Source organism: Lepidochelys kempii, chromosome 2 (assembly GCF_965140285.1).
Source record: "Lepidochelys kempii isolate rLepKem1 chromosome 2, rLepKem1.hap1, whole genome shotgun sequence".
Classification (NCBI taxonomy): Eukaryota; Metazoa; Chordata; order Testudines; family Cheloniidae; genus Lepidochelys; species Lepidochelys kempii.
In genome coordinates this window covers 194,709,470-194,831,688 of record NC_136381.1, presented here as the reverse complement: position 1 = coordinate 194,831,688, position 122,219 = coordinate 194,709,470, and the positions used below count along the sequence as shown (strand labels likewise).

Genomic DNA, 122,219 nt, shown 5'->3' with positions numbered 1-122,219 from the left:
AAAAGCTTATGCTCAAATAAATTTGTTAGTCTCTAAGGTGCCACAAGTACTCCTTTTCTTTTTTTAAAGGGGACACTGTATTCCTTTTAAATAAACACACAAAGTACAGCCCTGAGGTTGATGGCCAGATGCTAATACAGCCCTTATCCTTATTTCTGGCAAGTTGGTGATCAAATAGAATTTCACAACATTCTAATAGATTTTTGAGCACTTTACATACACAATAACAATGGTGTTTGGGATTCAATGCAAAGCATAAACATATAGTTAAATTCAGTAGTAATAGGCAATATATGAAGTCCATGAATATTACCTAGAATTGACAGAATTTTATTTTTTTCATAATTTTGATGGATATTGATTATTTTTGAACTTTTTTTTATTTTTATCAATTTAAATGTTAAATTGTGGGACGTTAGGGCAAGGGTCACAAAATATTTAAAGAGTTAATATTCAAAAAGTTAAAAGCGTTGTAACTATTACAACATGTCAGCATTACATGTAAATCTATACAAAGTATTAGGTGTTTTTGCATCCTAATAAATGCCAGTCAATAAGTCATGTAAGCAAATTGGTTGTATAATTATGCAGGTTTCTGTGATGTCACCTGCTGATTCTCTCTCTCCTCCATTGGCTTTACCTTTAGTAGATCAAACATTTTCCACTGAAACTGGTTTTTGACAAAATTAGGTTTTTGATTAAATGAAAAATGTCTTTTCTCACTAGATAATTTTGAGTTTCTGTCAAAAAATGGAACCACCCCCAAATCCCCAGCCAAACAAAAAACTGATTATTGCAACAGTGCCTCCTGGGGGTTGTTGTTTGGCTGCTTCATGCCTCCATTCTCCTCTGTGGCCGAAGTTCCCCAGTTATGACCTCTCCCATGATACTTCACAGCCCGTGACTTCCATGATGTACTGCAAGTGCTCAGTAAGAAGGGAGAACATGGTACATCATGAGAATTATAGTTCAGCCAGAGACACCAGCCCACAGAGGAAAATGGAGTATAGAGCACCCAAACGACAACTCCTAGCATTTGGCAGCATTTCTGAATTGAAAGTTTTCAAATAAAATGTTTTGATTTTTCACTGAAAATTTGAAATTTTAAGCAGAAAAACAACATTTCAGGAAACTCAGGGTTTACAACATGTTGAGTTCAGGGAATTTAGTGCTAGGGAAGGCCTCCAGCATCTTTGGCCCATCCCCAAGCATACAAGAAATCTGATGCACCACTGATTGGTTTCATCCACTATATCTGGTCATCTAACTAGTCTGTTCTTTTGGTGCAGAACTAGCAGGAGTTCCTAACCCATGTAGAGAATTCTTAGTAAAGAAGGTCTTGGAGAGATGGTCCAAAGGTGACAGATGCAGGGAAGACAACAAACACCGCATAAAAATACAGATTTTGTTAGGGTTATTGGATGCTCTACCTAGGATGGAGGCAGTTCTATTTAAAGATGCATTTGTTTGGTACTTTTAGGGTTAGTGAGCAGGTGCCACAGGCAGCAGGGGACAAGTCCAAGCATGCATTAGAAATAACTGATGTAAGGTTTACACAAAGAGCATTTTGTGTCCATTTGAGGTATTTGAAAACAAACAGGAAAAGCAAATTGGTGCTGCTAAGAGAACACTTGGATGACTATCATAGAATCATAGAAGATTAGGGTTGGAATGGACCTCAGGTCATCTAGTCCAACCCCGACCAGATTACTATCTGTGCTGTATAAATGCAGTGAAAGCCTTTCTAGCCCTATGGAAAGTTGAGCCTGGCCCACTATTTGTACATTGGTATGACGGCTATCTGACCAGATATCCGTTTGCTGCTGTAATGGAGAAGGCATTATTGGCCTTAGTTCTTAATTTTGGTACAGTTTCCTTCACTATTAGTGCAGTGACAGCCATAGGGGCTGGAGCACCCACAGGGAAAAATTGATGGGTGCTCTGCACCCATCAGCAGCTCCCCACCCCGCCCCATCTCACCTCCACCTCCTCCCCTGAGCGCGCTGCTGCGTCCCGCTTCTCCCCCCTCCCTTCCAGCGCTTGCGCCATGAAACATCTGTTTCGTGCAGCAAGCCTGGGACGGAGGAGGAGGGGGAACTTGGAGCACTTGGGGGAGGAGGCGGGGCTGGGTTGGGGATTTGGGGAGGGAACCAATAGAGGCAGGCAGGGGCAGAGTTGGGGCACGAGCACCCACCGGCACCAACAAAAGTTGGCACCTGTGGTGACATGCACAGCATAAGAGGATTCTGATTCCCAGAGAGTTCAGGCAATAGGGTGCTAGAAACCAAACTGTTACAAGGCTTATGTTTGTCCCTGTCACGGTTCCTCCCCCACTCTGAACTCTAGGGTACAGATGTGGGGACCTGCATGAAAAACCTCCTAAGCTTATCTTTACCAGCTTAGGTCAAAACTTCCCCAAGGTACAAAATATTACACCTTGGACTGGCCGCTACCACCACCAAACTAATACTGGTTACTGGGGAAGAGCTGTTTGGACGCGTCCTTCCCCCCAAAATACTTCCCAAAACCTTGCACCCCACTTCCTGGACAAGGTTTGGTAAAAAGCCTCACCAATTTGCCTAGGTGACTACAGACCCAGACCCTTGGATCTTAAGAACAATGAACAATCCTCCCAACACTTGCACCCCCCCTTTCCTGGGAAATGTTGGATAAAAAGCCTCACCAATTTGCATAGGTGACCACAGACCCAAACCCTTGGATCTGAGAACAATGAAAAAGCATTCAGTGTTTTACAAGAAGACTTTTAATAAAAAATAGAAGTAAATAGAAATAAAGAAATCCTCCCTGTAAAATCAGGATGGTAGATATCTTACAGGGTAATTAGATTCAAAAACATAGAGAACCACTCTAGGCAAAACCTTAAGTTACAAAAAAGATACACAGACAGAAATAGTTATTCTATTCAGCACAATTCTTTTCTCAGCCATTTAAAGAAATCATAATCTAACACATACCTAGCTAGATTACTTACTAAAAGTTCTAAGACTCCATTCCTGTTCTGTCCCCGGCCAAGACGACTACAGACAGACACAGACCCTTTGTTTCTCTCCCTCCTCCCAGCTTTTGAAAGTATCTTGTCTCCTCATTGGTCATTTTGGTCAGGTGCCAGCGAGGTTACCTTTAGCTTCTTAACCCTTTACAGGTGAGAGGAGCTTTCCCCTGGCCAGGAGGGATTTCAAAGGGGTTTACCCTTCCCTTTATATTTATGACAGTCCCTATGAAAGTTTTGCTGGGGTCCTTTCTTTGTGATCGCAGGAGACATCCCCAAACAAGGCTGACTCTTTGTAACTGCAACACTGTGTAGCGCATTGGGCCCACAGGAGGGTGGCCAGGTTAGCAAGTTGATGACAGCTAAGCTCCAGGGCTGAGGCGGTCTGTATTCAGTAGTTTGGCAGGAGAGATGGGGGAAGGGGCAGTACACACGAGGGTGAGAGGATTCAGGAGTGAGCTGAATCCTTGGAGTAGGCTGAGAGAGAGAGGTTATATAATGGAGCTCTGTAACCCCACTTTGAACCCACTTCAATGCCTGGTACGTGAGAGCTGGGGAATAAGGGAAGATAATACTGCAGAGAGGCATTAAATTAATAAAACTGCAGCCTGCTACTTAAATCCATCCCTGTGTCTCTCTTTGTGAATCTGTATGTCCTGATCACTAATTTATGGTAAGCTTCCATACCACATGTCTCTTTATTCTAGCTGAGAAATTTCAAGTCTGGCCCCTACTATTTAATAAAAAAACTAACCTTTTTAAAGAGAAAAATGTGTAGTTAGAGATGTAACAGATATTCAGAGAAAGGGAAAGTGGGGGCATGTCCTGTGTCCCACCTACTAAACATTTATGACTATATACAGGCCAAAGTTCATAAATCTTCTTACTGAAGGAGACTGGTTGGGAGTTAAAAGGGATCATTCAGCTCTATTAAGAGAAGAGTATCTGGAATAAGGCACCTCTAAGCCAGTTATTGGTTCAAAAGTAATTGGGGTGAAAAAGGCATTCATCTGGAAAGTCTTACCAATAATGTGCCCAACGGATATTCCCTTAAATTTTAAACATAGGGGACTAGCTTCAGCAACGACCTATGAAGGGGAGGAATGGGAAGTTAAGCTTTTTTTTTGCTTCTGAAATTTTATGACCATTCAACATTATTTTACTCACACTATCTTCAGCCTTTACTCAGCATCTCCCAGGCCTTTCTGAATATTTGCCTAGAGATACAGGTAGGACAGGATCTATTTCATTTTTTATGTAGGAAATAAACTAAACCTTTAGTTAGAGCAGATTATCTAAAATTACTTATGCAGATGAACTAGATTACATTTTAGTTTTATAAATTTGTGAATATAATGTTGAAACAATTAAAAATTAACAGGAGGGTAAAATATATGCTGTAGGTCCATGAAAGCATAGAGGCCTCGCACACTGAAAACATCAGAACTGCAAATAATCCCTGCATGCCCATATCATTTAAAATATAGGTATGGGGGAAAACAAATAGGCTGTAAGGGAGAGAAGATGACTCACCACATAGTTGCATAAGATTCTCCAAAATCATAAAGGAGTTCTGAATAAAAGACTTTTGGTTTATATGCTTGGGGATTTGTGTTCCATGTAATTTAAGCAGAACTTTTCTCATAGGAATTTCTCCAATGGTGTGCATGTCTAGCTATGTTTTAATGGACTGGATCAAACAGAACTGTCTAATCTCTTAAATTCAGAAGCTTGATAGGCAGCTAAGAAAAATGGCAGTTTGCATCTTAGAAAAAATGACAAGGCAGATAAGAAAGGGAGGTGTCATTTCTATTGGATGTCTGGCATTTCTTAGGTAAGCGCCAAGATGCGAGTTCTGTTCTACACTATTTTGTTCATTATATTGTTACTTCAGTTTCCCAACTCACTTCCACTTCAGATGGAAGTCTGTGTCCTGTCTGACAAGTAGATTGTGAGCTCTCTGTGACAGAAACTGTTCTATTGTTTGTACAATGCTTATAGGGTTCCTAGTCACTAGCATAATTCAAATAAATAGTGATTGGTGGTTTAAAAATACTCAAAATAGAAAAAATATGGCTACTTCAAAAAGTAACCTAGATATTCTGAAGAACTAAAACAAATGAAAATCTATTATGATTCTCATTTCTCAGTTGGAAAAAGGAAATAGTTAACTGGCAGCTGTGGAGGATATTCAACCATATTCAGAGTATTTCTGATGTCAGTCACTGGAGGCTAAAGTGACTCTAGTGAGGTAATCTATGCAATGATACCTGCCTCAAGAAAAAAGTTATTCTGGTCCTATGTTATCTCTGAAAATCTATAAACATTCCAAAAACAGGTTAAGATTTGAAACCTTATCTAATCAAGTGTTGACTCTTACAGTTAATCAATAACAGTCTGAACACAGTGGGAACTATCTATTGATTTATTATTTTCAACAATGATTACTTCAACTATTCAAAAAAAGAAAAAAGAAAAAAAAAGAAGTCTTTACCAACTAATGACTACTGAAAAGCCAGACCTTTCCAGCCCATTTCATATTCTCTTTCAGCCATTTTAGAGCAGAATTATGTTCCAAACTGTAAACCTGTTCCATATTAATATTCATTGTCATGTGCTTAAGAAAAAGCTTTGGATTAGATATACGAGCAGCTTGAATCAGTCTCTCAACTGCTGCTCGATAGTCATCTTTACTCCGCACTTTTTGTTCTTCGGATCTGCAAAAGAGTTTTCACAAGTACAAAAATCATGGAACACAAACACTAAGATATGTCATTCATACATGGTTTTCAGTCATTGGCATCAAAATTACTAAAACAGTAAAAAAAATCCTTGCGTTCATATTTCCTAATGCAAATATTGTAAACTGCTAGACGCTGATAGCTGATTATTCTGAAGTTTATGAACTAAGTTAGCACCTATCAGAAAAAGTAAAACGTAACACATTTTAAAATACTGGTGCTTTCAGGAGTTTAACATCTCAGTGACAAATGAGTCGCAAGCTTCCACAATAGCACACTCCATCAGGAGTTACTAGACTCTGGAGTGGGAGAATTAGAAACGAGTGGTAGAACATCTTAGGCACTGACCTGGCAAGAACTTGGCCATACCTGTGGCTATATTCACAGTACATAAAGTTAAAGGATGTGCTTAAGACCTTTCAGGATAGGGGAAACCTACAAGAAAAGTTATGGTAGTACAGACTTAAATCTGGCTATCTAGTTTGGGTTGTAAAGTTTTACACCACCAACTATAGTTTTTTAAAAAATGACTTGCTATGTCCCATGTCAGTAGCAGATTTTGTTCTACTTCTCAATAAATGGAGTTTCTGCTTAGGGGGCACGAACAAGCTGGAAACTGGATTGCTCCTTTTCCTTCTGCCTTAGGTAGCGCCACCTATGAGCAGATAAAAGACTGGCACTTTTCTTTCCTCAGCTAACAACCTGACATCACTAACCAAGGACTGATCAAGAGTTGAACTATTTATACAAGACAAACTACAAATACATATTAATAATTTAAGAATTTTAATAGAAAATCATAGTCCTAGAAAAGTGTTTAAGACTTCAACTGAATCCCAGAGGCAATAAACTTCTTAAGACACCCTGGGTAAAGAAGGATGTATCCTGGAAATAATCTGGTTGATGATTAATCGATAAAGATTGCCGGGGGAGGGCAGGAGGAAAAGCTCAGAAAAAAGTTATTCCTTTTCTTGTAACTGTTATTCTTCGAGATGTGTTGCATATGTCCATTGCATTAGATGTGGGCATGTCTCATGCAATGGTGCTGGAGAGTTTTCTCTAGCAATACCTGTAGGTGTAGCCACACCTGCGCCCTGATATTCCTAATACTCTGAGCCACATTATAAAGGTCAGAGCCACCCTTGCCCATCCTTCAGTTCCTTCACACTGGACTTTTAGATGATAGACTCTGATATATTGGGGAAGGAAGATGGATCATGCAATGGATGGAACTCATCTCAAAGACCAACAATTACCCAAGCACCTGCCAATGGGCGGGGAGAGGGGCTAGGAGTCTTATGGGAAGAGAGATGCTGAACTGCTTTCCTTAGATTCACATCTTCCCTTGATGCGATAGTCATTGCATAACGTCTAGCAAAGGTGTCGACTGAAGACTATGTTGCTGTTCTGCAGATGTCCCTGTTGTGGACATTTCCCACAAATGCCCTAGAGGCTAAGCATGTTCTGGCTGAATGTTCAGAGAGCTTTTCCACAGGCATGATGCCCTTAATCTTGTAGCACGACAATAAAGCTGATGATCCACCTGGACAGCTATGGTGCTGTTACAGGATGCCCTCATTCATTCCACATAGGAGAAAAGCTGGGAACAGACCCCAAAAAGCTTTGTTCTTTCCCGATAAAAAGCTAGTGCTTGGCCAACATCCAAAGTGTGGAGCTTTTGTTCATCTTTCTGAGCATGTGGCTTTGTAATGAAGACAGGTAACTACAGAGGTTAGTTGAGGTGGAAATCAGATACTATTTTGGAGAGAAACTTAAGGTTTGGCCTAAGCTTTACACTGTCTTCCTAAAAAACAGCATACAGAGGATCCATCACCAGAGCATGAAGTTCCCCTACTCTTTCTGCTGAGATGATGGCTATTAAGAAGGCCACATTAGCTGAAAGGGGTAACTGTGAGCAGGTTTGAATGGTTTAAAAGGGGGACCCCATTAAGACTGATAACATTAAGTTCAACTCTCACTGTGGATAGGATCCCTGATAGGTGGAAACAATCTTTCTAGGCCTTTAAGGGACCTGATGGTCATAGGGTTAGAGAATACAGTCCTACTTGTAACATAAGGGTATGCAGCCAGGTGCATTTTGCTAGAGCTGATTGCCAAACCTGACTCTTGAGGGTAACAAATAGCCTAAATTTATTTTATCAGAGGGGTAGCCGTGTTGGTTCTGTAAAAGTGGCAAAGAATCCTGTGGCATCTTATAGACTAACAGACGTATTGGAGGATAAGCTTTCGGGGGTGAATACCCACTTCTTTAGATGCATGTAGTGGAGATTTCCAGAGGCAAGTATAAATATGCAAGCAAGAATCAGGTTAGGGATAACGAGGTTAGTTCAATCAGGGAGGATGAGGCCCTCTTCTAGCAGTTGAGATGTGAACACCAAGGGAGGAGAAACTGCTTTTGTAGTTGGCTAGCCATTCACAGTCTTTGTTTAATCCTGAGCTGATGGTGTCAAACTTGCAAATGAACTGAAACTCAGCAGTTTCTCTTTGAAGTCTGGTCCTGAAGTTTTTTTTGCTGCGGATTGCTACCTTTAAATCTGCTATTGTATGTCCAGGGAGATTGAAGTGTTCTCCTACAGGTTTTTGTACATTGCCATTCCTAATATCTGATTTGTGTTCATTTATCCTTTTACGTAGGGACTGTCCAGTTTGACCGATGTACATAGCAGAGGGGCATTGCTGGCAGATGATGGCGTATATTACATTGGCGGATGTGCAGGTGAATGAACCGGTGATGGTTTGGCTGATCTGGTTAGGTCTGCTATGTACATGTAGGTGTGATGCTCTGATGCTCCTATCACCAGCAGGAGAGTGAATTTGTGTGTGGGGGGGTGGAGGGTGAGAAAACCTGGATTTGTGCTGGAAATGGCCCAACCTGATGATCACTTTAGATAAGCTATTACCAGCAGGACAGTGGGGTGGGAGGAGGTATTGTTTCATATTCTCTGTGTGTATATAAAGTCTGCTGCAGTTTCCACGGTATGCATCCGATGAAGTGAGCTGTAGCTCACGAAAGCTCATGCTCAAATAAATTGGTTAGTCTCTAAGGTGCCACAAGTACTCCTTTTCTTTTTGCGAATACAGACTAACACGGCTGTTACTCTGAAACTTCTTTTTATGTGCTGATGAGAGTGACCCCACCCCTTCCAGTCCAGGTACTGATATACTCGTACATCTTGATGGCAGAAACAGGCTGCTACTACCACCATGCATTTGGTGAAAACATTCAGCGTGGCTAACAGGCCAAACGAGAATTGTAAAACGGAGGTGGTGTTCTTCTGTGAACTTCAGAAATTTCCTGGGGCCAGGGTGGATTGCTACATGGAAATAAGCTTTCCTCAAAGTTGAGGGCAGCATACCAATCTCCCAGATCTAGTGAAGGGATAATAGTTGTGAGGGAAACCATATGGAAGTAGCAGGAGTACAACCCCCTTCCCCAGTACTGAGTAGGCGTCTCAAAGAATGTAGAGTCTGCACTTTCTTGCTTTAGTAAATTCATGAGATGGATCCCTGAAGGGGGACAGGGAAGGTGTAAGAGAGACAAGAACTGCAGAGTATATCCTGATTCCACCATGCTTATCACCTACTTATCTGAAGTGATGAACTACGACGCACTTAGGAAATGTGACAACCTGTTCCTGAAGGATGGGTGATTCTCTGGTATGCTGTCCTTGATGAAGGATTCTAACACTGCTTTGAGGCATGTGGATGCCTCCATTGCTGCTTGTGATTCTGCCTGTACTGATCTGCCTGTCTAGGCATTGTAATACTGCTGCCTCGGTGGAAATGGAGAACAAAACTTTGTTCTTTTCAGGGCTGGTGTGTACAGACTCAGTGATTTCAGCACTGCCTTTGAATCTTTTAGCATACTTAGAGCTTCATCAGTCTTTGAGGAAAATAAGGCACAACCCTCAAAGGGGAGATCTTCAATAGCTTGTTGTACTTTTTCAGGAATCCCTGATCACTGCAGTCACAATGAGCAGCACATGGTTACTACTGCCATTGCCATGACTCTTGCAGCTGAATCTGCAGCATCCAAGGAAGCCTGCAGTGCAGACCTTCCAGCCAGATAAACTTCCACAAGGAGAGACTGGAACTCACTCTGGGAGTTCTCTAGCAGCTTGTTAAGGAATTTGGCCAATTTATCCCAATTGGAATAATTACAATGGGCCAAAAGGGCTTGACTATTCACTATGCATAGTTGTAACCCTGCAGCTGAATAAATCTGCCAATAAACGTCCAATATTTTTTGTGTTTTTGTCTTTGGGATTTACTTTTGCTCTACCTGAGTGGTGTCTTTCATTTAATACCACCACTGCCAGGGAGCCCAACATGGGGTACTGATAAATCAGTTTATACCTTTATGAAGGAACTTGGTTTTTGCACTCCGCGCACTTTTCTGTCAGTGTGAGGGATGACAGAGTTTGGCATAAGGCTTTCATAGGCTACATAATTACCTCATTTATAGGGAGAGCAACCTTCCCTGATGTAGCTGGGTGCAAAATGTCTGAGTTTCTGGGGATTTTCCTCCACAACTTTTATTGGTATAAAATGATGGAGTTGGTATGGTAACGGAGGCTAGCTGCATCTAAACCAGGCACTCCATTCTCTCGATCTGCTCGTCAGGATTACTCCTATGTTGTTACTATGACGGGGCGATGTTCCCTGAAGAAAGTCCTGGATTCCCTGAAGTGGGAGATGTAGAAACCCTCTTCAGACTCTGAGGAATACTCTGAAGGCCAGGGTGGAGCAGTACCGGGTATTTTCATGGGAGATTGGGACAGTGCTCTATGAGGGATCTGCAGTACCAGAAGCAACATGAGGGGCTTCCTAGCCATCAGAGCAGAGCAGTTACTGTTGGTCTCAGGGCCAGCATCGAGATTGCTTGAAGTCATTGATGCTGTAGCAGATCCCAGTAATGTGGATTCCCATGTGCAACAGGCTTGGCAAGGCACTGTCTTAATCAATCAATCAACTAATCAATGAGAGTAATTCCAAGAGGCTCAGCAGATCCTTCCCAGCTGCGTATGTCTCTGTGATAGTCAGTGACAAAATGGGATTTTGCCCAGTTGTGAGCAGAAGTGAGGGTTCCAGTGTCTTCAATGAGGAAGGAGCTGGCCTTGACGGACCCAGCACAGGAAGTGGAGTCAACGGCTCTGGTCTGGTCAAGCTGCTACTTGATTCTTGATGCTACTAGGATTCAGCACTGGGAAGCAGTAGGCCAAAGGGCGCACTCCATCTTTGGTATCAGAGTGGCTTGCCTCTATAGTTAAGAAGTCAAAACACTGAGGACTTAGAGGATATGGAAGTTGTCTGCTTCTCTAGCTTCAGAAGCTAAGGGTGCTCTAAGTGGTTGTGCCCTTTGAGGTCTGTCCAAACAAAGGGAATCTCCTTTTGTCTCTTTCCCCAGATAAGACATAGAGGGAGTTCCTCCCCAGATGGGGAGGAACTCCCTCTAGTTGACTGAGATGGTACAAATGGCAGACGAGGAGCAGCCTCCATGAGGATGTACCAGAGGTGCTGTTCCTTCTGCTTTAGTTCTTGTCTTGAAGCCCCAGCAAACTGTACTCCTGTCCCCGATGTGACCCTCACCCAAGCACTTCAGGCAGTGAGAGTGAGGGTTGCTCATGGGCATCAGTTGTAACACTTGGAGCAGGGTTAGAAGCCAGGGGACCTTGGCATAGGGTTCCCTTGGTACTGTGTGGAGTCTGGCATCCATGCACTATGGACAATCAGGGAAAGAAAAAAGGTCCGAGGACCCCAAAACAAGTTTCACTAACAATATAAACTAACTAAAAATGGCATGTTTGCTGAAGGAACGAACAGACAGCATGCTCCGACCACCAATCATGGACTGTAAGAGGGAACTGAAGGATGGGTGGGGTGGCTTCACCCTTTATATCCTTAGCTTGGCGCATGAGGAACACCAGGATATAGAGATGGACACCTCTGTGGGTACAACTAGGGAAAACTCTCTGGTACCAGCACACAAAATGCCCACATACCTACTATAATGGACATATGCAATTACTTGAAGAACAAACAAAGATTACTGGTCTTGGGAACAAAGTGAAGGTCTAAGTTAGCAAGAGTGGCAGTGGAGTCAGAGACAGAGGGAACAACTTTAGTTTTAACTAAAGAAGCAGAAGAATTGAGGAGAGGATATCATCTGTTTACAGGGGCTCTCCAAAGCTGTAACTAATGAAATATTCCAGACAGAGAAGGCCAAGGACAGAGGGTTGGGATATTCCGTAACAGAACAGACAAAGTGTTTCTTTGAAGAGTGTTACTATGTTTTCTGATTCAACCATACATTTCTATATGCTTAAGTATAGGACAATGTTTTATATAATAACATCACAGAATCCTATTCTTTTTGAGAATACGGTGCATTGTTACTGTGCTGGACAATTTGGGAGGGTATCTAGTCTCCCTATTTGAATCTGAAATAATTTTTCTTTAAAGTTCTTCATGTACATATTTACTGCCCTCTGTAACCAGAGGAAAAAAAATGTTAATTTTTTAAAAAAAGGAATTTTCTTTTCTAAGCACAACAGCGAATTAAAATTAAACGCATGAGCAAACTTTTTCTCTTCCAGATATTATATCATCATACACTGAGAATCAGACATAAGAAAAGTACTAAAAATTGACCAACTAACCTTTTCAGTACTATCTGAAGTGTCTGACTGGTGGCACCCGGACTCTGAATATTACTAGCATTTGAAACTAGGAATATTTCAATGGCCAACAACATCTCAATCTCAGACATGTAAGAAGGAATCAGTAAAAGTTTGCGGTATAAATTTCCCTCTAGCGGTGGGTAGCAACCCAATGATAAAGCACCTGACAGTGGAAGCATAAATGCAAAAGTTAGGTTAACATTGAACTATTAGCTATTTTGAATGTGTGTGTGTAGCTTGAGGTGCAGGGAAAAGCAAAAAAAAAAAAAACCTCACAACCCTAAGTATCTGAACAGACTTTTTGTTTACAATGATAGTAATTGAGATCTTTACTTTTCCAAAGCACTAAACTTTGAAGAAAGTAATTTCATACAGGAGTTTAATTCATTTTCTTCCCCAACACTAATTTTTAGTGCAAAATCCTGACCCCAACTGCACCTGCTATGCTTATCTATCAATAAATTGTGCCTGTGGAATTAATCTGCTTTCCCCCAAAATACCATGGATTCAGCATTTGTCACAGAATTCGCCACATACACAGCATTTTGTTTTGTTTCCCTGCTTTATGGGGATCAACTTGCAGTTGCCTCTTGCTTACTTGCTTCCCCACAAAGAGGATTTAATTGGATTACAGTGCACATTCCCTTCACTTTTTTGTGGAGCCAGACAAATGGAAGATCAGATATTCGTGGGGGAATTCTGTGCCACTGTGCAAGGCAGAATTTTGCGGAAATTCATGTGTTTTGTGCAGATGGGTTACAGTGCTGCCACTAGGGGCCACTGGACCCAGCACAGCCCCGTTCAAACATAGAAGACACTGCGGGGAGGGGGAGAGAGTAGAGAGTTCCTAGCAGCTTCAGTTCCCCATATGCCCGGAGGGAAGGAGAGAGCAGTGCGCAGGAAACGCCACACAAACTGGAGACTGAGCATCAGGCTGTTTTTCCCTCTGGATCCCTGGGCTCTGGGGTGCAGGTCTCTGGGCTGCTGGGGAATGGCTGGACTACTTTAGGGAGAGGTGCAGGTGTTTTTGGGTATGTCTGCATTGTTACAGACATATTTGCTGACAGGTATTTTGAAATAAATTACCAAAATAATTGAAACTGGAGTGATTATATAGTGTTAGTTTGACAAATAAAATTTGAATTTTGAAATATTCTCTGCAGAATTTTTAATTTTTTGGCACAGAATTCCCCCAGGAGTAATCAGAGAGCTAGAGACTAGATTGCAGCTAGCGAGTGGGGAGAGGCAGAAGTACGGCATGCTAAGCTGGGCTGCTTGAAGAACAGCACAGCAGCTAAGGATTGGAGTGACAAGCTGCTGAAACCAGTTACAAGTTTCCTGCTACCATGGGGGAAGGAGGTTCTGAGACTAAGAACATAAGAACGGCCGTACTGGGTCAGACCATAGGTCCATCTAGCCCAGTATCCTGTCTTCCGACAGTGGCCAATGTCTGGTGCCCCAGAGGGAATGAACAGAACAGGTAATCAAGTGTTCCATCCCCTGTCGCCCATTCCAAGCTTCTGGCAAACACAGGCTAGGGACACCATCCCTGCTAATAGCCATTGATGGACCTAGCCTCCATGAATTTATCTAGTTCTTTTTTGAACCCTGTTATAGTCTTGGCCTTCACAACAAACTCTGGCAAAGCATTCCACAGGTTAACTGTGCGTTGTGACGAGACAGTAATGTGGCAGCAAAGAAGAGTGGAGTGTGCTGCCTGAGGGCATAATAAAAACCCTCATCTGCTGAACAATCCCCATAGAAAATCAACAAATTTTACACCAATGAGTATTTTCAGCTGAGCCATAACTGTGTGTCAGAAGCTGGGAACGAAGGATATTTCACAAAGACACATAAATTAATAGTGCAGGGCAATTTAGGAGTTTGTTGCCAGTTACAATTTGGTCCCATTTTGCCATGGAGTACAAGGGGCTCTCGTCCACAACATTTACCAACTGATATTTAATTGTAATTTTAAAATAAAGGTGTATTATATGTTAGAGCACAAAATAAGAAAATGGGATGTTACAATCGCCTTGTCATATATTGTTTTGAGTGTCACATTAATGAAAATTATAGGGGATCAAAGTTAAAGTTGTATGCTGAAGCATAACTTTCATGGGTGATTGAAATGAAGAGGGAATATGTGGAATAAGTAAAATGGATGCGTTCTTTAAATGTTCATTTTCAGAGCTTCAGATTTGTGATATTTTGTACTGAAAAAGAATTATTTTATGAAAATATATTTTCAGGGTGTTAGGTAGATTCCACTGATTCACAGTGTCAATCTTAACCGTTTTCTATTGAAGTTTTTCTTTACAATAAAATAATGCTCAACAATGAAGCAGACAGGATTATTTTCTTCTCTCCACCAAAGATGAGGCTGATAGTTCCATGATATACTCTGTCAGACTGATGCCTTTTAACTCTGTATAGACTGAACTGTATGAATTTCTGATTTTACATATGAACATTCTGTACTACGGAAAAACGTAAACACCTTTACTCTATTTAATTTTCTGAAGTCTCAGGGTTAACTCCTGGCTCCTCCTCTACACCACTCCAACTTTATGAAGTAGGCAGGAAGCTATTCTATCTGACTGGTTAGTAATTCCCCAGGTAAAGGGGAATTCCCAGCTGAATGTGTGCTCCACGCCACATCCTCTGGCCTTGGCATAGGTTTGTGGCTAGAGTACTGCTGTGCTCTGGTGATCCACAAGTGTCAGCATGACCCCTAAGGGCTGTTGTAGCCTGTGACACTTAGAGCTGCCATGAGGCTTCTTTAAGTTTCACTCTGTGACTGTCCTGTACCTCAGCGCCACCTTTGGGGACCTATACCCAGCCCAACACCAGGCACAGAAAAGTTGTCTATGGGGTCTGGCACTCAGTTTAGTGCGCTAAATGTCCAATGTTATTTTTCTAATTGATTTACCATAAAAATGTATTTGATTTCTAGTAGTAGTCTTACCCATTATTTCCGAAAATATTAAATTCTTATGAGTACAACTTATTCAAGGATCATAAGCAGTGAATAAGATTTCAAGGGAAACTTACTTTTGTAATAGGTCCTGGCTTTAAGCCACAAACAGCTCCTTCCCAATGCTGCAATTAATCCTCTAATTAAAGTAAAATCAATGGGGATATTCTTTGACAGCATAAAGTCTGTTACAGAAGAAGATATACCAAGGCTCTTGCTCTCAATACAGGCATCTAGAAGTTTGTTAAAAAGAAGGCTGTACTGGGAGACATCTAGAGTGTCTGAAATGAAAAAATGTTAATTCCTGAAATTAGTCAAAAGCAATCCTAATTGCTGGATATGTTCCCAGTACTTCCTATAAACATACCAAAAGTTCAATCTCTTCAACCTTAAATCAGAGCAGGTGGTTTCAGAAACAAAATGGTGCAAATCAGAGTTAAATGCTTTATGATAATGATGCACTTTCCTCCCTGTTGGAAGGTCTCTTTGTGCAGATCCCAATGACACACATTTTGTTTACATTGGTTTAAAAAAGTGTTAATAGATCAAGTGATAATTAGTTTCAGTTTAAAATAATTTAATGCTGAAAGCAAAAAAATAAAATAAAATAAAAAAGCTTTTAAGATGACACTGAATTCTGATGATGTATTGAAAACTGATTCCTAAATACCATGTTATGTTAACATGCATTGAAGCAACACATTTTCACACTGAGCAATAATGCTATCATTACCAACACCAACTGTCTTTTCAGGGATATAAAATAATATTAAGGTCTGTAGAAAGGGTGTTTGAATCCTGTTACGCAGTACAGGATCCCTAGATCAATTTTATCCTTCAGCAGAGACTTGAAGTACTGGGGGCTCTCCATGGGGTTCAAGAAAGGGAGAAGCAACTGGCAGAAGGCTTTGAGCATCAACGGTAATAGAGGAAGAACTCCCCTCCAATTCCTATGCCTTCTTGGCTTCAAATGAAGAAACCCCTGCTGTGCTTCTTGGACAGCATTAGGACCTGGTGGAAAGACTAGGGTAGGAATTATTCATCCAAAGGACTCTTCTCCTCCCCATTTCAGCCCAATATGCCTTGTTGGGCTCTTCAGCTTCCCAACCAGGGTGGATAAATATTAATGTTTAGCCCCCCACCCCCATCGGATTTTTTTTGATAAAATGCTTTTTGAGGAAAAAACCTCTCTAAAGATAGTTCTAATTAAGATGCATTATAGCTCAAAGATATCTCATCATGGAATAGGGATTACAAATTCTAATTCTATGGTATGAAACAATATATTTGTGTAATGTTTAAGAAAAGTTTTGTAAATGAGTTCCAATAGTTCACGGATTAGGGACCCAATCTTATGGAGTTCCAGGGGCTTCTGTTCAGATTATCTTTCTATCTACCCAATGGGACTCAGTGCTCAGTCTAGAAGATACCATCAGACATGCTTAGTTTTGCAGTTCTCAAACTGTGGATTTGTGTCTCCAAAGATAACATGCTTGTTAACAGCAAACATGTTGAAAGAAAGACAGACAGAAAGAAAGTACCTCAACCTTATTGTCCCTTTACAAATGTGTGTACCCAGAGTCAATCCCTTACCTCTCTCTAAAAGTGCAAAATGTCAAAAAGTTCAATGAATAGAAGATTGTTGGGGGCAGAATAGATCTGGACAAGGAGAAGAAGTCTGGAGATAAATGTGAGAAGGGAGGGACAGGCAGTAGAAACAAAAGTGAAACTGTTTGAGCAGCATATTCCAGAAGTCTGGAGGTCTTTCTGAGTGTAGCCTTCATTGATTTGAGATCTACCATACCATTCTGTCACTAGAAGGGAAAACCTATAATGGCAGCAGGCTGTAAAAGAGACCCAGTTTGGGAATATTTTAATGAAGTTCCTCTACCTGTGGGTAAGATAGGCATGTGTGTAAAATGCAAACAGTGAAACAAAGAAACGCAAGGCCTGCTTGCCCAAATGAAACAATATAATGAGAAGTGTTCCTTCTCAGGTGGAAGCTGCGTTGAAGATGATGGAAGGAACATGTCTGAACATGCAGGATCTTCAGGTTGGTAAACTTTTTTATTTCATACTTCTTTCTTAAGGACTGCCTGTCTTCCTTCTGGACTATTCTTGAATTCTCATGTTTGAGCAAAAAATATAGTTGTTACTCTATGGTACTATCATTTTAGATGCAGTTGTGATAAAAAGATAAATAGCTGAAATAGGCAGATCTTCCTTTTACAATTTCACCTTTAAAGTAGTACTGTCAGTGAATGCAATGAGTAATACTAAACGAGCAGTACAGTAATAGTAATTAAATAACTGCATTGACTTATTTTGTTTAGGAGAATCCATCCTCAACATGCAGGATTCTGAAGACTATCCACCTTCAAGATCACCATCATCTTCTATAGTTTTAGAGTTTTCTGCTGATGATAGTGTTTCAGTCACATCATGTATGTCACATAGCCACAGTGTATCATCTGTAGCAAAAGGAAAAAAAAACTCCATCACCCAGAAACAACCATAGAGAAGTTTGTGATAAGAACCAGTAGATGACAAAAAGAGGTAATTGATGAAAAAATTGCTCCGTTTATGCAACAAACTCTCCTTTCCGTATGATTGAGAATCCACACTTCATTAACATGATTCAGTCATTAAGACCAGGATACAGGCCACCCAACAGAGCAGATGTCACAGGCAAATTGCTGGATAAAGTGTATGAAAGAGAAATTGAACAGTGTGCAAAAGGTCTAGAGGGTGAAATTGTTAACCTGAGTCTTGATATGTGGAACAATGTCCACAATGATCCTATTGTATGTGCTTATGTGACAACAGAAGAAGGGAATGTCTTCCTTACTGATACATCAGGAAATGCACACACAGCAGAATATTTACAAGTAGCAGCAGTAAAAGCCATAACAAACTGTGAAAAAAAAATTCAGATGTCTAGTACGCAGCTTGGTCACAGGCAATGCTGCAAACGTATCCAAGATGAGAAGAAATTTAGGAGAGAGTAAAGAGAGTCCCAAGCTTGTAACGTACGGTTGCAGTGCTCATTTGATGCACCTCCTAGCCAAAGACTTCAGTGTTCCAGAAATAAAGGCTAATGTTGAAATTGCAAAATACTTCCGTAACAACCACTTTGCAGCAGCTGCTCTGAAAAAACTGTGAGGAACCAAGCTAACTCTCCCATAAGATGTGCGATGGAACTCAGTAGTGGACTGTTTTGAGCACTATATCAAGAACTGGCCGAATCCGATGACAGTTTGTGAACAAAATCGTGAAAAAACAGATGCCATGGTCACAGCCAAAGTTCTCAACATTGGGCTTAAGAGAAATGGTGAACACATGCTGAGTACCCTGAAGCCTATTTCTGTAGCCTTGAACAAAATGCAGGGAAATAGCTCTTTTATTGCTGACACTGTTGAAATTTGGAAGGAACTGAGTGAGATCTTAAAAAGAGGAATATGCAATGACAGAGTTAAATTACAAGCATTAAAAAAACGAATGGGACAAGCACTATCTCCAGCTCATTTTCTTGCAAATATTCTCAGTACTCGGTACTAGGGTCAAACCTTAACTGCTGAAGAAGAGGAGCTGGCTATGTCATGGACATCCAGCAATCATCCCTCCATAATGCCAACTATAATAAACTTCAGCGCTAAGGGTGAACCATTCCAGTATTCTTGCTAGCACATTAAAAAAAGTATGGATTGCATGAATGGACTATAAGATGGATAGAAAGCTGGCTAGATTGTCGGGCTCAACAGGTAGTGATCAACAGCTCAATGTCTAGTTGGCAGCCAGTATCAAGCAGAGTGCCCCAGGGGTCGGTCTTGGGGCTGATTTTGTTCAACATCTTTATTAATGATCTGGCCAATGGGATAGACTGCACCCTCAGCAAGTTCGCGGATGACACTGAGCTGGGGGGAGAGGCAGATACGCTGGAGGGTAGCGATAGGGTCCAGAGTGACCTAGACAAATTGGAGGATTGGGTCAAAAGAAATCTGATGAGGTCAACAAGGACAAGTGCAGAGTCCTGCACTTATGACGGAAGAATCCCATGTACCGCTACAGGCTGGGGACCGAGTGGTTAAGCAGCAGTTCTGCAGAAAAGGACCTGGGGATTACAGTGGATGAGAAGCTGGATATGAGTCAGCAGTGTGCCCTTGTTGCCAAAAACGCTAATGGCATATTGGGCTGCAATGGAGGGACGTGATTATTTGGCACTAGTGAGGCCACATCTGGAGTACTGCATCCAGTTTTGGGCCCCCCACTACAAAAAGGATGTGGACGAATTGGAGAGAGTCCAGTGGAAGGCAACAAAAATGATCAGGGGGCTTGGGCACATGGCTTACGAGGAGACGCTGAGGGAACTGGGCTTGTTTAGTCTGCAGAAGAGAAGAGGGAGGGGGAATTTGATAGCAGCCTTCAACTACCTGAAGGGGGATTCCAAAGAGGATGGAGCTCGGCTGTTCTCAGTGGTGGCAGATGACAAAACAAGGAGCAATGGTCTCAAGTTGCAGTAGGGGAGGTCTAGGTTGGATATTAGGAAAAACTATTTCACTAGGAGGGTGGTGAAGCACTGGAATGAATTATCGAGGGAGGTGGTGGAATCTCCATCCTCAGAGGTTTTTAAGGCCCGGCTTGACAAGGCCTTGGCTCGGATGATTTAGTTGGGGTTGGTCCTGCTTTGAGCAGGGGGTTGGACTAGATGACCTCCTGAAGTCTCTTCCAACCCTAATCCTCTGATTCTCTATGAAAGGCCTTGCTCTGAAGCACTTTGTCTCTAAATCGACAATAAGCAGTAAAAGCATGGTATGGAGAAATACAAGTAACCTTTGGCATATTATTGGGCCCACGATTTGTTTGATTTTTTTCCCAATCAAAATAAATGTTGTCCAGTTCTTTAGGCTCCAGTTCAGCAAGGGAGCTGAAGCTCATGCTTAACTTTAAGCACATGAGTAGTTCTATTGATGGGGGATGGACTAGATGACCTCCTGAGGTCTCTTCCAACTCCAATCTTCTGTAATTCAAAAAATACGTTTGCTGATGATGTTTTAAAGAAAGTCACACCAGTGAACTGGTGGAAGTCACTTACGCACTTGGATTCAGAGACTGTTGAAGTGATAATCTCACTTTTAACAGCAGTAGCTTCTTTTGCTGGTGTGAAAAGAATATTTTCTTCCTTTGGAAGAATTCATTCCAAATTGAGAAATGGTTAGGGACCTAAAGAAGCAGGAAAGCTTGTTTTTCTTTTCCAGATTATGAACAAACAGGAAAATGAAGATGAAGACGACTGAGTTAGCTGCAGAAGACAATATTTTAAGTTTCTCACGTTGACCTGGCTGACATAGTTGATTTAATTTTTTTTAAAAATATTTCATTTAAACTATTTTAGTTAAAAACTATTTTAACAAAAACAAACCTGATTTTAAAAAACTTGAATGTTTAACTAAATTTAAAAATTCATATGCTTGTTTTGTTAAAATATTATATGTTTGCTGTTGAAGATAAAAATCCAGAATACATAACACTGTTGTTTTAGTTAAATAAAACTATTTAAATGTCTGTCTGGTGATGTTCTCCTCCTAATACAGCATGGCAAGAAAATCCTCCAAATATTAATGATTAACCGGTTGAATTGGAGATAGTTCACATCCCAATGACTTCATAAATATCTGCTTCAATTACCTTTGGTAAATGAAATAACCAAACAATCATTCATTTTCAGATACAGCTGTAAAACTAATCTGAAAAGTTTTCAAAATAAATCGCTTAAAAAATGTAGTGTCGACCTTCTACAAATGAAACGTCCATCTATCTCTGAGTTGTGAAGAATATGTATTAAGGTTATAACAACCAACAAGAATGCACTTTTATGTAGAAATCCATGATTAAATCGAGTCTTCCTGACTAGTGATTTAAATCAAATCCACCTTGCTCCCAATAATCACAGTTAGAATGGCCAGCCTTGGGGGGGAGGGTGTTGAAAGGTCAGGTAAAGGTAGGAGGCTTCATTCCCCAGGATCACTGAATGGGGCTCAAAAACAGTAGGATAATGATAAGGAAGATGATGTAAGATTTCTTAATTCCTGTCTATCGGGGTAGAGAATAGGAGAAGACAGATAGGGAGTGAAGAATCCCTTTCTTACAACCCACTACGCTGCCTCCTATTGCTCCCCAGTACATGTGGGTGTGCTGAGAAATGAAGATTCCCTTCCTCACTCCCCCAACAATCACTTATAGGCTATTGAGCTCCTTGGTGGATGCCACAGATATTTGAGGCTTGTAAATCTAAACAGGCATGTCAGCTGAATAAGCTTTGCTGTGATGAGGTGAAAGTGGAAGGGGGACTGGGAAATGATCACCTTTCCCTAGATGCTATTCAAGGAAAAAAGTAGTCAAACAGTAGATCTTCATCCCCCACTTGGAGAGCAGCTGGGAACAGGAAAGCCAAGGGAGCAGGATGACAGGGGAAGTGGGGAAGGGTGTTTTCAGGATGCAGTGGGTCCGGGGGAGCTGTAGGTAGTGATAATAGGATGGTTACTAATGTGATATCTATCCATCTTAGAATGTCCCTATTCTATCCCACTTAATAGACTGCCTAAAATCCTTAGGAGATATACAGGAATGGTGCTCCATTTTCATGGACCTCAGGAAATTGGGACTGGCTAAGAATATGGGGGAAGTAGGGGATGGATATGATAACCCAGCTTGCAGTTATTTTTGTTTGGATTATAGATTTAAGTATAGTTATCTATGTTATTTTTTGAATTATCATGTCTCCTCTAAGAAATAAGAGTTCTAAATCTGCACTGCTCTGCAACACATCTTAAAAAACTGAACCAGAAAATCAGATAGGATAGAAACCATGTTTAGTAGTACCAGATTGTCATCTTTTAATTTGTTGGCTCTTCACACTAACTTTTCTTACTTACCACAACAACTTTGGAAACCTGGTAGATTCTGCAAAACTTCAAATGCTTGTCTACATAGATTCTTGGTCAAATATTCACATGCAATTGCACACAGAAGGTTGTGTCGATTGAGGACATCCATTCTATCACAGGGCCACAATGGTGTATTTATTATCCATTCTGACTCTGAAGTGAAGACAATAGAATTGTTTTGAACTAAAACTGGGAATAATAAATAATAGACTGTGAAACCCATACTGAATACTGACATGGAAGAGGAGTTTCAAAACTTCACAGAAAAATGCACCATTTAAATTACCAGGTTTTTGTTAAAAACAAATAACAGTTTCTCACAAATTTGATTTTTAAGATTATTCCTTTAATCTAGGGTAAAGCCACATGAAATTGGCTCTTTTCAATAGCTTGCCTCTTTTAAAGAGTCATAACATTCTTCTATCAAGAATTATGTGAAATACCAAATTTTGGATCCCCACTTTCTCTATTGCCTCACCACATCCTTGTTCTCTTTGACTTCTGTGCATTGTCTTTTCTTTCAGGCCCAGGCCAGTACGCATGCCAAAAGTGCAATGATTACAGATTGTTTTATGGTAAAGTATGAAATAGAGTACAATATTCCAATTTTAGTTTCATTACACACAGTTAGCACTATGCTTCTGGACCAGAACATGTCACTAATGTGGCTCTTGAAAACTTTTGGTGCTAAACATCATTTTGGTGTCCATTGGGCGAAAGGAGACAGTTTAAAGGTCAGAGTGGACCGCAAACAGGCAGGTTATCTGTCTTTTTCCAATATAGTGGCATGGGTTTGTTTTTTTTATTAAAAAAAAAACCCACGTATGGTCATTTTTAACTGAGTTTAGTCTCCTATAAAAGATATTTCTGAAAATAATTCCCATTTTTATTAAGATTTAATAAGCATAATATTTCTTATATTATCAAGAATAGTATTATCATTTAAGGCAGTCACATTTCCTTTTAGTGCTCTCAATATTAGTGTATTTTCTATAATCTAACATGTGGAACAGACTATAATCTTGAACTCAAATATTTCACAAAGAGAACGATTTAAAAACAAGCAAGTTATGTTTTACCAGTATATTATATATGAGTTTAACTACAAAACTTGACTCTGAAAAAATAACATTACCTCTCAATACCCATGTTGCTCCATCCAGACTTCCACTTTTAAGAAAGATTTCTGCAGAAGCATTAACAATTTGGCATCTTGATGCTAACCTCTCTGGACCAATAAGTCCTTTCAAGCTTGTGAAATGAATCTGCAGTTCATGTAGTTTATCCAAAACCTTCCTGCCCTAAAGCAAGAGAGAAAAAAAGCAGAGGTACAAATGGACGTAGCGAATACATAATATTCCATAATTAAGCTAAGTGTAGCAACACTAGCCAACTGTTCAGATTCTAGGACCAGGTTTATATTAAAAAGATCAATTTTAATGTGTATTAAAATATGTATGTTTTAAATTTTAAAACAGAACTTTTTTCATCTTTTCAAATTGTTTAATAGATAATCTTACAGAGATAGTCTGAATTGTGATTCTACTCTGAAAAGTGACTATGCAAAAAGCATACCTCTTATTGACACTATCTGTTACACTTTGTGTAATTCAGTCATATTTGCTTACTTGATTAAACTAAAATAAGTTTTTACTTCTTTTTACTTCAGGTAGCACTACAAACTGGATTTTGTTCCTTTTTGTATATCAATAACAGAACTATTTACTAAGGTGTATCAATTGCTCCTGTGCAAACCTGCTAAAGAGTTGAATTGCACAGTAGTCATTCCAGCCATAATTTGGCCTAAAGAATCTTTATTTAAGGTGGTGATGTGCAAAGAGATAGCCCAGCTTGATTCTTGCATCCCTGCTGAGTTTGCAGATCTTGAGGTTAGGAAAAAACATGTTTTTATTTCCGCATACATAATATGGGACTCAGAGGCAACAAGTAGACAATTGTAGAGTCACTTTTCGAAGTAGAATGTCAACTAAGATGATCTTTTTGAAGGTGTATCTTTAAGTCAATTAAGTAGGATTGACAACAAATATTTTCTTTTTCATATTAACCTTTTCAGTTAGAGAAACCCTGGTGTTTAAAATTTAAAAAGAATTGGCACAGTCTCCCCATCAAATTATTATAACCCAGTAAAATACCTTTGACCATTGCTGTACTGTGTGATAAGAATACATTACACTGATCCCAGTCCTTCCCAGGAAATCTTTGTCTGCTTCATTATGTTGTGGATTTTTGATAACTGGGTGGAAAAAAAAGATTGATGACTGCTATTTTCAAATCCTGGCATAGGACTTTTTTTTTTTTTATGTACGCTAAGTCTAAAGAAAATATATGTTCTGAAAAGAACCTATTTCTCAAGTATATAAGATACATTTTTTGAACACATGGCACTGGGCACAAGTATTTCTTGTTATATCTTAATACAAAAGTTAAGGTAATTAATCCATTAACATTTTCATTCAAAGTACATCACTTTATTCCCTCACCCATGACAATAAGATGCCTGAATAAGTGATGACAATACAGAACAAGTTTTTGTTTTTAAAGTGAATTCTGGGACTCTGAAAGCTTACCAAAATGGCCTTACTGGGGAACAAAGTCCAGACACAGAACTGGTATAGAATGGGTGTTAGTATGGCAAACTTCTCCATACTATGCTACCAATCTGCCTCAACTTCATTATGGATGTAAGCCTCTAGGGCAGAAAAGGTAGTTCAGGCTCCCAACTGTAATAGTGATTTTGTGATATGAAAGTGTGAATTGGACTAAGACCACAATCATATAATTGATTCATATAATTTGAGTCCAATAGCCATCAGATGGTAATTTTTGGTTAGTAACAGTCCAGGCTAGATTTGAACCAATAACCTACAAAGACAAAAGGCTTACTGCTATCCTACTGTCAACACCCTGAGCTATCCAGTTTTCCAGAATGGAAGTTCTGATAGGAACAGTGCTATGAACAGGTAAGAGAACAGGTGAAAAGGACTAAGGGCTTGTCTACATTACCCGCAGAATCGACAGGCAGCAATTGATCCAGCGGGGGTTGACTTATCGCATCTAGTCTAGACATGATAAATCGACCACCGAGCGCTCTCCCATCAACTCTGGTACTCCACTAGAGCGAGAGGTGGAGGCGGAGTCAACAGGGGAGCGTCAGCTGTCGACCCACTGCGGTGAGTAGATCTGAGTACGTCTACTTCATCTACGTTATTCACGTAGCCCTTAAGGGCTATTCCTTTAGCCCTTAAAAGATTAAACAATTCTGAAAATCCAAAAATGAAGTTAAACTAATTGCTATGTAATCTTGTTAAACAAATGTGTGTACAGGCACAAACAAATATATCTAGTAGAATTTTCAGTTTTAAAAGGAAGGATCTTTTTCAAATAATCCAGAATATTTAAATTACCATTACTGAATCCCTTGTTGTCAGGAATCAAATTTTTGACTTAATTTATCATCTGCAAAGACAATATGGAAGAACAAGGAGTACTTGTGGTACCTTAGAGACTAACAAATGTATTTGAGCATAAATTTGTTAGTCTCTAAGGTGCCACAAGTACTCCTTGTTCTTTCTGCTGATACAGACTAACATGGCTACCATTCTGAAAGACAATATGGGGAACTGTTACCACGAAAAAATAATTTAGTTGAGGAAAAAACATTTTTTCAGCTTAGTGAATTTTGAGATGAACTAAAATTTTTTTTAAAAAAAATAAGACGTTTAAGTTTCCAAACCAATAAAAGAATGTTTGTGTAAACAACTTACAAATAAATATTTTAAAGATTTTTGCAAGGTTTTTACCTGCAAAGATCTGAGGTCAGAAACGTGTGCTTTAAGTTGCTGCTGTTGATAATAAGCAAAAACGAAGATTACACACCTGTAAAAGGAGTTCTTCAAGATGTACTCTGCATTTTCGTACTCCTGGGATACTCCAACCAATGCAGCCTGAACAGTAAAGCTCTAGCTAGCAGTAGCTATTGGAACACTCATGCACTTCCATCACCTCCTCCCTCAATGAATAAATGTTTCAGGGCAAAGCTATAAAGGGGTGTGGCACTCCAGCCGCCTCAGTTTCTTCCCCTAGGACAGGACTTTGAGGTAGGGGAGAAAATCCCATGAGTGTGAATACGCAGAGTCCATTTTGAAGAACACTGGTTACAGTAAGTAATCTTCATTTCTCCTTTGAATGTTTTTTGCATATTCCCACTCATGGGATAGATTAAAAAGCAGTACTCTGATCTAGGATTTTGGAACCACAGAATTCAACTTGAACAAGGACCACAGAACTGGCTTGCCAAATTTTGCATCAGACCTAGATTCCAAATCTAACAAGTGGTGTTTAGTAAAAATGTGTACTGAACTCCACGTTGCTGTTCTATATATCTCTATTAGAGGAATGTATCTAAAAAAAGCCACAGAAGCTGCTTTCAATCTAGTACAATGTGTTTTAATTCCCTGTGGAAGAGACAAACCCATCAATCTATAAGCTTCGTAAATACATAATTAACCATCCTGAGAGCCTTTGAAAAAGAAACAACTTTATCCTTGTTTATTGCATACAAAAAGAGGAATTTCAGAGATTGTCTTAATTGTCTATTTCTCTCTAAATAAAAGGCTGAAGTCCTTTTAACATCTAGGATATGTAATTTAGCTTCCCCATCCTGAGCATGAGGCTTGGGAAAGAATACTGGTAAAATTATAGACTGATTTATATGAAAATCAAAGACCATCTTTAGTAAAAATCTTGAGTGTGTACGTAAAATTATCTTTATGAAGAACAATAAATGGTGGATTAGCCAGTAAGGCATGTAATTCATTTATGTGTTTTCTGAAGTGATAGCTATCAAAAAACACTGTCTTAATAGACAGGTGGAACAATGTACAGTTTTCCCAAAGGTTCAAAGGGAGGTTTCATCAGTTGTGAAAGCACTGTGTTCAAATCCCAAGATCGCATAGGGTCTCTTATTGAAGGATATACATTAGTAAGACCTTCTAAGAATCTTATAGCTCTTTCATGAGTAAAAAATTATTTATTTTCCACAGCTACATGGTATGTTGATATGGCTGAAAGGTCAATCTTCATGGAAGAGAGTGAGAAACCCACTCTCTTAAAATATAATACATATTCTAATATATAATTAGTGAGTGCTGTATATAGCTCTATATCATACATGGAAATCCACAGTAAAAATCTTTTCCATTTATGACTATAAAACATTTTCATTTGGACTCTTTTCTTGAATTTATCAGTACATTTTACACCTTTAACAAATAAGACTTTTCTATCAATCCCAGAGTTTTATTCCCCGGGCCGTTAGAGACACACACTGACGATCTGGGAGATAACACAACAAGAAGGGATGGTCTAACAAATCTGGTACAATGGCAAAAGTTCAATTAACCCTTTGGACAGGCAAATTAAGTCCAGGTATCACTGTTGTGTGGCTCATGCTGGTGCTACTAAAATTACTCTGGCTTTGTCTTATTCTGTTTATTACTCTTTAAATGAAGAAAAATGGGGAAACACATACATTACTCCTTGACCCCAATTTATCAGGAATGCATCTGACACTGCTCTCAAACAAAATCTGATGCAAAAAAGATTACAGGATTCCTCCACAATGTGAAAAGGTGTGTTACTATTTTGTTCTTCCATTCTTGTATTTGAGAAGTCAACCTACTTAGATGACTTGTAGGGTATTTTGTTCCCCAGAAACATGAATGGCTATTGGGTGAATGTCTTATTATATACACCAATACCAAAGATACCTTGCCACTATGCACAATTGCAGGGAATGAGCCCTGCCTTGTTTGTTTAGATAATTTAATGCTGTCATACTCTGTCACCACCTGCACTCCCCTGGTGTTTGACCTCAAGCAGAAATGACTTTAGAGCCAACATGATTGCTCTCAGTTCTAAGATACTGACATGTTCCTTTGGTGACCAGTGAGCTCGGACTAAAGATCGTTGTTTAAATGGGCCTGCCATCCCAGAGTAGACGCACTGGAAGTAGAGGCAATCAAGGTAAAGCAGCTTATGTCGTCCTAACTATGTGAGCCTACATATTACAGCGTTCCCCCTGCTGCTGTAACGTGCCCACTCTGCCAACCTAGTAAATCCACCTCGACGAGAGGCTTAAGGCTTATGACTACGTAGTTTGGGCGACACAATGTTTGTACAGACCATAGGCTGCAGCACCCACGGGGAAAAACAAGCTCTTCCCACCCCCACCTCCTCCCTCGAGCACGCCACGTCCCTGCTCCTCCCCCTCCCAATGCTTCCCGTCTGCTGCCTAACAGCTGTTTGGCGGCGCTTAGGACTTTCCACGAGCGAGGGTGAGGAATGGAGCCGCGGTGTGCTTGGAGGAGGAGGCAGTAAAGAGGCAGGGCAGGGGTGGGGACTTGTGGGAAGCTAGTGGAATTGAGGCAGGGTGAGGGTGGAATTGGGGCGGGGCCAGGGGTTGAGCACCCATCGGGCAAAGGTGAAGTCGACGCCTATGGCACAGACACTGTGTTGCTTGCATCACCTGTTGGCTGGAGCTGTGAAATGGACTTCTTGACAAGAATGCCACTTTCACTGCTGGTAGGGTCCCTGTTTTGAAATTGAGGGAGGAAGGGGAGGGGAGGGAGGGTGTTCCAGCTGTAAGCTCCAGCAGAGCTGACAACTGGAGCCCAGCTGCCGTCAGGGCTCTCAGCTCCCTGCCCCACACAGAGCTCGCAGCCCCCCACCTTAGCTCTCAAGTTTGTGCAAATATTCCTGGTGAGGACGCACACCACAGACAGAAGGAGGGTATGTGGAAATGAAAAATCACAGTAATTACTGCAGTGGCTGTAAATCAGCCTAACATAGGTCAACTGAATTGTGTAGTGTAGACATGGCCTAAGTACCACTGATGGCAGAGAGGGAGAGACTGAAAGATATACCCTTCATTACAGTTAGAGCACATGTCCACAACATCAGTGTTGTCAACACCTGCTGTGGAATTACTAATCTGCCATGCTTGTTGTCTAAGCCTGTTTTGTAATTTCTCACTAGCCAGTGTTGCAGGTCAGTCATCCAAAGTATGGCATCACTGATGTGGTTGATGCTAAGAGACCTAGTGAACCAGAAAAAAGGAGTATTGACTGTTATGGGGACTTCAGAAGGAGATGTATAAACTATTTCATTTTCATAAAGCTTTCTTCTGGGAGAAGGCTTTTGCTGAAGGCAAGTCTGATTAAGGCCCTATGAAAAGGAGCCTTTGAGTAGAATTTAGGAATGATTTTTCCCAATCTATGCATAATCCCAGGTTTGGAAAAAGTAAACATATTTGTTCCACACATAGCAAGACTTCTTACTTCAACAACGCTTTTATTAAGCCGTCATCTAAGTAAGGATATACATAAATTCCATTCCTTTAGATATGCTGCCACTACAGAAATACATTTCGTAAACATCCTTGGAGCTGTGGATAAACCAAAGGGAAGAACCCTGTACTGAAAATGGTACCCTTCTACCACGAAGCACAGGTATTTTCAATTACATGGTTTTATTAAAATATAGGAATATGCATGTTTTAATCCAGAGCTGCAAACCAATCCTGAAGGGAAAGATAAGGGATCCTAGAAATTAGAGATAACATGCAGAAACAAAACTTTGTATATAGATGTTTAATTTTCTGAGATCCAAAATGGGATGAAGGTGCCCATCTTTTTTCAGAATTAGAAAATAGCGTAAATAAAAACTCCGCTCTTTGTGTCCGAAAGGCACGGTTTCTAACGCACCCAACTGTAATAGAGACTGAATACTTTTCTGAGCAAACTGAGTTGAACCTGATCCTCAATCAAGGAAGGAAGTGGTAGTTTTTTGGGAAGGAGAGTTATGAATTGTGTTGAATTCCAATTTGCAATAATTTCCAGAATTCACCCGTTGATGCTATTAATTTCCACTCATGGTGAAAACAGGACAAATGTTCCCCAAAGAGAGAGGTAAAAGAGTGTAACAGGATTAACTTGTGGCTGGGTCTCTTGCCAAATCTGAAACCTTGCAGGAGTTGCAGAAGATGAAGTCAAAAATTTCCCTTTATTATTACAAGGTTTAAACTCTCTCTTCTTCAATCGCTGATGTTGACAAGAATAATATTGAAGACTGGTGGTAATAATTCCTTCTTTGACAGGGGTAAGGAATTGATGAAGAATATAATGGGTATTGCCTTTGGTATCTGAATCGTGGAACCAAAGATGATCTTTATGTCATATTAAAGAAATCTAAAGATTTAGCTGACCTCACATTCTTCATTTTCTCTAGCACCTCGTCTGTCTGCATGCTAAACAGACCCTACTCTCCCATAAAAGGAAGATCCTTGATTCTCATCTTAATCTCTGGCGGAAGACCCACTGATTGCAGCCATGCATGCTTTCCGAATGCAATAACCAAAACTATTACCCTAACTGAAGCAACCAAAGAATCAAATGCAGCCCTTAGCTGATGTTTAGCAACATTCTGCCCTTTCATTAAAAGGGCATTTGCTAACCTTCTATGCTCTTCCAGTGAAGAACTGAGGAATGATGACTTTCCACCCACAGATGATGCTGGTATCCAGCCATGAGAGATCTTCATGATTTTAAATATGCACACCTAACATAGCTGAAGGAAACATTTTTTCCTCACAAATATATCCAGTCTTTCCCCTTCTTTCTCAGGAGTACAGTGAACTTGGACATCTCTCCATCTATGCAGGTCAGCCTCCATCACCAACAAAGTAGGAGATGGCAGAGCATAAAAGTATAAACATAGCAAGATCTTTATGAGGGAATTGGTATAATTTGGCAGTCTTTTTCAACATAGGCAACTGAGGGAGCATTCCAGCTTGTTTTTGCTGGTTAAAGCCACCATTCTAATAAGGAGAAAAATATAAAAAAAAACAGGTGAGAATTCCTCAATAGATACTGACATATATGATGTCTGTCATGCAATCCATAATTCATGAAATGACACCACATCCTCTGATGGTGGTGCTGCTGAAGTGTTGCCCACATTTTCCCCTAGAGAAGGCACCCCTCCAGAGTCTGGATCTGACTCTTGTATTGCTACTAATTCGTCCTCGTCTAATGATAACTCGCTTACCACTGTAGACTTATCAGAACTTAGATGCATTGGTGGATATGTATCCTTCAGATCTGATAATATCATCTCAGTACCAAACTGGCAATTGTCTATTGCCATATAGAGAAACATGCTGATAAGATGCAAGAGATAGCCAATGACACCTGAAAGCGGTACTTGCCAGTCAGGCCAAAACTCCATACTCAGATCAGTTGGACATTTCTTTGTCCATATGGATCCAGAACACATGAATGAGGTTGCTGATAATACTTTTTCTCCAGATCAGATCTCTGAGCTGCACTTCTTCTCCAGTCCGAGCCCATTCTCAGTTCAGATGGAACCAGAGACAGCAGTCTCCTTGGTTGAATAAAGGAGAACAGAGGAAAAACTCTTTTCTGGACACCCAGAAGGGGTCTGAGATGGCAGAAGCAGAAGAGAACCTGAATTCTTCAACTCTTCCTTCTGCCTTGGGGGAGCATTTAATTGAATCGGTTGCAACAAAATGTCCAATTCTGCTCAACTGAAATACATGGGTTAATTACCAATGGAGCCAGATCCAGATTCAACTGATGAAATTGTACCATAACTACTATTTGTTGCAGTGCTGTGTCAATATTGTCTACCACTTCCATATATTTTTTCCCTGCCTCAACAGATCCTTACCTCATGCTTTTGGACCTGGCTCACCTAAATCAGACAAAGAACGTCTGACTCTACCACAAGAATATGTATCCTGCATATGTTCCTTGAAGACCCTTTGGTCAGATGTCTGTCCCTCTCTCTCTCTCTCGCATGTACTCGCTCTTCAAAAGAGGCCGACTCTAACTAGGACTGAGCGCTCATGCTCTCCATAATAGCTGTGTCCTTTCACAGTGAACTGGCTCTGGAAACAGAAGCCCACTTTCAGATCCTTTAGTACTGGGTACCAAGGTGGAGGATTTGTCCTTCTTCCTTACAGACTTACTCGACGCTGACACTGGTCTCTGAGACTTGTTTGAAGCTTGCTTGGTTCCATACAGTTTTGCTGACAGTGCTTCTTGTAATAAAGTCACCTGAAGCCTGTTCTGTCTCACCTTTGTTGCTTGTGTTATGCAAATAAAGCATTTTTAAAAGTGAGTGTCTTTCACCCAAGAGCCAGGCATGTGTGTCAGATGCCAGAAATAGAACCAGACTTTATACACCTTTTTAAAACGGGGCTTTTTATTCTTCAGTTTTATCATCTCAAAACCAAAATATTTACAACCAAGTTAATCAACACTAACAGACAATTAATTAATTCTAACTAGAAATTATTAACTAGCTGACAAGGTATGGATCCGGAAGCAGTCCAGAGCATTCCCTGATTTGTTCACCTGTTTTCAGTTTGAAGGACCTGAGGCAGCTGAAGCACCATGCCCTGGAACAATTGACATTCACAGAGGGGAGAGGGAAAGGGTCACGTGAGCTGCTACTGCTAGCTAGAGTTCTACCATTCAGGCTGCACCGGTTGGAGCAACTCATGAATGCTAACATGCAGAGGATATTGAAGGTGGTGGTGCTGCATTTCTTACTATAGGCGTACATAACGTCACTAAGGACTTGTTCACACTTAGAACGCAGCAATGCTATAGCGCTTCAGTGAAATTCTCCCACTGGAGCAGGTACTCCACATCCCCAAGAGGTAGTAGTTACATCAATGAGGGAAGCCCTCACTTTGACACAGTGCTGTCTACACCGGAAGTTTGGGTGGTATAACTGCATTTTCCACACAAGTGATGTAGTTATACCGAAATAAGTTTGTAGTGTAGACCAGGGCTTAGTACTGAAGAGAAAACAAACTTCTTAGCCAGTGAGTAAATGAGGCACCAATGTTCAAGAATTGTTTGAAATGTATTTGAAATGAATGATTGTTGTCAATAATTTGGGATCTCGTAACTTTTTGAACTTTAAAAAAAAATTGAGGTTCACCTTCAAGTTTAATTGAAATTGTCCCGCTGCAATATATACATTTTCATTAGGTAATAATACACAAGCTTCAGCTTGAGTCTAACAAATAGGATAGTATGCAAGAACCCATGGAACATGGCAGTCCCCAGAAGACTCAGATTGTGTGTTTGATTACTCGACTGATATGCATCATCTCTCCAAATATGTTCTGTGGAAGATATCACACTTTGTGCTAAGAATGAGTTGATGGTTATTCTTATGAAAGTTCTCACTAAACTGAGATGATTTTTTCCCTTTTTTGTGCATTAACATTACTGAAACTCTAAGCATGCCTGTGGTGCAGACTACAAATGAACTCTTAACAGCCAGTCATCTAAATAAGTGCATACAGAAGTCTCTTGTAGGCTGTCACTACACCTGAGTACCTGTTGATAATTCTTGGAATTAGAAACATCCAAAGGGAGGATTTTGTATTGATTATGATTCTCACTTATACAAAATCATAGTTACTTCTATGTGTTAGTCTGATGGATATAAAGCATGCATCATGTCAAGAGCTCCAAACCAACTGCATATACTTAATAAGAGAATTATGCAGGGTACGGTCATGGGAATAGAAAATACTGGGAGCAGACTCCCCATTCTCCCAATACTGCTTTAGAAACTTAGAATGTCCCAAACAGAAGGGAAAACTTCATCTCAATTTTCCAGGGAAAAATGTTGGGGGCAGCATGAAGTAGAAATAGAGTAACCTCTGAATAATTTCCAGCACCTATTTGTTTTGAACTCCCAGAAACACCTTCAAGTCTGATGTTTGAAAGATGAAGTAACAAAAGATGTGCTAGGAGCACAGTGCCTGACTCTCTGCCTCCACACAAACAGTTTTCTTTTGGAAGAATCTGAGAGGACAATCCAATGGCTACTCATATGAGCTTTGCTATTTTTGGACCAAAAGAGAAAATTGTTTTTTATAAAAAAGATGATTCAGCCCCAATAAAGTGTGGATCTAAAGTATTATAGTTCCTAAAGAACGTAATTTACTTTCCAGCCTAAAAGCTCTAGTCCCTCAAATCAAATATTTTCCACCTTACTTGGAATATTCTGCTGAAGGCAAGAGCACCAAAAGCAAGACAGCCTTTCTATTGTAACTACGGCTGCCAAGTGATTAAAAAAATTAATCGTGATTAATCGCACGATTAAAAAAAGTAATCACGATTAATCATGCTGTTAAACAATAACAGAATACCATTTATTTAAATATTTTGGATGTTTCTAAATTTTCTACAATGTCAGACTTTGCAGGGGTTCTCAAACTAGGGTTCGGGACCCCTCAGGGGGTCGTGAGGTCATTACCTGGGGGTATCATCCTCCAAGACTTCTATAACAGGAGATATATGGCAGAATGAGGGTAAAACAGAGCAGGGAGACATACAATTCTCCCCCAAGGGAGTTCAGGCACAAATTTAGTTAACTCATTATCTTTTCTGATTTAGACACCTTTGAGAATGATTCTGATTAGGACAGATGTTCATACTACTGTCTCCAAGATGGGCTGAAAACACAAGCTGTGATAATCATAGAACTGGAATGGACCTTGAGAGGTCATCTAGTCCAGTCCTCCGCACTCAAGACAGGACTAAATATTATCTATACCATCCCTGACAGGTGTTTGTCCAACCTGCTCTTAAAAATCCCCAGTGATGGAGATTCCACAACCTTTCTGGGCAATTTATTCCAGTGCTTAACCACTCTGACAGTTAGGAAGTTTTTCCTAATATCCAACCTAAACTGCCCTTGCTGCAATTTAAGCCCATTGTTTCTTGTCCTATCCTCAGAGGTTAAGAAGAACAATTTTTCTCCCTCCTCCTTTTAACAACCTTTTATGTACTTGAAAACTGTTATGTCTCCTCTCAGTCTTCTCCTCTCCAGACTAAACAAACCCAATTTTTTCAATTTTCCCTCATAGGTCATGTTTTCTAGACCTTTTATCATTTTTGTTGCTCTTGTCTGGACTTTCTCCAATTGGTCCACATCTTTCCTGAAATGTGGTGCCCAGAACTGGGCACAATATTCCAGCTGATGAGGCCTAACCAGCGTGGAGTAGAGCAGAAGAATGACTTCTCATGTCTTGCTTACAATACTCCTGCTAATACATCCCAGAATGATGTTTGCTTTTTTTGCAACAGCGTTACACTGTTGACTCATATTTAGCTTGTGATTGACTATGATCCCCAGATCCCTTTCCGCAGTAATCCTTCGTAGGCAGTCATTTCCCATTTTGTATGTTTGCAACTGATTGTTCCTTTGTAAATAGAGTACTTTGCATTTGTCTTTATTGAATTTCATCCTATTTACTTCAGACCATTTCTCCAGTTTGTCCAGATCATTTTGAATTTTAATCCTATCCTCCAAAGCACTTGCAACCCCTCCCAGCTTGATATTGTCTGCAAACTTTGTAAGTGTACTCTCTATGCCATTATCTAAACTTTGATGAAGATATCGAACAGAATCAGACCCAGGACTGATCCCTGCAGGACCCCACTTGTTATGCCCTTCCAGGATGACTATGAATCTCTGGGAACGATTTTCCAACCAGTTATGCACCCACCTTATAGTAGCTCCATCTAGGTTGTATTTCCGTAGTTTATGAGAAGGTCATGCAAGACAGTATCAAAAGCCTTACTAAAGTCAAGATATACCACATCTACTGCTTCCCCCCATCCACAAGGCTTGTTATCCTGTCAAAGAAAGCTATCAGGTTGGTCTGACACGATTTGTTCTTGACAAATCCATGCTGACTTATTTATCACATTATCTCCTAGGTGGTTGCAAATAGATTTCTTAATTATTTGCTTCATTATTTTTCTGGATACAGAAGTTAAGCTGACTGGTCTGTAATTCCCCAGAATTATTATTTATTTCCCTTTCAATAGATGGGCACTATATTTGCCCTTTTCCATCTTCTGGAATGTCTCCCGTCTTCCATGACATTTCAAAGATAATTGCTAAAGGCTCAGATATCTCCTCAGTCAGCTCCTTGAGTATTCTAGGATGCATTTAATCAGGCCCGGGTGATTTGAAGACATCTAACTTGTCTAAGTAATTTTTGACTTGTTCTTTCCCTATTTTAGACTCTGATCCTACCTCATTTTAACTGGCATTCACTATGTTAGATGTCCAATCGCCACCAACCTTCTTGGTGAAAACTGAAACAAAGACGTCATTAAGCACCTCTGCCATTTCCACATTTTCTGTTCTTGTCTTTCCTTCCCTCATTGAGTAATGGGCCTACTCTGTCCTTGGTCTTACACTTGTTTCTAATGTATTTGTAGAATGTTTTCTTGTTTCTTTTTATGTCCTTAGCTAGTTTGATCTCGTTTTATGCCTTGGCTTTTCTAATTTTGTCCTTGCATACTTGCGTTATTTGTTTATATTCATCCTTTGTAATCTGACCGAGTTTCCACTTTTTGCAGAACTCTTTTTTGAGTTTTAGATAACTGAAGATCTCCTGGTTAAGCCAGGGTGGTCTCTTGCCATACTTCCTATCTTTCCTATGCAGTGGGATAGTTTGCTCGTGTCCTTAGTAATGTCTCTTTGAAAAACTGCCAACTGTCTTCAACTGTTTTTCCCCTTAGACTTGCTTCCCATGGGATTCTACCTACCAACTCACTGAGTTTGCTAAACTCTGCCTTTTTGAAATCCATTGTCTTTATCATGCTGTCCTCCCTTCTACCATTCCTTAGATTCATGAACCCTACCATTTCATGATCACTTTCACCCGAGTTGCCTCCACTTTCAAATTCTCAACCAGTTCCTCCCTATTTGTCAAAATCAAATCTAGAACAGCCTCCCCTGAGTAGCTTTCTCCACTTTCTGAAATAAAAAATTGTTTCCAATACATTCCAAGAACTTGTTGGATAATCTGTGCCCTGCCATGTTATTTTCCCAACAGATGTCTGAGTAGTTGAAGTCCCCCATCACCACGAAGTCCTGTGCTTTGGATGATTTTGTTAGTTGTTTAAAAAAAGTATCATCCACCTTTTCTTCCTGGTTTGGTGGTCTTTAGTAGACCCCTACCATGACATCACCATCATCATGACATAATGTTGCACAGTAGCATGGACCCAGCAGTATAAAACACAATTTTAGTACAATTTAACCTAAAAAAACCAAAACAAAACAAAAATCAAGAACTATATATAAATAGTTTAAAGAGTAAGGGCGGTTGAGATGAAAGGGGACAGACCTTGCTCTGTCAGCTTGAACAAATGAGGAGTCTCACTCAGGGACTGCATCTCTTTAAACCTCCTCACACTGCATGCTAGTACAAAATGTATTTTCCTCCTTAATTAACAGTGTTTATACATACAGCATATTATATCTCTGCTCCAGAAACATTAATTGTTTCAATTTGTTTGTGGGTTCAATTCAAGGTGTTTGCTTTGCCCACTGAAGTCCTTAATGGTTCGGTCATGTCGTGTGCACTTAAGAGCCTATGTCTGCCTCTCCTTGTGCCATTACCCAAGACGTAGGCAAGCTGTTGGTTCTTACATTTGTTTGTCTGGAGCAGGTCATTCTCAGTAGAGGGCCCTCAACTCTGGAACATGATTTTCTTCTTGGCCTGACAAGCAAAGTTTGCATTTTTTAGGGCACACTGAAAGGCCATAGATTTACTCTGATTTTTTTTTTTTTTAAAGGGGTAGTTGAATGTGATGGATTTTACTTTTTCTTTCTGATCTGGGGGATCAGGGAGTTTAGCTACTATTGAACATGTTTACTTAATGTTAATTTTACATGTAGCAAGAGGAATTTTGATTAGTGCACAATATCTATTTAAATAAGTAAGGTCAAGAAAATGGTAGCTTTATAATTCAGCACATAATTTCAGTTTTCTTCTTACACCTGTTCAGTGCAGAGAGTGAATGCTAAAATGTCAAAACGCAACGTATACATTATCTTAGTTTTACCTGCTTCTGCAAATTCACAAAAAGGAACTCCTGGTCTCTCTTCCTTGGAGTCTCTTGTTAGTATGTCAGCAACATATACACTCAATTTCTGAAGGTCACCAAAATTTTCACATCCTATTCTCATATTAACATACAAAGTTCCCAATTTGGCCCAGTCACTTTTTTCTTTACAGTGCTGTTAAAAGTCAAATAATAAATGTAAATAAGCTTGCTATAAAACATGATACAGTTATTAGTTATTATAACTCTGATGGTACAGCTGGCAGGAACTATTAGGTGTTCAAAATGCACCTTGTGCAAATTCTCCTCTTATATTCTCAAATATGTTATCTAACCGTCTGAACATTTCCCCCAATGATGTCTCAACCAGCTTTTATAGTAGACTGTTTTATTGCTCTTATTTTGTCTAGATCAGATAAGAAAGTTAGTTTTTCCTAACTTTAATTTAAAAACAGTAATTCTTGTAATACATCTGACTAGCCACAAGTAGGTCATCCCCTCTTTTGTATTATTTCCTTTCAAATTTTCATACTGTTTTAACTCCATTTCTCTATGATTCTATTAGTATCTCCTCAAGTATCATGTCTGCCAACCCTGTTTTCTTTGTCATTCTTCATGCTGTTTATTTCCAGCCTTTTTAAAGTGAAAACCCCCTAACTGAACGAAAATGAGGTCCCCATCACTACTGGCAAAGGAACATTAATAGTATTATATGCAATACCTCAGTATGCACATTCCAGGTATTTTGTTATAGCCTCACATTACAAGTTTTTATAATCTGCTTTCCATGTCTGTTATGCACGTTCAACCAACTCAAATGTTTTTCTGCAATGTTTCTATCACATTCTCCCATTTACTATTTTTGTTTAATATTGACCCTTTCCAAATGTATACAATTAGAGTTGTTTATCAAACCAGCCCTTCAAAATGTAAGTCTTTATTTTTCTTGTAGCATATATTGTGTTTGCTATACATGGAATTTCTGAATCATCTGAAAATTTGATCAAACTGATAGCCTCAAAAACCAGATAAATTTATAAACATATTTAATATCTTTTTCCAAAACATACACTCAAAGTTCAGTTCTACTCTGAAAAGTGACTTTAGAAGTGGTATTGTATGGTTTCATGTTTAGTGTGTCTCCATTTTCACACTGAATTTACTCAGTTTTACAAGTAAAGCATTATTAGAAGTAACATTTTCACTTGAAAATTGAGCAAATGTCATTTGGAAATAACTGATAAAAAACAAACCTCTTAATGTATATTTGTTTGAACAGACACACTTTTCAGAGAACGATCACACATATATATCAGTTCTGGCGTATTTACTGCCCTCTAGGCAGATTAGGGCCTGGTCTACACTAGGAAATTAGGTCAGCATAACTATGTTGCTCAGGGGTGTGAAAATAGACATGCTGAGGGACGCAGTAAAACTGACCTAAGGTCTGGTGTAGACAGCACTAGGTCAGCGGGAGAATGCTCTCATCAACCTAGCTACCACCTCTCGGGGAGGTAGAGTACCTTCGCCAATGGGAGAAGCCCTCCCATTGGCACAGGTAGTGTCTTCACTGAAGTGCTCCAGTGGTGCAGCTGTCTCACTGTAATGGTTTATGTGCAGACAAGCCCGAGGGGTAGGTTTGAGGTTCAAAACCAGCCAATAACTACACAAGCTGGAACTCAGCTGCCCCTTCAAAACAGTTAGTTATACCATTTCCTATTTGAAATACAGGAATAAAGAGAATGGCGTTTGTTCCCAGAAAAAATGGTTACCTACCTTTCATAACTGTTGTTCTTCAAGATGTGTTGCTCATGTCCATTCCAAGTAGATCTCTGTGCACACGTGCACAGTCGTTGGAAGGTTTTTCCCTAGCGGTACCCATTGGGTCAGCTGTAGAGCTGCCTGGAGCAGTGCCTTTATGGCACTGTATATAGGTCCCTGATGACCCGCCGCCTCTTCAGTTCTATCTTGCTGGATACTCTAAGAGAGGGAAGGCGCAGGGGGTGGGGGTGAGTGTCCTTGGAATGGACATGAACAGCACATCTCAAAGAACAAGTTACGAAAGGTAGGTAACTGTTTTTTCTTCAAGTGATTGCTCATGTCAATTCCAAGTAGGTGACTCCCAAGCAGTCCTCTGGAGAAGTCAGAGTTCACCAACTTGCAGACTGAAGCACTGCTCTACCAAATGCGGCATTGTCTCTAGCCTGCTGAGTGATGGTGTAGTGCAACATAAAGGTGTGAATCAACAACCACGTTACAGCCCTGCAGATGTCCTGAATGGGGGCCTGAGCCAGGAACATGGCAGAGGAAGTTTCCACTCTTGTAGAGTGCGCTGTCAATGGTGGAGCCGGAATGTTTGCCAAGTCATAGTACATCCTGATACAGGCTGTGACCCAAGAGGAGATTCTTTGGGATGAAACAGGAAGACCTTTCATCCTCTCAGCAATGGCCACGAAGAGCTGCGTCGACCTTCTAAACGGCTTTGTCCGCTCAATGTAAAAAGCTAGCATGCATCTAACATACAGGGAATGGAGCATGCGTTCCCTGTTATCAGCATGTGGTTTGAGGCAGAACACCGCCAGAAAGATGTCCTGATTCACATGAAATTGCGAGACTACCTTTGGGAGGAAAGCTGGGTGTTGTCATAACTGCACCTTGTCCTTATAAAACACGGAATAAAGGGGCTCGGACGTCAGAGGCTTGAGCTCAGACACTCTTCTGGCCAATATTATAGCCACTAGGAACGCTACTTTCCACAAAAGGTAAAGGAGAGAACAAATTACCAGAGGCTCGAAGGGAGGGCCCATCAGCCTAGAGAGCACCAAATTGAGAACCCATGGGGGGATTGGTTGCTTGAAGGTACAGTCTCTCTACACCCTTGAGAGAAGGGCCAATGATAGGGCTAGCAAACACTGAAGTGGTCCACTGCACCGGGGTGGAAAGCTGAAATCACAGCCAGGTGAATCTTTATTGACGATACTGCCAACCCCTGCTGCTTTTAACAGGAGTAAATAGTCCAGGATGAAGGGAATTGAGGTCTGCAATGGAGGAGTGCCCTTCTGAAGTGACCAAATGGAAAACCTCTTCCACTTAGCCAGATAAGTGGCATGAGTGGAAGGCTTTCTGCTGTTGAGGAGAACCTCCCTAACTGAGTCTGAGCATGCAAGCTCCAACAGGTTTAGCCATGGAGTTTCCATGCCGTGAGGTGGACAGACTCCATGTTTGGGTGCTAGAGGCGGCCGTGGTCCTGGGTGATCAAGTCCGGAACCAGGAGCGGAGTTATAAGTGTGTCCACAGACAGGTCCAGCAGTGCTGATGCGGCCACGGCAGAGCTATCAAGATTAATGACGCTTTGTCCTGTCAGACCTTGATGAGGATGAGACCTTTGTGGATGAGACAGAACGGTGGGAATGCATACAGCAGGCACCCTTTTCAGAAAAGGAGGAAGGCGTCCATGAGCAAGCCTTCACTGTGATTCGGGAAGGAGCAGAACTGCTGACACTTCCGTTGTGTCCTGTTCATGAGACAACAGGGAGAGCCCCATCTTTGGAAAATACTGATGGCAACATCCGGGCGAAGAGACCAAACATGGCCGTGAAAGGACCTGCTGAGGTGGTCAGCTAGTTCGTTCTGTGAACCCAGAAGGTACGAGGCCTCCAATTGTAGTGAGCAGGCAATGCAAAATTCCCACAGCTTGAGGGCTTCCTGACACAGGGGGGAGGAGCGAGCACCATCCTGTCTGTTTATATAAACATCGCTGTGGTGTTGTCCGTCAATACTGACGCACATCTGCCCTGAAAATGGGTTTGAAATGTATGGCAAGAAAGGCACACTGCACGCAGCTCCTTGATGTTGATAATGCAGCAAAAGTTCTGCCTGGGACCATAGACCTTGAGTCCTGAGGTCGCCTAAGTGCACCTCCCACCCCATCTGTCAAGGTTCCTTTCTCACTCTGAACTCTACAGATACAGCAGGGGGACCTGCTTGAAAACCCCCTAAGCTTATTTTTACCAGCTTAGGTTAAAACTTCCCCAAGGTACAAACTATTTTATCTTTTGCCCTTGGATTTATTTGCTGCCACCACCAAGCGTCTAACAGCTATATAACAGGGAAAGAGCTCACTTGGAAACGTCTTCCCCCCCCAAACCCTACACCCCCTTTCCTGGGGAAGGCTTAATAAAAATCCTCACCAATTTGCATAGGGGAACACAGACCCAAATCCTTGGATCTTAAGAACAATGAAAAAGCAATCAGGTTCTTAAAAGAAGAATTTTAATAGAAGTAAAAAAATCACCTCTGTAAAATCAGGATGGTAAATACCTGATTCGAAACAGAGAATCCCTCTAGCCAAAACCTTAAGTTACAAAAAGACAAAAACAGGAATATACATTCCATTCAGCACAGCTTATTTTCTCAGCCATTTAAACAAAACAGAATCTAATGCATATCTAACTAGATTACTTACTAAGTTCTAAGACTCCATTCCTTTTCTGTTCCCGGCAAAAGCATCACACAGACAGAGAGAACCTTTGTTTTGTTGGATCATATTAAAGAAGTTCTGTATTAAAATCACAAATGAGTTTGATTCCCCATTGTTTAAATTCCAGGGTATTACTAATTAAGAGGTCTCTTGGTTTTTGGTACTGTTTCTCTCCCTTTATGTGTGAAACTTGCAAGTTGCTAGTTGTTTTAGTACATTCTAAGACAGAGCCTGTTCTCAAAGCAATTCTTTGTAACAACAACTATTCATATAGAGAGAGACTCAAAGGAATACTCTGTAACAATAGAAACAGCACCCAGACACTCCCCGCCCTTTTGCTGTATTCATCTCGCTTTGTTAACAATTGTGATTAAAATAGAGATAGAGGATGTATGTGGATGGATGCTTGGTGTGGATAATAACTGAATGATCAGGGAGGTGCCAGCCTAAGAATGCAGTGTCCATTGGCTGAAGAAGGCGTCAAGTGGAAATAACCAGAGGACCCCTGGAGGACAGACTGGAATCTACTCAACAGCCTCAAGAATGGGAGAACCAAAGAACAAGATAACATCTGGCAGCATGGAGCCTTCAGGAATGTGACATCTGCTGACTGATTCAACAACAGCATGATGAAGCAATTCCCACAGACTGGCATAGGAAGTAATTCCTATAAAAATGGACTCTAGAAGCTGAGAACTTTGGAGTCTGATTCTGCAAACCAACTTCCAGGAGCATCAGATGTGCATCTGACAAGGCCCTGCTCCCTCCTCATGTCCAGGCCACCTGGCCAGTGGCTTGGCATGAGCAACTCTAAGGCTGGTAACTATGATAACAACCTTGCAGAACCTGTGTGTGTATGAATGAATGTGTGAATAAATATGGAATGGAATGTTATAGCTATAAACTAACTGCTTACTATGATTCTTTTTGTATTCACAATAAATGTGGTATTTTGCCTTTCCCCCTTTAATAAGATCCTTCTGGTTTTTATTTTATTGGTGTAACAGTTTCTCCCCCCCCGCAGCTTTGAAACTATCTTGTCTCCCCATTGGTCATTTTGGTCAGGTGCCAGCGAGGTTATCCTAGCTTCTTAACCCTTTATAGGTGAAAGGGTTTTTCCTCTGGCCAGGAGAGATTTTAAAGGTGTTTACCCTTCCCTTTATATTTATGACACCATTGCTGAAACATCCTTGACTAGTGACAGCGTCAGCTGAGGTTTGGAGAAGGGTATTACTGCACATAGTGTTTGTGGGTCAAGCCACCACCAGAGGGACTCGAGAACCTGAGGGGTAAGCATGTCCAGATGGTCTCGGTTCAGCCTGTAGACCTGGGCCAGCCAACCCTGAAGGGGACAAAGCTGCAGTCTGGCGTGCTGTACCACATATGTGCAAGCAGCCATATGTTCCAGTAATTTTAGGCAATCCCGCACCATTGTGGTGGGGAATCTCCTGACACTCATGGCAAGGAAATGAGTTTCCGGAAGAAAAGCCCTGGCCTGGGTGGAGTCTAGCAGGGCTCTGATAAACTCTATCCTCTAAGTGGGGGTTATAGTTGACTTTGCCATGTTCAGAATGAGGCCAAGCCCGAGGAATGTCATGAGCACCAGACTCTCATGGGCCTCCACTTGGGCCTGAGATTGACCCTTGATTAGCCAGTTGTCCAGGTAGGGAAATACCTGCACCTGCTGCTTCCGTAGGAATGCTGCCATGACTGCCATGCACTTGGTGAATACCCGAGGGGTGCTGAGAGGCCGAAGGGGAGGACCATGAACCAGTAGTGGGTGGTGTTTACCATGAATCTAAGAAATCTTCTGTGGGATGGAATTACGGAGATGTGAAAATATGTGTCCTTCAAGTCTAGGGCGGCGTACCAGTACCCCAGATCCAGAGAGGGGATGATGGACGCCAGGGAGACCATGCGGAACTTCAGCTTCTTCATGAATCTGCTGAGGTTTCGCAGGTCTAAAATAGGCCTGAACCCACCCTTGGCCTTGGGAATTAGGAAATAACGGGAGAGAAACCCTTGCCCCTGAATTCCAGAGGGATCTCCTCTACTGCCCCGAGATGTAGGAGCACTTGCACCTCCTGCACTAGAAGTTGCTTGTGAGAAAGGTCCCTGAAGAGGGATGGGGCGGGTGGGTTGAGAATATCCCAATTCTGCCATGCTCAGGACCCACCGGTTTGAGGTTATTTGGGCCAAACCACGGTAGAAAAGAGACAGACTGTTCACAAAAGGTGGGAAAGGATCCGGGACGTGGACTGGTGCATTGCCCCTGGGCACACCTTCAAAAGTTTTACTGAAGCCGGAGACTGCCTCGTCAAGCCTTTGCCCTGGTTCGAGGATGACTGAGGAGGCCTTTGCCTATTACTCATACCCCATTTCCTGCTATAGTCCTATCTCTGCTGAGAGGGGTAGAAGCGAGGCTGGGGCTGAGGCTTAAAATGCTTCCTCTGTGGGGCTGGCATGTGGAGGCCCACTGACTTTAAGGTTGCCCTAGAGTCTTTTAAGCTATGAAGCCTAGAATCCATCTTTTCTGCGAACAGACCTGAGCTGTCAAAGGGCAAGTCCTGAACGGTCTGCTGTACCTCTGGTGGGAGGCCTGACACCTGCAGCCACAAGCTTCAGCACATAACAATGGCAGTGGACATTGTGCGGGTGGCCAAGTTCACCGCAGCTTGCAAGGAAGTCCTTGCAATCGCCTTACCCTCGTTGATAACAACTCCAAAGCTGGAACGGGAACCTGTTGGCAGGAGCTCCTAAAACTTGGACAGAGAGTTCCAAGAATTAAAATGATAGCAGCTGAGCACCCGCTTGCTGATTAGCAATTTGAAGCTGGAGCCCCCCCGATGGAATAGACCTTACGGCCAAAGAGGTCCAGCTTCTTTGCCTCTTTGGATTTTGGCGGAGGGCCTTGCTGTCCTTGCCTTTTCTTGGTGTTGGCCACGTACACTATCAACATACCCGATTGAGGGTGGATGAAGAGGTATTCATACCCCTTGGAGGGTACAAAGTATTTTCTTTCTACCCCTTGCAGTGGGCAGAATAGAGGCGGGAGTTTGGCAGAGGATCTTTGTGATATTACGAATGGACTTGATCAAGGAAAAGGCCACCCTTGACAGCCCTTCTGGCGTCAGAATATCCACCATGGGATCTGTCTTCTGACACCTCCTCTGCATGAAGACCTAGGTTTTGAGCTACTCTTCTAAGCAGCTCTTGATAAGCCCTATTGTCCATGGCTGGCAAAGAGGCAGACAAGCCTGCTACTGCCTTGTCTGGGGAAGAAGATGAAGATGCCCCTATGGGCACAGGTTCCTCCTGACCCTCCAATTCATGGGGTTCCTCCCTACCATGATGCAGTCTATATGGTGGCAGGCATGGTGCCAGCTGTCAACTGTGGTGCCGGGTTGGGTGTCAGGTTCCGATCCTTTTGGAGGTTCCCTTACCATTGAGGAAGATGGGGGCCCCCGCCTGTCTGAGGCAACAGACAAGAACCTGGAGCTTCGGAGCCTGCCATTGAGAAGGCCAGAGTATCATAGGGACCTGGTGTGCCTCCTCCCGCTGGGAACGAGAATGGTGCTGGCTCTACCTGGAGATATATGACTCCAATTCCAAAGTGGAGTCCGACCTTGAGGACCACGGGGGTGCTGTGAGGGATGGTGCTGTAGAGCGGTGCCAAGGAGAATGGTGCCCCGGTGAGGGGGACCATTGCCAAAGCATGGCCGGGTTGCCCTTGGAGAGAATTGTCCCCTTGTGCAGTGCCGGCACTGGTTCCGGTGCCATAGACTGCTGGGCCGTCTCCTCTATAAGGTCCCTTGTGGCCTCAAATGTATCTGGGGTAGATGGCATATCCAACTCCCTCACCTGGCTCTCCCACGCCAGGGAGTCCAATAGGACTCAACGGTCCTGCCTGAGTGACCAGAGTCAATAGTGCCAGTTTCGCCTGAGCTGAATGTCCCAGCACAGGATGCACTCTGCGGGCCCCATTGTGCTCCACGGCTTTAACTGTTGGAGAAGCCCCCTCTTGGCTCTTCTTTGCTTCTTATGCGGCACCAGTGAATGTGACCAGTGCCGAGAGATAGCCAAAGTTGTCTTTCATGATGGAGAGTGTTCGTGCTGCAAGTCTCTGGGTTCCGGGTCCTTTGCTGGTGCCGCGGCCTCCCTTACTGGGCCAGTGCGTGCCAAACTGAAGTGCTGGGTTTCGGCACCAACACAGGCTCTGACGGCTAGGGGTGAAGAGCCAACTCCATAAGGAGAAGTTTAAGTCTGAAATCCCTCTCCTTTTATTTTCTTGGGTGGAAGCTCCTGTAGATCCTACACTTATCAGTCTGATGGGCTTCCCCCACACACTTTAAGCAGGAGTTGTGAGAATCTCCCCAGGCATAGGCTTCTGACAGGACCCCCACGCTTAGAAGCCTTGAGACTGAGGCATTCCCTGATCCCCAAAAGGGAAAGCATGGGGGGGCGGTGAAAGCCCCCAACAAAGACTTAACTACTAACTACACTAAAAGTCTAACAATACTATGCTAATAAAACTATTTACAAAACAAAAAAAAGAGGATGCTAGGGAATCACTTGCCCAAGGCAAGAGAGTAAAAGAAGCTCCAATGACTGTCACTACCAGTAAGAAGGAACTGAAGAAGCGGCGGGTTGGCAGGGCCCTGCATACACCACCATAAAGGCGCCACTCTGGGGGGGGGGAGGTTTCCACAGCCTACCCAACAGGTACCGCTAGGGGAAAAATCTTTGGACAACTGTGCAAGTGGCGCACACACACCTACTTGGAATTGACATGAGCAATCACTCGAAGAAGAACTGAAGGTGCTGTTCTTAGACTCTCTGCATTCAGCCTTGTTATGCACAGATAGAGTGATCTCTCTTTCAACAGCAGACTGTCATTTATTATTCCTGTCAATAGCCTGATTCAGAATATTGCTTAAAATACAAATATCTTCACTGGTTTTCAAAAGCAACAGGTTTATCTACTTTCTACATTCAATGATATATGCTTAAACTCAAGGAGGGCAATTATGCTCCCAACTGGAACCAATATGCAAATTCAATGCTCCTACCAATCTCATCAAATTAGCAATGATTCCCTTTTAATATAACCAAAATAATACATTGTGGGGATAAATTAATGCCTGACATCTGAAACTTCAAATTACCAGGAATACTGATTTGTTGATATGTTCAATAGCAATTACATCACCATCCTCCATTCCTAATACAAACCAAATGCATATATAGTGCTCACATGTTGCATAACCCATGAGAATTATAGAAACCTGGTTTCCTACTACAGAAGTATACAATACTGTGTACCACACAGTGCTCTTACCTTGTGATTTGGCTATTACAGCACTTCAACTAATCTAGGTAATTTTTTTTAATGAAAAAAATTCAAGAAGGGTAATGTAATGATTATCATTCATAATAGACAAGGAAAGGAAGTTTGATGGAAAACAAATCAAAATCCACTGCAAATTCTGTTAACTAGAAAAGTTTTTAACCCTTGTGCATGGCAGTCACTGTAGTATGTATGTATTTGTGGCATGTCTAAGGTGCTTAACTCTGGAATTCAAGCATTGCATAGTACTAGGACCAAGGTGCCAGATAAATATTTAAAGATTATGAAGGAATTTTCAGTTAAGAGCTCTGCTCTCTGATGTGTGGATCAGGTGCTCTTCATAAGTGTTTTACATCCTCATCTTTTCCTCCCACCTTATTTTTCCTTTCATGAGGAATGCAAGATTATGATGTCATTGTAAGACGACTTCTGAAGAGGTATATCTCACATCATGGCTTAAACATAGTTAGACTCTAAGATTCAGCAGGTAGTCCTATAGTTTAGGGCCTTCTATTCTGGATGCCCTGCCTTCTATTAGGTGGGTTTTCTACCCTTGTCACACTCAGATTCACTACCTCCAATGAATTTAGTGTCTTGGTGGGTTACAACAGAGAAATTGTCTGTAAAAGAACAAGCTGGAGTAGGGCAAAGGGTCTTAAAGATTAGGACCACAATCTTGGATTGGAACTGAAGTTAAATGGGGAGCAAATGGGACACTGACATTTGTTGTTGCTGGTCTTTCCTCCATAGGAGGCAGGCAGCTGTATGTTGCATGAATCAGAACTTCTAAGTGGCCTTCTTCTTTAGCCCTAGGTAAAGCAAGTCACAGTACTCAAACTGGGAGATGAAAGAGTGGAGCACAACTGTCTGGTCCGCATCTGAGAGGAACTGGCACACTCTCCTTCCCAGCAGAAGGGGGAAGACAATCTTTCTTTTTACTATTGCTGTGTGTGTCTAGGAGCACTGGTAAACCCAACTTGAGCCCACCACAGTGCACTAGTTTGATAACTGGTGTTCAAAAACTCTCAATAGTGGATGGGGATAGAGGTCTCCGATATAGAAAGACACTGAAAAAGAAGAGACAGATTGAGCTTTGAGAGAACTCTTGGAAATGTAAAGCAGTTACCATTCACAATTCTCTCAGAAATATCAGACAGGAATGAATCAAGCCAGCTTCGTGCTTCATCATCTATTCCAGCTGTCTCATATGTGAGGCCATTTCAAACAATGCTGTAAAATCAGCAGCTGCAGTGTGCGTTCTCTCACCAGAGGTTGGCTGAAATGCTTGTGTAGTACTCTCATGCTCCTGTTCAGTATGAAGCTGCTTCATGCTGATGAAGTGCTATGAAGTGTCAGTAACCTGAGCCCCTCAAAATAGGAGAGATTTTGATTCTTCATCATGACATTAACTGGGGTGCATTAAAGGTTCTCCCCTCCTATTTAACAAGAAACCTCCATCCACTATTTCCTTAAATTCTTGCTCAAATGCACACCAGCTTTGGGGACAGTTCTTTAAAAACCACAGTATTACTGTTAGTGCAAATAACAGATACTACAAAATAAAATACGTATTAATAAAAAAAATCACATTGCTGCTCTTATTTATAATTCGTTAACCATTATCACTCCAAATAGGCCCCTTTTGGAATCGTTTTTTGCATAAGACATGAATCGTATTAATTGTAAGTGAATATAAAAAGTATATTCTTGTTAAGGAATGATACACCATGACAAATCAAAAGCTGTCATACAATTGTTTCAGACAAAAACAACAAAATTTATTAGGCTCCTTGGAGGCTCTATTTCAATTAAACTCATTATCTTCCTGGTAGCACCATAATCTTAGCTCTCAGCACTAAGTAATGTAGATCTTGTAGAGCTTTAGGTATTTGTTATGTTACCTCCTATTCTAGGAGGTGCTTGAATCTGAATTGTGGTATTGTCAGATAAAAAGTTCTCAGTTTACATTAACGTTTTAAAAAGGTAAACTGAACCACTTGCTATTAAAGAAAAATAGTTTGAAATCCAAAGTCATTTAAGACAAAGACAATCTACAAATATCCATAACATTAAAGCCCCATTGACACATCACTTTATAACAAAGATGGTCTTCTTACTGGAGGTTAGCCATCCTTGTCTACAATTTTGCTTTGACTAAAAGAACATATTTTCATATTCTTAATAGCCTTCAAAGTAAAAGTAACTAATATTCCTTTATGACTGACAAAACATTGCTACACTCTAGGACTTTAAAGAAATAAAACCAGCTACTACACTAACAAAAACAAACGGATTAAGTACTATATATTTTGTATGGTTAGTTCTGAAATTTGTTTCCAAAAACTAAATGCTCATACTGTACCTGAATTTCAGCTATTGCCAAATTTAAGTCACAAAGCCAGTTCTTTTTAAATTTTCTTGCCTGGAACCTTCAACAAGAGAAAATTGTTAATTATAGTTACCTGTTTAAGATTATAGTACTTTGTATTATCACTTAAAAAAAAAAGCACTGTTTTCAGTCCTAGATCATTACCTTTTTAACCCTCCAGCACCATGGATTTACATACACCGCTCAAGAGGGAAAAGACAAATATATTTAATCATATTAACAATGTTATTTGTGCTTCAACAGTGTACTATTGTAATGAATACTACACAAATCATTTTCAACAAATATTTTACTAGACTACGTATCATATTTCTCATAAATATTATTCTAGTGAGAAAATTATTTCCACAGAAAAAGGCACTCACTTGCAATAGAAAAGATTTATCTTAATGTAACTATTAATGAAAAGGCAGTGATAAGACAAAATGTAAACTGAGTTTCGCATATCCCACTAAGTTCTATAACTATGTCAAATTACACGAAGTGTGAACTAGTGAACAGAGCAAGAGCCTGGTTGTAAGGTGTTTTTTTCTGGCTCTGCAACTGACATTCTGTGACACCGTGCACAGCATACTTAATTGTGCATCAGCTTCCTTATCTGTAAAAATGATACAACCTACCTCACATAGGTGTTGCAAATAATTTAAAACACTGAGTTCATTAGATGATTTTTCCAGGGTCACACCATAATTTGTGCATGCTATTCCCAGCTGTGCTACTCAGATTTAATAATCATGAATGCTGTGGAAAATCTAATAAATAAACAAAAATCCTGGCCTTCTGATTCCCATTACTTGGCGTTAGCACTCTCCATTAAACTGGCAGCCCTTTTAATATCATGAAAATGTAGTTATTGAATAATTAAACTTCTAATTTTTGTAGAAAGTGTATAAAACATGCACCTTTTTACCATGCTTTCTAATTAGCAACAAATCCAAAAAATGGAATGTACTTTGTCTGTTCTTTACATAATTTTGTATTAAATGAAAACCAGAAGAAACCATTAAATATATTTTGCACATTAACTGTAAAATAACTCCCTAAACTAAATACGCACCTTGATTTCATGTTCAAAACAACATTAATTTCTTGACTGGAAACTTGCAGTTGGTGAAGGAACTTAATAATACAGTTAAAATGTTCATGCTCAAAAACCATCCCAGCATCAAAAAGCTGTAGCATCAAAAGAAAAAATGCAGATATACATACAAATTAGCATCTCTGAAATATTTCCAGAACCAAGCACAATGGAGGCTATAAAATATAGCATAAGAAATAAAGGTGGGAGAGAAGAGTTTAAAAAAATAAGAGATAAAGAGAAACCTGTACAAAGAACCTAGCTACATTAGAGAAAAGATGCTTGTTTTAATTCAATCTTTAAAAGTAGGCAAAATCTTTTTGTGAAACTGCCATACAGGAGGAGACAATGGAAAAAAGTCATACCTTACAAAAGATATCTATTAATGAAGGCACAGCATCTCTTATATTCATGGAAGCCACATGCTCAAACACCTTCAGGACTACATCAACAGCTGGCTAAATAAAAAAAAATAGTATTTTAAAAAAATTCTAACAGTTTTATCATTTGTCTCCAATTTGTAAAGATTTTAGAGTTTTCAATAATAGTAGTTTATGAGTTGCCTTATGCAGAGTTTTGTTTTTCAGAACTGAGCCCACGTAAACAAAACAGAAAACTTAGTACAGTTAACTTCATGAGTTTTAGGAGAATTATGATCCCATGAATCCAATAGACTTTCAAAATGTTTCATGGTCACTTACCAGCATTTTAATCATTACAGCAACATTTAACAACTGAAATACTTCTTTCAACAAACAACACTTGATCAAAGAAATGAGAAGATCATTCAGCACTTGTGAATCAAAATGCACACCAGGAGTTACTTCTCTGTAGTAATTCATAAATATCTGGACTGAAAGAAAAAAAATGAAACAGTCAATTCTATTTTCAGGTATCTGAAATTCTTAAATATTTAAACAACTTATTTTCTGAAACTGAAGTTATTTAATACAGGCACTATATTAAAATACAAAAGTGAAAACAAAATATTTTGCAATAAATTCTGAGTTTAGTTGTGATAATGGGAGCCAGACTGACTCAGATTCCTGAATTATCCATAAAACAGATACTGTAAAAGGATCAGCAGTACTATACTATATTGTCATGCAGACGAGCCTCTACCATGCACTGGAGAACACTTAAGAGAAGGTAGAGTTCAACCTCCATATCCATTTAGTGACTGGCAACTCTACTGAGACAGATGAGAAAGATACAGTGCAAACTGAGATGGTGGTTATGTCATGTCAACACCTGTCCACTAACTGGACCTATTTCACACAGGCCACACAAGTGTCAGACAGCAATCACTTTTTGTCAATCCCCAAATCAGGTATTAATCAGAGAGAATACTAGAGATTAAAAGATCCATATTCTATTATCAATCCTCAGAGCCATTCAGCTTTGCTCATCATATTTTCATTGATCACAGAAACTATCAATGAAAAAGATATTACTAGAAGATCTATTACTATTCTACAGTAAATTTAGTCCAGCCTCACTGGAAATACAGGGAATCTGACTAGAGCACTTGTTCCAACTGATTTAAAGTGCCCCAAATAATATGGCTTCACCACTTTGGGAAGACAATTTAGCAACACCTCCCATTGTCAGCAAGCATTCCACCTGACATTAAGTTTATGTTTCCTCTCAAAGAAACACTGTCAACTTAAAGTCAGACTTCCATCTGAATACTTTTCATCTACTATTGTAACTAAGATTGCTAAAAATGAAATAGAGAAAAACTGTCAATGCACTTTGTGTCTCAGACAACATTTGGCATTTGTGTGAGCCTTCTACGTAAAAACAGGAAAGAGAAAAACATTTTAACACACAAGACAATGATTTATTTGACCAAAATTGGCAGAGACTTAGAAACATTATATTCCCTGAAACTGCTATTTTTTAAAAACTAAACAGATTTCAAGTTCAATTTGATCCCATTACTCCCAGTTATAATTCTCCTGTTCCTTGTGTACCAATCTTTATGGCCGTAGGCCTGCAACTGAATAATGTGAGCAGAGAATTCCACTGAAGTCAACAGAGCTCTGTATGCATACATAGGTATTTCTATATGGATCTGATTCCAGGATCAGGGCCTAAAATTGCTGTCCATCCTTAGCATTTGCACCCTTCAAATACCTGTACAGTGTTATATTCTTCACACTATCTCAGAAGCCACGCTATGCACATTTAGCTTTTTTAGTCTTCATCAGAAATCCATTCCTTCAACATTCTTATCCCTATTCTTTAAACTCCCTGTTGTGATGTCATGAGATGGAAAAATATAAAAAAACCTAAATGTATCTGGAATCAAATACTAAAATGCCTTAATCATAATTGTATGGTTACTGCTTGGTATCATTACAGGGCAGAGTTAAAGTTGTTTGGGTGCCTTAACTGCAAATTTTAACCTTAACATGTTTGAATTTCTTTTAAATGTAACCTTAACCCTGAATTTCCTAGGTTTGTAATGCTTGGTTTTGGAATGATTACATCCCTGTATTTTTTATCTTTAAGTGTTGATATGCACTCTCAACTTAACTTTATCTTAGCATAGTTTGTCTGGGAATACATTTAGGACCACGTACAGCCATCAATCTACAGCAAAGCTCCCAATGTCAATGAGAGGGTTGCACAAAAAAAGGACCAATCATGATTCTCATGCATTAACTAACTTGTAGTTATCATTACTCATTGTGATTTCACATGACTAGTCTTTCTCTCTGCTCATGGCTCCTGTCCCAGACTTACTTTATAAAACACTGTATTACACATTCATTTTCTGTTATATCATACCTGAACGTTGTAGCAAACTTGATTCATTGATATTTATATACGTCTTAAGTATTGCCATGCAAATCTAGAACATAAGCAGAATCCATTACAACAATGTAAGATGTATTCCAACATAAGAGTAGTCTGAATGTCAATTTTATACTGCAAGTAAGCATTAGGTTGCTTCTGGTTGTTTAAATTACATATGACAATGCATGCATGATAAACTAGTTGGCCTATAGTCAAAGCAGCGCTAAAGCAAGACAGATACTTTCAACTTTAAAAGGTTTTAAATGGCTGCTTTGGGACCTTTCTGAGGGAACTGTTGGGAATAACTGCATATGTGTATAAATAGACCTATATCAGAATTTCCCAACAGATATTTGCATCAAGCAGGAGAAAAGATTCCCACACAGATATTTGCATCAAGCAGGAAATAAAAAAGGCTACCATGGTATTACCAGAGTTCACTAAAAGGTGAAAACAGGCATTCAGGGAAGGGAACAGAAAAGGGTAGAAAACACAAGTGTGGAAGAAAAGATGTACAGAGACTCCAAGTCAAAAGGATGTCCAGAAATAAAACGGAGACACATGCACATATTACCTTTTTCCCCATAAAGCAATATAAGGTAAGGCATGTAAGGGAGCTCAGAAAATTGATTTGAAGTTATTTCACTAGAGACCAATGCCAGTGATAAAGAGCCTTTTAAAATAATTATTTTGCAAGATTAAAATTAGGTTTTAAAATATTGTCAAGAATTTCATTTGACGATCTTAAAATGCTTTATAACACTAATGAATTTAGCTTTGCAATATAAAAGTATTCCCCTGTAATTTTACAGATGAAGAAACCAAGGCCAGTCAGATTAAAAGGACACTGTCAACTTGAAATCTTGTATGCAGTGTTGTTGTAGCCCTGAGACAAGAAGGCGGGTGAGGCAATATCTTGTATCAGACAGTTTTCCATTGGTGAGGGAGACAAGCTTTCAAGCTCTGTGTAAACTTGAAAGCTTGTCTCTCTCACCAACAGAAGTTGGTCCAATAAGAGATATTACCTCACCCACCTTCGAAAAGAGGAGACTAAGGGGAGATATGATAGAGATATATAAAATCATGAGTGGTGTGGAGAAAGTGAATAAGGAAAAGTTATTTACTTGTTCCCATAATATAAGAACTAGGGGCCACCAAATGAAATTAGTGGGTAGCGGGTTTAAAACAAATAAAAGGAAGTTCTTCTTCACTCAGCGCACAGTCAGCCAGTAGAACTCCTTGCCTGAGGAGGTTGTGAAGGCTAAGACTATAACAGGGTTTAAAAGAGAACTGGAGGTTAAGTCCATTAATGGCGTCCCTAGCATCTGTTTGTCAGAGGGTGGAGATGGATGGTAGGAGAGAGATCACTAGATCATTACCTGTTAGGTTCACTCCCTCTGGGGCACCTGGCATTGGCCACTGTCGGTAGACAGGATACTGGGCTGGATGGACCTTTGGTCTGACCCAGTATGGCCATTCTTATGTTCTCCTTCTCTCTCTCTCTCTAACTTGAAATCTTGTCAGTTAAAAAAAAAGTTTCAGGTACAATTGCCTTTTCAATTTTTGTGGATTTACAACACATTCCCTTATATTTAAATGTCTTTTGCTCCCCTATTGTTCTGTGAAAGACCCAAAAAAGGGAACTGATTGACTATTCCAGCAAATAGTGAGACTAAAAATACATAAGTATGCTATCAAATATACAAAGTGCATTTTTTTTGCTGTATCCTTCATGTTAGACTTGTTTGTTACTTGTAGCAACTATAAGAAACAAAAAATAGACAGTTTAATTTTGAAGTTGACGTGTCCCTTCCAGTACCTTGTCGAAGGTGACACAGTGAGTTAATGTCAGAACCTGAGCAATGACTTAACCATAAGTCAATCTTTCTTCTCTAAAAAAAATGAACATCTGCAGATCAGCAAGGCTGATAGTCAAAGAACCAGACACTCTTAACACTTTAGAATTTTAGTACTCCAATTTATTATAAATAAAACTTATTCAGAACATCAAAAATAATAGTTTGTATTTAATTTTTTTAGTAGCTATTAGTACCACCTTTTGTTAAGGCATAAAAAGTTCCCTTTTGGAAAAAATTCACATGGGATCTTTTACTGTTAGAAAAAATGCAATGTCACTTGGCAGTGGATGAGCTAATTTAACCCAATCTAAAAATCCAGGTGGCTGAGGGCATTTAAAACGAATTTTAGCACAGGCGGAAAGTATGTAAATTAATTTGCTTTCTTTTGGAATCTATTTTCATCCTCCTTTGGACTGATGCCCAAAAATACCAAGACTGCATCTGGAGCAATCATTGTTCCAAATATTAGTGAAATTGCTTGGAAAATCCAGTTGCAGAAAGGTTTAATCATGGGACAAGTCCACATTACATGCATAAAAGAGCCTAATTGTGAGCCTCATTTCCAGCTTGCATGAGACTTTCCTTGATTTAATTGTCTCAATTTACAAGGGGTATAATTGAATCTATGGACCATGTAAAAATAGGAAAGTCTAAATTTAGAGTTAATTGTAATAAATTTAGATGGGAGAGGATATATAAACTTAAATTTCTATGGAGAATTTAGTCCAAACCTGCCTCTATGACATAGTTTTATTGAATGATGGACAGGGACAGTAGCTTTTGGCATCTGAAAATGCAATGGATTTTAAAATCCTTGATTCCTGTATGAAAGTGTTTCAATTAAGTCATTAATTTGTAGAAAACAGACAGTTTCAGAAAGAGCCACATCAACTTTAATTCGAAAAAAGTTGAGAAGATATACTTTTCCATGCATGAGTAATTTTGAGGAGATCAATATGCAGGAGTCCAGAAGAATTTTAATGACAACGCTGGATTCTAGACTAGGAGTTGATGTATCCATCAGAAAAGTAGGTCAATTGAAGCCTAGAAGTTAGTAACATTTAAAAATCAGAGTGTGACAATCTTCTGATTTGAAGTGGGATTGGAAATCATGCTGTTTATTAAAGGCTCCTGTTGATTCCACATATAGTTTCCCTTACACAGGGCTTAATTTTATGAAAAAGAAGCCAACATGATTGTGTTTCATATGGGAACAACTGATTAGCATGGAAGATCTCTAAGGATCACCACCCATACAATGATCCACTACATTAAAAAAAAACAAAAAAAAAACCAGCAGCACATATGAATTCATTTAAAGCACTACATTAGGATGAGGATTCAATGAAGAATGTGTTAGACTGAAGCTTCCCTAATTTGTATTCACTGTGTTTTCACTTGAAGGTTCATAGATCGATACAGATGACCATAACTGGAAGGACAGAATAATAAAGGCAGCAGTAATTTGCAGGAGACATTTCTCTTAACAGATGCAAAATAAAGACCCAATCAAGTTACAGGGCAAGACAAAGAAAGGGCACTACTTTGTGGCATAAAGTCAGGAAACAGTTCTTAAAGTAAAAGACAAAGCAAACCTACAATCATATTTCTAATGAAAAGCTTATGTTTCAAAAGCTACACTGTGCATATCTGTACATTTTCTATGTGACTATAATGGAAAACAGCCATCCATGCCAGAGTTTGAAGTGGCATGTAGACTAAGTTTATGTATTATAGAAATTTCTGTACAGACTATAGATGGGCACAAAGAGGAGTTTATATGTAATACCTGTTCTTGGAAAATATTAATATATTATTTATAATTTGATCAATGCACACAAACAGAATTGAACTGTTTAGAACAAATTGCTTAGCAGTTAAAATATCTCATCAGCAGGTGGTATGCATCTACTGTGCCCAATGACACTTCACAGCCAGTAACTGTCTGCTCCTTTTATAGCAATTGAAACAAAAATGAAAAGTTTCAGAATAGCAAAAGCCCTTCATGACTGTGAGGTATTAAGATAAGAAAGAAATTTTCTTGCTTAGTGACTTTTCTCTTCCAAATATCAAGCTTCACTGTTTCTATCAGTGGGCTTTTCCTTTTGCCCCACTGAACATTAGGTCCACACCAGATCCATCACCAGAGACAGACTGATGGATACTCTACTTGGAAGCCCTGCCCGAAACAATGTTTCTAGGATAGTAATATATTCTAATTGATAAGATTATGCATTCCACTGTATTTAAAAACCTTAATCCTGTATCTGTTACATTTTGTAGACAATGGAAGTGGTCAAATGAGGCCAAGATAATCCATCCAGAATGGATAATTACCCATTTGAAGAAAATATCTGGTAAGCATATTTCTCTCCCCTAAAGGCCAGATTAATTACTTGTAGCAGCAGGATTTTAACAACAATGAGACTCCAAACAAGTATCTAAACAAAACTGCAGCCAGGAAAGTGGGTGGGACTATATGCAGTAGCTTTCTGCCAGTTTCTGTGTCTACTGAAGTCCATATACTTAGAAAAATTTATTGACAGATGACTAGGCAGCCAATTCACAAGTCTCATAGGCAGGAGACTTTTCTGCACAAAATAAGGCTAATCTTGTCTGATAATCAGTTGCTGATTCAAGGGGTTTGATATCTTTAGAATTCTAAGTTTTGATACAGTTTTAACCCTTAAATGAAGAACTTTACAACTTTAATTCTTTTAACTGCTGAATGACAAGCTGAACAGAGAATCTAGCCCTCTCTAGATATGTTCTAACTGCCCTTCATATATCCAGTCAATGTCATTCTTTTTTCATAGCAAATGTTTTATAACACTAGGAAGGAAGCACCACCTTTTAATTAGGAATGAAGACTGGAGCCTATAAGAATGGAAAATTTAATACTAGGACTCCATAGACAAGATTAGTAGTTCAGAAGTTGGTCATAGTGAAGTAGCTGCTACTAAGAAAGTTAACTTAATACAAAGGTAAAATAGCATAGAGGTTCACAAAAAAATTTAGGGCATCCACAAGAGGGTTAAATTTTCCATTGCTTTACTTGCTGGATTTCCTAAGGATTAAGCAATGCCACTACTCTTAATCTTTTCATATAGGACAGTGAGGAAATCAAAATTGGTTTACTTACCCAGCATACTTGAGAAAGCAGAGGCATGTTTGACTATAACTATTTAGGTAGGAAATTTAATATCAAAGGAATTTTGGCAGGTCTGGTTTATAAATTTTTCCTCTTCAATTTACCTCATATCTGATGATATTCTGACTTAATCTATATCTGTCTGTCTATATACTAAAGGCAAAAGTGTGTTTATGACTGCTGAAAATATTCTCTCTCCTTTCAAATTCCAAGCTACCACATGGGGCTTCCCTGGGTTTGATGGCCTTAGAGGATAGTATGCCAGGAGATATTCCCTGATGGGAAGATAAAAAGAAATGTCTTAATGATTAGATCTTAGAACCAAGGTCTGAGAGGCTAGTGTAGTATCTGAGCACATCACCAGCTTTACTGTAATTTGTCTTCACAACACCCCTATGAAATAGGGAAAGAATGGTTACGTGTCCAACAGTACCTCTGGCTCTTCAAGATGTTGTAATCCGTGTGGACCCCACTGTAATCGGGCATGCACCTCATGGATGTGAGCTCAGAATCTTCTGAATAGCAGCATCCATTGGTGCCATGCATGTGCCTGTGTCTCCTTTTGAGGGCAAAAAGAGCAGAGTGGTCTCAACCCTCCCTCAGCAGATCTGTAATTCAAAGCCAATGGTAACAGAACTTCAAAAGCAGGGATGAAGGGTGGGTCCTAGGATTCACACTGACTAACAGTTAGGGAAGGACAAGTAACTTTTCTTCTTTGAGTATGTGTTGATGTGGATCCCACTATAGGTGACTGGCAAGTAGAAACCTCTACACGATGTTGGGGATGAAGAGTATAAGCGGCGTCAGTCGAATAGGGATTGGAGTAACACCCCCACACCTCCAAATCTGGGATCTAATCTCAGAGCTAAATTCAGCACATATTTGACAAACATGAGTAGGCTGCTCCACTTAGTTGCCTTGCAGATTTCAGATATCAGCATATTGTACAGACGGTGACACTTGGGCTCTGGTGGAATGCACTTTGATGGAAGACAGACATCTTATCATCTGTTTGGAAAATCTTTGTGATGAAATGGACTGACCTTTGGAACAGCTCGCTATAGCCACAAATAGACATTTGGACAATCTGAAAAATACTGTTCTGTTGATGTACAAAGAACTCTGGATATGTCCAGGGTGTGGAGCTTTTTCTCCCCCTGTATGGAATGAGGCTTTGGAAAGAATAGAGATAAGCTGACTAATTGGTTTCAGTGGAACTCAGAGACCACCATGGGGATTAAATTTTGTGTGACATTTGAGTACAAACTTGCCCGTATGAAATGAGATAAACAGGGTTCCACCATGTGTGCCTGAATCTTACTCGTTCTACTGGCCAAAGCAATGGTCACTAGAAATACTGTTCTGAGAATAAGATGATGGATGGAGCACCCTTGAAATGGCTTGACAAAGTTCAGGTCCCTACCTGAGTAAGTTCTCCAACTGGCAGGTAAGTGCATTAAGCCTTTAAGGAATTTGGATACGGACAGATGAGAGATGACTGAGAATGGCTGTGTGGAATGCTAGTATTGTTGCCAAATGGACCTACACTGAAAAAGTTCAGAATGTTTTAACTTCAGCAAATAGTCAAGAATCTTCAGTACTGGGACATGCACCACGTCTGGGCTATGTTGGGCCACCCACATAGAGAATCTTTTCCATTTGGAGGCGTGAGTCTTTATTGTGGATAATTTCTTGTTCTGTGCCAGGATTTAATCAATGCATGAGAGACAATCCCTTTCCATAGAGCTCAACAGTCCACAACCAGACTATGAAGTGCAGCAACTTCAAGTCTGGAAGCAACACTTGACCCCAATCCTTCAACAATAGGTCTGGGCAATCTGATGAGTGGTTATGTAGACATCTGTCACTGATCTGTCAGCCAGAACTGCTTCAACCAATAAGCAGCTGTGAGGATGAGCATGGCCTAGTCATCTCTGGCCTTGGCAATCACTCTGGGGATTAGCACAACCAGTGGGAAGGTGTAAAGGAGGCCCCAATTCTACTGTAGAAGGAAGGCATCCGGCAAAGATCCTGGGATCTTGCCTCCTTCAGAACAGAAATTGGAACACTTGGCATTGTTCGTGGTGGTAAAGAATCTATTACCAGTTTCCCCATTGGTGTAATGTAAACTTTGTACAGGGATTTCTGCAATGATCGCTTGTGGGTTGTTGAAAGACTATCTGCTTAAGAAGTCTGACAAGTAGTTCCTGGTACGTGTAGAGCTATTGGGTTTATGCCATGTAGGTAGCATCCAATTCCATAGCTTGATTGCCTCTCTCTAATGGGGGGAAAGGAGGGAGGGGAGCGCGAAGAAGAGAAGAGCAGGTGCCACTGTTGACCTGTGCTAACTGTCATATGATGTATGCTGTCTACACCAGGGGTTAGGTCACCTTATCTACATCACTCAGGGGTGTGGATTTTTCAGACCCCTAAGCAATGTAGACCTGGCCTAAGTGACCTGCCCATGGTCACACAATCTGCGGCACAGCAATGAATTCAAACCAGATCTTCCCAGTACCAGGCTAGAATCCTAACCTACTGGACAACTATCCTTCCTCTGCTAAGCGGAGAGGACCTCATTCCCCTTGTTTATTGCTAAAGGCCATCTAAAAAGGTAATGTGCTATTTCTTAATTACATTAGAGAGCTGAACATGTGGCCATCACTTCCAGTCAGTTTATACTACTGGAGGCTTCTACTGATTGCCACCAGCCATACATTGAGTGGGTGTGATGAACTGGAGCTATATCTGTGCAACTTATGAATTATGATTGATATTATGAAGTTATATTATGAAAAACAGCTATTATGAGCGTCTATCTGTATATGGCTCCACCACGGCTGACAGGGATTGCAGCATGTACACCCCAGACGAATACAAAGAAAAATATTTAAGGTTAACTGTAGTAATTAGACCTGAGAAAGGTTATTAAAAAAAGCAGCTGCATCCTTAGAAAAACCAATTTAGCTGACTCATCTGAAGGGAGGGGGAAGAAAAGAGCAGTGTAAAGTTAGCAGGCAAACAAAAGAGGCCAGGTGACCAGGATGGATTTAAAATGAAGAAACACAAAGGAACAGGGCCTAGACAAGAAGAGGAATCATGGTGGAAGACAGCAAGGTCACAGAAGCTGGGTGAGGAGCTCCAGAAGTGAGAGGTCACCCAGCATGTAGCAGCCTCATGTAGTAGGGAGCCCTGCCTGCTTTCCTGAGCCGAGACAGCTCCAAGGACCCTGGACAAATCAAAGGACAAATCAGCCCAAAGAATGCCCTGGATTGGTGAGGAAATTGAGGCAGGGACATGCATTTCTTGTTTATTGCTTTGTATGATCTGTATTCCCCTGTGCTTTACATGATTGAATATAAAAACACAAAGGTGTTAAACTGTGCGAAGTGTCTGTGTTGACTGCTTCAGAAAAGCTGCATGTCCCTGACAGTGTTAAAATGTAAACCGGAAGTATACCCCTCTTCCAAAGGTATGAAGCTTAAGTAACCGGAGTATTTTGGGGGTCAGCACTGGACCTCCAGGCCTAAGACAGGTGAGCTAAAAAGCCCCAATTCTCAGAAGGGATAGCAGATAGTCAGTGCCAGGAAATGTGTCAGGGAAGCCAAGAGAGGAACCAGTGCTGCAGCCTGCCAGGGCTTTCGAAGCTTAACACTCCAGGGGATGCAGAGTGCACAAGCTTGGCTTCCCCTCACAGTTGTCCTAGTGGGTGGCCAGGATCTGTGAGAATGGCCAAGTGAGATTCCCCACCATTAGAGACTTCATTCAAGGTGACTGATTTTCAGAGATTCAGGGATGGGATAACAAGCTCACAATCCGTTTTGCTGTTCACCACATTAAGAATGAGTTTATTTTGCTGGGAACTTTTAGGCTAGTGAAGGCTGATCTTGACTGCTTGGATGAAGAGAACAAATTCTTTGGAGGGCCTCATGAAACCAGCCTCAAACTAGAATATTATGAGACTGGTATTTCCAAAAGACAGGTTAGACTGTACAATGGGAACAAGACTAACACATTAGTTTGATGCTTAAGTCTTCTCTTTTGACAGAAACACCTTTTGTAATCTCATATCAACTAGTACTGTAGCTGTTTCTGTGATTATTAGCTGACTTGTGAAAATGTTTGTTATCCCTTTATTGCAGGAGAAAGACAGTTGCAGCTATTTCCTAATTTCTAATGGATTAATTTGGAAATCCTCCAAGAAGGGGCAGATATGAATTCCCTTTTTTCTGAGGTCTATCACTATAACCACAAACACTTCGACGAATACTTTGCCAAGTATAGCAAGCCTTATACTAACAGTGGTCTTAGTCGTATCAGAAGTGGAGCTATTTCCTGTGTGAGGTTCTTATTGGAATACATAGATATGCTTACCTCATGTAAATACAGTACAGGTGACTGTTCTGAGAAATGGATGCAAGGGTATACCTTAGAGTTTCTAGTTTGTATTTCAATTTCCTTATAGTATATTTTTGTTCAAGTCCTTTAGACCTAAGTCAGTCTGATCCCCCTAGATTGTACAGGCAGGAAAAAAAAGACAGTAAATTCCTTGACAGCGGGGCTGATTCTATTGCTTTGATCTGCAGCACATATATAATTACTTCCCTGGCTTGAGTGTATTTGGTATATATGGAGTGGGGGAAGGAACTGGTTGTTCCTCTGAAGTTCAAAGGTATAAACCTTGCTCGTATTGTGGAGGCCCCTCTTTATGGGAAATGCAGAAGTTACAGTTTTGAGAAAACAGCTCTGAATCTACCTTCTCTAATCTCAGCTTCACTCTTCTCTGAAACAGTTGTTGTGTCTCTCTGTCAAAGAAGGCAAGTAGGCATTCATTTGGAACCTATACCTTTTAGCCTAGTTTAAAATCCCTTTTCTGTTTCCTGAATGAAGGAAGCTTCCCAACTGAAGCCAACAGAAAAGAACAAGATTATGGCACGTAAAAGGCTGATAGAAATCAAGAGGAGTACAAGTGAACTGAAGGTCCAAATACCCAAAGACATAAAAGGAGAAATTCTGTGTGAGTCAGTGGGTATGTTGGTCTACCAGGGATTAAAGACAGCAATCAAGGGAGATAGGGGAAATGATACATAAAAATCCATTTAGCTTCTCTGCAATCTTACAAATGATACTGGGGAGATATCTATCCGCAGATCTATTCTTTATATGCAACACAAAGAAGGCACTGTCAGACTCAGATGTCAAAGGAGGAAATGTAAAGAAGCTGATAAATTAAAGAAAAACCAAGTACCAGGATCATCTGGTATTCATCCAAGAATTCTGAAGGAATTTAAGAATGAAGTGTCTGAGTTGATAACAAACATATGCTATTTTTGATTAAAATCAGCTAATAACTAGACGCATGGAGGACAGAAAATATTGCACCTATCTCTAAGTAAAGTATGAGGGGATAATTGGTGGGTATTACAGCCCTATTTCAGTATTAGGAAATCTGTTTGAAACCATTGTTTAAATAGAGTTCTAAAACAACTAGATGAGTGGATCTCATGTTTTCCATACCATGCTGTAACTGAAAAGTTTCAGGACGCTTTTCATCCAGCCATAATGGAAGGGAGGGTGGCTGCAACCCCCTAGGTACATAATTTCAGATTCAGAAGCTCTCACCCAGTTTAATATATGATAGGGACACATCAGCACAGTTTATGTGAAGAAAAATTGTGCCCCTTTAATCTGCTCAACTCTTTATGCAAGTCAACAAGATAGCAGACACTGGAAAACCAACTGATATAATTTATTTGGACCTTCCTTATCATTCTCTTGTGAGGAAGGTTTCAAAACTATGGGCTTGTCTTCACTGAAAGTTATCTCGAGTTAGTACACTTGAGCTACTGCATTTGAGCTACCCGAGTGAGAGCTACCAGATGGCAAAACTACACAGATTAGATTAGCAGCACAGAGTGATTGGATTAACAGTGACTGGATTAGTTGCTGATGGATTGCTTATAACAAACTGTTATATCCCCACCACATTATTAGTTTGAGCACCAGCACTACTGGAGTGTCAATCAACCCTCCTGAAGGACCAGCTGGTTTGAATTTAAAGCACCACCTTAGCTTGAACTAAGTTTTTTTTGTGCATGGAGAGGAGCTGAGTTTGGGTTAATGCTCAAGTTATAACTCAAGATAACTGCTGCGAAGACCCACCTTAAGTAACCAATGGTGAGAGGTGAAGTTCAGAAACTGGCAAAAAGAAAACAAAATCTAAATGTTGAATTTTCAACACAGAAAAAGGTTATGGTGGATGCTCCATGTAAGCATACTGTGTACAATGTATTTATTAAGTGATCTGGAAAAGTGAATCGGTAAACTGTGAGGTGGCCAAAATGTGCATCTGAAAAAAATTATTTAGGAAGGTTAGGACCACAGAAGACTGAGGAACTCCAAAGGTACCTAACAAACGGTTAACTAGAAAACATGATGGCAGACTAAATTCAATGTTGATAAATGCAAGGGAATGCATAAATAGTTCAAACTGGTCCCTCCAATGTTGGATTCTGAATTAACTGTAACCACTCAAATAAGAGACATGTTCACTATTATGAACATATCAATGAAAATCTCTAATCAATTTACACTGGTGATCAAATACAAATAGAACATTGGGAAGTATAAGAATGGGATAAAAAATATTGAAAATATGCCGTTTTATAAAAAATGGCACATTCTCACCTGGATACTGTATTCAACTCTGGCCAGCCCATCTCAAGTGGTCTAAGTTCCTGCAAGATTTATTTTCCTTGTTTTTGGGCTCAATCACTTCTTTTGCACTGATTCACTAGTTTTCCCATAAATATACTCTGATGCAACCATGAAGTGCTTGGCCTGGTTATTAGCCTTCAACCAATATCTCCACAAGTACTTCCCTGGCTACCATGTGGGACATGTGCAAAACAATAAGTGATACAATGTTGCCACTAAGGAGATCTTATAGAGAATAGATTTTAAATATTTCGTTATTTTTTAGGACGTCTTGAAATACAGAATCACTAGAAATCATGGTGACTCATGCAAACTAGGTGGAAGCTATGGATACTTGTGAACCTGCCAAGGATGCTTCATAGTTGGGACACAAGGACAGTTCTACTCAGTCTTCCAGTTCTTTGAGGAGGATTATATTATCTGTACATGCCATTGCTACCTATCTTTTGGAGGATGACATAACGTAGATGGCCTTGGAGCGTATACAATTTCTGAGTTTGCTTATCTGGTCTTTTGGGTTTACTGAGGCATTCCCATTAATACATCATTACCTTCTACAGAGCGTGGGCTAACACTATAATTCTATATAATTTTGCTGCAGTCCACTCTCTTGAAAATATGCCGACTCAAGTTCTACAGTCTCTCTAGGGTAACATTTTTTAAAAGAATTGTTAAAAGCACCTGGAAGGAAGAGTTCTCCTGCGTTCCCACTTCGGATTTCTCACCTTCAAAGGTAACTCACACTGAACTCAACTGAATACAAAACATTTTATACAAAATAGAAAGTGTTAAAATTGAGGATTCCCTCTCGCAAATTAAACCCCTTTTACCTTTTCATCTCCCTGTTCAGGAACATGCCAAAACCAACATTCCACTCTCTCACAGCCACGCAATGTACTGAAATAAAATCTGCAATATTTACGGGGCAACTCAATCATCCCAAGGTTCTGCTGGATCAGATGGGAAACCTAAACATCAGATAAATGGAGGGTTACTTGTCTATAACTGGAGGTTCTTCGAGAGGTCCCTGCCTGTATCGTGCACCTGAGTCCAGATATTTTTCGTAAGCACTGTCTGTTGGTCAGCACATTTGCAGTTGTTCTCCTCATGCTCTGACCTGAAGTACTAGGGCAGTGCAGACCGGCACAGTTCCTTCTCCTTCCACAAATCTAACTATGATCTGCAGCAGAAGGGACAGATGATGCGTAGTGGACTACAGATAGGAACCGCACATCTTAAAGAGCCACCTGTTACAGATAAGTAACCTCCATTTCTTCTTCAAGTGCTGGTTCCAATCTGTATTCCACATGTGGGAGATTAGCAAGCAGTAGTCAAACAAGAGGTAGGTGCAAGAATGCAGAAGAGAAACACAAATAAGATGCTTTGCACGTTCCTGTCTTTTTTTCTTACTGATTCTTTTGCTTTTTTGGTTGCTTTTTTTTTTTAGACTTGTTAGCGACTAAGTCTGCTGTGAAAAGTGATATTAGCAAACACATAAATATCACTTTTCACAGCTGTCTAATATTGCTGTCCCTATAGCTGTGTCTGTAGCAGAAGATTGGAACAAAGTGTGATGTTCTGTGATGGTAGCTGCCCTACATATTTCTAGTAGAGGTACATCTTGCAGAGATGCAGCAATGGTTGCTTGGGCTCTGATGGAATGGACCCTCAACCTCTCCAGTGGAGGGAGGTGAGCCAGTGGATAACACAGGGTAATGAGATCCATTTAGAAAGTCTCTGCGCAGATGCAGCTAGACCTCTTGATCTCTCTGTTATGGTAACAAAAAGTCTAGGTGTCTTTCTAATTGCTTTTGTTGTTTATAGATAAAAGGCCAGTGCTCTTGGGAAGTCTAGAGAATGAAGCATTCTTTCCGCATCAGAGGCATGCGGTTTCACAAAAAATATTGCTAAGTGGATGGTATGACTCATGTGATACTCTGAAATTACTTTAGAGATGAATTTTGGGTGTGGGCAAATACAGACCTTTTCTTGTGGAAGATAGTATATAGTGGGTCTGCTATGAGTGCTCCCAGCTAGCTGACCCTTCTGGCTGACGTGATGGCAACTAGGAAGCCAACTTTCATCAAGAGATGGGATATAGAACACGAAGTTAAAGGTTCAAAGGAAGATTTGATGAAAGACAAAAGAACGAGGAGGCTGAGGTTTCACTGAGGTGTTGACTTCACCAATGATGGGAAGGATCCAATAAGTCCCTTCAGGAATCTAGTCATCATGGGATGAGTGAAAATAGTGTGGTCGTCGATAGGGGGATGAAAAGCTTTGATTGCTGCTAAATCAGCAGTTCTCAAATGCGACCACGATGGCCGCATGCTGCCACCAGGGGCTTTTCTTGTGGCCACAGCCTTTTGGGTGGTTATTGGTGCGGGGGAGGGGTGGGGACAAAGCAGTGGCACCTCTCTGGAGGCACAAAAGCTGGAGGAGCAAGCAGCCACTGAGTTCCTCACCTTCCCAGGGGAGATGGGTCAGCTTTTAGCCCTGGGGTGGCAGGCTCCAGCCACTGGGCTTTGGGCTCCGTTCTCTGAGCTCACCACCTCTCCCATCACCTTTGGCCCCCGCTGCCTCCCCTAGTGCCCCATTGCCCCTGGCTCCCGCTACCTCCATACTCACTCTCCCCATCCATGGCTCAATGTGTCCCCTGGATTGCCAGGGCTGAGTAAATCTGCTGTGAAAAGTGATATTTGCGTGTTTGCTAATATCACTTTTCACAGCAGACTTAGTAGCTAGCAAGTCTAAAAAAAAAAAGCAACCAAAAAAAGCAAAAGAATCAGTAAGAAAAAAAGACAAGAACGTGCAAAGCATCTTATTTGTGTTTCTCTTCCGTTTAGATCCAGTAAAGAACAGAGACAACTGTACGTTATTTTTATTATTGAGTATGCTAAAAAAACCCTACATAAATAAATTACAATGATTTGGGACATGCATATGTGCATATTTATTTGTTTTTCCTAAAGTTGATTAAGTATTTTAGGAAAAATTGTCAGAGCTGGTGGCGGCACTCTGAGGCGACCAAAAAATTTGTTGCGACAACCCCTGTGCCAAATGAACCAAGAGGGAAGTAACTGAGAACCTATGTGTTAACAGTAAATAGATAGTCTAAAATAGCAGGGATCCCAGTAGAATCTGGAGATAACTGGTATTGCTGTGCCCAAAAGGAGAAAAGCTTCAATTTTGCTAAATAGAATCTTTCCTACTTTGGTAGAAGATGGATTGAAATGCCCTGGAACATAAACACTCTACATTTGATGCCCATCCAAATACCAGGCCTTGAATTGCAATGGTTCTGGGTTGGGGTGCCTGACGGTGCAATTATGTTGCATTAGCAGGTCTGGAAATGGTTGGATTTTGATGGGCAGATAGACAAAGTCTTACTGGGTCTGTGAACTAGAACTGTCTCAGCCAACTGGGCAGAATAAGGATGACTGGAACCCTTTAATGACAGATTTTTTGCAGGACATGTGGTATTAATGGGATGGGAGGGAAGGTATATCTGAGGTGGTCCTTCCATGGTAGTAGAAGGTTATCTCCCTTTGAGCCCCTACCTAGAGTTGCTCTGGAGCACTACGGAGAAAGGGTTTTTTTGCTGCTTGTGAGGTGAAAAGATCCCAAGATGGCATTGTCCACTTGGTGAAGATCTTATTCAGAACCGAATCATGAATTTGCCATTTATGGTCTTCAGAAAAACATCTGCTGAGACTGTCTGCTGCGGAGTTCTGCAAACCTGACAAATATGCTGTTGAGAGGGTTTTATGAAGTCTGATACACCAAATCCAGAGAATGACTGTCTCTACACACAGAGGAAGGGATCTTGTTTCCCCTTGTTTGTTTATATAAAAGACAGTCATATTGTCTAAAACTATCCGGCTTGATACTACACTACAGGCTTGATGGACAGCTCTTAGTTTCAGTAAATTGACAGGCATCCTGGACTCCCAAGAGGTATAGATGCCTTGTGCAGTATGATTGTCCACATGAGCTCTCCAGCCAAACAGTGATGCATCAGTAATGATGATAACCTCAGAAGTAAGTGTGAGGAAAGGAGTTCCCACTTGAACTTTCTCTGGCTTTGTCCACCAGATGTGAGAGCCCAGAACCCTGGATGAAACTGTTACTTTGGCATTGATATTGATTTTTTCTGGTGAGTACACTGATTAAAGCCAGGTTTGCAGGCAACAGAGACAGAGCCTAGCAAATGGCATCATGTGTGTGCATGAGGCAGAGAAGGAAAAGGCAAGTTCTAATTGAAGTCTGAGGGTGACCTGTTTTATGACATCGCTCCTGGCATGGAATCTCTTGATAGGCAGTTGCTGTACTAGAGTCCAAGGTTGCTTCTATGAAGGCGAAGGACCTTGTGGGGGGGTTCAAAGTGGACTTTTCATGGTTGACACAAAGTCCCGGGGAAGGTAGAAGATGGAGCAGGAATCAGGTTGCCAACTGGACTTCCTTGTATGATCTGCTGTAAGTAGTCAGTCATCAAGCTATGGGAAGACGATAAAACCCATTTCTTCTCACCCAAGTTGCCACCAGTGAAAAGACTTTTATAAAGACCCTGGATGTCATAGTTAGCCTGAATGGAAGGACTCAACTGGTATTGGTCGTGACCAAGGAGGAACCCAAGGGATCTTCTGTGTGACGGGTGAATGTTTATGGGAAAGCATGCCCCTTTTATGTCTAGAATGAACCACCTGCCTTCTCCCTAAGAGGGAATTATTGATGCCATTGTGACCATGTGGAATTTTAATTTTCAGATGAATACATTTAGCCAGCACAGGTCAAGAATCAATCTCCATCCTCCATTCTTTTTGGGGACTAAGAAGTATGGGGAGTAGAATCCTTTCCTTTGACGGTGAGGTGCAACTCTTTACATGACTCCCTGCTGGAGAAGGGAGTCCACATCTTGACACAGATTTTCCTCGTGAAAGTGGTCCCAAAAAAAAGGAACTGGGAAAGAGGTTTGTGGGTTTGGGTGGACAGAAACTCAGATAGCTGTAAATGGAATAATTTCCATTTGTCTATTGTCAAACCCCTTCAGTTTTAAGCAAATTGGGTAAACTGTTCTTTAAAAAACTGAGGGGCAGGATGATGTGGAATTAATAAAGGGTCTGGACAGTCCCAACAAAAAATTATTTGGATGTGGGTTAGCGTGAGGTATGGCAGTGGATGTCGCAGAAGCTGTGTATTTGAGCCTTTGTACCCTCTGTCATTTGTGTGATGGTTCCAGGGGGAATTGATGGTAAAATAGTTGTTGAGGTGGTCTTGCTCTGTGCCTGCACTGTAGACATTTCCTCTTAGGGGCAGGGACATAGATACCCAGAGAACAAAGCATTGTATTTGAATCCTTGAGAAGGTGGAGAGATTAATCCATCTTTTCATTTAACAAAGTAACTGCCTCAAAAGGCAGATTCTGAATGGTACTTTTCACCTCTCTAGGGAAACCTGATGATTATAATCAGGAATCTCTCCTCATGACAATGGTTGTATCCATCCCTCTGGACACAGTGTCTGCAGCACCTACTTTGGCGTGGAGAGAGGTTTTGGCCACTAATTTGCCTTCATTGATTAAGGACTGAAACCGAGCTCTATCTTCCTGAGGAAGCTTGTCCTTTAAATCCCACAACTTTGCATTATTAGTGAAATCATATTTAGCTAGGAGTCGTCTGATAATTAGAAATTCTAAATTGGAGAGAGGCAGAGGAGAAAACCTCTCTCACTGGGAGTCATTGGATATCTCCATCCAAGGGTATAGTTTTGGGTTGATGTAATGTGGATCTTTTAGTAACCGCTTGTACCACGAGACAATTCAGCAGTTGGTGAGAAACTAGAAACTATGCCCCCTTATGAGGAAAGTAGCAGCACTTCTCAGCCCTCTTTGGGGGTGGGAGTTCAAGAAGCAGGAGCTTGCCACATTGTTCTAGCTGGATCCATAGTGTCCTCAATCTGGAGGTCTACTCAACTGGGACCCAAAAGTTGCAAGATGTCAGTCAATCTATGTTGGGACTCCTGAACCTCTTCAAGCTGTATCTGGAACTCAGATGCCACCCTTTTCAGAAGCACCTGACTGTAGTCATCAGGTGGAGATGGTGAAGATGGGGTATTCTCCTCATCTATGGAAGATGATGAAATTGCTCCCAGAACTGTTGGATCCAGTTCAAATTAATCTTCTGCATACGCCGATGGGGCCAATTGCTGTTAGCCAGGAGATGGTAAGTAAGGCAAATGTATTGATCCTAGATGCCTAGAATAGAGCTCCTAAGGACCCCAGTAATATCAGTACAAGGAATCAACCAGCTGAGAACTACCATCTGGCACTGGGTACCAAATGTCTCTTGGAAAGTCATATATGGTCACAGAACAGAACCCAGATATCTTAGGGCTTCTGTCCAGCCCGCTTTCTGTATGATCTGCCTTCTTCTGAATTGCTGACTCATCGGATGAAAAAACTGGATCCCAAACTTCCGCTGGAACCAAGGGTACCAATGATTGAGTACTCAGGCTCACGGGTGGAAGAGGAAGTTTCTTCTGTGTCTCCAGGATAGCTTCTTCCTCCTGCATAACCGTCTCTGAATAAAGACGGACCTGAGAGGAGTGGGGAGTGAGAACAGGAGAGAGCAAAAATGTCCTCTGGGGAGATGTAGGTCTCAGAGTGTTCTGGGGCACAGGATGAGTCAGTTAGTGGAGCCATTGGATCCGGTGCTTCCCTGGTCACAGTAGAAGTCAGATTCCTCCGTGGCTATGATGACATTGGCACAGAAGCTGATCTGGATGTCGAAGGGAGTAGTGGTGGATGTTTGTCTTTCAATCTGCACATTGAAACTGGTATAGAAACCAATGAATCTATGCTCCTTTACCCGCTGAACAGGTTTACTCACGCCTCAGTCTTTAGGACCCATGCACGAGGACTCTCCCGACTTTGAAGGAATCAGGGAGGAATCTCTTTTCTCTGGGGCAGATTTGGAAAAAGGCAGCTTGTCTCTTCTTAATCTCATGAGAAGCCTTCTTCTTAGGCTTGGAAGTTTTAACCTCAAGTCCTGAGCTTGTGCTCAAAGGGGTGCTGCCTGTTGATTGAGGTTGATATATGGGGAACAGGGGGGTGTCTCCCTCAAATGCTTTTTTAAGTCTTAGCTCTTGACCCTCACAAGTTCTGGGAGGGAAGGAATGGCAAATGCTGCACCTATGTGAGGCTCACATTTCAGCTATGCAGTAAGGGCAACGTTCATCACTCACTGAAAAGGAAACAATTCTTGAACCTAGTTATAATACTTACCTCCCAGGAAGAATTTCCCCAGGATGGGGGAAAAACAACTACACTAGTACTTAAGACCAAAGAGTAAATGAACAAAATAAACTATTTACAATACATTTACAGACTGAAGCAGTCAAAGGAAGCTGTGGACAGAAGCAGATTCTGACTCAGGCCACGTGGCGGTAAGAAGGAAATGGAGAGATGCTGGTCTGCACTGCCTCTTATACTCTCAGTTCAGAGTACAAGGAGAACTGCACATGTGTGAACCAATGGACCCTGCTTAGTAAAAATCTCTAGACTCAGGTGCATGGCATGCATGCATACCCATATGTGCAAAACACATAGGGACCATCACTCAAAGTAATATAATTTCTCCTTTCCATCTTCATTAGAAAAGAAGTATAGTTAGTGTCTAACTTCTTCTAAAATGTAAATATATTTTAAAAAAGTGTAACAAACTGATGAAAACATTAAAAAACCCTAACTCTGTGTTAGGCACTGTACACATACTCACCGTAAGAGTCTCCACCCCAAAAAGCTTATAATCTAAATAAGTAAAACGGACTACAAGTGGGAGAAGTTATGGGCTCAGAGAGTTGAAATGACTTGTCCAAAGTCACACAGCAGGTTAGTGACTGAGCTGTGATGATATCCCAGGTCCCCTTATCCTCAGTCCAATGATCAATCTAACAGACATTGCAGCTTCTGCTAAACCTTAAAAAAAAATGTTACTATCCCTCCCAATTAGCAAAAACCATTGTTTTTCTAGTGGAGCAGAAGCCAACATGGCTGCATTTTGAACATGTTTGTTCATCACTGATTATGCACTTTATTCACTATTTATTCACTAAATTATGCCATTTTTAAGGTGGTTGAAGTTTTGGCTAAGTATTTTTATGAAGAACTGTTTAAATGTCCATAATGAACAAAATTAACCCATTATTACAAGCGTTCATTAAGTGTTTAGCAACTTACCATCACACTTTTGTCCATTTTCCATGGTTCATAACAGTCAGAATTTGGCAACGGCAAAAGAGAGCTTTTTCCTGAGTATCTGAAATCTAAGATTCAGGATAAGAATATTTAATGGACTGCGTAATAATATGGGTCATACACTAGTCATGAATCTTAGTTTTCTTTAAATTAATTAAATCCTGAAAACAGCTCATTATTATTTTCCTTTAATGACATTTCAGGTTATTTCCTACATATGTAAGACAGGCCTACTTTTTGCACTGTAGCAGGAAAACCGATCAGATATACTATAAATATTTGCACCATGAAAACACGAAATTTTAGAATGACTTGAATAAAATCATATTTATCTATACACATGTCATGTACACACCTCCCACCGTATAAGACAAAAGACTTTTTCCTTTGAATAATAGTTAATACAAGTGTTGTTTATATATCTCAAAAAACTAAACTAAGATTTTCAAACAGTGAATAGTGTTTTTGCGTGCCTCAACTTTTGGGTGCTCAATTTGACTCCTTGAAAGAACCTGATTTTCAAAGGGCAGGTGCTCAGAACTTTCTGAAAATCAGACCCATTTATGGTGTCTCAAGTTGTGCACCCAAGAACAGAGGCACCCAAAAATCACTAGTCACTTTAAAAAAATCTTTATACTTCTTATTCCAAATAACTAACTGGGAATATAATAAGCAAAATAATCTTATTGCTCCAGTCACAATTTTCTACCCCCTCCCCAGCCTCTTCCCTGGGGGTTCCTCCAGTTAGTTCAGAAAGCATCATTTAGAGCTTTTTAGATTTACTCTTTTTTATTTTTCAACTTTAAGTATGGGCAATCATTCAAGAGCAAATGTTTTCTGAGGAGGGAGTTCTGGTCACCCACATTAAATCCAACATATTTGATAAGTATCTGACTCAAATCAGAAATGACAGCAAATGCATATTAACAGTTTGAAAAACCCGATTCTAAAAAATAAAAAAAAAGTACACCAGACAGTGTGCAAAAATCATGCTAAGATGCTGAAATGGAGCCCCCTAACAAACTCTCTTATCTGGACAACTCAAAATATGTAGGTATTATGGAAGAATTCTCTCTAAATGCTAGCTAAAGGGACAATACAATCAAGTTTCTAAAGAAGCATGAGCCCTAACAGCTGAAGTTAAAGTGCTCTAATTAAAATGTAGATTAAATGGAGCATGAAGCTAAAGCACAAGCTACTGAATTACAGAATAAAATACCTTTGATCCAGGGTTTCAGTACTGTCTCTTCCTGGTAGGCATTTATTTGCAGGGATGGCGGTTGCAATCCTAACGGAAGTTCACTGCTCACAAACTCTATATATTTAGAATCATTGCTAAATAGTAAAAGAAAAACACATGTTTAACAAAATAAGACAAGTGCTTCTCTAACTCTTCATGTCATGTATTAACTATAAAACACTAGATAATTTCTTCAACGATTAAAGCAAATCTTAAATATTCACTGTAAATTTAAGTAGCTGAAGAGCAATCCCCCAATATTGCTTTAGTGAAAGATTATCTCAACTTGTCCATAGTTATATTAAAGCAGGGAGAAGGCGATAGCAACTATGTAATTAAGAGTTAAATGCAGTAACTTGGTGGAGGGAGCACCTGTGAGCCACTTGTTTAAAATTCTGCCATAAAACTGAAAAGAAAGTTGGGATAACTGAAGTGTATGCTTGAGTTAAATCCTTTTCTAAGTACTGCTGAATCTTCCCTGCCAGAGATGAAATCTGTGGGGCTTATAAAGTTGCTTCTGAAGAGCAAATCTTATAATTTTCTAATGGACAAATTACACTAAAAGGAAGAATTTTTAACAATATTTCAAAGGGAAAATATTCCTGAGCCCCAATTAAGTGTTCTACCTCACAACTGATTTCAAATATATATGCTCAACACTGTTAAACAGTATATTTTTTCTAAGTATGAATATTTTCAGCAAGTGCAGCAAGATGTTTGTTGTTTCCTTCACTGGTTATAGTTAAAGAAATAAGAAAATTTATCCCTACTTACCTGAAAATTTCCTTTCTTTGAGTAATAAGGTACAAGATGCATTACAATGGGCACGTCAGCCTATTTGCAGTTTTGGGGGCAGAACCAGACCTGTCAGTCACTGGCAGTATGGGAATGTCCCATCCCCGCAAAGTTCAATCCAGCGAGGTAACTTCTACAGCCAAGATGATTCAAACAGATTGTGCTTAATATACTTTGAGGAAGAAGCATGATTTCTCCTACTAAAGAGCATGGCAAATTACACCTAACAATGACAAATCCAAATTCTTGGATGTCAATTTCCAACTCTATTCTGAGGAATCCACTGGTCTCCCATATGGTCCGCATCTATGGACCTTATTACTCTAAGAAGGGAAATCTTCAGGTAAGGACGGATAAAAATTTTCCTCTTCTTCGTGCTAAGGTTCACAGACCCATTACAATGGTATTTTCATAATAGTGTACCTCCAGGGTGGGAAGCAGGATCATCTTTTAAATGCAGCCATCCAAAACAAGGTAGATTATATATAAACTACATCTTCCCTGAGGCACCACAGCATGGAGACTTCTTCCAAAAGAGAGGAAATGGGACTGGCTAAGATTGGATGACCAATATGAAGAACTCGGTGAACTTATGAATTGATGGCTATGTGGCTGTAGTGAGAAGCCATGGCCTCCCTCAGAGGTTGAGAGGGAGGGACCCAAAAACACACCCCCCCCTCCCCCAGTGGGCAGAACCAGGAAATCTACACCCAACACACCAGAAGCTATGAGGTGGGACAGGAAGGGGAAGTACAAAAGACGGGCCTTGGAGCTCAGGTGGGCTGGAGCTGCCAAGGGAGACAGACGCATCCCGCCTGCTGCTACCTATAAGGAGCTCCACCATGCTGAGGACTGGCCAGATCTCCCTGGGTTGCCAGCCTACAGAAACTCTAAGGAGCTGCTGGAGCTGCCACCTGAGGACTCATAAGAGTTCCCCGAGGAGACAGAGGATCCCCACGTTAGAGGTACTAAACCCTGGGGATGTAGGAAGTAGCCCAGGGGAACTAAATGATCGTCTGGTTAAGTGCTGGCCTGATCCTATGTCAGCATGTCACCACTCTGCCACTGTTAGGGCCTTGGGCTGGGACGTGGTGGAGTCGGTAGGCCCGTGTCCCCCTACCATCCCACCCCTGGGGTGAAAGCTTCCCCACCTTAGGCCAGGAGGCCTGTGTTGGTCTACTGCCCCTGCCTGAGCCCTAGACTGCTTTGGTGCTCGCCCCTGCCTGAGCCCCAGACTGCTTTGGTGCTCGCCCCTGCCCGGCCAGTAGAATAAGTTGCATTTGTTTTCTTTTTTGGGATCCATGAGAGAAATAAGTACTTTATCCAAGTATTCATTTCAAGCCTGTCTAGTCCCAGATGGAAGATTGGTTTTTCAATAACAGACTTCCTCTGCAAGAAAGAGACCTCTGAAGATACAATACTATCAGGCCACTAAGCCATAGCCCCTACAACAAGAAAGGCATAAAAAGTATATTTTCTGCTATCAAATTCCTAGATTTTGTACCGTCCTCCGGGGCAGTGGAAAAGCTGGGAAGACAAAGCAGGGTCCTTCCACAGCTTTAAGAGAGGTCATTCATCCCCTCACATCCTGGGTCTTGACAGAGGCTCCCAAAAATACTTTATTTTTTCCAAATGCAAAGAGGTTGATTACCAGCCCACTATATCGACTTACGATGAGTGAGAATACTTATGGACACCGGTTCCACTCTGCTACTCAGGCTTCTGCCATGTAAGTCTTAGTGTTCCTCTCTCCCTTGGTGAGCAGTGCACATAGGAGATAAGAAATTTTGTTTCACCCAGAACAGGAGAATTTCTGTCTGGGGTAGGGTTGTTTGTGTTGTTCTCAGTTGTAACAACCCTATCAGACACACTGAGTATCGTGACAAGAACAGGTCTGTTATCCATGGAAAGAACAGTGCTCTGAGATCTCAATGAATCATTGCATGCCAGCAGCTGGATGTGGTGTTCTCTTTCTGGTACCCAATTCCCTGAACTGAACTGGGAAGGTCCCTTAAAAAAAATCTGACTCCCAGTATTTCCCAGTTGGGGGAACAGAGAATATACATTAGAGCTAGATCTCTGCCAATGGATAAGATAGGCAGATACACAGAGGGATACCTGCAATTAATGGATAGGTATATGGACTCTGGATCATTGAAGTATACTTGTTTATGAGATCAGAATTCCAATAGGCTCTAATAAGAATTGGATTTGTTTCTGTAGCCCCACTTATTTTCTATTACAGCCATCTTCATCTTCTGAAAGGAGATCATGTACTGGATTGTATTCATCCTCAGCCCAGGCCTATGACTGACTTCCCTGGCACCACATATGAATGTTTGTTCTAAATCCAGGATGCTCCAGAAATTGTACCACTTTGTTCTGTACAGAGAAAGCTGGAGCAAACACACTGATCAGAAAAACTGCCCAGGAAGACACAACTGAATTTCCTTCTTCCCTAAAGCCAGTATTATTGCTACCATGATCCCAAAGAGAGAACCAGAGAGTACAGGTAAGATCAAATGGTGAAGCTGAAAACTGGGAAAACAAAAAGGCAGCAATCTATCTGCAAAACATAATTATCTGGGGATTGTAAAATGGAAATACTTTGAAAACAAGCCTCCTTTGGGTACTACACCCATGTTAAAAAGTGGACGGGCATGGCCCTCCCACTTTTAAAAGTGGGGGGGCATAGCTCCCCTGCCCACCTCTCCACCCAGGAATGCTAGAATCAGGGGTGGAGAGGTGGGCAGGGGAGCTATGCCCCCCCACTTTTAAAAGTGGGAGGGCCATGCCCGTCCACTTTTTAACATGGGTGTAGTACCCTCACGCAGGCATGGCAGGGGAACTAATAAGGTGATCTGTTCCCCCACAGCAAGTGCAGGTAGTCCCTCAGCCCCCCATCTGGGAAGAGGCTGGTGCTGCTAGCAGGGGCTGCACTTGCTGTGGGGGAATGTGTGTACCTGGGGATTCTCTACCAAAGAATCCACAGATCCTGCAAACATTGTGCTACTAAAGACAGACACCTGATGCACAATGATGCTGGATTAGAGACCTCTGTCAAACCCTTCTTTAAGAAAGTCTAAGAAAGCCATAATTCCTGGATTTCTAGGATTTACTTCAGATTCCTGGCACCAGTCATAAAATCTAGTCCAAAAATATGCTTTCAAAGTCAATACTCTTCTAAAAGACAATGCAATGACACAATTACTTCCCTTTCAACAGCCAGGCTGTTAGATGCGGCCAGTTTGGATTTAGATGAAGCAGATGCATGTTGTGAGGATGTCCTGTCTCTTTGGGAGCTGTAGAGGCGGTCACAATTTCAGCTCTATCAACTCCGAAGACCATGGTCTCCTTGGCCAATGTAGAGGTACCAATATTACTGTTGCCTGTTCTAGTTTTAGTTTCTGGACCACGTTCCCAAACAATGGGAAGGGTGGAAATGCACAGAGGATTCTGTGACCATTTATGGGACAGGGCATCTTCCCCATGGATCTGGGGTCTACTTCCCTGGTGAAATACTTTGGTCTCTTTGCATTGATGCGGTTCGTGAATTAGTCAGTTGAGGGCACGCTGAATGACTGGATGATTAACTCAAATACTTCCTGATTTAGGTACCACTTGGGGTTGTTCACCTTGGTCCTGTTGAGCCAGTACGCCTTCTGGTTCAGGACTCCCTTTATGTGAGCTGCCCTGGGGGAGAGGAGAGAATGCTCTCCTCACTCCATGATTTCCATTGCTTCCGTATGTAGCGCTGGGCTTCCTGTCCCCCTTGGTTAGTCATGCTGTCTGACTGAATTGGAATGTTTCTCTTTAGGCTGGACTGGAACCTTCATAGTGGCAGCCTGACTACTCTTAGTTTATGAGGTTTATGCTGTAAGGTCCTTTCCTCCAGGTTCCAGATGTCTTGAACTGTTTGGGATCGCAGGTGTGCTCCCTAGCTCCCCAGGAAGGCCTCGGTTGTGAGTATCAGGGGTTCAGGAAGTCACATGGGTATGCCCTTGTGGACATTGCCCTAGGTTGACCACCATTTAAAGAGTTGAACTCCTGCGTCAGAACCCTCACTTGATATTTTATATGTTCCAGGGAGTGATCCCATACCTTTAAAATGAAGCCTCAAAGGTGCGTGATGTGTGACTGCACCCATAGAGTGCTCCCCATACACAATACCAGGAGGCATAGCAATTGAAGGCTCAGTGCAATAGTTGGCCTCTTGCAGTGCCAAAACAATGCAAGGAGGTCTTGAATCTTCTAGAACATCTCTAGAGATGGATATACCTTGACTATAAAGATGCCTATATCCACTCCCAAAGGTGTTATTTGAGTGGACGGAATCAGTGAGCTTTTCCTGATTTTGATGATAAAGCCATGCACTTGCCGGAGATTCAAGGACAGGTATGTAGTTCTATGTGCTGTTGCTGTGGATGGAACATCCAGGAAGATGTTCAGGTGGATCCCCTGTGACCTGAGCCTGGCTAGGATTACCACTAAAATCTTTATAAAGACTTGGGGGAGGGGGGTAAGCAAGGACAAGCCAAATGGGAGCATCAAATAAACAACATTGCTTCCTGCTATTGGCAAACCTTAAGAACTTGCGATGGCACAGTGATGGGGATAAGGAGGTATACATCCATCAGATCCACTGAAGTCAGAATATCCTCCCTGGTCAGGGATGACAGTGTAGAGGTTAGGGTCTCCATCCGGAACTTCATTTTTCTCATCAACTTGTTGAGCCTTTTGAGACCTAGAATGGCTCTGATTCCCCCTGTATGTTTCTGAAAAATTAAGAAGATGGAGTAGAACCCTGTCTTTCCTCTGACGGAACTCCCTCTTACTTCCATATCCAGGAGATAAGAAATCACATTCTGGATTAGACCATGCTTTACGGGGTCATTAGAGAAGAGAGACTGGATGAAAAATAGATGGGGAGCCTGTAACTTGAGAGTATTCCTGGTTCACTAGCTCTGTGGTTCATGGTCAACGCAACCCATTCCTCCAGTTAATGGGAAATCCTGCCCCCAAGCTTCAGCTCTAGACAGAGACCCTTGCATTTCTTGTCAAAAGGTTTTGAGAGCAGCAGGATTCCCTTGGGGCTTTCCTCGGGAGAACTTGCTGTTTCTTCACTGGTATTTCTGCAAGGATGATGGCCAAAAGGAATGCCCTTGTCAGAAGGCTGGCCTCTTGTCTCTCTTAGTGGCATCGTGTGGGATTGAAAGGGACCATTTAGATGATGTGGCATTGTCCGCTACTACCTTGTCTTTGAAAAGCAAGGCTCCGGGGAATTTGGCAAAGCACAGCACCTGCTTCAAGTGTCCAGGGACGAACCCATCAGTGGCACCTGGTTACTGAGCTGGAGGACAGGGCTTTGGCTGAGAATCTCATCACGTCAGTAACAACACTGTTGCCAGGGAAACAGAGCCAAAGTCAAGTTGATCTCTATACATGAAGGCTATGAGATCTTTCCAGCCAGGAGAGAGATGGCTTTGCAAAGCAATTAGCTGTTAGGGACACCTTGAGGAAGCCTCAAAGTATTGAGAGTGACCTACAATTTTTTTTCCTCTGTGAGGTCCTTAGGATAGAACTCCCTTTGGAGGGGACAAACATAACTTTAGCCAGGGACAGTGTCAATCTTTGGTATCTCAGTAATTGACATTTTTGTCCTATAGAACCTAAGATCTCTTTTGTTAATGTGATTGCCCTCATCTGGCTTATCCCATTCATCCCCGATTACTTCCTCAAAAGCAGAATGTAGGGGAATCATGGCCACAGGGAACGATTTCAGGAGAAGAAATTTGCTCAAAGGCTTACTCTTGATAATTTTGTTCAGGTTGAATCGGAACAGTGGATACAACCTTGTTGCACACGGCCTCCAATTTCTCAGGGGAAAAAAAGCCTTTGCTAAGGCTTCCTCTGGTCCTGATTGGAGTTAGAGGCCATCCTCCAGACAATTCACCACTCTCTGTTATGGAGGAGGAGAAAGAGGAGTCAGGACTCATACCTCCTAGATCTTTTATGTTTTCCTTTGCATTTTTTGCTATCTTTGATTTTTTAGCTTGCTTACAGCGTACAAGCTGTTGTGGCTTTGGTGATGTCTTTTGCAGGTAGCCTTGCTGAGGGCCTGAAGTCCTCTCACGAGCTCTCTTCCTGAGTTCTCGCTGCTGGGATCCCATTCTCCCATGGTGGTGTTGGGGGGAACTCTTCCAGAACCCTCCTAGCCAAACTACAAAGGGGGGCTGTGTGCTTATGAGCCCGGCTTTTTTCCCCCAGGGTGCTCAGGGCCCATTTTAGGACTTGGGCGGGGGGGGATTTGTGACTCCACAAATCTGCCCTCTGTTCTCCAGGGGACATTTGAGAATTACCTCTGAGTTGGTTGACTGGGGTCCTCCTTGTCCTTGGAGTCTCTCTCTGCTCTACTCAGACTCCTGGTCCATTTTTCCTATGTCAGAGTTGCGGAAGAGAATCCCACATGCCTGTCCAACTCCATGCCCTGAGACCTAACAGAGTTAGAGCTGGAAGGCTGGGTGCAAGTTAGGCATAAATTGTTGCCTGCCATGCCTGGAAGGGGAGTCACATATATGAAGCACTGTCTGGATTTCATTCAGTGCTTTTTAAGTCACTCTGCCATACCTGGAAGCTGCAGAGGAGCCAGTAGGGAGGCACCACAGCTGAGGCTCTGGGGGGTTTCAAAACACAGCTCAAAAACTAGCCCAGGAGAGAGAAGGGGATGGGAGGGAGATCACGGTTCACCACTCCTCCGCATTTTGACAAAAAAAAGTCCTCCTAGACAAATGTGAAAGTGGGAGCTGCAAAAACCATCATCTGCACTGCCACGAAGGCAGAGAAACTGGAAGCAAGCAGGAGTTGAGGGGGCATGGCCAAACCATTTGGCTCCAAAACTCTGATCCTCCTTTGAACTGCAGAGAGAGAGAGAGGAGAGAGCAGCTCAGACGTCAAAAATTGTGGGAGACGCTGGCATGCAGAAACAGTGGGCAAGAGGCCCCTTACTGCTTGTGGGTTGTTCAGCATCTGGGCCGCTGTCCCTCATACTCCACAGCCATCTACTGGATTGAGGTGGTAGAGGTGAGACATGGCAACCTGTTACAGAAGCTGGGAACAATAACCTGGACGTTAGGGTATGATGACCTACAGCAATAGCTGGGAATGACAGCCCAATAGTTATGGCATCATGACCCACACTAGCAGTTCAGGATGACAACCTGATACCTTCCCAGTGTTTTAGACATGACAGGAAATTCCTATCCCACTATTACAACTTCCCAGGATGCATCAGAATGGATATATAACTATGGCTCCCCTAAGGCAGTTGCCGAGCTCCTACGCATAGTTTTAAAATAACCAGTAATACTTGTCTGAAAGAGTCTATCCTTTGGTTTTTGTTTTGGGTTTTTTTTGGTGGGGAGCAGGTGATTGTTTCAAATATATTTTACTATTTGATTCACTAACTCAGACTTGAAATGCCGGGCCTTCCTCCCTGAAGGAGAAAGAATTCCCTTTGTGGGGTAGTGTGTACCGATGCCTAAAGGAATCCACACACATTTATGTCCTGGCCTTTTCTGCACTGATCTGCCATGCTAAACTCTTTGAGGGTGAGCACGGAAACTAGGAGCTAAGGATTATCTGCCCTGCTGCACGCTGTGAAAATGAGAAACTCCCTTTGGGAGTTTGTCCACATAATAATGCTTCAGAGAGAGTGAAATTGAGCTCAGATTACTTTGAAAATATTACACGTGGCTAGTGATCTCCCAGTCCTCAAAAAGGCTGGGTTTATTTGCCTCCGGCATTTACCTTAAGTGTGAGCTCAACTGTGAAAAGTCTATTAAATGTCACAATAACCTAGAACAGTGTGTGTTGATGGGAAAAGGTGCAAAAGGGTCAGAAAAACTAAATTAGTCCAAACAAAGAGGCCTACTGATATAATTCTAGGACTGGGTTAAGAAGAAGCCTGGTAAATAAGAGAAGTGTGGGAAATCCATGAACCAAAATTGGTTTCTCAGAAATTGGGCCTAATTAGCGGACAAAATAATGAGAAGATGGGCTATTCAACCCACATTCCTTTTGGGGATCCTCAAAGAGACTTTGAGGGAACAAATATGAACACTGGTTGACTAAAAAACAAGAGAGAAGGGGAAGGAGCAAGCTTCACCATCATGGCTGCTATCTCCACCAGCTCCTTGGACCCTGGGATTCAACAGAACACCACAGTGCCTTTCTCATCCTAATCCTGAAATGTCCTGACCAGACCGGACCCAGATGACACCACCTCCTCCACCAGACTCAGCTAAATCTTGAACACCATCTGGAGACTTTGCATCACCCTACAACTCCCAATGTGTCCTCTTCCTTCCTCACCTTATTTCTTCTCTTTCCCTACCCCTCTCTTTTTCCTTCAGTCCAATAAGAGTCTGTCTTAGCCAGCCATGACTGCATACTTTGCAGTATTGCTGTAAGCCTGTGACCAGAGAGGCAACTAAAAGCAATACCCTAAATAGACCAATGCTGGTACAAGTGTGCCAGCTCTCAGAGTGGCTGATAAGACAGTGTGATGTGTCAGTGTTTCTCTAGCAGTAAGGTTGCAAGTGAGTCAGTACCAGAGAGATCAGCTGCATTTTCTATCTTTGCTGCTCTTTTCTTTCCCCTTTTGTGTGTGTGTCTTGTTTTGTCTTCTAGGAAACAGGACCAGATTTCAACAATAGCTCCAGCCCAGCTCGACTAACTTCCTCTCTCTCTTTCCCAAAAAGGACAGTTATTACCTTCTAAGAGACTGTTGAAATAAAGGGATTTTCCCTCTAAAAATTACTGTACAGCTAAAAGAAAAGGGAAGAGGGGATGTTGTTAAAATGAAAAAAATATTTTATACTTTACATTTCAAGTTGTTTTAACTGTTTTCCCTTGGTTTTTTGTATCTAACAAAAAAATTAAAAGATTTTAAATTACATGTGTGCAGTAGAACTAAGTAGGCCGAGGTCAGCTGACTAAACCCCAAACCTTGTTTAAAACTATTTAGCGTCGGGCAGTTACAGGTCATGTCAACACCTTTTACTCTTTGGGCACATTTATTTCATCTAAATTAACACAATATGCGTCCACATATGCCCACTGTGGGTCTGTCAAGGAAGGCACTGGTCTGAGGCTCATGTATGGGCTTCCTAGAAGCTATGCCCCTCTACATTGCATGGAATCTATATGGTCCAGACAGGTTTGATTTGCCTGGTGTTCTTGGCCTGGGATACGAGTCAGGATTCTCTTGGGTGGAGGGAAGATGCACCTGCTATAGAAGTGGCGGTAGAGGGAGAAGGCTAGGCCCAAAGACCCCCTTACCACATTTTTCAGTGTTGGCGGTATCTATGCTGTCTCTGGTGTCTTCCATCCACAACCTGTAGGGAAGTGGAGGGAGAAGTTGGAGCAGGAGGTGGCTGAACTCCACAGTCAGAGGTGTGATGGCTGGTATGGACTATAGGGACTTCAGGTGCAGTCTTTCATTTGTCATGTTGCCCTCCTGAATTCGGTCACCTCATGGAGATGGAGAGAGTGGGGGCTACTTGTCCCAGAGCCAGTTCTTTTCCAATCTTGACTGTCTCCTTTCCTGATGGGGGACAGGGAACCAAAACAACTCTGCCAAGGCTGGGCTGCTTCTTGCTCAAAAGAGCCAGCTTTTCTGATCCTGACAGGCAGTTCCCTCCTTGCCCAGGGAAGGGGAGCTGAAGTCATGCCACCCAGAGTGGGTTGTAAGGGAAACTACCTCTGCCCACAGAGCCAGACAATCTCCCAGTGAAGAGCACGAGAGACTTTTTTTGGCCTAGCTCTGACCCTGAAGCTTGCAGGAACACCAGCTACCAAAAATGCCTCAAAAGCAAAGTGGACCAATCACCCCAAAAATCAAGCGCAGCCCTCAGACATAGCTGGACATACAGCAGTTACTGAAACACACAGTTGGTTTAAAATTTGAGATAAAGTTTGGAATTTTCCTCAGGAAATGTCTACAGCAAGGGGATATGGCCGAGCTGCTAGCTGCTGTGGTGGCAGATAAAACTAGAGGGAACTTCAGGAGAAGGAACATTCCTATGCTGCTAGTGACTGGTTCTGGTTCTGTCCCCAAGCTGCAAAGACGTTGAAGTACACATTATAACAGATTCGTGAACCTTAGCACAGAGAAAGTGTATTTGTTAAATGGGAATAAAAAGTAAATTTATTCCCCAGACCCTATTGCAGTTTGCAAACACATGCACTGCTGGTATGTTGGGGTTTTGTGTGTGCACCTTGTTAAGAGCAGTACATCATTATTTTAGTTCATTCTTGTTGAAAAAGTTTGTTTTTCTTAATTATTCCTGTCCATTAGCTAATCTTTCCAGGCTACCACTCTTCTAAACTTGTTCACAATTTTTGATTTGTCAAGATGGTAAATTAAACTGGTTCATAGTCAACCTTTTTTACTCTGATGCTGTAGGTAGATTGTCACTAAATCGAATTTCTTTCAGATCAGCAGTGTAAAGTAATTTAGCTGACTACCACACAAGCTGAATTTTAAGATAGTGAGGTCTGTTTGTCAGGTCTTCTCTCTCTACAGTGCAAAATGTGCATTTCAAGTAAAGGAGTACATCTTTATTCCAATGCTGTATCAGAAGAAAAGCTAAAGCAATGGGATTTTACTACTGGCATAGAACAAAAAGCAGATGCAAATACATTTGTGCCCAGTGTAGTCTACTTACCTGTGTAGTGGTGACAACTATAAAGACCTAAGTGCCAGTGTCAACAGTACTATGTCAGCAGGAGAGCTTCTCCTGCTGAAATAGCTACCACAGTTCACAGGAGCTATTGTAATGAAGTCAACGGGAGAGCTATTTCCCATTGGCTTAGAGTGTCTGCACTAGCAATGCTACAGTGCAGATGTGACGCTGTAAACTCTGTAGTATAGCCATAATCTGTCTGTCTCTCTTTCCCACTTTCCAGAGCCTCCTGGTTGCTGAGTGAGTGACTCAAACTTCAGTTACCCAACCTTTCCTCCAGTTTCCTGGATGCTGCACTGGATACATGTATTTCTCAAAAGTTTTCTCCCACTCTCAGCTTTTGGGTCAATCCCAGTTCACACAAGCACATGCACATTTCAACAGGACATACTTGAATTTACGTATGTGCTTAAGTGTCCTGCTATCTCAGGGACACAGTACATAGTTTCTGCAGCCTGCCTCTGCTATAGATCAAAGAATTCCAATGCTAGAATGGACAGATATTGATCCAATTCTTTGACTGCTGCACAGTTCTAAACAGCAGCAGTGAACATTTACACTCTTTATTTTCACTCCGACAGTTTAGAAAATCTTTGAGCAGCAACAGAGACACTTGAGCTGTCTATGAACTGGCAGATATGACTTCATGGTTTAACCCTGGGTTCACATTTGCAAGATTACATTTGTAATCTTAAACTTAATTAAGCTTAAGAACTAAAAGCTTAATTAAAAAAATGAAAGCTTAGTTTCTGCAGAAGTTGATGACATTAACCTGGAAAAGTTTCCTACTGGTCAAATATAAGTGGATTTTTTAAGCATTGACAATAAATTTTGTCAGAGCCTGGGGAATCGTTTTCAATGGAAATAAATATTTGTAGTATGACAGATATACAATTTATCTGAACACTAGGGTTAGGAAACAAAACTATTTCTATTATTGAAAATATTGAGTGAGACTAATAAGAATACCACCTCTGTCACTCCCAATATCTATATTGTAAATACTGAAGAGCAAATGTCCAGTATTGCTAGAACTGGTGACACTACAGAATGAAAGACTCGTACCTCTATTTTTGCAACACTCACACTACCCACAGTTAGCAACTGATTATGATCTTTCATAGTTATGTGAATTACAGCAACTTAAGCATTTTCCCTGTTTTTGGAAGAACTAGGCTACAACTTGATTTGGAAAAAAAAAAAGTCTCCTCCCTCTTCAGTTTCAAAATTTCTTAATTTTTCCATTTAGATTTCCCCTCCATTTCCAATCTTTTATTATGAAGTGTCTAGACACCAAATAATGTCTTGCAGTTCCAAACAAGCTATTATGATATAAATCAACATAATAATAAATGTAAAATTATGTTTTCTATAGAGTTGCTAGAATTTCACATTGCCATATTCTAGTAAAAAACTAGCCAATATTTGCACTTGAGCAGTTTTAGACAAAATCTTGTCGTAGCCAATTATTTCCTGGATTATTTAATTTGGTCAAATTATTAGTTCTACAAAACAGCAAATCCAAATATAGTCAATACTACTGCTTTATAGTTCACCATCTCAAGACTGATCATCCATACTGGAATACATTTTCAACTGCATTCATTCTGAGATGCTTGAATAGATAAGACATGGATATACATCAGACAAAATAAATCAACTGCAGACAAACAAAATTCTGTCCAATATACCAGGATATAACAGTAACTACATTACACCTCTGATACTTCTGGCTCTGTAAACATATTAAGTTATGTCAGTTTAATTTTCTACATAAATAGTGATGATGTAAGTGAAAGAAAAGAGTAAATAAAATCAGGCTGATGAGATTTGGTAAAAAAAGAAGTTGCCTTTCACTTTATCATTAGCATACATTACTCAAGAAGAAATGGCATACATTACTCAAAGGTATGTCACGGCACATACCTTTTTTCAGCTTCATGAATATTAACTTTTTCTTCTTTTATAGCGGCCAACTTGCCTGCAAATCTGTACTGTGAAATGATTATAGTTTAAATAAACAAATTCAGATAACTCTATCCTGTATATCAAACAATCTTTCATAACTGTGCCCCATGTAAGAACATAAGAAGGGCCATACTGGGTCAGACCAAAGGTCCATCTAGCCCAGTATTCTGTCTTTCAATAGTGGACAATTCCAGATGCCGCAGAGGGAATGAACAGAACAGGTAATCATCAAGTGATCCATTCTGTCGCCCATTCCCAGCTCAGAGGCTAGGGAAACCATCTCTGCCCATCCTGGCTAATAGCCACTGATGGCCCCATCCTCCATGAACTCATAGGCGCCAACTCCGTGGGTGCTCCGTAGCTGGAGCGCCCATAGGGAAAAATTAGTGGGTGCTCTGCACCTACCGGCAGCCAAGCTCCCCTCACACCACCTCCTCCCCTCAGTGCACCATGTCCCCGCTCCTCCGCCTACCTCCCAGTGCTTCCTGCCCGGCTGCCACCAAACAGCTGTTTGGCAGCATTAGCACGCTCTGGGAGTGGGAGGAGGAGCGGGGACATGGCACGCTCAGGGGAGGAGCAGGGAAGAGGTGGGGCTGGGGCGGGGATTTGGGGAAGGAGTTGGAATGGGGGTGGGGAATGGGTGGGAAGAGGCGGGGCCTCATGGAAGGGGTGGAGTGGGGGAGGGGCCGGGTCGAGCACCCACAGGAAAGAGGGCAAGTCAGTGCCTATGCATGAACTTATCTTGTTCTTTTTTGTACATACAATATTTTACAAACACTAAGTTTCTGCATATCATCCTCACTTTAATGGGGGCTCAAACATGACTATTTTACTATATAAAATCTAATGCAGATAATGGCAACTACTGTTATCTAAAGGGAAACAAATTTAAAAACTACATTCTGACTTTTTCTTAAACTAATATTGCTACACGTAAGATTATTATAAATGAAATAATAGAGGAAAAACACCTTTTCAGATTATGGGAAAAACATGAAACAGGCTATGCACATAGTTATTTTCACCTGAGGGTTGTTGGATTTTTCCCCACAACCCCAGGAAAAAGAAGAAACAGGAAAATATTGCTGAACACACAAAAATTGGTAAGGGGACTCAAAACAAATATTCTCCATTTAACCATCTCCTTCTCCAAACATGAATGACTGATTTTCCATCCCTGGGGAAGAGTTGAGGATATGATGTGTTGTATGTGGTATATGATGGTTGTTCAAGTGGCAAGGTTTATACCTTGGGGTGAGGAGTAGAGGATATATACCAGGGGTTGCTGAACTTACTGAGTCTCTGAGCTGCGTACGACAATCATTAGTTCGAGAGCCGGGGTGCACCTGCTGGAGTTCGGGGCTTCAACCCTGTTTCTGCTGAAGACCTGAGCCCCAGCAGGCGTGCCCCGTGGCGTTGAAGCCCTGAGACGCCTCTTCCCACTAGGCAGAAGCCCCTACCCCACCACCCTGATGCAAGGCAGAGGTCCTATACTTCCAAGTCTGATAGGTGGAGAACGGTGAAGATGCAGGGGGTTCCGTGAGCTGCACTGTAACTATAAAAGAGCCGCATGCAGCTCATGAGCCACAGTTTGGCCACCCCTGGCATATATTGCTGTCTTGGACACTACAAGAAGACAAGACAAGACACCAGGAATGGGGCTTAACTAGGCTGCAACTTTATTAAGTAACACATATAGGAGCTATCTTGGAATTACTCATCTAGTACAGGTCATTCTTCCTTCTTCTGTAATCCATACCTTACAGCGAAGTACTATTATCACTCCTCTCACACTGTTAACCTGGTCCCAGCCTGTTGCTCATATCATCGCCCTCCCTCATATGAGGGTTAAGTGTGTGATGAAGAGAGGGTTTGTCTACCCACTGCCTCTCACATCAGAAGCCCTGACCCCAATTCCCCATTTTCTTTAGGAGATGGAGTCACAGTTTAAGGCCAAAAGGGACCACCAGATCTGACCACCTCTGTATCACAGACCATGAGTACCACACAGCACCCACACACTAAAGCGAATTTGCTTCCAATTTCAGTTTATTAGGGAATCAGATCCCCTGTTGTTCACTACCTGAGCTGAGCATCTGCCAAGACGCAACAGAATTAATTTTACAACTTAACCTACCCGGGCTGCTTAGAGGAAGGTGAAAAAATCCACAGCACCCTGGCCAATCTGGCAGTGAGGAGAAATTCCTTCCCAAACTCAAAAAGGTAATTAGCATGAGGCCACAAGATCCAAAAAACCCAGTCCTACTCTAATTTCAAGGGATGGAAGGAAGAATTTTTCTTCCTTGTGTAGAATGGTCCCCTTGGGAAGGGGTAAGGGCTTATAAACTCCCCTGTTAGGTTCTAGGGAGCCCATCAGCTTATATGGCATCCCTTCTGCCACAACCAATAAGCCACAGAGCAACTGTCTTCCCCTTCTTAAGTCCAGCAGAAGAGGGGTGTAGGGCAATTCTTTTTCCTTCCCCTGCAGGTCCAAAGCAGGCTGCAACGTGGAGAACATCTGATGCCATAACTTCACTTCCTTGCTTTTCTTGCTTTTTGTTAGGTATGTTATATACAGACCAATCTTAATGGACATATATGCAGTGTTTGTGCATATTTTTATTAGAATAACATGATTTATATTATTGGTAAGACATGAGTAATGTTACTATAATTGATATGGTAATGTCTTATTCAAGTTAAAATTTTAAAATTGAAGTGTCAGTAACAAAACAGAAAAATAGTTTGTCAAATAAGACTCTGACCTGGTCTACAGCACATATTAAAGTAACCAATAAAACCCTCTTTAGAAAAGCAGCTGTACTCTTTACTACATAAAATTAAAGTCTAACATGAGTATGAAATACCATTAATAAATTAGGATTTTCTATGTGGACTACTATCTTTCCTGCCTAGATTAGTTTGTGACATAATGCAATGTACTTTCTTTAGTACCTTCTCATCCATGTGAGAATCCTTTAAGAGTTCATCTGATTCAATCAGCTGCCCATCCTCGAAAGACTCCTCAATTACACCTCCCAAGGGACAGCTTCCACTTGAGGAATCATGTTTTTGAATCTCATTAGCTGAAAAGGTGGAACATATTACTGCGAAGTCTCCCATACTGAGCTGTTATAGCAATGAAATTTAAGAACTCATATTTCTTTCTATATGTGAAATTTGTATACAATTATTTCAATATGAAAGCTTAAAAGAGTTTCTTCAAAGTAAATATTACAGTAATAGAGAAGGAAGAAGGGAGATACTATTGATCTGACAAATTTTCTAATTTATTTTAGAAAATAATTAAGGTATGGGTTTTGCTACTGATTACCTACATATCTGTTCTCCCTAACTACGCATTTTAAAAATTTCCATTCTTACCTATCAGCAGTGCATCATATGAATCTGTGACAGATTTCAATGTTCCAGATTCTTGAATGGGACTCTCTCTGTTTTAAACAAAAAGTACATTTAAAATCTCTAGTAAAGAGGCAGACTAATCTAACCTAACTACACAAAATCAAAGCTTTCCAGTCCAACAATGAATGCTTTCAGCTATGGACAGAACATGTTTACAGCATAACAGTCCCACTATGAGTTGGTTTTTCTACACTCACATATTGCTTTCCTTGAAAATCCCCCCTTCTAAACACATTCACAATTGTTTTAGTATTATCGTAAGTATAGTACTAATATTTACATTATTAAAGTTCTTCAATTTTGGCTTTTCTCCTCATCACACCTTTGCCTAAAATATTGTTGGGGGAATCTTTCACATCATACGGCAGACAAATCCAGCAGTTACAGAAAATAAGGAAGATTTGTAAATACTGTGTTAGTTAACCAGTTCACCAATTTCAAAATATTTATAACACTTTCCTGCTAGATAAATCCCACAAGGTATTTACTGAAAATGTTACGCAGACTTCATCCACTTCTGGAGTGAAACACAGTATGGCAACACTACACAATTTAAGCTAGGAAAAGAAGAGTACTGCATTCAACAAACATTGTGGCTTATAAATTGGTACAGTCTGAAAAATTACTATTTCCCAGAAACCACGAACAAGTAAAAGTGTTATCTGAAAAGTGCAACCAGACTTACTCAGCAGGCAAGAAACTGCAAAAGGCAACAGGGGACACCTGGGGGCATATTGAGCAACATCATGGCTCAGCAGTAATGAGCTGCTAGTCTTAGCAAGATGATCAGAGGGGGCAGATAGGAATAGAAACATTCTACCTTGGGGAAGTTTAGCAAACAGAGTACAAGGTTTTGCATTATGCGGAAGTTGATGTATATAGACTCTTGGCTTAAATACAAATACCTCAGTGGACTGACAAAAATTCATAGAAAGTTAATTAATTATCCATGAGTTTCACGTCAAACAACATGTTTACTTTGCAGAAACTATATGGAGCTTTCTGTTAAAAGGCAGTCTTTTTATACCTGTTTCTCCCCACAACACATATGTGACATCTTTGCTAGTCATATGAAATTCAAAGGATCAGACAATGTGTTATTTTGTTCACAATTATTAACTGCTCTGTAAAATGAATGTCAAGAGATCCAGAAGTTTGCTACCTGGTTATCACTGCTTAACTGCCAAACATGATTTTATTTTTAGAGATTTGAAATACTTTGCAACTGGCAAGCCAAAAATAGCCCTAAATCTTGGCTCAAAGTATCTTAAAATAAGTACCCAGTGTGAAAGACTTTATAGAAACAACTGAGGTTGTCTCAGAAATTGAGATTAATTACTGTACTTGCTGATGATCCATTCATAGGCCTACATCTGAGTAACGAGCCTATGGACGTCACATTCATGCAGGACCAGAAAATATACTGTCTTTGCTGATGTAGCACATTAGAAATAGAGAACAGCTGATGGTATCCCATAGAAATAGTATTAGAAGGTCTAGGAATTAGAATAGCTACAGTCAAACATGCTTGGCTTGAATTTAGATGGTATAGTGAATGTGGGCTGTTCAAATGGCACGCTGCAGGACAAGTTTAGACAAGAAACTCTTCACATTATTGTGTATTGAATCAACCACAACTGTGAACTTTCTATTCTGGGTAGCAAAAGAGATTTCCCTATCATAAACACTGAATTTAGAACGATTTTCACACTTTACTGTTTAAGTACAGGAGCTCTTGTTGATGCGTTAGAGGCAAATGAGCTATTTTTGGGTGATCTTCACCATGGAGACTGCTTTGCTAGTCAGGTCTGAACACTGGAGACAATGATCAAAAAGAGATGGCTTTGTTTGTCATCCACACACTGAAAAAGCAGACTCAGGGTCATTCTTAAAGAGATCAAAACAGACAAGACACAGGGCATATTGTATTGTATCAACTTAATTCATCACTGTGACTGAAGCTAGAAAATGCTATGCTGGAACTCATAAAGCAGAACTGTTTCCACTGCTATGTCCAAAAACTTATCAGAGATGAAAAATGTGAAAGGGTAAACCCTTAAAGTTGCCATTGCACATAGAGAACAGATTCATCAGGATACAGCAACTACCATTCACATGTTTTCAACGCTTTGATTCCTCAAAAAAGCCTAGAGACAAGAAAGAACTGGCCCATTATAACCACTAACAGTCTATTAGCTCCTCGATTTTGAGTCAGGAGGAAAAAGCTAGTTATAGAGCATAAATTATAGAATGTATGATGCAAGAATATGGCAAGCAGATATAACTAACTTTCCATGGCAAATCAAGGGAAGGTTCTGACAAGATACAGAATCCTACATTTTCATTTAAGAGACAAGCTGGGTGAAGTATCATCTTTTTCTGGACCAACCAAACTGCCAACCCTGGCCATCAGCTGGGCAGGCCTGAATTAGAGAGTGTGCCCACATCTAATCCTTGGATAATCTTGTTCTTAATTTATGAGCCTCAATTTCACCATTTATACAATGGGAGTTATATTTACCTATTGTATAGAGATTCTGTGAAACCTAAGAAAATTTTATTGAAGTATTATATAAAAGTAAATATTACACAGCAACTAACAAGAAAAAGAGCTCAGAAGTTTTAGGCTCCCAGCCCTGAGTATTTTACTTTAGGCCTCATGGCCTGAGGGGTGGAACAAACTCCTCTAGCTTTTAAGCATTTGTATGTTTTGACCAGCCCTGCTATGTAAATCATTATACAGTTAGCCAGCTTTGTATCATATCAACATTTAAGGCCACCTTTTAAAAAGTATTTTCAGCTATATATGCACCATGATATGGTGTAAAACTAAACGGTTCTCAAATGTTTTTTCAAGCTTTCCCTGATGACTGTTTAAGGGGGTTTTTTTGTTTGTTTTTTTTGGTTCAACAATGAGGAAAATTTAACTGACTTTTTCTCCTTCAAACACCAAGAAGTCATATTGGGGTAGAGACCACGAACAAAAAGTTTCAGCCCAAAGATGAGTATTTTGGAATGAGCCTGGGTTCTGCAACAGGTGGGGTGGGGTGGGGGGGTCTACAAATTAACTGTACCAGCACTTCTCTTAAGCTACTACTTTCTTCTTCAGAATCACAGCTTCTATTTAAAAAACAAATTTTCTAGCTGTTATAGTTGTGAAGAAAACATCAAAAACGTGAACCAAACAACATCAAGGCAGAAAAATCCAGTCTCTAGAGTCTGGGAACAAAAAGTCTGATATTTGTTCTTTCATTAAGGTGTTAACTCATACCCCAGCGATAGTTAATAATGTTGACATTTCAATTATTTCATTCCTCATGTAAGGAGAGGAAAAATGACAGATCTATACAATATACTGTGAGTCAAGTCTCATTTTGATGCCAAAAGAGGGTGGCATTTGGGAGATACCAGCAATTATTTTTTTCTCGAATCAAAGAGCCCAGCAAAGCCCATGGCATACTGAAACCCCATCAAGGGGGAGCCAAGTTCAAAGAGCTCAGTGGAGCTTAGAGGGCATGCAAAAATATATTCTGAACATCTGCAAAATGCATGGTGGGCAGTATCTCATTTTGGTGCCTTACGAGGGAAGCTCTTGGAAGAGCACTCCCCACCTTTCCCCTCCTCAACCTGACCCCTGGTTATGAGCATGTGATAACTAGGATCTCAAACTACAGCAGTCACCACAAGCTATCACCCTTGGTTATAAGCATATGAAAGCCCATGTGGACTGGATGTCTCAGGAGTTTGGTAATGGGCATACAAAGCTTTACACAGGATTTCAATCTGACAAGATTTCAGTATTACTATCTGACATCCCGATTATCTACGTGAAACAATGTTATCTCCATTCAGCTCTTTGCAACGCATGTTCATATCATGAAACACACCATTAATTGGTATCCTTGATGCCCACAGTAAAAAGGACAAGGAGTAAATGGGTATGGGAACTGATCTTTAAACATATTTCCCCCAGCTCATGGTTAAGGATCAGCGGTAAGGCAACATGTGAGAAATACTGTTGCAACACCGACAATGATCTATCACTTCTTCTGGGAACAGAAAACTTCATTTTCTATTAATAATTATGTCACCTTCTTGGAGCACTAAACTATCAAACCCTGAGACCAACATTTATCTGCATGAGTTAAGAAACTGTCCTAAAGGTCTTTGGATTTGTTTTTGTTGGGATTTTTTTTGCTGCTGCTGCTGCTGCTGCTACTTTACTTTCTCAAAAGTTAGATTCCAAGATACACAGTTAAAATTACACTTTAAAATGGATATTTAAATCACACACTTCAGCACTACACTAAGCAAACTTCCTACTTTCATCCTTTGTTCACCATAGTTTCAGGAAAGGAAGAGGGAGATGCCTTGAAATCTTCCTTGACTGTTTTGAAATTGGCAATATTTTAAAAAAAATAGTTTAAAATTTAGAAATTTACAATTAGTTGTAGTATTAACCTAAAAAAGGTTAAGACGACAGGGAGCAAAGAGGAAGCAAATAAAAATTGAAGGGGAAGGCACTTGTCTTCAGGTCTGGAGAAAATTCTGTACTATAAACCTCGATGCAAGTTTTATACTTTTCTCATAAGACCAATTTTGTACAACAGCTAATATATCAAGCAGCTATAAAAAGATTTTGAGTTTAGAGAGACTTATTAAATATTCTCTAAAACTTCAGGGCTGATCAACTACTGAATCACACACACGGTGAGCTGCCATTTATAGAAGTTTGCTAGTACATTTAATTCTGCTCTCGCCCCCTTACTGAACCCTACTATGATCGCAATGTGTAGAACACACACCAAAATGCAAGACTGGTAAAAATACTGACTAGAACCTAGTAGACAAAGGATAGTTTTAAAAATTATTCAGCATGTGAGAAAAATGTATTGTTACTATTTGGATAGCCAAAATCACTTACTCATGGGAATGCAGAAACAGCAGAAGTTACAGCCACAGAAAAAGTTATAAATATTTTGAAATGTCATACTACAACCTAAAGCTATCATTAAGGGACACTGATGAGATAATTCACATATACATCATTACAGCATTACCAGTATTACTCCCACACCTTACTTAAAAAGAATTTTAAATAATTAATTTACTTTTCAGCATTTTTTTTTCATTTCACTCAGCCTGACCAATTCAGTTACTTTGGTTTATAATCACTTTTACTTTCTGGTTCTCATGCAGTAACCATACACTGTGTTAGGATTCAGAACTTTGCCAAGAAATGTTTCAATTCCCAAAGTCCATTTTTACTGATTTTTTTTTTCAATTTCATGAAAACGTTTCTGTTCACATTGAATGCATAACTGTGCTGCCCACTCTGCTAAACATACACATATACAGCGTTTTTGGAGAAACCTAAATACTTGGACTAAACTAAGTTGATGTCTCAACATACTCAGTATTACACAAGTATTTTTATGAAGGTAAAGTAATGATATGCATACCTAAAGTAATCCCTTGAATTCTTAGTTTCTGGAAGGACAAGGCATTTTGGCTTGACATCTTGTTTTTCCTCCGGGGTAGTACTGATATTACAGCGCTTTTCAGTCACATGGTTCATTGTGAATGCAAGCTCCCCTTCATCAGTGGTTCCAAAAAGGTCAGGGTCATCCTGAATTACATCAATCACAAGAATATCATCTTCATAAGCCTTAAGAACATCTGGAAAGTTTTCAATCTTATTCTGTGCAAAATCCATTCTTGATTTCTTTTTATCATCATCATGCATTTCTAATGAAACAGAATGGTCAACTGTTTTACTGGAATAATCTAGTGTGTGACTTTGATCTATATGTGCAGTACCAGAAGAGTCAGCAACATCTTCAAGAGCAGATGACTCCAATTCTCCCTCAAGAAAAGCACACTGATATGTAGAAACATGTTCAGAAAGTATATTCATTTCATTTGAAAGATTTTCAGAATCACCACTGCCAAAGTCCTTACTGCTCATTTGGTCAGCATTTTCCTTTAAGGGGATTACAGAGATATCAGCCTCTTCAGAGACAGGTTGCTGCTCAGAGACTACCATAGAGGAATTCTCCTTGGATCTGTTCTGCCTTGCTGGAGCAGCAGCAGAATTGTGAAGGCATTCCAGTGGACTGTATGTTTCTTTATCTAATGATCTAATATAGTCCACTTTCCTGGATTCAGTTTTATTTTTGCGTAAAGGAATTTTGAAATTTGACAGATTTCCCGTGTTTAACATTTTCATTAAGTTTGGAATTGTAACTGCTTTTTTCACCATTGATGTCTTATGATTAACAATCATTTTACTTATATTGTCATCTTCAGGTATGCCATTCTGGAGAGCCATCATCAGATTTTTCTTTGTTAAAGCTCCTTTGTTTTTATCATTTTGTTTTACTGCCAAATTTAAGGTCACCTGAGCTTCATGGACACCTTCAGACTTAGAAACTATGGGACTACTATCCACTGATGACTCTAGATTTTCGTTACAGGTGACCCTCAAAGTCCCACAAATATCCAATAACGATGACTCTGATGTTCTAACAGAAGTCAGACATTCAATGTTAGAATCCATTATTATTTTACATGCAGATTCTTTGACACTTTCTGCCTCTAACATACTTTGATCTAATTGCCTGGAGTTATCAGTTAAAACCATATCTCTTACAGCTTCGGTATTGTTTTCATTTGAGCATTCCTGAGAACCAGAAGTTGAAGTTTTTCCTTCCAGGAGAGACATGTGATTTTTATGAAACCATTCAGAAGTCCTAGCACATGATTCACGAGGCCAAACGTTTTTACCAGACATTGGTACTATTCTTTGACAGCTATATAGTTGTAATTTCTCAACATTACTTATCAATTTTTCATTTGACACTATCCTCTCTCTCTTTTGGCAACTGGCATCATTGTAGTAATCAGAAATGTAGTCACTGACCGAAGTAACCACTTCTGGACTATTTGAGATATTCAAGCGGTCTTGCTGTTGTATGCTTTCTGAATCAAACCCACCCTTTTCTCCTTTTGCAATTTCAGATAGCTCAAGTCTCTTCTCAAAACTATCTTCTGTTGTACAGGGTTTCAAGTGCATTTTTCTATTAACTGAGGCACTACAACCATTTTGTGCTCCTTGAGTATTTGGTTCTAGATGGGGATTTGATTTTTGATCGAACGAAGATGAGGAAGTAGTTTTATTGCTATTTAACTCTAAAACTGCTAAAGAGTCTGTTGTTACAGTTTTATCTTCCGTATGTAACTCATATTCACAGTATTTGTTGTCCATACCTGGGAGAACATTCTGGACTGATGATTTTTCAGAAAGTTTCACCCTTTTCCTGGGCTTTCTATCAATACTCCACTTTCTTTCCCTCAAGCACTTACTGTTTTCGTTTTGACTATTTTTTCTATTTTGGCATATTCCTTCTTTGTCAAATGATATACTTTTCTGTGTGGGAATTTGCATTACATTAAGCTTGCTATTCATGTCACTCTGTCCCATAACACTGTCAGGACAAAAACTCTCTCTCTTACCCTGTGCTACATGCAAGAATCCACCACCAATTTGGTAACTGCTGTTGGTTGCATCAACTGAAGACTTTACAAATGTATTAAGGTGTTGACAGTCATATAATTTTACAACTGGATTCTTTTCTACTGTGGATGGCAAGCTATTATGATAATTTGGGGCTTCTCTGCACTTTTCATCCTCAGACTCTACCAGTCTGCTCTTTGTCACTTTATTTTCAGTTACTTTTACATCCAAATTCTGTAAACATCTGATCTTGGTGATTCTATTTCTTCTCCTGTTACACTGTACTGCAAATCCCCTTGTTAAACCGGGGCATACTGGTATCTTGCTCTGAGTTCCATCTGACTTCGCTACCTGGAGATATTCAGAGCACGCTACTAGTGGTTTCTTTATGTTACAATCTTTTGATATATTTAGATTAGTCTCTAGCTGCTTTCCATCCTGTGCATCTGAGTCTTCCTTAACTGTTATTTTTTTCTTTGCTGATTTAAAAAAAAAAAGAATCACAGTCAGTCTTACACACGAATACAAGTGTTTTAAGAAAAAATTGAACTATTGCCTTTTTAGAAAAAATACTGCAAACATGGTTCTTCAAGACTATTCTCTACCAAATAAAACTATAGAGGTGAAATGTAGTTGTGTTACATTTTGACGAACATTTTTACATACAGAAAATAACTAGCATATTAACTGGCTTAAAATATCTGTTATATAAAGTCTTTACAGAACGCGAGGCTGTTATAAGAAAAAAAAATTGAAAGAACTGATAGTAACTTCAAACATATCCCAACTGGCACATCAAACTAACATATTTTTGCAAGAAAATGTTAGATACTATTCCCACTTTTAAATTTTAGGTAAAACCTTTTGTTCACATATCATGTGTTGAAATAAATATATTCAAAATTACAATGTGTTCAAGATCACTCGAGCAAAGAGCAAAAAAAAATTAATAATTTTTTAGAACTACAGTCCCTGTTCAAGAAGAATCAGAAAGACAAATTCTTTATTATACTAAAAAAATTACTGTTCTTTTAACAGAAAGTATTCATTAGATCTAAAAACTATTTGTGAACATTTCATTGCAAATCTCAAAACATACTGGTAAAACTTTGTGAGAAAGTTAAAAATACTTTACATAATGTAACAAAATAATTAAACTAAGGCAATGGTTTTCAACCTGAAGTCCGTGGATCCCAGAGGAGGTGGGGGGACGACACCACAGACAATGCAAGATTCCCGAAGGGATTCGCACCTCCATTCGAAATTTGTTAAGGGTCCGCAAACGAAAAAAGGTTGAAAACCACTAAACTAAGGTGCTTGTTTAGTAAGATCTTAAATTTTCAAAATAGGTCATAATTTCATTATTACAGTTTTTCCTATTGCAATAAATCATGCCTATATGAAAAAGGGCTCAAATACTTACTACTATTTTTAACAAGAATACAGAAAAAAGTTTGTATTTCCATCAATAAATTAGAGGCAACATCAATGCTCCTAGTTCCCAACCCGCATATTTATGGACATAGACCTGATCAAAGTTTCCAATTCACTGGAAAGAAATTCCTTCACAAATGGATTAATTTTACAGGTATATTTACAATCTCTCCCTCTTATGAAGATTTTACTTTGTATCTTTCAGCAAAATTTACAACTTTGTTCATTTTTAAATATCTCCCTAGTTCAATTCGTCCCACTTTGAGAAAATCACTATTAACATGCAAAAAACCCACCACTCACAAGTGCACTTTTTGTTTCTGTTGCTAGTGGGATATTATTTTGAATGGTATTTAAAAAGAGGCAACAAGGTTGAGAACTTAAAGCAATTGGGACAGCATCCTACAAAGTAGAGGAGCAACAAGAAAGACAGCAACATATACGCAGAGGAAGTGTGGGGGGGTATGGATATAAGATAGCAATGAACAAATATATAGGCAGATACAGAATAAGATCTTACTAGGCTTTCTGATCTTTAACTTTAGTTCAGCTGAAACCACAGCCTCTTCCTTTCCACCTTTTTGACTCTCACCATTGTCCTCTATTCTACTACTGAACAGATCATCAGCGGGTGTAGAACCCACTTCTTGCCCTACAACCTGTTGCTGCTCAATCTTCCCTCGTCTGCTCCCTCGAGTATTTCCAGCAGCAGAACCCCTGCCTGGTCTCCAGTGCTGGTCTTCATAATCCTTCCCACATATCAGCCTTGGCTGAGAAGCAGCCCGGGTCACCATCTTCACCCTTTCATCTGCTGAGGAGCCCCTGCTCCTCTTCCTGTGTTCTGAGGTTCCTGTCGCCTCCAAGTAAGTCCTACCCTTTTCCCCACATGTCCCTGCTTCCTTCTGGGGCCCTGGTAGCCATAGTTCCACAAAAGAGCTCCTGCCTCTCCTTTCTTGGCTACATGCTCCCTCATGGAGGCCTAGACTCTGTCGCTGCAGTACCACCATGGAATGCCTGCCCCTTATCCTTGGGCTACTTGTACTCTCCTGGGGACCTGAGCTCTGGAGATGCGATTCCTCAGTGGTGCACGACTGCTTACCCCTCTTCCCCAGGCTTCCTACTTCCTCCTGGGCGCCTGAGCTTTGTAGTTGCAAGGAACGCCTGAGCCTCTTTCCTGAGTTTACTGGTTCTTCTCGGAAGCTTAGTCTCTGTGGCTGCAGCACTGCCAATGAGTGTCTGCCTCTCTTCCCCAGGCTCCTTAGTTTCACTTCCACCAAAGACTGCCTACCCTTGTTTCTCAGGCTCCTTTTTTCATCTAGAGGCCCTGACACCCCCACCTCTGTTAAAACACATCTGTTCCTCTTCCCTGGGCTCCCTATTTTCTCCTGGCGTCCCGGGACAGATGAGGAGCGCCTTCCCCTCTTCCCCAGGCTCCCTGTTTTTCCCCAAGACTCTGTCCCTGCCAACGAACATCTGTCCCTTTTCACTGGGCTTTCTTCTCCCTCCTTGGGCCTCAGCACTCTTGGTTCTGAAAATGAGCACCGGCCCCTTTTTCCCTGCCTCCTCACTTCCTCCTGAAGCCCCAGTTCTACCAAGGTGTATCGGCTCCTCTCACTCAGGCTCACTACTTCCTTCTCAGAGTCTGAGATTTGCAGGTCCAGTGCCATCAGGCTCCCTGCATCCTTCCCAGGCCCCAGCACTTCTGATTCTAACAAGGTGCTTCTGACACTCCTCTCTGGGCTCATCAGTTCTTCCTTGGGGCATGGAATTTGTAAATTTAATTCCATTAAGGAATGTCTGCTCTTTTCCCCTGGACTTCCTAATCCCTCTTGGGTTCCTAACCGTCCCAAATTTGTTGAGGAGCTACTTCTTAGTTTTCCCTCAATCTCTGTTGCCAATTTCTCTTCCAACCTAGTTCCAGAGGAAAACTGCTGCAATCCCTGTCCTCTCTTTCTCTGGATAGCCTTTTCCCAACACCTCCCTACTGGCACCATCACCTGGTCCCAGACTTCAGTTGCAGCATGGTCTGAAACCTGTAAAGCTGCTTCTCTTCTGCCTCCAGCAGCAATGCCTCTTCCTCTGCGGCCTCGTCTCCCTTCCTTTCTTTTACCTAGAAGCCTCGTATTAGTCCCATGTTGCTCCTCCATAGATGCTACTGCTGGGAGCTGCTCACATGGGACCCTGGTGAACAGGATAGGTGATGAAGAGCAGGATAAGGAATGCATTGCTTTTCTCTTTGCCTCCCGCTGAGGGTTCCCCTTGGCCACAGAGAAGTCCCCAGAGTGCGCACCCATCCCTACAGCCACAGGTTGTGGGCAGGGCTCCATCGTAGCAGTCAGTGCCGCCCTACTTAGCTGCACTTTCCGAGGTCTTAGCTGTGGCATCCCGCAGGCAAGGAAAGGGCCCCCAGGCTCTGCAGAAAAACTGCCTTTAGAAGCAAGCAGCCACGGCAGAAACCAGTCCTGCAGCTAGACTACAAACCAACCTGGCAGTAGCCTCAGTATCTGGGGAGAGAGCAGGACCGATGGTGAGGAAACTCGGGGACAACCTGAGTAGCCTCCTAAAAACAGCTCCCAATGCGCCAGGAGGGCTCAGACTTTGAGCGATGGTGCCCGTGGCAGAGCAGCGGGATTCGGCCAGAAAGCTCCACCTGCCTCTAGAGTAGGTGCGTATCAACCAGCCCCCACGCGACAAACCGCCCCCTCGAGCTAGGGCCAGGGGAGGAACAGTTACAGCCCCCCTCAGCCAGCCGCCTGCTGTTCCTGGCCGGGGGCTGTTCGGAGCCTCTTGCCGATTTCAGGGGCTCCACGCCGCCCCGAGGTCTCTGAACTCCGCACCCTCTACGAACTAAAGACCTGTGAGCTCAAATACAGATCCCCGGGCAGGACCGCTGCCTACAGCCCCTCACAGCTGGCAGCCGCCTGTCTGCTCGCCCTACCCTGCTGCTTCCAGCCGTGTCCCCGCAGCGCCCCGCCACCCCACTCACTCAGCCAGCGCCTTTGCCAGTACTAGGCCGCGCCGCCACCCGCCCCGTGGCGCGCGCGCCCCCTCCCGCGCTCGCCCAGAAGCTGCCGGGGCGCGGCGCGGCCCCCTGCGCAGGCGCCCACGGCGGGGGGAGCGGCGCAGGCGCAGGCGCAGGGCTGAGGCCGAGTTGTGAAAGAGGCGCCTCACCAGCCGCAGTGTTTCTCGAGCTTCTCCAGGGAGCGGTTCTGGGCGCTGGGGCGGCACCTAGCGAGGCTGCTGGGCCCCGTCTCCTTGTCGCTAGCTCGAGGAGATCTGTTCAGCTGCTCACGGCTCTGTATGCCTGGGGCACCTGCTTCCGACCGCTGCCACGCTCGCTAGAAGGGAGGTTGGTCCCTGCTGGGTCCAAGCCAGGGCGGGGTAAATCGAGTAAACGGGAGACAAAAGTGCAACCACCGCCGCCCATGGTAGCGTGCGCGGCGTAGTCAGCATTAGGAAGCAAGAGCTCGGGCGAGAGAAAGAGGAATCTCTAGGCCCTTTGCCAGGAATGCGTGGAGGCTACAGACCACCTCAGGCGCACGGAAAAATGGCGGGGCCCTCCACTGTCTAAAATGGGAGGAACTGTCTAGGATCTCAGCCTCCCCCCTTCCTCACCAGTAGCCCTTGGCTGTGTCAGGTCATAGGTTACTTACCTTTTGTGGAGGAGTCTTTCCCCTTTTTGTTTCTTTAAAGCAAGACATTCAAATACAAAATCACCACAAATAGCACATTATCGATACTAAATATGAAGTGAGCTGTAGCTCAGGAAAGCTCATGCTCAAATAAATTGGTTAGTCTCTAAGGTGCCACAAGTACTCCTTTTCTTTTTGCGAATACAGACTAACACGGCTGTTACTCTGAAACCTACGGTCTGAAAGTTTGCTTTAAAACGAATATGGATTAGAATATAGGCTAGGCCCGGAATGGAACCTGACAACCCATTAAGTAATGTAGTTTAACCTAACAGGAGTTGAGGATTGGTAGTTGCTTAAGTTATCTCGATAAGTTCACAGACCTGCAAAACCCCCAAAATGCTTATTGTTAAAAATCAAACCAGTTTGCAGTGTACTCAAACATGAATTTGAAGAACATTAGGTATTCATCTCAAAATTAGTAAAAAACCGCTTTATCCAGTGAAAGAAATTAGCCTGCATTTCTCTTTTTGTCCACAATGAACTAGATTCAGTGTCAACAGGTATCAACAGAATTTGGCTCATTCTCTGTATCTACTTTTAATAAAGTTAGAATTCCAAAGAGATGACATGTATTTCTTAGTAAATACTGCAATGGTGGAAAGTTGTTAGCTTGTGAGAGACATAGCCAAAGAGACAGCTTGAGTTTCAAAGTTAGTGATAGTTCATTTGTTAGACACAAAATTCACAAAGTAAGAGAAGAATATTCTTCCATGTTTTAGAATTATGCAATCATTCTAAAAATTCATAAGTGTACAGAATAGTATTATTCTAAAGGAGTTTTACATTACCAACACATGCTATCAAAATTAAAATAATTATACTTAGCAATATTTAATCATTTTAAACTAAAAATAGTAGCAGTGGCACCAACATTGTACATACCTTAACAAATGTGTTTAACCCAATAGTCCCACACTATTCTTGGATGTTCTTTGAAAGAGAAGACACCTGATTAAAATCCACTGCACCTTGACTTGTTGCCTGATAGCATTCACGTTTCAGGAACTCTAGACCTGGGACCTAGGAATAGTAAATAAACACTTGTATTTTAATATATTCTAAATAATAGGACTAATGAGGTAACCTAGGAGTTAAGAGTACAGACTGGGAGTGAATAGATTTAGATACTAGTCCCACTGACTGGCTCATTATGTGACCTTAGTCAAATCAATTTTACAATGCCTCTATGTCTCCATCTGTAAAATGGAGATAATGTATCATTAATTCAAATGAGGCAGAGGAAATATAATAAGATTTTTCAACATAAGCCATCTGTGAATGAAGAAGCAGCATGTAGGCTGGGAAGCAAACAGTATGCAGTCTTCTATTGCTTATGATCTTTTTTTAGACTGAGTGCCTGTGTGTGTGTTAAAGATACTAACTGCAGAAAAGGACAGTGGGCAGATAATTAAAGCTAATCAAGGCAGAGAGTACAGATAACCAAGGTTTTATCTGAAGTGTATGGTGTTCCAGGTCCTCAGAACCAAAAAAGATCCAATAAGGGGATTTAGCTATACAGCATTCAGCAATAACAGCATTCTTCAGACCCGGTATTTGTAAAAAAGTATAATGTCTGACCTATTTGGAGAGCAAATTTCAACCTTTCCCAACTCAGATGTGTAACACAGGCTTTTAAGGTGCATAACAAAGATCAAGAAAGGGAGAGAGACAACAGAAAGGAATAGAGGAGGAGCTATGAAATGTGATAGTAATTACTTTATTGATTTGTAGCTTCAGATTGAGTATTTATGATGTCAACTATGTACAATAATGAAAAGTGGGATCAAGCCAGGTTTGTGTGAAATGGATGTAAATGTGTACTTTAAATGATTCTTTCAAAATGAGGAACAGTTAAGTGTAAGCACTGACTTGAATCATGCTGCTTGAAAATCTCTTTTACAAGGATCATAAGGGAAGGCAGACCTCCGGAAAGGACATATGTCAGCAGCTGTGTGGATTGTGTTGCAAAACCAGGTGGTGCTCCATTCAAAGAATTTTCTAAAAAAAGATGGCATGGAACGGGCCCATCCAAGTGCCTCAATTTGACTGTGCTTTAGAATTCTTGAAAGAAGAGTCAAGACTTTAAAGAGACACTGTGAGGTTAAAAATATTTTAATAAAATCTAATTTCTTTACCTCTATTATTAAAACCTTATGTTATTAAAATGGAAACAATTTTATAATCTGACTCAGTTTGCACAATTAGCACTGTTCACTCTTTTCATTCAGCTCAGATAAAGACAATAAAATAAACTAGTTATTTTCACTTTCAGGTATAGTCAATTTCATATTTTGGTTCCCATGCATTAGCTAGCACACTTCAGCAACATACAGATTGCAAACACTACAGAGGAATGTGTCTACATTTTTTAAAAATGCTGTTTTAATTGGAATTTAAAAGAATATGTAAATATTTGTTTTTGCTAGGTTTTTTGAAATCTCATTTCTCAAAGTACTTACATTTTAGGCTTAAATCAACTTTATAGGACCCCCTTAATTTCTTTATTGTACTTTAGAATATAAAAAGAAAGCAGGATCCAATCCTTCTACAATTAATGCAAAATAAAATATGAAAAATGTAGCACACAGTGGGACAGTGTAGTCCTTCCTCTGCCCCTCTAAAGGCTAAAGACTCAATAAGATAAGATTATTTCCTGCCTTAATTATCCAGTACCCCTTTCTCCAGCCTTCTTGCTCTTATTGGTATCTCTCTCTCCTCCAGGTAATCAAAATGCTGTCATGGAGATCATTTTCCTTTCCTGACACTCTGACAGTGTTTCCTCAGATCTCTCTAATAGCGTGGTTCCACTCTTCTGCAAAAATTTCAAGTTTCCATCCCACTTTCCATCCCACCTGTAATACACTCCATAAATCCACCCCACCATGATCTCTGTTCTCATTTACACCTCTTCCTTCTCTCTGCTTTGTCCGTGCTTCTTTCCTGACGATTATTTTTGTCTCTTACCCACTCACAACTTCATACTTCTTTTCATGTGGCATTGTATGCCTAACTCTGTCTCTTTCTCAATATACCCCAATCTTTTCTCCTTAAAAAAACAAACTACTAATGGCCACAACACAGTTTGTACTCATTCTATACTGTATGGCATCAGCCTGTGCACTTAGTAAATCAGGGTAGAGATTTTGTTACTAGTGTGGCCCAGTTCACATTCTGTGCAGCATGGTGTACTTTTATGATGCAATATTCATTATGATATGATTTAAATACTACTTAAAATCAAATGAGATCATGGCAAGAGTGTTGCTTCAAAAGTAGCTCTGTCAGACTCCTGTTTAACCTAGACAGACCAAAATTCCAACTAATACCTTTTCAGATTTGTACTGTGTCCAACAAATATCAAGAGCTAACATTTGGCATTTCACTGAATGCTAACTAAATGGATTAACTGCATCTCTAGAAGAATCAGAAAGACTGTGGTAATTTTAATGTAAGAGAGTTTATTCTATCCTGATGCTGCTACTCTTGGTCAGAGCAACAACAAATTGAATTTAAATAATCATCTATATAATTATAAAAGTGATTATTACATTATTTCAGGGCTAGAAGGAAGTAACTAGTTTGTAATACCTTATTATACAATAATCACTGATAAAGTTTTCAGGTGACACAAAAATTGGGAAAGTGTTAAAAAATGAAGAGGACAGACACTGATACAGAGCAATCTGGATCACTTGGTAAACAGGGTGCAAGCAAATAAGATTAATTTTAATACAATAAATGTAAATGTGTACATCTAGAAGAAAATGTAGGCCATGCTTACAGGATGTTGGCCTCTCTTCTGAGAAGCAATGATTCTGAAAAGATTTAGGGGTTGTGAACATGAGCTCCTAGTGAAATGCTGGGGCCAAAATGGGTAATGTGAACCTTGGATGCAAAAATTGGGGAATCTCGAGTAGGAGTAAAGGTTATTTTACCTCTGTATTTGGCACTGGTATGGCTGCTGCTGGAATATTGTGACCTGTTCTGGTGTCCACAATTCAAGAAGGATATTGATAGATTGGAGAGGGTTCAGAGAAGAACCACAAGAAAGATTAAAGGATTAGAAAATGTGCCTTATAGTGAGAGACTCAAGGTAACCCATCTGTTTACCTTAACAAACACAAAGGTAAGAGTGAATTGATTATAGTTTGTAAGTATCTATATGGGGAACAAATATTTGATAAATGATATCTTCAGCCTAACAGAGAAAGGTATAACTCGATCCAAGGGCTGGAGGTTGAAGCAAGACAAATTCAGACTGGAAATAAGGCATACATTTTTAAGAGTGACGTTAATTAACCATTAGAACAATATTCCAAGGGTTGGGGTAGATTCTCCATTACTGGCATTTTTAAATCTAGATTGGATGTTTTTTCGCAAAGATCTGCTCTTGGCATTATTTTGGTGAAATTCTGTGACCTGTGTTATACAGGGGGTCAAACTAGATGATCACAATGGTCCCTTCTGGTCCTGGAATCTATGAACCTATAAATGTACGTATCACATGACTGCAGACCCTGCAACAAAAATATTTCAGCACCTTCAGTGAAGTAATACTTGCCCTTCCCTGTACTCAGTGTGTCTCCTTCTCTACAGCAGCAGAAGATGCCAGCAATTATCTGGGGTCCCAGCACTTCTTTGGATCAGTGTTCTGGAGGCTCCCTTGTGGCTCCCTCTTAGATATTACACCCCTTTGCTCTTGGGCCACCGAAGCTTTGTAGGATTCCTTATATCTCAGTTCCTGATAGTGCCTCTATTAGCACAATAGCTTGACCTCTCAGAGGGCTTAGAAACTATTGCAGTGTCCCTGTTGGCCCAGCAGAGAGAGGGGATCCCCCTCTTCAGAAACAGCAGTTCCCTGCTCCCTTCCTTGCTGTCTGGTTAAGATTTATTTTGCTTAGCTAGGCACAGTGGTTCTCCGCCTCAGCTACTTCTCAAGCCCACTTGAGTCCCATTTCATCCAATGAAGCATCAACTGTCCTATCCGAACAGCCATGGAACTGTGAACTCCAGCATTCCATCTAGCCATGGTAAAATGGGGCTGCACTAAGAAAAGGGGATTTAATTCCCCTGTTAAAATTTCTTCTGCTCTTTCTACTAATTTGGCTCCAGGAAGAAATTACATAATGGATAAGCCAATTAGCAGAGTTTTGTAACAGGGATTTAATTTAAAATCCAGTGAAGTCAAAGGGCAAGGATTTTTGGCTCTTTTAAGGCAAGAGAGTAGTGTATATGAACCTCTCAAACAGATGGATCCAAAAATGGGTACTCAAAATTTCAGAAACATAGGAAGCATTCAGGAGATTTTCATCAGAAATTATGTATTCCAGTGTTTCTCAGCGACCTGTGCCTGTCCCTGAGATTTCCCTGACACAGTTTAGGAAGGCAGCAGACCGGTCCCTGGTATCAAAAAGGCTGAGAAACACTGATTATAGACTATAGGAGGAAGTCTGAATTATTGAAGACTGAATTGCTTCTTGTGCAAACTGTGAACCCCAGCTCTCAAAATGGAAGAAAAGAGTTCCTAGAGGATTGTCTAACAATAAAAAATTATTATAGCTATAGGTTTCAGAGTAGCAGCCATGTTAGTCTGTATTTGCAAAAAGAAAAGGAATACTTGTGGCACCTTAGAGACTAACAAATTTATTGGAGCATAAGCTTTTGTGAGCTATAGTTCACCCGATGAAGTGAGCTGTAGCTCACGAAAGCTTATGCTCAAATAAATTTGTTAGTCTCTAAGGTGCCACAAGTACTCCTTTTCTTATTATAGCTATAGATGGTCTCAGTTTACAAAAGAGCAGCTGAACCAGACATCTTTAGTATATAGTTTTATTAAATACAAATCAAATAAAAAACAAAGACACTTGCAAATACATGTACAAGCCTAATGCTATTCCATAGATTACAAGGACCAATTGGGAGCTATACAAGAAAATAATACCCAATAATATTATAGAGAACTTGACATTAGTGGACCCTTGCTAATTTACACTAACAAGTGGATTGGAAATTACTAGATTTTATAATTTAGCAAGTAAGCAAACAAATAGTAAAAAAGGCAAGAATAATGCATCATACAATGTACATTTTTCAACTGTTTGATAAAAAAGTTTGATTTTGTTTGTAATACTTCACAGTATACTAGTAAACAGATAAATAAGTTTAGAGCGGCTATGTGATGAAGTAGGTACACTGTGGGGATAGAAGGCCAGGAACTACTGAGTTCTAATCATGCCTCTTCTTCTGACTTGGCATGTGACCTGAGTAAGTCTCATGATTTCCTTTGTTTCAGTTTCCCCATCTGGAAAGTGGGGTTTATATTGTCTTACCACACAAGGATACTGTGAGGATTAAACAGATCAAGTTTATAGAGTCTTTTGAAAATGTGAATGAGAACGATTAACTGTTCCACAGGATAGTTTGTAAAAGCAATGGATCTTTTTAATGAGAGTCCTCATTTCAGCACTTTTGTTTTAAATTCTTGCTAAGAAGTGGAGAGAGTGTGCTGCTTTTTTGTGTGAGAGAGAAAATTACGTGGTGTCCTGAATAGCAAAATCTAGCAAAGCTCAACAATAATACTTAGAAAATATTGGATATATTCTTCTAGTTGTAGATATGGTCAAGTCTTTTTCACTAGCATTAATTGGAATTTCTTACATAAAGTATTACTGATTTGGTTTTTGCTTCTATAAAATTAAATTAAAAAATAGATACCTATTATGTATATTGATCTGAGGGTAGCACTTAATGTAAATGATACATCATCAATGCTGCCTTTCCTTTAGAACTGAGACAAAGTAGGGAAGCCTTCTAAACTGTCTCCTGTTTGTTCCCACACCAGAGACACTGAAAATAACAGAAAGGAGTGACCAATGTCAGAAAGCACAAAATTAGTTTTTGCTCGTGGTCTGTTTCTTTGTCAGTGATCCCTCATTCATTCTTGGTGGTAAGCATTCTGACACAATATAAATGTCAGGTTTAAAGTGTCAGTCAAAAACTGAAGGATTGTAAGTCAGTCTAAATAAAAAACCCCTCCTGTCCACTTAACTTCTGATAAAATGGATCCATAAACACCTAAATTACATAGGGACATATAGCATACACAGATCTCAGGTCATTAGCTAAAAATCTATATGTTATATATACCATTAAGCAAAATATTATAAAAATCAGTAAAATGAGTTTGATAAAAATGACCCCAATCTCAAAGAGTAGAGACTTACAAAAAAAGTCTGTAGAGATTTTATCTAGAGAAGGTAAAGGGGAAAACCTAAGATTTATTTCCAGAAGTAAAAAGATAATACTGTTGACCAATCAGAAAAAAAATATGTTTGCTAGCATAACTGAGATACACTGAGAAGTGTCTAAGAGTAGATAGAGGGGAGAAAGAGATATCTGGGCAAATGACTATTTGTGTAAGAACAGCAGGCCTATGCAGGCTACCTGGCCACTTACACAAGCCCCATAGAATGCCTAGTTCTATTCTATTTTATTTTATTCAATATAGGCTTTTTATACCATGCTCATCACCACAGTATCTGAGTACTTTCTAGTAGTGCAATAAGCAACATGATTAACATCTATCCTGTTTTTGTTCTCTCAACCTCCCCGCAGGAGAAGAAATGCGTGAACCCAGTAATGTCACTCAAGTTACTAGTGTGGAAAAAGTGTAATACTTACAGGTCTGCATGTCCAACAGTGATGAATTTTATTAACCACCTGTGGAAGAAAACAGAGTCTTCATGCTGAGTTTGTCAGCAACAAGTCAGAGACAATTTATTCATGCAATTGCCGGAAAGACAGAGTGTCTGTCCTTAGGCAAATCTTCAAAGAACATAACTTCTTCTTTTTTTCTGGAACAGTCATGGTTCAGCATCATAAAGGGGAGAGGTTACCAGCATGTCACCCTGTAATAACTGGGTTCCTCCAGAGATGGTGAATGTATGGTGATTCTGTTAGTGAACCAGGGAGAGGTTACCAGCACTTCTCCTTGTCCTTTTCTCTTGCTGTCCAGAAGGAGGAAAAGTAGTACCATAAGGAGGGACAGGCTGATCAGCAGTCGGAGGGTCATCCTGAGGTGGAGGGGCCTTCTTGCAGTGAGATGCATGAGTCCAGGCAGTTAGTCCTTGGCACTTCACAGTGATGTTGGTAGTTAGCAGAACTTGGTAATGGCCTTTCCAGTGCAGAGCCAGAGCAGTCTTTCGCTGATGGACCTTTATGTAGACCCAGTCTCCTGGTTCTAATGAATGACAGGGTTGCTCAGGATCCTTGAGTAGTGCTTCTTTCACCTGTGAATAAAGAGACCGAACACATTTCATCAGTACCTGGCAGTAATTGAGCATTGTGTCATACATCAGATGAATGTCCATCTGGGCTAGGGCCAGCAGAGGTGCTGCCGGAAGTCGCCTTGGGCACTTTGTCAGGATCTTCTGTGGGCTAAGTCCAGTTTTTCGGTTGGGGGTGACCCTTAATGTTAATGGAAGGGCATCTGGCCATTTCAGGTTTGTTTCTCTACAAATCTTAGCCAGTTTATTCTTCAGGATCCCGTTCTGACATTCCACTGTCCCGGCAGACGGCGGGTGGTGGGGACAGTGGAGGTTATGTTGGATCTGCAAGGCTGCACATAACTCCTTTACAATCTGTCCAGTAAAATGAGTACCATGATCACTGTTGATACTCACAGGTATGCCAAACCTTGGAATGAAATCCTTAAGCAAAATTTTCAAAACAGACTTGGCGTCTGCCCTTCTGCAGGGGAAGGCTTCAATCCAGCTTGAAAAAACATCAACTAATACTAACACAACATACTCATAGTTACAACATTTAGATATTTGAATAAAATCAATCTGAATATTTACAAAAGGTCCCTAAGGGGTATGCTGCTTTTATTTTTTAAGCTTTAACTGCGTTTCCAATATTATATAACTGGCAGTATTATTCCAATATTATATTGCTTACCCTCCTCCCTCAGTGAGTCTCCAGGGAAGGCAGATAAGCACTGTATGTGGCCAACACTGTTGGAAGCATCGCAAAGCATTTTAGGGGGGGTCAAAGGTGTGTGAGTGGAAAGTGGAAGTTTCCTTTGCAGATACGAGAGGCTGAGGGGGGGAAGAGAAGAAGAAGAAAAGAGCAGAGAATGAATTAATTCAACACTGCAGCTAGCAAGCTCTGTCCGAAGATAAGATGCTGGCTGCTGCCCAAGGACACTGCTCACAGCCGAGATTTGGCTGACAGCCGAGAAAGACGAGGGCTTGAATGTGACCGAAAGAAATCCAGCTGCACAGGCCTGCAAAGTAGCAAGGCCAGCAGGAAGGAGAACAGCAGATCTAAGACTACCAAAGATGGAAAACACAAACTACCAGGCAAATTAAAATTAGGTACATACCAGTCTCGTACCAGTCTCATTAACTGCAGCAGTCATCCCCTCTTTGCTCACGTGTGCCATCCAGTGGTGCACGCGAGCAAATAGGGCAAGAGCACCTGAGGCGCAACCAGGCGGCCGTCCAGAGAGTGCCAAAGGTGATCAGGGTGTAAAGTGCACCCAGCAGTACTCCAAGAACATTCTCAGCTTTTGGCACACCCTCTGTCACGTATATTAAAACCTTAGTATTTCCTGATAGTATCCAAAACACTTTGTATTCCAAGCTGGATAAAGCAAGTATCTGCATTTAGCTCTAACCCTTCCATTTGGTTTTGAACTAGGCTGTCCTGTAGAAAATTAAACAACAATTCTAGCCACAAGACAAAACACCACAAGGACACAGAACACAATTTCTATTGTGCCAGTAAAGCATGGTTTGTTGGATTGCTCTTTAGCTGGCATTAGCTTTCTCTAATTTTCTGAAAGACAAAAACATTTTTCTACCCCTTCTGGGGCAATTGGTCATTGTTTAAAATATTTCTTTCTTATACAAATACCCTTGTTGGTTGCGGGCAAAACAGAGGAATTACCCCATATTTTTCTGTGTTTCTTTCATAGGCAGGCTAGGTTTCAGTGGCTTCTACCTTTATCAGTTAGGTAATTTGCATTAACACAGATGCTTTCTGGTTTCCTTTGGATCCAGAGCCATTCATAGGTTAACAACTTTTACTTAAAAGGGACACAATTAACTTTTACCAGAGATTTGATTGCCTGTTACCTTTAACTCCTGTTTTCAAAACACACAGTAATCCGAAAAGGAAAACACCACCTATTGTAGCCCCTTGGAGTCTAATAAGATTTTAATTAAGTAGCATTGCATATTTGCATTTTCCTCACCCCTTTTACAATATACACTATACGTGTTCTTTTCCTTGACATTCCTTTCATATATTTTGGGTGGTTAAATTCCAACAGACACCCCATATGTTTTCTCTACTCCGACTAAAATGTTCATAGCCAACTGATTTCAGTCAAATCTCTTTGCCTGGATTTATTTAGACGTTTCTTTGGGAAAAGGGCCCATTTTTCCTTCAGAATGGCTGCAAAGAAACCAAGAATTCTTTTTCTTTCGCATTTTTACAAAATTCAACTGATAACTCTATAGTTGCTGGAGGGAATTAATTTCTCACTTTCTTTCCTTAAATCACTTGCTTATTTTCCCAACGACACCCCAGTCAACTCAAATTTTACCATTCCAACTATTGTTCCAGGGATTTCAATTTCCCATGTCTGTGATTACTTACTCCTTTCCTTCCACTATGCCCTCAAAGTTTCCAACCTGTTTTCCAATCTCTCTATCTGTTGCCTGCCTGCTTGCCTGGGCCTGATCCTCCTTTTCTCGTTGAACCGTTTCTTTCCATGGTCACAGGCTTTGTTCCACTACCAATTTAGCAAGGAGGGTGGGCTTTTCAACTAGTCCCCACCCCTCCTGGTCTTGTCCTTAAACATTCTCACTCACAAGGCTACTTGAGTCCTCCGCCATGAGGCTTGCCACCTGGACAGAATGCATGGCCAACTGGCATTTTAACTGTTCAGTTTTCTCTAGCGGTCAGATACACATCTCTTCCCTTTTCCCCAACTCCTCTTATTGCCCAGTCCTGCTACCACTGGGGGTAGACCGACCTGCAACCTTTTTTCAAACTCGCAACATGCTGCTATGGCTGGCCAGGCCCGGGCGTAGGAGAGAGAGAGAGAGAGGTGGATCTGGGAGGTTATCCTGTGCACAGGTTGTCCAGAGGTACACTGCAAAAAAAAGAAGTCTCCAACTTGCTTCCGCTCTTCAGAGGGTTTTTCGCCCTGGGGTCTCTTGGGGCATTCCTTTCAGAGACCTTTGCTCAGTATTCTAGTCCAGGCCGGCTGCCTGTGGCTCCTTCAGCGTCCCCAAACCACACCTGTTCCAGGGTTGCAAAGGCAGACTGTTGGGTCTCACTGGGTCGCCAGCCTTTGCAAATGTAATCTCAGTCCTGCAACTTGTGTTGCCTTTGTTTTGCCTCTGTCTATATTTTTCACAGCCAGCTGGGGCTGAAAGCAGTTTTTTGTTGTTGTTGTTTTTTGTACTTGGCATAGTCTGTGTTGATTCTTGACCTTGAACACAGAGCAGCTTTCTCTTTATCTCTAGGCCAAGCTGACTTTTCAAATTAACCCATTTCTTCACTTCTTCACTTTCAGCCTTAACTAATTGGGGATATAAAGGAGCCAAGGGGATTGATGCAGTAGTTCAGGTAGGGAGGCATCTGGATGCTTTATGTTGTTTTTTTAAATCCTGCACTTGAGTTTTTAATTTTGCCTGGGAGTCCTTCAGACTCCACACTCAAGACTCATAGAGTCTCTTTGTGGCTTCATCTGACATGTATGATTTTATCTAGATCAAAGGTACCTTCTAGTGGGAACTGTTTAGATGGATTATCACCCGTGTAAAAATTTAAATTCTCTAAATACCTGCAGGTCCTAGGACCATAATGCAGGTACATGTAGTATGCAGGGGTGCCCTTTGGTGGTGTAGGGGTATTCTTAACTGTCCCCCACCCATTTTCCAATCACACAGGAGTGTCCTGTCCACTGAGTCAGTGGCTCATAAGCTAAAGAAGGGTTTCACACACTCCGGGGAAAGGTGCCCTGTCCGCTGAGTCAGCGGCTCATAAGTAAGGGAAAGTTCCTATCCACTGGGTCACAAGGTTCGGCTGACCCTCCCTTGCTTTCAGAACTCCCACATGGGGTAGCCTTGGTGCGGCTGGAGTCAGCTTAAGCCTTAGACCTGGTCAGCGGCTTATACCCCCCCTTCATTCACTCATACTCACTCTTATTCATTTCCCATACCTAGATGCATCTCATTTACAATAACCTTTAATTCCCAAAGTCCAGACTTAATACAACCTTTCCCTTGTCTGGGGCAACGAAACCCCTCAGCACTGATTAGGTCTGACCTTTTCCATATATGAGGCAACAAAAGTTCCTCTACACAACCAACTAACCTACTTGAGCGGAAAAAAATCCTCAGCACCGCTTTACACTACTAACCTACTTGAGGACGGCAAAAATAAATCCTCAGCACCGTGTATAACTAACCTTATATGAGGGCAGCAAATGTTCCTCAGCACCACTTTGCATCTGACCTTGTTGCAGATTCAATAAGTTCGCATGGTGTGAGCCCAAAAGGGACAGACGGTTCCACGGGCAGTCCTCCTCCAATATCCCATTAGAGATTTCCAAATGTCTCTTACCTCTTGATTGGCGCTTTGGGGTTCGAAGGGGAATGATCCGTAGTAGTTGTCGCTTTCTCAGCCGGGCGTTGCTATCCGAGTCACGGCACCAAATTGTAGAAGAAAACAGTCTTCACGCTGAGTTTGTCAGCAACAAGTCAGACAAACAAGACAGGCCTGTTTCTTGCTCTGTCTCTCAACCAAACTAAAATAACTGTACACAAATCCTCTTTTTCCTTTTCACACTTCCACACACCCAGAACTTGTTGAGACTCATTATAGTCTCATCTGGCAAACATAAAAATGGAGAGAGAGATCCTGTATTAATGACAGCTATGTAAACAAGCAGCTAAAATCTTTCAAATAGTTCTGGGTCCATGTTTTGTAAGACTTTGCTGGTGTACACACACGCGACATCACAAGTTGTCTTCTTTTTTACCCAGGGAACAAAAGAGAATTAACTTCAAAATGAATGGTCTTATAAGGCAATGTGGGGGGAAAAACCCTCCCCTTGGACTTCTTCCTTTTTGCATTGCTTATATCTTTGCTATAGGCTAGGGGATAAATTTGTCAGTTCTAGCAATCCTTGGGAGAAGGACTTTGGCTGTGCTGTAATAATTGGGACTGAGCTCTGCAGCATGTATATAACCTATTAGTTTGTTTTAATGAGCCAGATTAATCCCTACTGTAACATCAATGAAGCCAAATAGGGAAGAATTTAAGACCAATAAGTCTAAAAATGCATCATTCTATAATTCATCTTATTTATTATTTACTATGTTTGAGACATACGTTTTGCAAAGACCTAGCACTCAAGCAAAGTAAACGTAGACATGTTTTTTTCATATATTTGTATGACAAAGAAAAAGATTATTTTGGGGATTGCTCTGTGTTCCCTAGGGTCTGAGTGTATACAGCCACCTTAAATTTTTTTGACAGGGGATCAAGATTGCCTAGGAATTAATTCTGACAGGTGCTCATCACACAATCACAATCTTTCCTGAAATCTCATCCAATATTTTAAAGGTAAGCAGTGATACTGGAATCAAAGTTAGGTGGCATACCATTCTTTGCTATAGAGGTTTGAGAATATTCTTCAGTTCTCTTCTTATCAATCTCTTATCAATTTGATGATATAGGTATATAAGTTATTAGGGTAGAATTTACTAGCACAAATATTTGTGGAAAGTTGAATGTCAAAACAAACTTCAGTATTCACACCAGAAGTGCCTGTGTTTTCTCATGCAATCAGGGAAAAGAAACAATACCATGTGATCTATCTGATCAATCACAACTAAGCAACACAGCTCAAATTCAGAATATTTGCGATCAATCCATATAGTAACAAATTTTGAAAATCTATTAATAGAATACTTTTGAATAACAGATACAGTATATTGAAGAAACCTGATACCTGCTTATGGATGTTTTGCAAGCAGAAAGAGGATCAATTTGTCAAATACGTTGTTTGCTGTGAAATTTTTACTTTGCTCTAGTTTCAAGCAAGCAGAATACTTTCTTTATTCTAGGGTAGGGGTTTTTGCATCTAAAGAAAGAAAGAAAAATGATATTATAGAAAATTCTGTGTCAAGATAAAAGGTTTTACTGAAAAATCAGATAATTACTCCGAACCCAAGATCTGAGAGAGCAATGACTCAGTTATTTTTATATATATTCTGTAGATCATATCATTGCTCAAAGATAGCAGAAGCTTAATAGTACTTTTACCTTTTGTATTTTTTCTTGATTTTACAGAACAAAGAAAAATATAACCAAAATAAAGACGACAGATGAAGAAATACAATTATCAAGACAATGAAGACGAGTCAGGGAATTATCTGTTTGTTAAATCACTTCTTATCACTAATTATTTGTCCTCTGCTGTTTTCATATTGACTTTACTATGTCATTTTAAACGGCTGTTTTCTGCCCTACACTTTGGACCTGTATTACAGCATTACCACACAAGTTTTCCTACTTCCATTTTCTTTTGATCACTACTTCATGTTAATGTTTTGTTTTTATAATATAATCAACACTATTTTATTAATTGGTGGTCCTTATAAAAGGTGCCATTTCTAAGGGAAAAAAAAGTCCTCTCTATCTAGGAAGCACAAAAGCTTGTGGTTTATGTGTAGTGGATTCACCTGAGGGAAAGACATTCCTGAGCTCATCCAGAAGACCTTATACCCTCTTTATATCCAAGGCCATCCTGAAGTACCCACCTCTATCATGATACCTATTTAAAACTGACACTGTCACACACTTGATGAATAACTTAGATATAATATCCTACTTATATATTTACTAGCCCAACTGTATATTTGTTGCTTCATTTTATCCTAACAGCTATTTGTTTACTTGTCTATCTTGAGACTCTGAGCTTCTTGATCATGTCTTTATTTGGAAAGCAACTAGCACATTATTGGCACTATAATACTTATATACAGACAGTGCAGCACCTGGTGATACGCATACAACCAATGTGGCATTGGGAGCAGAGGCATTCAGAAGACACATGCAGCGTGCTCTGCTGGGCAGGAGAGTTCCACTAAAATCTGAGCAGTTCACATCATGGAGGAATTTAATCTGAGGGCACATTGGCCGACTCCACAGTCAGCCATCAGGATAACTATGTTTTGACCCATATGTGTTGCCACTTTCTCTTTCTGGGCTCTTTTTAATGGATTCAAGAGGCCTATGTTTCACTAGTTTAGCAGATAAATGAAGTGTGGGGGGGGGGGGAGGAGGACAGCTGGTGAATTTCATAATGTACCTTATGGAGTCTTTTGGCAGCTCTTATGATTCCTAATTTATCACTGAATTGGAACACTATGAAAATTAGGGTGAGATGTGTTTTTTAAATAAGAAAGTCAACAAAATGGAGAGAGGGAATAGAGATGCAAAGAACTGTGGCAAGAAAAGAATATCATTTATAAACAGTAGCAAAGAATAAAATTACAGAAAAAAGATTGTAAGAAGGCAAACAAAGGAATTGAACAAGGGCATGTACAGTAGGGAGAAATGAGAAAAGAAAGATGTTTAAGGTGGTATCATTAAATGTGAGAATGAAGGGATAAAGAAAGAGGGTAAATCTGAACACTGAGGCAAAGCAAAAGAGGAGACATTTTTCATAGTTTGGACTGATTGACATGGCATTGATGGACGGTGGCAGACCAGCCTCAGTACTGCACATAAAATAAAGTAAACAGATATGAACATGGGATGATGTCCCTACCCCCTCACAAGCTACTATCAGAAGCTGAAGGAGTCTTCATTGAAAACCAGTGTTGAAACTTAGTGACATCCCTCCTTGGGTGGTTGGTCGGCTGCTTAAGTGAGATTTTCTGTACCACATTCATCCTCTTTCTAATGCCATACATATATGTCCACTTAGTGTCAGTGCAGCTGTCTGACTGTGTGATGCACAAGAATCAGGAAAGCGTACCTGCAAGCTCTTTCTTTTTGATGAGCCAGCCATGAACCCTAAAACACTTAGGAGGCTTGCATTGATGTGTGAAACTGGGATATGTGCTTGCAATTATTGAAGACTCTTGAAATGAGCTTGGTACAGGCCACAGCTACTAACTTGTGAAGTGACTGCTACTAACCATATTTACTTCATTCAGTGAGCAATATTATTTAAAGTTAGTTTTAAGGAAAAAAGGAAGTTTCACAGTTGGTAACATACAGCAACAAGCACTACACTGAATAGCTTACTGACTGAAGCATCAGGCTGTCCTCACCACCCAAATACCGTTCACAATCAGTGAAAAACTTCAAAGGTATTTCTGCTCCCTTATCCATTTAACATATTATTTTCCTTTTGTTAGCACATACAGTGTAGTCTGTGGAAAGAGTACATGCATAAATTGGTATTATTAGCTCATAGGCACCGCAAATTGATGTGTGGTGTGTGAGAGGGAATCAGGACATTGGCCTACTTTTATACTTAAGTTTGCTTCGTATGAAAACTAATTTATACCTTCCTGAAAAAAATTGGGAAATGTCCTTCACAGAAAACAGGTGGACACTATGGGCTGTCTCTCTCTTCAGTAAGGGCCTGAGCCAACACCCACTGAAGTTAACAGGAGTCCTGCCATTGGCTTCAGTGGGTGATTGGAGCAGGGCATAAATCCTTTGGCTAAGAACTTCAGCTTACACATCTTCATGTTTTTAGTAGCTGAGTGGGGGACTGGTGGTACATCAGCCACTGGAGTCTGTGACAAGACTGGCTCCTCCAAAATCCATTGGCTGGTTGCAAGGACATTCTACTATCTAGCAGATGTTTGGGGCAGGTTCCCCCATTTTTTTTTTTAAAGTCTGTTCAG

The 122,219-nt window shown here is 40.8% G+C and overlaps 1 protein-coding gene across 11 annotated transcripts; it reads right to left on the bottom strand.

Moving 5' to 3' along the window:
* Positions 1-5,421: 5,421 nt before the first annotated feature.
* Positions 5,422-104,581, bottom strand: TOPAZ1 (testis and ovary specific TOPAZ 1). Of its 11 annotated transcripts, XM_073333336.2 has the most exons (21): positions 104,559-104,581; positions 102,093-103,753; positions 98,085-100,617; positions 92,584-92,651; positions 92,155-92,285; positions 89,158-89,225; positions 75,671-75,786; positions 74,434-74,519; positions 67,028-67,165; positions 54,462-54,525; positions 52,367-52,518; positions 52,031-52,123; positions 51,645-51,760; positions 50,561-50,627; positions 38,372-38,546; positions 24,527-24,627; positions 23,509-23,674; positions 22,362-22,526; positions 15,507-15,710; positions 12,432-12,615; positions 5,422-5,727 (listed from the first exon to the last, which is right to left on the bottom strand). In XM_073333336.2, the coding sequence occupies exons 2-21, from the start codon at positions 103,717-103,719 to the stop codon at positions 5,508-5,510; spliced, it is 6,474 nt and encodes a 2,157-aa protein (XP_073189437.2). In that variant the 5' UTR covers positions 103,720-103,753; positions 104,559-104,581; the 3' UTR covers positions 5,422-5,507. The 11 variants fall into 11 exon arrangements, 10 of the variants coding, with proteins under 10 accessions (XP_073189437.2, XP_073189434.2, XP_073189435.2 ...); XM_073333333.2 differs by lacking the exon at positions 104,559-104,581 and having other exon boundaries at positions 102,093-104,520; XM_073333334.2 differs by lacking the exons at positions 67,028-67,165; positions 104,559-104,581 and having other exon boundaries at positions 102,093-104,520.
* Positions 104,582-122,219: the final 17,638 nt, after the last annotated feature.

Bases quoted from the DNA above. Each gene is read 5' to 3' on its own strand.
- TOPAZ1 (XM_073333333.2), bottom strand. From the start codon at position 103,956: ATGCCACAGCTAAGACCTCGGAAAGTGCAGCTAAGTAGGGCGGCACTG. The intron at 67,166-74,433 runs GTAAGTTGCTAA...TCTGATGTTTAG, and splicing joins AAATGGACAAAAGTGTGATG to GTTTCCCATCTGATCCAGCA. The intron at 5,728-12,431 runs GTTAGTTGGTCA...ACTCTTTTGCAG, and splicing joins CTTCAGATAGTACTGAAAAG to ATCCGAAGAACAAAAAGTGC.